A 102526-nucleotide genomic window follows, 5' to 3' on the forward strand; every position below is an offset into this window, starting at 1 on the left:
AATAACAGACATTTTGTTACAAACATCCGGTTAAAAATGCTAGCAGGGGCACCATCTCCATTTGTTTTGTTTTAAATTGCACTTTCAAAAATTCCAATAGGGGGGGGGGGGGGGGGGGAGGGGTATCCATGGGATACCATTTAAGTAAAAGTTCTAGTATATTTGTACTAAATTGGTGAATGGAGTAATGATAGGGTGAACATGTCTGTCTGGCAGGGTTCATCTTACCTTGACCTGGGTTTCATAGTGTTGTCTTTTTTTCAGATACTTTAAGCAACAGTTCCAGTATATTTTGTGTAAGGAATAAATGCAAGGGGTACATGTCTGTCTGATAGTGTTCATCTGACCTTGACACAATTTTCATACCCATTAGTGGAATTAAAAATCAACTTGTTATTGTTCTATATTGGTATCAAATGTTTTGCTTTTAGTTGATCTTGAATTTTAATTTGATGTCCAAAAAATGTGATTATTCATTCATTTTTTCCCTCTACTTTTCATCCTTTTGTCACGAAAGAACAAAAATAACAACAACAATATTTCAAATTTCATTTTATCATCATTGTTTATTGTTATTAATTCTGAATGGTAAAATGACTGACACTGGCAAGTGTGAACATACAAATATAGTTATTTCTTAAATAATCATTGTATGCATTCCAGAGTTCTTGGAAAAATGAGGGTATAAATGTTTTGAGCACCAAAATTTTCAAATGAGTGATAGCATGACTATCAAGTATATGGTCCTTTTTATAAATATACTGTTCAAAAGTATTAATTATTCGAAATACTAAGGGTTTTCTTATCCCAGTCATAGATTACCTTAGCTAGCCTGCTTTTTTGAATTTGTTAATAGACATAATAGTGAAGAAGCAAATATTTTTCAAGAAAAAAAAGATTTCAACAACTCTGTCATTCTAATTGAAATCTAATAAAATGAAATGCCTTTATTTCCTCCAGAATACAATTGTACTCTTTACATAACTGTAAATACACCCTGTAAAATAACATACCATGTAATTATCTGTATAACAGTCTTTTTCATTGGCATATCAAGGAGGAAGGGATTTAGAATGGGTTTTTTTCACATAAAATTCTACAAAAGTAGACTAGAACCTTTCTTTTTGAAACCCATCAGAATCTTCTTTTGCAAATTTTTGTAATAATTTCAAACTAACATTGCAGACAACAATCAACATCACTACCAACATACAAATTAACTTGATGCTGGACTGGAATGTGCTGTAGGTATATATATAACTATAATTGGAATTTCAATGTTTTATATAAATTTTGAATAGAACTACTTTATACATGTTTATTTTGCAATTTCTATACTTAAACTTTTTGCCTGGAGATTAAATTCTTGCTTTAATAATAAGTTGGCAATTCACATTGAAATCGTTACATTCTACAAACTATTTGCCATGGGATAAATTTTGTGAGATAAGCAAAATAAACCATTAGGCAAAAATTTCCATATTTACAGTACTGGTAGTCTAAATTTACTAAATACCCTTGTAGACATGGTTCCTACTAAGAAATGCTGATACCTTAGAATCATTCATTCATTCAACCAAAATAACAATCATTGGTAATAAAACCTTATTATACAGCTTAGGATAAACAATACATAATCATATGATCAAATAAACAATACAATACAATACACAGTATTAAATGATCAAATAAATATTATCTGACAATTCATAATTTTAATTCTACAGTCATTTAAAATGAATGAATGAATGAATGAATACTTTATTTGCAAGAAGCATATATATGCTATGGCAAACGAAAATATATACAATATATGACAAACAAAAGACAGCAGTTTATTAAAAATAAACTTAATTTTACGATATGAATGCATGAAAATATGCAGTATATGTAAAATAGACAGCAATTTCATAATAACAACAAAAACAACCATCAAAAGACCATCATACAATTTTCAACAATAAATAAACGTAAGAAAATTAGATCAATTTACACAAGAACTTTTTTTCAAATAGTGTGGTATAATTTGAATATAAAATTCCTTTCGTTCATTTTTTATCATGATATTTTACAGAAATATATATATATGCGTATATAGTCCTACTCTTAAAACTATGTGTAAGGTTTTATACAAACATGTCCGTACCATACTTTTATTTGAATAAAATACAATTAAAAACAAACAATAGTCAATGCAATCTATAAATGAGGTAAAATGTCAATGTACAATTAAACTTATTAAAAACTTTTAACAAAAACAGCAATTAAATGAAATTGAGCAAATTTTCATTGATTGGAATGAGTTGTGCTTCCAAGGTCAATGTGATATAACAAATAAAACAAATGAATTGAATTACCTCTTTATATTTCATGGTATAGTACTCAATTATCTCTCCTTGAAATTCCAGACTAGCATTATTTTGCTTTGTACTGCTGTATAATTAAATTATCTCCCCTTAGAAAAGCATAATTTTGAATGGTGTCCTAATTTAATAAGGGGCATATGAACTAACAAGATGAATTAACAAATGATCAGACAGAAGGAAAGCGTCATTCCCTTTTACTTTCCAAAAATCTAGATAATCATTATTTTTTCTCAAAAAATGTAAAGTTTAGTACATTGTCATATGAACAAGAAATCACAGTTGCTTTAGATCTTTTCTGGCAGTTTTGATTCAGGTCTGAATTTTTACCAATCACAGATAACTTCACAAAGTTCTGCCACCAATAAGTCTATCCAGAATTTACAGTTTGGCTTTACATCCAATCACAGGCTTGTTGACAAATTCCTGCCACCAATCAGGTCTTTCAAAACAGTTTGGTGTGTTAATCATTGCATTATATAAGTTTTTGTAAATCTGAAATACACAAATAAATAAATTTTTATATAACACAAAAATTAGGTATACCAATAAACATCTTATGTTCATATATCAAAAAGTTTTGTTGGGAGCCTCTTCGTATCTTTTATAACGAAACCTCTAGCTCAATACTAGTCTTAAAATTTGATTGTAAACTATCCAGTGACTGCAGCCAGAGACGTGAGTTTGCAGGACAATCATGGATGATTCTATATGATATACAGGTCACTGAATTATAAAATGCACATCATACGAATAAAGTTAAGTCATGATATATTCTGAACCCTTACTCTTAGACATTCTATAAATCTAATTCTAATGCCCTACAGATTAATCATACTGTAACAAATATAACCTACTAAAGATTTATTACTCAGTACTTTCATGAGCGATAGCATTGTCAGTTTATTTTTGAGAAATGAGTTTGAATGTCCCTTTGGTATCTTTCATCTCACATTTTTGTCCAGCCTTCGACTATAGTCGAAAAAGCGAGACTAAGCGATCCTAAATTCTGTCGTCGTCGGCGGCAGCGGTGGGGGCTTCCACAAATATTCACTCTGTAGTTAAAGTTTTCTGAACATTTATTAGACTCATTAACTATCCTAGATTTTTACTAAACTTGGAAAGAAGCTTCTTACAATCATAAGATAGTATCAAGAGGAATATTTTTATTGATTTTTTCCTCATTTTGGTTGAGCCTGTGATTTACAGCAAAAGTAGGCGAGACACTGGGTTCTGTGGAACCCTTACAAATTTTTATGTATATAAGTTCCTGTCAGTTAACATTCAATGTGCTGTCATCATGCAAAAAAAAAATGTTCCATGCAAAAATCAAAATGACCATAGACAATTGACCCCAATGATACTAACCTCTCCATCAGATTGTCCTATTGGTGAATTCAATATGAAATCTGTTGGCGCTACAGCATCAGCCAGGGACACAGCATCATCTTTCATTTCTGTACACAAACGTAAAATGGCCTCCCTGATAATCTGAGGTGGATTACTTCCAGTGATGTAACCTCCTACGGAATAAAAAATTAATGAATATACAATGGCCTCCCTAATATCTCGACATGCTAAGTTTCACATTTAATGGGGATTAACCTATTAGAGATGTTGACCTGATTCTTGAAATCATCCATTCTAATGCAACATGGTTTGTTTAAGTTATGTTTGTTTTGATTGGCAACAACATAAATTTTCATGGCATCAATTCACAACTGATGCTATGTAAAATATGCATAAGCGCAGACGTCATATGATATATTTCAAATGTATGATTTAATGTTGTTTTGTCAGTTTCATAAGAATGGAGATAACAATATTGAATTTTAAGCTCCTACAACTTAATTGGTGATTTAAAGGTCGCAAATCCCAGTTTACTGGCTGGCTCCTCTAATGGTCACCTGTAAACTTAATTAGCGACCATCAAATCACCAATTTATGCCGTTTGAGCTTAACATTTAATACAGTAATCTCCTAAATACGAAAAATTTCAAAACAGGCATTTACCTGATGTTCAGTGAGGGGGGATAGGACCTTTATCGGGACTCCGGGATCGTGTGTTTTTAAGCTCGGGATTTCGGGATTAACTTCTTTGGGATCCGAAAATTCATTTTTTCAAAATTTGGGATCGGGGATTTAACTTTATTTAAATTCGGGACCTCGGGATTTCGTGTTTTTAAGCCCGGGATTTCGGGATCAGGACCCCTCCTACCCCCCCTCTTCAGTAGTTAGGCATTTACCTGATGTTCAGTAGTTGTCGTTTGTTGGTGTGGTTCATAAGTGTTTTCATTTATATTTTTTATATAGATTAGACCATTGGTTTTCCTGATGGAATGGTTTTACACTAGTCATTTTTGGGGATCTTTATATCTTGCTGTTTGATGTGGATCCAGGCTCTGTGTTGAAGGCCATACTTTGACCTATAGTTGTTTACTTTTACAAATTGTAACTTGGATGGAGTGTTGTCTCATTGTCACTCATACCTATGTTTTTATATCTATTCATAGTACTTTTAAAAATTGACTAATTAACACTTGACATGACATGCAGAAGAGATTTATTACTGTAAATTCAGATATTAATGCGAGGGTTTTATTATTGCGAAAAATGCAACTGAGTTGTAAACTCAATAATTTAAACTCGCATTTTAAAATATTTTACATGAATTTAACAGGATTGTTTTCAAAATCATAAAAATTAAAATCGCAATTAAGTCTCAAATGACAAAATCGCAATAATAAATGCACGCAATAATTTCTGAATTTACAGTACAATCTCTTGTGCTTTAAATCACCCATGATTTTTGTTGTAAGTTGGCAGATACATTTCATTGTAAATATACCATAACCTAAAGTTGTCAGACTTAGATCCCTCAGACCTACTTAATTCAATTCATCATCCAGCAAATAAATTCAATGTTATAAAGTTGTCAGATTTATTCTAGGTCCATTAACCTATTGAATTTAACATAGCATTCTGTCAATTTATCTTTGTATAAAGTTGTTAGATGTTTTCTAGGTCCATAAGACCTTATGCATTTTTTAACATGTTTATCTTGGTATAAAGTTGTCAGACCTACTGTAAATTCAGATATTATTGCATGCATTTAGAATTGGATTTTTCAAGAATGCGATTTCATAAAAAAATCTGCATACAGGTCTATGTTTCAGTTATCAGAATGCAAGTTCTTATTATTGCACCACTCATACAGCTGCAATATTTCCATTAATAAAAACCATGCAATAATTTCTGAATTAACAGTATTAAAGGAGTATGTTTGATAAGGTCCTCAAATGGCCCCTTTTTCTAGCGGAAATTTCAAATTCGGATTCATTGACCAATATCACGATAAATTATAGCTTATACATTGACTAGATAGATAGGATATAAGCCAATCTGTTGAAAATTTTACATTTCTGTGTTTCATTATGACGTCACAAGTTGTACTCATATTGATTTTTCACGAAAAAGTCAAAGAAAATGGGTAAATTTCCAAAGATTATTTGACAGGTAACATAGAGCGCATACGTCAACAACAAAGATATTTTAAAACAATGTTTGTGAAGACATTCAACATGTCTAATTTGAATATTAAGCTTGTCGACACCTGCACTCTATGTTTCCTGGTCCTTTACTTGGTTGAAATCCAGCTGATTTTGTCAATTTTTTGGGATGTTAGAATTAAACTCTGACAAAAACAGTTCTGTTTAACTTTCTCACATTTCTTTAAGGCAACTTAAAATAATTATTGTCTTGTAACCATGAACTTTATAATTGGGGCCAAATATGGCACTTACCGAACTTACTCCTTTAACTTAGCATCGAGCAAATTAAATTCTATGTTGCTACATGTATATACCTTGGTATAAAGTTGTTAGATGTTGTTCCAGTCTCCACAAACCAAACAGAGAACATATTCTAGTTAATACAGGTCGTAGTTCTGACGGGACATCTTCTCCATTCTTCCCTTCCTGTAAAACTTTATAAAATCTCTCTAAAACGGTCATCTGAAATTTTAAAACAAATATTGAAGAAATTTGTATTTAAGAAGATGCATTCTATAGCATCAATATTACTTTGAGATGAGGAATAGCAATAAGTGTTCCTTTGCATTTGTTTTTTTAAGTGTGTGTTTTGTATAACTTAATTTCCATCAAATTTTGATCCCTTCTTAAAATAAACTGTTAGAATCAAAATATGCTTGACTCTCAACATTTGTTAATGCTGCCAACACTGGAAAATGAGTCCTACCTCAATAAAAGCATTAGCTAAGAAACTTAAAATGCATGTTATGCTTCAGCAGAATGTTTAGTATATATCTATCCATTCATCAGCTATCATCAACTCGTGTGAAACAATATAACTATAGCTGTAAGATACCTCAATAAAAGCTATGGCTAGAGTTCTGCAGTAATACACCTGGCTGTCATTCCTGGCAGAGAAGCCATCCATTCCTTTGTCCAGTTGTTGTTTAAGTCTGGCGTCACTATCTACTAACAATCTTACAACTAACCATCTGTAGGCTTCCAGTGAAACTGAAAAACACATGTTATAATTTAACACCCACATCATTACTAGTTTTTAATATGTATGCAGATAAGTATAATATAACTTGTACCTTGTTTATTCTGCTTCGAGTATGTTATTGTCTCTATCAAATTCATTCACTTTCTGTCTAGATTGATTAGTAAATTGCTATGAAATAAAGAAGATGTTGTTTGATTGCCAAACTAATGACCTGATTTAACGTGGTACCTAACACTACAGGGAGATAACTCTGTAATATCAGCTAAACGTTGTATTCACATTGTGTTGTTAAGGGAATATTAAGCTTCTCATTGATCAAAACTAGTGTTTGTCAAACTTTTTTATATTTTTGTCAAAGGGTTAAAGTAAATACTTTGTCAAAATTTTAAGAAAATTAAACGAGCCAAATTAATTTTAGTTAAAGTGTTGGGTACCTGATTTAAGGTCGAATACAATAACCAGGTTGATTGTTTAATATCCAGTAGCAAATATCATAAATGCATGTACATGTGTGTGTGTGCTACCATCAAATTTAATACAGTCCTCAACACTTTGAATGTATGTGTGTGGGTATGTTATGTGTGTAACTTTCCTGCAGGTCTAACAGCCTTCCACACTTATTGCTTTGAATGTATGTGTGTGTGTGGGTATGTGTGAGCAACTTGCCTTCATTTCTGATACAGTCATCCACACTTCTCACTTGGAATGTATGTGTGTGCATGGGTATGTGTATATAACTTGGCTTCAGGTCTAATAGCTTTTCACATTTTTCAAATGGAATATATGTGTGTGTGTGCTTTTTTCCTAATCTTCAGGTTTGATACAGTCTTATAGCTGACTATACAGTATTTTTTTTCTCGTTGTTGAAGGCAGTACCTTTGCCTATGATTCCTTAAATCCACTTCATTTGAACTTTGGTAGATAGTTGTCTCATTGGCAATCATACCACATCTTATCTTAATATTTTACACTTCTCATTTGGAATGTATGTTTGAATGTGTGTTTGTGTGTGTGTTACTAACCTTCAGGTCTAATACATTCTTCTACACTTCTGACTTGGAATTTAGTTTTCAGCAAGCTATCAAGATCATTTAAAAAGTTAATACTTCCCAATGGACTTGACACCTTTTTACCTGAAAACAAATATGTTATCTTAATGGTGGATCATTATTCAACATTATGGATAAAATCTTTTTATTGAATTTCATGTCTAAAACTAGTATTTATCAATTTATATTTGGCTTTGCAGTATTTTGAGATTTTCATCTAGTCAAATGTTAGACATATCTTTCATCTAGCTATATCTATGTTAAGACGATTTATTTCATGATTTTCTAATTCTTTTATGTATTCATCTAAGAAAAGATCCATATTTGATAAGTTTGCTATGATTCATATTTTTCATACAGTGAAACCTGGCTAAACCGAAAAACATGTATAAACCAAACATGTTATTAAGCACCGTCATATCAAATTGTATGCGTTGTGAACCTGATAAAACAGAACATCAGCCAAAAACGAGCAAAATATTAAGACCCGAAGAGGTTCGGTTTTAACAGGTTTCACTGTATTACCAAATTCCATACAAGCTATTCAGGACTTTGTTCAGTTTTATATATGTTTTTATTTTTTCCTAGAAAAAGCTATTAGATTTAATGGCAGGAATGATTTGTAAAAGGTGAATAATTATCAATATAGCAACTATTTTGGATATACTGTTTCAGAAAGCTTACTGCTTGATGCAAACAGACAAAACTTTGTAAAAGATGAAAATTTCTGATGCAATTATGCCAAATACATACAGCCCCCCTGACCATTTTTACCAGGTAAGCGAAACTTACCACTCCTGACTTGTTCCAGGTTAGCTAACAGGTAGTTACTGGTCTGTTGTAATATCACATTGTTATCACCCTCGTACGTGCAGTTAGTATCATTATCATTACGTATAGCACCAAGTCGGTTTACTGAAAAATGTAATTATTAATAATAATGAAGATATGGAGTTTAGTGAGATTAAAGAGAATCATGTTTGGTTAAGTTTTAAAGTAATTGTATTTACATTTTCTAAGGGGGGCTCCAGTCATGCTTCAGTGATTCCCCTCCCCGTGGTGGATCCGCTTATGTCCTACTGTAGCACCTGCAGGCAACTCTGTTTCAGCTGTCATTTGTGTGTCCCAATCTTCAGTTTTTTATATCATTTATTTTTTCCATATCAATATTTTTCTTTTAACAGTGGTGTTGTCTATTTTTCTTTGAATTATATTAATCACAAAAATAATTATAAAAACTATCTTACCAAAAATAATATACATTTAAAACTAACTTACAACAAAAATATGTATTGAATATAACTTTGAATATAAATATTCATTAAACTAAGAAAACATCAAAATATTCATAAAAAGTCTCTTACCATAAAACTAGTTATAAAAACTATCTTACCACAAAGACAAAACTAAGAAAACATTAAAAAAAAATTCATAAAAACTCTCTTACCATAAAAATATCCTTAAAAACTCTCTTACCATAAAACGTCATAAAAATTCTCTTACCATAAAAGTAGCCATGACCTCCACATGCCTCCCGACATTCTTGAACAGCGTCTCTGGCAATCCAACTGGCAAATGGTTTACTGGCGCAAGACAAAGCATGAATTTCCTTGCCCAACTCTGCCTGTTCTTCTGAATTGTTGCCCAACATAAGGCCTATTCTCACACCCACAAAGTCCATGAAGAAAGAGTCTGACCAATGTTCTAATACATATGTAGCCGCAAGAAATGGCAAAAGTCTCCATTGCTGAAATAATATAATACATATGTAGCTGCAAGAAATGGCAAGAGTCTCCATTGCTGAAATAATATAATACATATGTAGCCGCAAGAAATGGCAAGAGTCTCCATTGCTGAAATAATATAATACATATGTAGCCGCAAGAAATGGCAACAGTCTCCATTGCTGAAATAATATAATACATATGTAGCCACAAGAAATGGCAACAGTCTCCATTGCTGAAATAATATAATACATATGTAGCCGCAAGAAATGGCAAGAGTCTCCATTGCTGAAATAATATAATACATATGTAGCCGCAAGAAATGGCAAGAGTCTCCATTGCTGAAATAATATAACACATATGTAGCAGCAAGAAATGGCAACAGTCTCCATTGCTGAAATAATATAACACATATGTAGCTGCAAGAAATGGCAAGAGTCTCCATTGCTGAAATAATATAATACATATGTAGCCGAAAGAAATGGCAAGAGTCTCCATTGCTGAAATAATATAATACATATGTAGTCGCAAGAAATGGCAAAAGTCTCCATTGCTGAAATAATATAATACATATGTAGCCGCAAGAAATGGCAAGAGTCTCCATTGCTGAAATAATATAATACATATGTAGCTGTAAGAAATGGCAAAAGTCTCCATTGCTGAAAAAATATAATACATATGTAGCCGCAAGAAATGGCAAGAGTCTCCATTGCTGAAATAATATAATACATATGTAGTCGCAAGAAATGGCAAGAGTCTCCATTGCTGAAATAATATAATACATATGTAGCGGCAAGAAATGGCAAGAGTCTCCATTGCTGAAATAATATAATACATATGTAGCCGCAAGAAATGGCAACAGTCTCCATTGCTGAAATAATATAATACATATGTTGCCGCAAGAAATGGCAAGAGTCTCCATTGCTGAAATAATATAATACATATGTAGCCGCAAAAAATTATTCTGTTTAATAATAAACAATATAACATAGCAGGTGAAATTCTCTGTTTAAAACAGGTATGGGCTTTGCTCATTTTTGATGGCTGACCTATAGTTTTTAATTTTGGTGTCATTTAGTCTCTTGTGGAGAATTGTCTTATTGGCATCATACCGCAACTTCTTTATAAATACTATGTACTGTGGATTCATTTATATTCGTTGGATACTAATTTTTGTGGATTTGGTGGGTACAGGTGAACCACAAATTCAAATGTCCAACGAATAATGAATTTTCCTTAAGCTTGTATGTATAATTTGGCAAAACCACACAATCAAATATCCAGGAACATGCAAATTTTTCTCAATCCTCGAAAATAAGTACCCATGAAAATATATGAATCCACAATATAGTATAATTTGGGCTCTTGTTTCTAGTGCTTGTTGTTTCATAAAAATTGTTTCATAATAATGTTATTATTCAAAGTTCTGCCTTACACTGAGTAGCATACTCTGTACTAAATAACTTCCTTGCCTGTATCAATCCCCCACTTCATCAACAAAACAGTATATGGTCTTATGTGGCGAGAAATGGTCTATAATGCTTTTTATAATGCTTTATTAAAGTTGTATTTCTTGTTTTGTAGATTGGTGTATATTTGTAAAATTTAATGGATTGCTGTGATTGAGCCTGTATGTTTTAAAGGATTGCTGTGATCCAGCCAGTATGTTTTAATGGATTGCTGTGATTGAGCCTGTATGTTTTAAAGGATTGCTGTAATTGAGCCTGTATGTTTTAAAGAATTGCTGTGATCCAGCCTGAATGACTGTTTGATACATAATAAGTAACGACTGAGAATAATGTCATGTTATACATTGGTTAGTAAAAAGTATGCTACCCTCACATGGAGAGCTCATTTGACTTATGCTACCCTCACATGGAGATCTCATTTGAAGTATGCTACCATCACATGGAGAGCTCATTTGAAGTACCGTATAGCGGGTTATTTTCGCGGGGTGTAAATTTTCGCTTATTTTCGCGGATAGAACAAAATCGCCAAAATAAATTCCGCCAATTTAAAAGTGTACATGCAAAGGTAATGTTGAAAATGTTGAATCCGCCAAAATAATAACCGCCAAAAATTTTCGTATACCTTATTCAATGAAAATCGCGAAATTTTACACCCGCGAAAATAACCCGCTATACGGTATGTTAAACTCACATGGCAAGCTCAATTAAAGTATGCTACCATCACATGGAAACCTAATTTGAAGTATGCTACCCTCACATGGAGAGCTCTTTTAAAGTATGCTACCCTCACATGGAAAGCGCATTTGATGTATGCTGCGCTCACATGGAGAGCTCATTTTAAGTATGCTACCCTCACATGGAGAGCTCATTTGATTTATGCTACCCTTGTTGTAAATACATCGCGAACACAACGCAGGAACGTCACTTATTTCTTATATTTTAAGGTAAAGACTTTGTGATGTGTCACTTGTATACCTGGATTTCTATACATTGATTACACATATTAGAACATGAAATGTTTTCGTACTTAATTCATGTATTCCTGACATTTTGGTGCCGTGACCAGGATTTGAATAAGCTGAAAAATTGATTAGGAAAGTCACAAGACAATAATGGAAAATTGACGATTTTAAAAACAAAGCAGTTAGCTAGAGTAGATTTTTTCAGCAACATTCGAAAGTGTGGAACAAAATAAAAAACTTTTGGAAGATTTAAATCAACAAATTATAAGTGCAATCTAAACAGAGGATATTGAAGAAGGAATTCTTAATACAGATACTTTAGATTTAGAAATTAAACTTAAACACTTGCATATATTCATGCAGAGTTTAGACAATTAGAATAATCATTAAAATCAGCAGTCTACTTCGTCATATCAAACATTAAATTATGAAGCACCACCTTTCATTCCAACTTCATGTATTGCAAATCAGGAACAGAATTTTATCTCATCATCACTGTCAATGTTCAGCAATCAAACACACCGCCTTCCGAAATTAACTTTGCCAAATTTCAATAGAAACATTCTTGAATGGCAATCTTTCTGGGACTCCACAGTACATAAAGATCCAAGTCTACCAGACATTGAGAAATTCAATTATTTAAAATCACTACTTAAAGGTGAAGCATCGCATACTATTGATGGTTTCGCATTGACAAATGCTAATTATAAGGAGGCAGTTAACATATTAAAAGAAAGATACATACAATCAAGTAAGATTATACAAGCACACATGAAAGCATTGCTAGACAATACACCCACAATTAATGATTTAGTTAGTTTACACGTCTTTTATGACGGTTAAGAGGCGTCCTTACGCAGGTTAGAAGCGTTAGGCCAATCGCAAGACAATTACGGCACATTACTAGTCTCAATAATTGTGAGCAAGCTTCCTGGAGAAGTAAGGCAACATCTAGCACAATAACATGAATCAAGTACTTGGACTCTATCAGATATATGCAAATCTATTTATAATGAGATCAATATTATCGAAGCAGGTCAGGATTAAGGTATCCAACAAAGCCATTCAACCATGCTTACATGTAAGTTTCTTATAGAAACACATGAATCTTACGAAAAAAGAATCATATACGCTAAGAAAAGTCAATTATGTAAACAGAAACCAGCATGTTCAAACAGCGAGACCATGTATATACTGTAAAAAATCAACGCACCAGCAAACTGTACACGGAGCAAAGACGTAAAGGACAAATGAATATCATGGAAGGCAGTAATCTTTACTTTAATTGTCTCGGTACTCAACTAGTCAATGACTGTAACCCTAGACATGTATGCCGTCATTTGCAAAAGAAAACATAATATGAGCATATGCTATGAATCAATGGTTGATAACAGAAGTAATTATGTCTAAAGTGGAACTTACATGAATCTGATCAAAACACAAATCATAGCGAAAATGACTAACATGAACATGAGCATTCAAGTAAATCATCACAATCCTTAAATGTTAAGATTGTGAATGGTAAAGAGAGAAAAACAAAAGAGGACACAAAAATTCTTCAAAAATTGCATAAGGCACATTCAACCTTATTAAAAACAGCAGTTGCATCTGTTTGGTCTGATCGCATAGGTATCGACGCCAGGTGATGAAGGTGCGCAACATTAGTTCATAACAGAAGATCTTACTATGAAACTAAAACTCAAAGTCTACATCTCAGAAACTATTCAACTACCATGCTTGGGAGACACTGGCAATACTATACAACACCTAGGTAAAGGTACATTACTGGTCAAGACAGAGATGAAACAAAAAATACCAATTGATTGGCTTGTCGTACTGAAAATTGTTGTTCCTTTTAAAAATCATATCTGCAAATTAGACTTGACTGAAAACAAGTACACATTTCTATACATCCTTACCTGAAGTTGATATTCAAGGACAGGCATTTCTTCCTTGCCTGGAGGTCCAAATTGTCTTCTAGCAGCAGAGTACCGTATAGCTATAGGCATACACAGCTTCAGATTACATGTACACATCCCTGTAATACCTACTCTACCACCAGACAGAGCTCCCAGCGAAGCACCAAATCTTTTGTTTGGATCCTATAATAAATAGTAACATACAACTGTAAATTCAAAATTATTCTGAAGTTTTTACTAGTGTGTTAATATATAAATGAAGCATTATGTGGTTCAAAATTGCTGTCCGAAGTGAATTTCCTTCATAAAGTATTTGCAATCTCATTTAATTAAATTTTTCAAAATTTTGCCGGAGATCAAGGATTTTCAATAATAAATGCACACATTGGTTTTCAGAACTCACATTAATTTGGTAATTTTGTTTATACCTTGGACTTTATTTTCACTGTATCATCTTTAATTTTTTAAACAAATACCAATAATCTAAATTTAAGGTGGTACAAAACATTACAGGGAGATAACTCTGTAAAAATTAGCCGAAAGTTTTATTGTTAAAGAGGGAAATATTAAGCTTCTCAATAATCAAAATTAGTGTTTGTCACACTGCTAATGAATACCAAATAAATGTTAATGAGACAGTGACCCATAAATACAAACATCATCCCTGCATGGAAGCTTTTTCACTGTATCACAAAGTATGACCTCTGAATGAATATAAACCAAGATTCTAAACAAGTTGGGATTTATTTTAACAAAAAACACCAGAAACCAAAAAATTCTGAAATTAGACAAAACATCTCCTTCTGATGTATTCATACTTGACATCTGACCAAGAGACTATAATAAATTCAGTCCAGAAGGGAAGTAATGACTTCTAACATTATCAAATTCTTATGTATTTCTTACCTTATATGGAGTTACATAAGTCCCATTTTCTAATACATCACCTGTTCTGTTCAATAAATACTCTCTGGGAATTCGGTAATTGTTAAAATGCATAAAACTGAAAGAAAAAAATTACATTGTTAATGTAACTATTTCAAATATGTGTATTGTTAGAATAAAAGATTTTACTATAGATACAAATTAGCATTTAAATGTAAACATTATAAATGAGCTGTGTAACTATACTTCAACACTGAATTACATGTATCCTCGTCAAATGGGTTTTATTGCTTTTAAGTATGCATTGCGATGTCACAATTATTATTGAAAATGCATGCATAGTACATATTCATATCAGGTAAGAAAACACATGATTTGGCCATATATAAATAAGTTAGTTTTCTCTAAATATTTTAATACTGTAGTATTAACATGTAAATCTTACCCATTATCTAAACCATTCAGTCCTAACTTTTCACCCTGGTCCCCGACAACTACTCCTGGGTAACTACGAAGTGTTTCTGGGTCTCTGACGGGTACAACAAAGGAATGGAGGCCATGACACTTGCCGTCAGGAGTATATAACTGGGCATACGTCAAAGCATGTGTAGCATTCTTACCCAAGTTACCCGACCAAATCTTTGTTGCCTCAAAATCTGGTGTGTTTAATTTAAATTCCTGAAAATAAAAGAGCACATATATATTAATTGTGGTGTCTACTTTCATCTTGATTTATTATTAAATAAATTTATAAACTTGTGAATATACTTTTATCCCAGAAGCTACTGTATAATTTGACAACAAAAGAGAAAATGTCTGAAGTTATTACACAAAAGCAATTGTTGTATGACGTCAATAGTTCAAGTGCCTCAGAATCTTGAGTCAAGGGTTGCAAATTCTGAAAAGTGATATGGTCTGTACTATAATTATCAAGTGGGTGAAATAAAAGGAAGTCAATAGGTATAATTTGTATTGCCTGATATAAATATTTTTTCAATATATTACAAAATACAATATATCATAAATAATTAAATACACAAATGAAAATACATAAACATAGATATATAACCTAATTTTTTATAAACGTAATATCAAATTCAAAATGTAAAGAAAACACTTTGCAATAGTATAAATAAACAATTAACAACAAAGGAAAAGTTTATATCCAATAAAAAGAGCGAAATAATATAGTGAGTAAATTAAATGCAAGAGTTTATACTAATGAAAATCTAGTTTGAACCAGTGTGATTACTGAGGTGTAAAATATAAATTTCACTGTTTTGCTAATTAAATAATTTAAATCTTAAATTAAACCATTTAAGTTTCTTGAGTCAATTTCACAAAAGAACTTACGATTAAGATTGATCTGAAGTATCCTGAATTGTTCATGACTTATGATCTTGAAATCTCAGTCATAAGTTTTTTTGTGAAATCGACTCCTGGTGATTATAATGTTTAACATACTAACAAACCAATGCATGCATATAAACTTAACTTAGTGCTCTGTGTAAGCTTTTTATATATTTATTACGAAGCTGTAAAATATTCTATTTCTAGATTTTGGTGAGTGAAAACCTTGACTGTTACTTAACTTCCGGGATTTTGTGCCGAATTTAAGAAATTGTAACAATCAACACATCATCATGGAGCTAGTGAAAAATAAGCTAGATACATGTAAAAGAGTGATGGCGATTTTTTTATATATATTGTCCATACTTATAGACTGGTCTCTGGTTCAATAAAGCTTTGCTTTTGCAAGATTCTTATTTATAAAGGTTTAATTAAGACAGGTTTCACTGATGTTAATTAAGTAAACAACAGTCAAGCAATCTTATTGTTCTTTTCGAAGTTTCTTTTAGTGCATGTTTGTTTTTACCTGAGTTTTTGGATCGTAAGTAGCTGTGGTCCTCATAGCCTTTGTGTTACTTCCATGACTAAGCTCTGTCAGAGAGAAACAACCAAAATACTGAAAAACAAATCAGATATATTTTATAAATATTACTAAGCATCTGTTCTTGACAAGCATACTTACAATCATTCAAGCAGAAGTTTCCTAACAAAATTCAAAAATGGCAATATCATGAAACTGTTTTCCATAGATTACTGAAACAAACTTTTTTTTAATTGAAAGCCCTAAGAGGTTCCTATCTAAAGACCACCCATGTCTTTAAAGGACACAAAAATAGTATCTTCCTGCACATCATATATAAGAATAAAGGTCAATAAATAGGTCAAAATATCAGCAAAAGCAAAATTTCCCATTGACAATGATTGAGTACCAACTTTTCTGATGTAAAATGTTTAAAATTTATTTTGCTGTCGTATTAAAAGCAAGGATGGCGACAAATACAACAATTATAGTATATAGACTTATATTTATGGAAGTAAGTAGGACTTACCTCAAATGTTTTGAATTTCTGAGCAATATCAGCATGTCTAGCTGTCCCTGAGGCTGCAATATTTCCTCCAGTGAATTCCACATTTAACTGAAACTTAGCCATCACTGACCAGTCATACATCCCAAGGGAGTCAGTGAAAATCTTGTGTTTTAATGGGTTACTGAATATTTCATCATCATTGAGTAAGTCATATTCAAATAATCTTTTCACTCGTAAAAATGTCTTTCTTCTCTGTTCCTCTAATGACTCAGTTATCATGGATTGAGAAAATATTGGGTCTTTTTCCAAAGTAGTCCATATTTTATTCTGAAAGTAAACATCAGATTTTTAGTACCTTATATTACATGTACCAGAACCTAAAATTGTGAACCTGAAGGCTTTTGTATCAAAATTTGAATTGAAAAAGGTATATTCAATGATAACAAAAATTCTACTTTTTTCAGTCAAGTATTTTTATAAATTAATTAGTCAAAGTTTAATTAGCTATTATTGGGCAGACTTCATTGATTGTAAAAAACAACAACATTTTAGCGTTTGAATGTTCTTCGATCATGTCTTTCTATTACATGTATTATCAGGATTATCATGATTATAGTTTCAGCAAAAACACAAAATACAAATGATAAATAATGGATAAAAATTAAGGAGTCAGTGGCCATATGGACTTTGTGTGCCAACAAAAATCATTGTCAATAATTCAATAAGAGGTAAATTGACCATAAATGCCATGATAACTTTTTGGTAAATGTTATTTGGCTGAACATTTTTGTTCTTTACAGTGTTTGCAAAAAAAAAGATAAAATAATCTCTACTGGGCAAGGGCAATAACTCCTATAATATGTTAACTGAGGACTTCACACACTTTTTTGTTCTGGTAACATGCAGGGTTTCCCCTGGGTCAATTATTTTTTTCGCCACCTCTTTCGCCAAAACAATATATTTTTCGCCACTTTATTATTTTTTTCGCCAAGTAACACAAATATATATTTCTTATAAAATTTTCCTTTTTTTTCCAGCACACCCCCCCTTCCCTCACCGCCCAAATAAGAATTGTTTTTTACAACAAAATGAAGCATCTTATCAATTGGAATTGATCCCTCGTGTAAGGTGTAGTCATTGCATTGAAGAGTTACTCTCATGCCAACCTTTTGGATAGATTTCATAACGACAGTTTTCTTTTCTAGACCATCGTAAATAAGTAAAACTTTATGCTTGAAACATGTGTGTAACTGAAACGACTTTAAAGTACCCACTCAAATCAATGATCTATATGAAAGTTAAATGATAAAGTTTTAAATCAGAGACCTTTCTTGCTTTGAATATTTTTCGTCATAACAACAATTTTCTTTTCTGGACTATAATTAAAAGAAGGAGAAGAAGCGTAAAAATTTTGCTTCAAACACGTGCGTTGCAAAGTTGTTAATAAATCCCTTTTGTGACATGTGACAGAAGCCATTTAACCATAATTTCATTTTGTAATATCATACAATCAACACCTTTATTAATTAGTCATTTGATGTCGATAGCTTTGAATACAATCAGCTGATTATTGATTTTCTGTCAAAATCTTAACGAGTTCAAGGTGAATTCCGAGTCTGATCGGTAAAGTCAGAGAAACCCGTAAAAAGTAGATAAACAAGATGGCTGAAAATAAATCGTTTTATATATTTCTTTCGCCAAATTCTTTCGCCAATGACGAATTTTAATCGCCACAATTATTATTTTTTCGCAAATTGCGAAAATGGCGACCGCCAGCGGAAACCCTGAACATGTATTTATAATGTAAATTGTCTCTCTTTCTAATTTTCTATAAAAGTTTTAAAGATGATAACCAAAAAATTTGAAATTGGTTAAAAGCAGGAATACCGATATTTCAAGAACAGTAATTGAATATAAGCAAAAGATTAATATCCAATGTTACTGATATATTTCCTGGTTGAATTAGATCAGATGATAATTATTACAATTTAGTTTTGTCTAAGAGCTTACATAGTTTTTCAGATAAAAGTCATAAAATGTAATTAACCATTCATATATTAATTTGAGATGATATTTTCAAAGGCTGATTAAGTATGTGCTTGTCCTAAGTCAGGAGCCTGTAATTCAGTGGTTGTCATTTGTTTATGTGTTACATATTTGTTTTTCGTTCATTTTTTTACATAAATAAGGCCGTTAGTTTTCTCGTTAGAATTGTTTTATCGGGGCTTTTTATAGCTGACTATGCAGAATGGGCTTTGCTCATTGTTGAAGGCCGTACAGTGACCTCTAGTTGTTAATGTTTGTGTCATTTTGGTCTTTTGTGGATAGTTGTGACAACTTGTTTCATTGGCAATCATACCACATCTTCTTTTTTATAAGTCAAATAATGCATTAATGCAAACAGCTAAAAATGTGAACAAAGTTAAACAATGTGTATAAGCATATATAACACATATTTTCAGTAAATAAGAAGCTGATAAGCAATGACTGTCACAACTCATCAGAGAACAGATCTTATAAAATGCTAACATAAAGTCAGAGACCACATTTTAGGAAGATCTGATATATATATAATTTGATGCAATTCCTTAGTAAAATCTGAGCAAAATTTCATACATGGCCAATATGTTTATTTATTTGGTATTGAGTGATAGTGTAACAAAAAAATTGTTCCAGCGTGACATCTGTTCCGTCAGACCAAATTTAATTGTTTATGTGGTATTTGACCTCCTAGTTGCCTGTTGATCTGTCATGGCCTGGGTGTTCTAATCATATATATTTACTTAGCTAAGGTCATGGCACAGTTTCAAAAGAGTGTTTCTTTTGTTTCTTTATTTCTTTTAATATAATTGATCAGTCACTTTGTCCTTTTCAAATTAATATGAATGTTCATTTTCAACTATAATACTTTTTTTTCCAAATGACTTTAATAATCATTTTTTATACTTCTCTTTCCTGGTTCATCAATATAATACATAATTCTTATAATGACTTTAAACTTGCTGATGACAAGTGCTCAGTATATAAGATAACTTGTTTGACCAGTGGAACATATTTCACAGACAAGGAACTTATTTCACCAGGTGAGGAAGTTAGGAACAAATCCCACAAATCCAGAACTTATTTCAACATGTTCACCAAGTAAGGAACAAATCTCACAAACCCGGAACTTATTAGTTTAGTTTACATGATTTAAACATATTTATTTATAGTAGATTGTGAAACAAGTTTTGCAACTTATATTCATCCCTTTCCACTTTGCGGGAGTGAGTGCTGCCTTGTAGCGGCATTAGCCTGCTCTTTTTCGAAATCTACAAGGATGTCTTCAACATGCAAGAGATAATGACAGACTCATGTTAAGATCTTAACACGAGTCACCATTTATTATTTATTATCCCTCTGACGGACTATCATCATTTCCTCTAAACCATACTCGCAAATACATGTAGTGTCAAGGGAGAGCCGAAAATTATTAGTTCCACTGGACTCACAAAAGCAGCTCTCTATATGCATTCATACAGTATACATGGTACATGTGTTACTATAGCATGCTTTCATCAAGCCTGAGACCATACATATTTTGTACATAAATTTATGTCAGGAAGATTAGTATTTCCCGAGGCCATTATGTACAATGATGTATAAGAAAAGGTATCAGGTACTCAGATAGTCCAAATAATTATGACGTCTGGAAAGGCTATTTTAATTTTTTTCTGGGACGCCTTCCTACGTCGTAGGAAGGCGTCCCAGAAAAAAAATAAAATAGCCTTTCCAGACGTCATAATTATTTGGACTAGTACTCAGACAGCAAGTCCAAATAATTATGCCGTATAGAAAGGCTATATTTGATGTGACACCTTCCTTGGAGAAATGATATTTTTTTATATATAAAAGCCATACAAATTGGCATAATTATTTGGGACTAGGAAATGCCAAGCACATTAGTATCATTAGCATGATTTATTGATTAGCAATAAAAAAAATAAGTAGACCTACATCAAATAGGAATATTCACCTTAAATCTTAAAATCTCCTCTCCATCCATATAAATCTTCATATTCCTCCAGTCAAATGATGACTTTTTCCTGTAGGCATCCAATGGACCTTGTTTTGCTTGTTTGAGTATTTCTAAATCATACAGATTTTGTTCCATTGCTTCCGATTCAGTCCCTGGGACTACGACTGCAGGATCCAGGGGTAAATTTGTTTGTTGGTTCGAAGTCTGCCTCAAGGATACAGATTTCCTGCTCATATTGTACAAAATATTCTGAGAACAGCCGCAGAATATAGTCGTCGTCTTGCATAAACTGTCCAAAGTTCAGATTTGGATTGTGGTTATGAAAAATCCTGAGACATTCCGTATTGAACAACAAAAAATTTGCTAAAAGAAATATCCTAATTCTGAACTCGAAACAAAACTCTGTTAAAGAACCAATCAATCAAAACTTCGACCTGTCGTTATAAAAGTGGTAGATAATTTTTTTATTTAATTTGTATCTTCTAAATATACTACATCATTTTTTTTATATAAAATTAAACAAATTATAAAAAAAAAAAATATTTTTTAATTTCAGTTAAATCAATTTGTCAACCCTATCAATAATCAAACACCAGTTTCAAATAAACCAACAAAAAAGGTAGTACTTAGTCAATGACGATGAATGTGCATAGAAAAGCACAACAGTGGTATCTATACTACAATTGTGACGCTGAATATACAGTATGAAAACTTCAAATATTTGCCAATGGAAAATGTAAGCAACAATCAAACAATCGATCTGTTAGTTCGAACAAGGATTTGTATAGTTAGACTAACTATACAAATCCTTGGTTCAAATGCTGACATATTTTACTATTATTGAACCATTGGCGGAAATTATGTTTGTGCCAATAAAAATATTTGTTTTGTATTTGTGTTAATTGGTATAATGATATTTTAAAAGCATTGGCTGTAGTTGACACACTAGCACACTTTAGGAGTATTGGCTTCAGCTTGAAGCATTGTGGATTCAGCTTGAAGCATTTGTTTCAGCTTGAAGCATTTTGGTTTCAGCTTGAAGCATTTGTTTCAGCTTGAAGCATTGGTTTAAGCTTGAAGCATTGGTTTCAGCTTGAAGCATTAGTTTCAGCTTGAAGCATTTTGGTTTAAGCCTGAAGCATTTGTTTCAGCTTGACGCATTGGTTTAAGCTTGAAGCATTGGTTTCAGCTTGAAGCATTATTTTCAGCTTGAAGCATTTTGGTTTAAGCTTGAAGCATTTGTTTCAGCTTGAAGCATTGGTTTAAACTTGAAGCATTGGTTTCAGCTTGAAGCATTTTGGTTTAAACTTGAAGCATTTGTTTCAGCTTGACATATTGGTTTAAGCTTGAAGCATTGGTTTCAGCTTGAAGTATTTGTTTCAGCTTGAAGCATTGGTTTCAGCTTGAAGCATTGGTTTCAGCTTGAAGCATTGGTTTCAGCTTGAAGCATTAGTTTCAGCTTGAAGCATTATTTTCAGCTTGAAGCATTATGGTTTCTGCTTGAAGTATTTGTTTCAGCTTGAAGCATTGGTTTCAGCTTGAAGCATTGGTTTCTGCTTGAAGCATAGTTTCAGCTTGAAGCATTGTGGTTTCAGCTTGAAGTATTGGTTTCAGCTTGAATCATTGGTTTCAGCTTGAATCATTGTGGTTTCAGCTTGAACCATTGTGGTTTCAGCCTGAAGCATTGTGGTTTACGCTTGACGCATTTGTTTCAGCTTGAAGCATTGTGGTGTCAGCTTGAAGCATTGGTTTCAGCTTGAAGCATTGGTTTCAGCTTGAAGCATTAGTTTCAGCTTGAAGCATTGTGGTTTCAACTTGAAGCATTGGTTTCAGCTTGAAGCATTGGTTTCAGCTTGAACCATTGTGGTTTCAGCTTTTAGTATTGGTTTCAGCTTGAATCAATGGGTTACAGATTGAAGCATTTGTTTCAGCTTGAAGCATTGTGGTTTCAGCTTGAAGCATTGTGATTTAAGCTTGAAGCATTTGCATATTTTGAGAGCATAATTGCATTCAGCTTGAAGCATTTTCATATTCTAAGAGAACTGGCTATATGAATATATGAACCCTGCTTTTTGCAATCCACAAGAAGAGAAGCAGCAAATACCAGTTTTGACATGCCAGGGTTCCAACTCGAGTGAACACGCTAACACAAGCTAGACCACTGATGTTAGCATTGTCTAAAGAACATGTTTACCTTGCAATGAATTAAAATACCCAAATTATAACACATAAAAACTACCAAATGTATGTTATAAAAACACCCTGGTATTTGACCCTCAAAATGAAAAACCACAAGACTTCTGCATACAGATATGGAGCTATCCAGCTCTTGCACAGTTTGAATAATAAAGTTTTACAAAATACCTCCCCACAAAATTAGTATTCCATTGTTTTGCGGATGATACAGGCAAGCCAATGAATTGCTGGTACTGTGGAAACATTATTATTCGTGGGATACCAATTTTCGTGGGTTTCGATAGTACATGTGTGTGAACCACGAATAACAAATTTTCTATATGCTTTGTATGTAGAGATTGGCAATTCCATGAAATCAAATACTCACGAAAATGCAAGTTTTCCTCCATCCACTAAAACAGATACACACGAAAATAAACTGAATCCACAGTAGCTAGATCGTACAAAAAAAATAATGGTGCTTTGAAACACTAAAGAAATATGTCTATGCCACAACAACTTGTTACTGCAATGAAATTTAGATATAGAATAAATTTCCTACAACTGTTAAATTAGAGGGAATATTTGTTTCTAATCCTTTTTTTATGCAACCGGATGTGACGTAATATAATTCTCCTCTTAGGCAGCCAGTGCCCCCTCCCCCCCCCCCCCCCCCCCCACTTATGAAAATTTCTAGATCCGCCACTTGTATTACACCTTAAGAAAAGAAATAGATCATTTCATTTATTTTCTTTTGTTAAATCTTCTGACATCGGACTCGGACTTCTCTTGAACTGAATTTTAATGTGCGTATTGTTAGGCAGCAACCATTTGATTTTCGGGGGGGGGGGGGGGCTATGCACGTTTTTTTTTGGAAAAAAAAGTTTGTTTCCAGGTTTTGGAAAAAAATAATTTGTTTTGGACCCTGAGAAAAAAAAATTGTTTGTTTCACCCTCAGCTGCCAGTATATGTAATGCTAAAATTGAAAGAAAAAAATTGTTTTCGGTTTGCCGCTAAAAAAAATAGATTGTTCTTCGCCAAAGGCGAAAAAAAAAAGTTTGCACAGAAAAAAAACCCATAGCCCCCCCCCTCCCCAGAAAATCAAATGGTTGCTGCCTTATGCGTTTACTTTTCTACATTGGCTAGAGATATATGGGGAGGATTGAGATCTCACAAACATGTTAACCCGCCGCAATTTTGCGCCTATCCCAAGTCAGGAGCCTCTGGCCTTTGTTAGTCTTATATGAGTTTTATGATTTTAGTTTCTTGTGTATAATACGGAGTTTAGTATGACGTCCATTATCACTGTACTAGTATATATATATATTAACCCTTTCAAAAATGTGTCCAAAAAAAAATCAAAAATCTATAAACAGTTAGATTTAGCCAAGGATTTCAATAATTCAATTTTCGATGAAATCAAACAAAATTTAATTTTAGACCTCTAAGATCCTAATGTGGACCCCACCATTGGCGAATCCAGGGGTGGGGTCCGGGGGGTTGGAACCCCCTTTTTTTGGCCGATCAATGCATTTTAATGGGGACATACAGTTGGAACACCCCTTTTTTGTCCTGGGTTGGGAACCCCCATTTTTTGAATTGCTGGATCCGCCCCCTGCCCACCCTGGATCCGCCTATGTAGACTTCATATAATATTATAATTCCTATCAGTCAGACCTGTCACCAGAGACATATGTCTCTGGATATGTCTCTGGTCAGACCGAGGTCTATACGTTTATGTCCCGCACGTGGCAGGTGTGTTCGACTCCAATTCTAATTAGATTTCCAGTTTCCTTGCCAAAAAAAATATTAATCAATCATTTTTTTGTCACGAATTCATTTTCTTTTCGATAAAAAAATATTTGCATACAAATAACGTAAACGTGAAAGAGTACAAACGAACAAAGGACCCGATACCATATCTGCTTCTTTGGTTATAGCATTTTCCACAATTACCTCCCTTTGTTCGAATTTTAAACGCAATGGAGGACTCTACTGCAAACGAAAATAATAAAGAAATGCAAGATAGTGACGACGAAGAAAAGGCCGATGTAGAAATGGAATGCGAGAAAGATTCAGATTCCAATGACTCGGACAGCGAAAATGAGGAATCGGAGAGACAGGTTGCAGAACTTCAGAAACAGGTCATTTACTTTTACATGTTTTATAGCAAAAACTGAAGACTTACTCTACTGATCTTTATTAGACTTTACTATTGGTATTGATAGAGGTCCAAACTCGCACAATATACCCCCATAACTGATACATTATATCGCTACTTCGAAATCTGCGCTGGTCGAACCAAGAATCTGTGTGGTGAAACTATTGACAGCATACAACATGTAAGTCTAAATAATTATGACGTCTGGCAAGGCTATTTTTTTTTTCTGGGAGGCCTTCCTACAATGTCATAACGCTGAAGCCATTTTTTACGTCTGGAGTTTGAGAGTAAATATTTGGGGGAACTTTGACACCTAATTTTGTCAAGAAATTTTAATTGCCGGTTAGAAATTTTTACGTAGTTACAAAGTTCTACCTTTTTTGTGCTTATTGATGTAAAATATTTCCAGAAATATCCAAAAGAAAGGATAAAACATAATACGATTCCATTTGAAGTGGGGGAATTTTTATTTTGTTTGGATAAGATTTCCCAACGGCACGTGACTTCCGGTGAATATAAAATTTAAAATCCGTTAAAATTTGACAGACCTGAATTTCCGGATAATATAAAGCGAACAGCCAGACGTCATAATTATTTGGACTAACAACATGTACAACAATCACTTCTCCATTGCTCGCATCAGATATTTTGTTTTCCTGTCATTCCATCCCGAAGACAATCTGTCCCAAGTTGTTCCGTCTAAAGTTGATCCATCTGAAGTCAATCCTTCCCTAACAAAAAATATTTATATTAAGCATTGAAAATAAAGCTGTTTATGTTTATGAATTTTGTAATAAAATGAAAGGTCGAAAGTCAAAAAAACTTTCCCTTGAAGAATATTTTCATTATAAATAGAAAAGAACATTTATTTGAATATTAATTAAATTATCATAACTTCAAATAAACATGATAAAAGATCTAACTATAAAGACCTTGTCAATTAAGATTTTGATTGAAAAGACAACTTTCGAGTTCGATGCATTTCCATCAAAAACTTTGGTTTTAGTGAACATCATTCGTGTGTTTAGTGGCGTCATCAACTTCCATTCCAATGTTTAGATAGTGGTAGGAAAACTAGAAACTAGAAAGCTTAATTAATTGCTCGGATGATATGGCAAATTAAATTCTCATAATTGTCTCTCAGCACTGCTGTCATAAAGGAATTGTGAATTGGAACCCCCCCCTTTTGGGCAGAACAATGCATTTGAATGGGGACATATAGTTGGACCCCTCCCTTTGTCCTGGGTTGGGACCCCCCCCCCCCCCCCCCCCCCCTTTAAAATGGCTGGTTCCGCCCCTGCAAATCCTCAAAGTTAGTATAGATTATTCATTGGATATGCACAATGGTGTTGCAGAATAAACAGTTCCACTGTGCAATATTCCTTTTTGAAGTTATAGGCTAATATTAAAACCTTCATGGTCTACCATGTGTCAGGTGAAAAGGGTACTTATAAAGTGAGAAACGGAATCGAAACGAAACGAAACGAAATACAACGGAACGAAACGAAATATAACGAAACGAAACGAAATGAAAAAAATGAAGAAACGAAACGAAACGAAATGGAAAATGAAGAAACGAAATAAACGAAATAGGCCTATATAATATATCTTTTACATTGTTATAGGAGGTTAGGATTTTGATTTTAAAAACGTGGTGTATTTAATTGGTTTTTTTTTATTCCAAGTTCCGAGTCCAAGATAAGGGGGCTACCATTTGATTGATTTTTTTTTTGGGGGGGGGGGGGGGAGGGAGAGGGCTATGATGAAATTAAAAAAAAATCTGCAGGACAGGGATTTGAGTATAAAAAAGGCAAGACAGGATTGTTTAGTAAAAAAGAAGGCAGGATGAGCAACTGGGCAAAAAAACGGGATAAATTTATATAAAAAAGGCAGGACCAAATATAGTGAAAAATAAAAAGGTAGGACAGAGATTACAACTAAATAAAATGCAGGACAAAAAATTTCATCCTAGCCCATAAAAATCAAATGGTATCTCCCTAAGTTTGAATTGGCGAAGTTGTATTTGACAAGACATTAAAAATGTGAAATGCTAACGGCTGACGAGTAGCCATAACGAAACCCAAATTGAACTGAAAAAGAGATCTGAGGTGAACGTTCTGTGTTACTCCCTTTTTACCAAAAATGAATCTGAATGGAGATATAAATTTGGAATGTTTTTCTCCTGGGTTGGAGACCCCTTCAATCTTTTGAAAATGACTGGATCCGCTGCTGACGTCGATGAGAAAGAAAATCAACATACCTAGATGGTCAGAAAGAGTCCACCATGTTTTAAGTGATTAACAAATATCTACATCGTGTTGAAAGCTGATTATCTCAATATAGATATATTGAAACATCTTACTGACAGCTATTCGGACTTGTGTGTAGATTAAACCAATATCTTTGGTTAAGTTGCTTTCAAACTGAACCATGAAATCATTACTTTTGAGTGTAGTTACTTTTGAAAGTAGTTTAGTCCGACATATAGACAACGTTCTGTTCATCAGACTAGACTACTCTAAAGGGCGGGTGGATTCGTTTGAATTGTTTTACATTTATCATTTCGGGCCTTTTATAGCTGACTAAGCGGGATGGTCTTTGTTCATTGTTGAAGGTGTTAATAACTGTGTCATTGGGTCTCTTGTTGTCTTATTGGCAATCTCACCACATCTTTTTTGTATGTACAAAATCATTCCTTTCCCTGAAATCTAGTAGAACAATTGCTTAAAGTATCTCTGAAACAAACTCAGTGACATGACAAAAATTGGACTTTGAGCAATGAACCATGAAAATCAGGTCAAGGTCAGATGACATTTTTTAAACGGCAATTTTCATCTTATTAGCATCATATAAACCACATTATTGATAAAGTACACCCCTTATAATGAACTATAGAAATGGGGTTCAAGTCAGATGATACCTGTTATTTGAATACACCAAATATAGTGCACCTACAATGACCTAATGCTTAAAATATACCGGTAGGCGATATGGATTTGACCACGAAAAACTTAACACTGACGTGCATGCAGATTTTACAAGATACTTAATTGTGTATATTTTGTAAGCATGCACCTGTCTTGGATTATTTAGGAGCCTGTTGTTCATGTGGTTGTTGTAGTTCATATGTGTTTTCTGTTTCTCGTTTTGTATATATTGTATTGTGTCGCGGATCATACATATTCTGAATTGTTGATATTGTTTAAATCGCTTCTTTTTCATAGAGTTAATATTTTATAGCGTCTTTTTATTTTATAATGTTTAACTTCTGTACAAGGTTAGGTTGAAGGTTGGCGAGCCTGTTAAACTGTTTAAACCAGATGCATATTCAATACTACTGTCAGTAACCTGTTGTTCAGTGGTTGGTGTGGTTCATAGGTGTTTCTCGTTTTCTATATTTTGATTTACTTGTTTAAAGTTTGTATATTCAATGGCAATTATTTGGGACTTTATATGTAGCTTACTGTTTAGTGTTAGCAAAGACTCTGTGTTCAAGTCGATGCTCATTGAACTGTTAACTTAAAATGCATTGCAACTTGGATGGAGAGTTGTCTCATTGGCACTCAAACCACATCTTAATTATAGCGTTGGTTTCCTGTTTAAATAGTTTTACATTGGTCATTCGACCCTTTATATCTTGTTCGGTGATTGTTCATGAGTTCGTATTGAAAGGCCGTACTCTAACCTATAATTGCTAAGTTAAACTACACTGTGGCTTGGATAGAGTTGTCTCATTCCCACTCATACAACATTTTCTGTTTAAAATCAAAATCCTAACCTCCTGTAACAATGTAAAAGATATATTTTATATAGGCCTATTTCGTTGTATTTCGTTTCTTCATTTTCCATTTCGTTTCGTTTCTTCATTTTTTCATTTCGATTCGTATCGTTTCGTTGTATTTCGTTGCGTTTCGTTGTATTTCGTTTCGTTTCGTTATATTTCGTTTCGTTTCTTTTCGATTCCGTTTCTCACTTTATAAGTACCCAGGTGAAAAATATTATTTTATTCTTGAAATATTTATATTTTCTTAAATTTCATCCAAAACTTTTTTTACCCTGTTCCGTAATTAAATGTGTAGTCTATTTTTCAGATATCAAAGAACCCATACCTGTATGATGTTCACATAGATTTAATAAAGTTATTGAAACAACTTGGAGAGTTAGAACAGCTTAGAGATGCAAGACAACGAATGAGTGAATTATTTCCCTTGGCAGAAGGTATGTGAAGAGTTTAAGTTGTTCCTCAATGTTCAAATTTTATTGATGAAGGAAAATGATTTTCATTGAAAGATAAATACAGAGTTCTCTAAATCATTTTTTTTTGCCCTGCTGGTACTTGAAGATTATTTGATGGTCCTCACTTTTTATTTCTAAATGCAAAATACTGAAATTGTGTCTGCCCTTAGGCCTTTACAGAATTAAGGTGGTCAAACCCTTCAGACCACTCCTCTTCCAGAACTGTAAATAAAATACAGGTAAGGTTTATTTTGTTTTAAGTCATTGATAACTTATTGTGAATAACATTAATATTTTATATATATTTAAAATTAAAATTAATCAATCAAAGTGAGAGTATTTTAAATCATAATCATTGTTTAACTGTTATTCACTTAACACGGTTTGTGTGCTATATATAAAAAAGAAGATGTGGTTTGATTGCCAATATGACAACTATCCACAAAAGACCAACGTGACACAGACGTTAACAACTATAGGACATCGTATTGCCTTCAACAATGAGCAAAGCCAATACCGCATAGTCAGCTATAATAGCTATGTTGCCTTCGGCTGTTGTCTGCTCTATGGTCGGGTGGTTGTCGCTTTGACATATTCACCATTTCCTTTCTCAATTTTATTATAGGCCCTGATAAGACAATGTAAAACAATTCGAACGAGAAAACTAATGGCCTTATTTATGTAAAAAAAGTCTATTCCATTTAACAGATGAGATATAAGACCCTGTTTACACTTGTACGAAATTGAATCAATCTTAAAAAGACCAGTTCTTGTTTACATTGCACCAGCAAGACCGATCGAGATCGATCTTATTCAATCCAGTGCGTTTTACACTACAACATAATAAGAACCTGTCTGACATTATGACCATATATTTCGTAAACAAATAATCCTAAAATAAACATGTAGAAAATTAAAGGAAATCCTGCATCTCACACACACTGCAAAATGGTGTAGAAAATAGTTTGTTCATTGGGATTTCATATGGATTTATTAATTATTATTTTGATTCATACATCACAAGTCTTTACAAAAAGACATGTGTGTAGACCATTGCTAAAAAACGAATGATAGATGCTTTTGAGGATGAGGATTTGCAGCAAAGCAATAGAACTTTATATCGATTTAGGAGATAATCCCAAAACAGTGGGATCTATGTTAGCTTTTCTTATTCCAGGAATCGTTTTGAAACATGTGTTTTTGCATCTGAAAATGCGCAGATTTCTTTCCATATCTTAATATAACATTTACCTGAAAAAAGATCGAGGCAAATAAGATCGATCATTTTAAAACCACCTCTGGAGGTAGACTTTTTAAGTCTGATTGAAGATCAATCTTTCCCGTTTAATACATTAGTCCAAAGATTGATCTTAAAAGGATTGATCTCAGTAAAGATCAATCTTTTTTGCTAGTGTAAATAGGGTCTTACTCTTCATGCAAGTCATATCTAGTAAAACTTACCTATTTCAGATAATTTTTTGTGGTACTTTCTAGGTACTGGAAATTCAGAAATTACAATGTACAATTACATTGTTTTATTGTTGCGAAAAAAGATTACATGCAATAATTTAAAGATGCATTTTGAAATTTTTTATGTAAATTAAAAAGGATTTTTCTCAATATTTGAAAAATTTAATTCACATTTAAGTCGAAATACTTTCTGATTTACATTACCTATAATGTGGGTTAGTGTTATGCATTAATAAACCAATTTAGAAAATCTACACATTATACAAGTCTATGATTACAATGGCTTAAAGATGAGATTACATAAGCTATTCATGATTAAAAAGGTACATGTTATATATTGTGTCTATTTATTTCCACAGGTTTGTGGTTAGAATGGCTTAAAGATGAGATTTCATTAGCTGGTGATGATCAGAAAGAAAGGAAGAAAGTAGAAGACTTGTTTGAAAGAGCTGTCAAAGATTATTTATGTAGGTTTTTACTGTTCTTGTGCATTTTTTAAAAGAATTTTTGACATATTGCTATGGCATTGACATAATGGTAGCAACAGATAGCAAATCTGATTTGATGCACTAAATAAGTAAATATAAGGGTTGTTAGTCAAATAAAAAAAAGACTGCTGAACACATTTACATGTATATGAGAGGATAAAACCAGAGAAGTCTGTGTTGTGAACACATGTATCTATAAGGATAAAACCAGAGAAATCTGCAGAGCTTCCCTTTATGTACTTTTTTTATATATCCCTTTTTGTCATAAGACTCCTATAATTTAAAAATATTTATGCATCCAATTGTCCCAGCCTGTCAAAAGCTTTCAATATGAGTGTATCTAATGAAGGTAAATACAGAATTTTTATGCCCCACCTACGATAGTAGAGGGGCATTATGTTTTCTGGTCTGTGTGTCCGTTCGTTCGTTCGTTCGTTCGTCTGTCCAGTTTCAGGTTAAAGTTTTTGGTCGAGGTAGTTTTTGATGAAGTTGAAGTCCAATCAACCTGAAACTTAGTATATATGTTCCTTATGATATGATCTTTCTAATTTTAATGTCAAATTAGAGTTCTGACCTCAATTTCACGGTCCACTGAACATAGAAAATGATAAGTGTGAGTGGGGCATCTGTGTACTGGGGACACATTCTTGTTTAAAGTGATATTTTCATTGAAAATGACAAGATGTGTGAAATTGAAAACAAAGCTCTCGTTACATCAAAAACAGTGAACAAGTTCACCAAATTCAGTATTTTGAATGGTTGAGGTCTGAGTATGATAATCTTGCTCTAAATCTTTATGACTGCAAGGTCAGTTAAATGCCCATTTGAACCAATTAAACCCTTAATTATTATGGCATAACTTAATAATAATTCTCTTATCTAAAAAAAAAAAAAGACCAAATAAACATGATAAATGTATTAGATAACTAATGCTGATGTATGTTTTTTTATAGCTGTTAAAATATGGCTGGAGTATGTACAGTTCTCTATAGGTGGAATGGCATCACAGGATGGTGTGATCAAGATCAGGGAAGTGTTTGAAAAAGCTTTGTCATCTGCTGGTTTACATGTTGCACAGGGATCCAGTTTATGGGAGGCTTACAGAGAGTTTGAAAATGCCATCTTGATGGGCGTTATGGTATTTAAAGTTATCTCCCTTTAAAAGCATTTGTCTCAAAAACAATCTCAGTTTTTTATTGCTAGTGTAAATGCATAATAAGATTAATAAGAGGCGAAACTGATTTGTCTAAAGCATATTGTATTAAGGAAACAAATTGGTGACATGCCAGATAGTTACTTCTTTTGGAACAACGTGAATAAAATTATATCTGTCTGCTGCTGCACTTCAACAAAATTTGTCTAAATACTCAACATAGATACAAATTTCAGTCAGCCTTAGAACATAGACAGTACAAAGTCAGTTAAAATATTTAATATAAATACACTTTTAATTCAAATTTACATATAAAGGGAAAAGTAGGAAGTCTATTTTAATGAATAACATTTTTTACTTTCAGCCTGCCCCAGGACAAGTAGCTACTAAACAGCAGGAAGATGATTTTGATGTACAGCATAAAAGAATAATGGCTTTGTTTAAAAGGCAATTGTCAGTTCCATTAAATGGTATGTCTATCTATTGATGTACAACATTAAAGAAAATACATTAATGAGAAAGCTACCTAACAATTTAAGTACTGTAAATTCAGAAATTATTGCATGCATTTATTATTACGATTTTGTCATTTTAGACTTTAATGCGATTTTAATTTTTACGATGCTGAGAAAAATCTTGTTTAGTTCATACAAAATATTTCAATATGCGACTTTAAATGATTACGTTTAAAACTCTGTCGCATTTTTCGCAATAATAAAAACCTCACAATAATTTCTGAATTTACAGTATACCACAAGCTCTATCAATTTGATGAGTAAAGAAGATGCATCTATAATATAAAAGAAAATGACCAATTTCATTGAGCTACATCATCTCTGAAACCATACAAAGTCAGAAATATTTGAGATAAGACTTATAAATATAGTGTTTTGTACTTCCTAAATTTGTCTTTGAAACAATCTTTTTTTCCACAGAAAATAACCAAATTTGGAGTTTGTTATTGTTCCCTGTCTTATACGCTTTTGTGCAGGCTCAGTCAATGAACTACCTGCAAAATTGAAAAACTCTTTGTTTCAACAATTGTCCATTGTACCGCAAATTAGCAGGCATCTTTAAATTTATAATAAATGTAAGAGGGGGGATAGGAGGGGTGCTGATCCCGAAATCCCGGGCTTGAAAACATGAAATCCTGTTATCCCGGGCTTGAAATCCCGAAATCCCAGGCTTGAAAACACGAAATCCTGAGGTCCTGAAATTCAAAAAAAAATTTCCTCGATCCCGAAAAGACAAATCCCGAAATCCTGAGCTTTAAAACACCCGATTCCGGAGTCCCGATAAAGGTCCTATCCCCCCTCATGTAAGAAACATTAATGAGACAGCACCCCAACGACCACACATGACAACCAAAAGACATTGATATAACAACACACAATCTTCAACAAGACGGGTGACTTTACAATATGTCAAGATCAAAATCATCAGAGTCGGGGAGAACAAAAGTTAATATTAAAAATATAAAGACTATCAAATGACTGGTATTACTGACAAGGTTCTTGGCTAGTCACACATATAAATATGTATCTGGATTACTTCTCTTTATTTTTGAGGTCTCAATCCTACCTCTTTGATATCAGTTTGCTTGGTTTTGAAAAATTGTAAATTGACCTTGACATTCAAATTCTGACTATACTGTAGAGTGGGATGCTCATTTTCGCCGAGGACACAATTTTGCCATTTTAGGATTTTGAGGTGTAAAAACTTCAAAGGATGGCTGAAATGGAAGAAATGTACCGGTAAATTATATTTTTATAACAAATATGATAATTTTTTAAACTAAGACAAAATTGCGGCTCCTACCAAAATGACCGAAAAACGGACAACGATTTTCGGACAATTTCCTGAATAAAAAACACGATTTCAAAGAAGTATTTCTAAGTAAATATTTGACTGAATGCCCTAATTTTGAATTCTTAACAACTTTGAAATGTCTGCCATTCATCTATAATGCAATAGATTTGATAAAAATTGTTAAAAGCTGTGGTTATTTGGTTTTAAATAGATGTGTAAAAACGTCAAATATGTGTCCCCCATTGACACACATCAGGAAATTTCAAACACTCTTTAATCTAACTTTTCAGATGATTTATTTCAAACAAACCCGTTTTCAAGCTTAAGAATATTTTGCATTTGAAGTTATCTTCATATAGAAATATCAGTATACTTCAAAACATTTAGACCTGAACATAAACTGTAGAAAACAGGGAAAGATGTGGCAAAAAATTAGCACCCCACTCTATATCACAATTGTTTTTTTTAGATATGGAGGAGAGTTTTACAGAGTATAAGGAGTGGCTACAGGGTGAAATAGATAGTCAGATTAAACAACAGTTCCATAAAGCTCTAGAATACTACAAGAAAATACAACCTTATGAAAAAGATTTGGTAGGTGGCATGGTAAAACTATGAAAATAGAACCTTTTGAAAAAAGATTTGGTAGGTGGCATGGTAAAACTATGAAAATAGAACCTTTTGAAAAAAGATTTGGTAGGTGGCAAGGTAAAGCAGGATTTTTTTTTCTGTTTCTGTAGCAAAGTTCAGAAAAGAATACATTGGTGTTTATGGTTTGCCAATAAATTTTTAAATTTGCTACATGCTGCAAATTTAATCTTTTAATTTGGTTAAAATAATGAATACACATCTAAATTATATTTTGCTGTTTTGGTCTGTGAGTTATTTCATGGTTCATACCCAAAAATAAAAATGAAGTGCCATTTTTGGTTGAATTTGCATTGATTTTGATGTTTTAATCCATATAATACATACCTGTCAACCTGTGATGATGAAAATGCAGGTCATGACCTGCATTGAAGAATCAAATCTCAGGTCATAACGCGTACAAACTTTTTCGAGCTGAATATCAGTATTTATGGTACATTTTCTTACAATGTATATCAAAGATACCAAAACATCAATACATGTTCACTTGGTTCAGTCATTTTAAATCTTATTAATTTTTGTTTCATTGCACTCTTAAAGAATTTTATAAATTTGTGTAACTCAGTCTTATATCCTGTACTTTTAGTATTCATCAACCACTACCATTTATTTTTCAAATGTAATTTTAGAATGTTTAAGATAACTAGCTGTATTGCCTTTTGACATTTCATTTTTTCCTACAGATGGAATGTTTAAATTAAAAATTAGACTATGATAAAATATAGTAATACAGTAAAAGGAAGTATAAATGTAAAAAGTAATTTTCAACTTTTTTTTAAATATTGTATAAAGGTATAAAAATATTGAAAAGTTATTTTTCAATATGTATTTGAATTTTTTTTTTTTTATGATTTAATCTTTTTCACCCATAAAACGTTAATATAAGGAATAATTTTGAATGGTGACAAATAAGGGGAAGTAACTAGTTGAAATATGTTTGTTAATGTTTATAGTGCAATTTATTTACGACCTAAAGCTTAGGTAATTGGTGTTAATGAACAGTGTGTTTGACACCAAAGCTGTCAAATGAAGCCATGCACTTAATGGGTCACTTAATTTGACAGTTTACATAGCTAGATGAACTTCCTGTTCATGGAAGAATTACGAATTTGCCGGTATTTCAAAGGAATATTACTTATGAAATCAATCTCAATGCTAAGAAATACGGTGAAATCGGGTCATTTTCGGAATTCCCGGGTTATTTCAATGACCCGGCGGGTGTCCCGGGTGATCCCTCAGAATTGTGAAAATCTCGGGTCACACCCGCAGAAATCGGGTCAGTTGACAGGTATGATCATAGTATGCTATAACTCGTACCCAAAATGCATTAGAAAGGGTGAATTGTTAAATTCCTTGTGCTTTGGTTCATTCAGAATTAACAGTTATCATAACAATATTGAATATATTGGAATCATTCTAAATTGGTTCCTGGAGTGGCCATCTTTGTCCTTCTAACTAATTTATGTATCATTTGTGTTTTAGTTAACCAAAGAGGATAAGAAAGAGGTGTACACCTCCTATATAGATTATGAAGTATCACACGGTACTGCAGCCAGAGTTATATGTCTGTATGAAAGATCTGTCCAAGAAAACTGTCTAGAACCTGAGGTCTGGATTAATTATACACAGTACTTGGTGAGTATTATACTTCTTATAGACACATGATTTGTATTGTCTGGTATTGTCCAGCTGTTGCTACACATAGGGATCACTTCTATTGTCATTTGTATATATATAATTTCTTTAAATGACTTTACAGATTCCTACCAAAACTGCAGGTAATAAAGAATAATCTATTATCTGTTATTATGTTTGACTTGTCCTAATCAGAACTAAGTGTGTAATTGTTTAATTGGATGAAACATTTATTTGTGCAGTTGAATAATTTATTTGTACATTTGAATAATTTGATGACACATGTATTTTTGTATTTGAATATTATGTTGCCACATGTGTCTATGTATTTGTATCATCTGATGACACATCTATTCATGTATTTGTATCATCTGATGACACTTCTATTCATTTATTTGCATCATCTGATGACACTTCTATTCATTTATTTGCATCATCTGATGACACTTCTATTCATTTATTTGTATCATCTGATGACACATCTATTCATGTATTTGTATCATCTGATGACACTTCTATTCATTTATTTGTATCATCCGATGACACATCTATTCATTTATTTGAACAATCTGATGACACATCTATTTATGTATTTGTATCATCTGATGACACATCTATTCATGTATTTAAATAATCTGATGACACATCTATTCATGTATTAGAATAATCTGATGACACATCTATTCATATATTTGAATAATTTGATGACTTATTTTTTCATGTATTTGATCAATTTGATTACACATCTATTGATGATCATGTATTTAAATAACCTGATAGCTTATCTATTCATGTAATTGAATAATATGTTTTATGATTTAAGGACTCAAAGTTGAGGGATGAAACATTATCAATTCCTGTATTTGAAAGATCAGTGAGGAACTGTCCATGGTGTTCCCAGTTGTGGAGCGACTACTTGTTAACATTAGAAAGGGCCAAAAAATCTCATCAAACAGTAAAAGGTAATTGTCTCCACTTTTGTCACGTAGGCACATAGTAACGGTTAGTGGGTTTCCAATTACTCTGTGAGTACAACAACTGCATTAATTATTGTCAATTGTGAACAATGGCCATAAATGTAAGAAGAATTATTTCTATTTCTATTTCTGGTAATGCTAGATTTGATTTATTTTATTTTTTTAAATTTATCCAGTTGTATTTTTCCCAAAAACAAAGAAGCATCACTAAAATTTCTGAATTTACTGGTTTTTTTTCACTTAATACATAAAATCCTGAAAACCTTGAAGAGAAGGTCAGCCCTAGAACTGATAAGACTTAAACTCTGGGAAAGTTAACTAATACAGTAGTGTCATCTCTTAATGTACATTGTGGTAATATAAAGGTATAAATGATAGATAATCCAATGTCTTAAACACATTTTTTCTTTATAAAGAATGCTCTCAAATGTAACTCCCCAAAGGTATTTTGTCTAATAACATATTTAATTGGTTAGACGTTTACCTGAACCGGTGCTGGAATAATATTTAATAAAATTTTATTAGGTACAGTAGATCGAGCTTTGTCCTGTGGGTTTGCAGAAGGAGGCAGTTATTTACAGATATGGACAACCTACTGTGATAACTTAAGAAGATGGATACGGTGGGATGAAGGTAATTAAATATAGATTCCCAATTGCTCGAGACAGTTAAATTGGTGAAACCTGTTTCTCTAACGATTTTTATCCTTCAGTATTGACGATTTGTAGAAAGTTGTGTTTTATGTGACGTCATCAGGCATGGTCGCCTTTTTTCTTTTTAGCTCACCTGGCCCGAAGGGCCAAGTGAGCTTTTCCCATCACTTTGCGTCCGGCGTCCGTCGTCCGTCGTCCGTCGTCCGTCGTCGTTGTTAACTTTTACAAAAATCTTCTCCTCTGAAACTACTGGGCCAAATCAAACCAAACTTGGCCACAATCATCATTGGGGTATCTAGTTAAAAAAATGTGTGGCGTGACCCAGTCAACCAACCAAGATGGCCGCCACGGCTAAAAATAGAACATAGGGGTAAAATGCAGTTTTTGGCTTATAACTCAAAAACCAAAGCATTTAGAGCAAATCTGACATGGGGTAAATATGTTTATCAGGTCAAGATCTATCTGCCCTGAAATTTTCAGATGAATCGGTCAATCGGTTGTTGGGTTGCTGCCCCTGAATTGGTAATTTTAAGGAAATTTTGCTGTTTTTGGTTTTTATCTTGAATATTATTATAGATAGAGATAAACTGTAAACAGCAATAATGTTCAGCAAAGTAAGATCTACAAATAAGTCAACATGACCAAAATGGTCAGTTGACCCGTTTAGGAGTTATTGCCCTTTATAGTAAATTTTTAACCATTTTTCGTAAATTAAAGTAATCTTTTACAAAAATCTTCTCCTCTGAAACTACTGGGCCAAGTTAATCCAAACTTGGCCACAATCATCTTTGGGGTATCTAGTTTTAAAAATGTGTGGCATGACCTGGTCAACCAACCAAGATGGCCGCCACAGCTAAAAATAGAACATAGGGGTAAAATGCAGTTTTTGGCTTATAACTCAAAAACCAAAACCTTTTGAGGAAATTTGACACGAGATAAAAATGTTTATCAGGTCAAGATCTATCTGCCCTGAAATTTTCAGATGAATCAGTCAATTGGTTGTTGGGTTGCTGCTCCTGAATTGGTAATTTTAAGGAAATTTTGCTGTTTTTGGTTTTTATCTTGAATATTATTATAGATAGAGATAAACTGTAAACAGCAATAATGTTCAACAAAGTATTATCTACAAATAAGTCAACATGACCGAAATGGTCAGTTGACCTGTTTAGGAGTTATTGCCCTTTATAGTCAATTTTTAACCATTTTTTTGTAAATCTTAGTTATCTTTACAAAAATCTTCTCCTCTGAAACTACTGGGCCAAATTAATCCAAACTTGGCAACAATCATCTTTGGGGTATCTAGTTTAAAAAATGTGTGGCGTGACCAGGTCAACCAACCAAGATGGCCACAAAGGCTAAAAATAGAACATAGGGGTAAAATGCAGTTTTTGGCTTATAACTCAAAACCAAAGCATTTAGAGCAATCTGACTTGGGGTGAATTTGTTTATCAGATCAATATCTATCTGCCCTGTAATTGGAAGATGAATCTGACAACCTGTTGTTGGGTTGCTGCCCGTGAATCGGTAATTTTAAGGAAATTTTGCTGTTTTTGGTTATTATCTTGAATATTATTATAGATAAAGATAAACTGTAAACAGCAATAATGTTCAGCAAAGTAGGATCTATAAATAAGTTAACATGACCGAAATGGTCAATTGACCCCCTAAGGAGTTATTGTCCTTTATAGTCAATTTTTAACAATTTTCATAAAATTTGTAAATTTTTAATTAACATTTCCACTGATACTACTGGGCCAATTTCATCATAGATAGAGATAATTGTAAGCAGCAAGACTGTTTAGTAAAGTAAGATTTAAAAACACATCACCATCAACAAAACACAATTTTGTCATGAATTCATCTGCTTCCTTTGTTTAATATTCACATATACCAAGGTGAGCGACACAGGCTCTTTAGAGCCTCTAGTTTTTTGTTACAAAAGGAAATTTAAAAGAAATCATGAAAATTTAACGTCAAAATAAATTTGGACCAATCATTTGCTGAGGACAGATATAACATTAGCATGATTAGTGATTAAAAATATTTTTCTTCCACTGCTCAAGAAATGTAAAAATAGCTAAAAAATTTAGAGACTGAATAATTAGTCAATTGGCATATATTAATGAATGGTGTACGATGAAAGGGAGGTTTTATTATTTACGGGTGTTTTTCTTTTTGATGTTTGCGAAAAATCAGAAAGTCCATTCCTACCCAATATCCATTTTAATGGAATAGTCCCTGGAAGCAGAATCAAACATTTTAGTGATGTTTTGGCTCTTAGAAGTGATTCTAATTACGAAAATGAGAAAAAGTGATGAAAATGTTAAATAATATGTATAATTGTATGGATGGAATTTTTCATGAAATGGCACAATATGTACTGAAATTATTCCTGCTTTATTGTTTAACCTCTACATTTTATATAGTTATTTTAATTTTAGTGGATCTAGATGAAGATAAATACAGATATGCTTACCAAAGACAACAATAATGTAACTTTGATTTTCTGTTTACTTCATTTCAGATCATGAGGAACAATTAACCCTATTTAGAGCAAATATTGAAAAGGCAGTAGAACATTTATGTAAGTATAGGTCAGATATGATAAAGCTAGAAGTCACACAAATTTACTGTGATATGGGAAAATTGAAGAGTAATGCATTAAGTACAGCTATTTGTAAGAGCCAGGCAGGGGGTGATTCATGTATGTCTCAGAACTGCTTTATTCTTTTATATGATAGGCAAAACAAGACAACTTATAATAGCCATAAATTCCAAAGGTCAGATCTAGACGACTTTAAAAGGCCAAGAATAACATGGGTCAATGCAAGATGATACAAGAAGATGTGGTATGAGTGCCAATGAGACAAGTCACAATTTTTAAAAGTAATCTATTATAGGTCAAAGTACAGTTTTCAACACAGAGCCTTGGGTCACACCGAACACCATGCTGTTAAGGGCATACGATACAGTAGAGATCCCTCGTTGATTTTTTCTTAAAATTTTGATAGAAGGTCAATTTCAATGTGTACTTTTCAAATATGCAAAGAAAAAAGTACCTTCATGACTTACTTTTTGAGATAATTTGGTTTGAAATTTGCATATTTGGAAGAAAATCTCTGAAATTTCATAAATTATGACTTTTAAAGAAAGTAACGATACTTTTGAACGAAAAGTCATAACTTCATCGTTTTTTTTGTAAAATATTCCCTTGATCCGTGGCATCAACATGCTGAAATAAGTTTAAGGTTTTATCAAATAATCTTGTTCCGGATTTAGAGTGCTATATCCGAAATAAAGAAATTGACCATATTTTTGCGTCTTTTCGGAGGTGCAGAAAAAAATTGATCGTTGAATTTTTCCTGAAATTTTGGTGGAGTATTCTTGAAACAGTACTTGATTGATTGCAAAAGAAAGAAAATGGGGTCCATGTGCTTGTTTTTTCAATAAAAGCCATAAACCCTAATTTTTTACGACGTCTGTCAGTATGGCGCTAAATAACGTTAAATTAAGTTTTAATCGCAACCACGTCGTGTACTCATTCCCGCCGTACACGAGTTCGCTGTCAAGTATATGCAGGTGTTTTTCAAAGCGTTGTTACTTATCATAAAAAATTATAAGATGGTTAATCATAAAATTGAAAAACATTTGTGCTAAACATTTACGAAACGAACTTTGGACAGGATCCTTTTCATAATAAATAAAAACTATAAAAAAGGATTCTATATCAGATTGCTTTGTCAGATGTACGGCAAAAAAGAAAATCAGATAGAAGTATACAGGTGCATCTCCGTCCAACATAAGTTCTACATTGCTTCGTGTAATGTAAGAGGATAGACACCATTATTAACATGACAACATGTGAACCAACTATAAAGTGAGGCGATACTATAAATTGATAACAGTATTACCTTCAACAATGACAAATCCTACCGTATCGTCAACAGGACTTTAAAAGGTCCCGACGTATTTTGATTTTTTTTTTACATTCAAAAGATAATCATCTCTCAAATTTAAATTATAAGCAATACTTCTTGTTTTATAGTATAAAGAGCTGTTTTTTTCATTTGTACAATTTAACTCATGCCATTATTGCCTCAATCGACCGAAAATGAGGTTGTAATATAATTGTTCATAGGAAGTACAGCAGCCGGTATAAGAGAATAACATTGTACGATGTCTTTATCAATAGATAAGTTACATAATCTTTTTTACGGCGTATACGTATGAATATTGGCGTACTTGTTTGTCTAGAAGTAGAGCTATATTTAAAGTGTGTCTCATTGGGGTCGAAGCGTGACGCTGTATTGCCGATTTTTTGTAAAAGTGACAAGCGAAAATCAAATTATTTTGTCGTGAAAACGGGAAATGAGGTCTACTGCAGGACCAGGGAAATCACAAAAATATGAGAATTGCTTACGTACATAGTGTAAGCGGGATACGAATCTGACAAAACAATAAGAGGGATCCGGGATCGGAACCCCCAATGAAACCCCCTTGAAAACTCTTTGCTCGTCTGTCCGATCGTCTAACTATATTTTTTATGTGCCAATTTCAAGTCAAGAAATGGATGAGACACTCTCTTTATTTGTTATTTTATTTACGAATATGTGTGTTATACGAACTTGTCCTCCAATGAAGGTCTCGCACATGCAGTCGGTTTTGTTATTTCATTGATAGTCTGTTTTATTTAGCCTAACAATGACAATTCTCCGTGAAATTTGGAGGCTGTCAAATGCAAAACAAAAAAAAAAAGAAAAAAAACCCACAAACTTAATAATTTTGATTCCGATGTTTTTCAATTTAAGATATTATTATATTTCGACTTCATAATCAATAAATGAAAATAACTGTTCTCGTCATGAAAAATGATGCACAGCTGTACAACACGCCGTAGTAATGACTTATGTGCATGGATTTCAACACCAGACCCGATTCGGCCATCATATTTTGTTAATTTTTTCTCATTAATCACGGGTTCATACGTTTACTCATTTCTTTAAGTTTCATTAAAATAATGTTTGGATGTCATAAATGTGCAATTAGATATTTGCCACTGGACGTTAAGCCGCTACCTATACTCATAATTAGCTATTGCAGGTCGTTTTGTTCCAAATCGTGTTATTGGTAAAATGTTTTTCAGTATGTGACAGTTTAAGCAACAAATAGTAAGATAGACCCAATTCCTTGCATTTTTTCTTTCTCTACGCTGAGCAGATTCCGCTCGGCCGTGCTGTTTTGGCAGTTATTCAGTGCCAGACTGAAAAGCTCCACAATTCTTTTTCCGTCTTTCCATGTTATACTGTCAGTACTCTCTTCTGTGTCTATAAACATTTCTTCAATTTCGTCATGCAAAATTGTATTTGAATTGATTTATTTTTGTACATCTCAAGTATTTCCTTTAATCTAACTGCTTTTCGGCGGATTTCTCCGTCTTTTAGAAACGGCATGGCCACTTTTTTAGCAGGTACTTTTTTGAAATTCACACAATCGAAATTAATGACGTCAGTGAATATTCCGCGAAATATGACTTCTTTTAGAGCGACTTCGCGAAATATTAACGTTTTTATTAGAAACATCGCGAAATTACAACGTCCTGGTAACTAACGTCGCGAAAACAACACGAACAGTTTTGAAAACGTTATTATCTGCCCCTGCTACTGTATCGTATTCCCTTAAGGGCCCAAATGTCAAGTGTAAAACCATTCAAATCTGAAAACCAACGATCTAATTTATTTTAAAAAACTAGAAACGAGAGACAGACTATAAAAAGCATGGACACCTATTGGACAAAGCAAGATAACTCATAAATTAGGTTGTTGTCTACAAACAAGCAATATTAAGCTTTAGGTGTACAGTATAATCTGAATTATCATGAATACTTGTATGTTTTTAGATACCATACCTGATGGGGATCCCAGTGGAAGTCTGAGACAATTCTGGGCCAGTATTGAAGTCAGTAAATACACTATAACTCTTTATTTTTTTTATTTTCTTGACACAAGCTTGTTTATGTAGGTTTAGCAAAATATTTGAAAAAAATATCTTATTTAAATTCATTATTTATTTTCAAAAGGGAAATCTGTCTTAACATCAAAATGTGTCTTTTTATTTTCAGTGTAATAATTATATTCAATAAAATATTAAAAAAAAAATCTCATAAGTTCTCATGATGTCTACAGAATTTAAGTAAATCAACAAATAAAGGAAAGATATATAGTATATAAATTTATCACTGGCATACACCATGTTTTTCAGAAGAGGAAAAGTATTAGTTTTGGAAAAGGGAATTGGTATTAGCAATGAGAATTTGGAAGTCATGCAGAGCCCAAAGAGCCCAAAAGTAGTTCTGTTTGCCATATATGACAAAAAATATCAAAAGAGTTCTTTTGTATCACTTGAGAAGTGAATTTGGAAATGAACAAAACTTAATTTTATGATATATATATTGTAAACTCCTCATTTTTTGTTTTGCAATTAAAGCTACTTTGACTATTAAACTGGATATTGTCTTATTTTTTGTAGGCTAAATATTGTAAGAATGTGACCAAAGGTAGAGAATTATGGAATGAAATCATGACAGAGGGCCATGGAAATGAAGCCGCCATGTGGCTCAACTTTTATCATTTTGAGAGGTTAGTGATTGTTGTAATGTTATGGAAAGATGAATCATTGTCTATCAAAAAGCAAAAAATCATGACCTTAATGTTCTCTAGAGATTCATACCTATCATTGCTTTCTATTTTATTTTAATTATAAAGAGTTATGCAACAGGGGCAAAAGTGTTGTCTATAGAAAATATACTGTAGGTTCATTTAAAAAGTTGGAGGAAACCATATGTTCGTCCCACTTCAGGTTAAAGTTTTTGGTCAAGGTAGTTTTTGATGAAGCTGTAGTCCAATCAACTTGAAACTTAGTACACATGTTCCTTATGATATGATCTTTCTTATTTTAAACCAAATTAGACTTTTGACCCCATTTTCATGGTCCACTGAACATCACAATTAAAGTGTGAGTTTCAGGTTAAAGTTTTTAGGTCAAGGTAGTTTTTGATGAAGCTGAAGTCCAATCAACTTGAAACTTAGTACACATGTTCCTTATGATATGATCTTTCTTATTTCAAAACCAAATTAGACTTTTGACCCCAATTTCATGGTCCACTGAACATCACAATTAAAGTGTGAGTTTCAGGTTAAAGTTTTTAGGTCAAGGTAGTTTTTGATGAAGTTAAAGTCCAATCAACTTGAAACTTAATACACATGTTCCCTTTTGGTTAATCTTTTTACTTTTAAGTCCAAATTAGATTTTTTACCCAATTCCACGGTCCATTGAACATGGAAAATGATAATTGGAGTGGGGCATCCATGTACTTTGGAAACATTCTTGTTCAACTTATATTAATCCCTTTCCACTTTGCAGGTGCAAATGCTGTCTTGTAGCAGCATTAGCCTGCTCTTTTTCGAAAAATGTTGCAAAGGGCACTAAACTCTGTTTTTGTTTTGTAGGTGTTATGGTGATAATAAACATTGCAGAAAATTGTTACAAAGGGCACTTAACTCTGTATTTTTTTGTAGGTGCTATGGTGATAATAAACATTGCAGAAAATTGTTACAAAGGGCACTTCACTCTTTATTTGTTTTGTAGGTGCTATGGTGATAATAAGCATTGCAGAAAGTTGTTACAAAGGGCACTTAACTCTGTATTTGTTTTGTAGGTGCTATGGTTATAATAAACATTGCAGAAAGTTGTTACAAAGGGCACTTAACTCTGTATTTGTTTTGTAGGTGCTATGGTGATAATAAACATTGCAGAAAGTTGTTACAAAGGGCACTTAACTCTGTATCAGACTGGCCTGAGAGTATTGTGGATGCCTTTATTAATTTTGAAAGAGAGGAAGGTATGAACAAAAAATATTTTTGATAAAGATATATAAATGCAGTTAAAATTTTCCAATCATCAATACCTTTATATATTCTTCTTCAGTTAACAGCCATATATCACAACCACATATAATACTCATCATAATAATGAACAAAAACAGTAATACAGTCGATTCCACTTAATTGCATACCACTTAAAAGCATAATTCGGTTAATAGCATACTTTTCTCCTGCACAAAACCATTTCCCATTCATCTAATGTTTAATTGTACGGTTATATGCATAGCCCATAAGTGGCATTTCGGTTAATTGCATAGAAAAAAATCGCCAGCTAGATATGCTTAGTTAAAACTGACAAGATTTTTGACCGGAAACAGCAATTTGTTAAGTATATTTTTTTGAATGCATCATAATTTTTAATATTATTTCTCATTTACTTCTGTGTTATCTAAATAAAGTTTTGAAACAGTTTCTTTCGTGTTTATAGGATTATAAAAAAGGCCTCAATGTGTACACAGGTAAAGTTTCCCATATTTTATTTTAAGCCTCGAGGTCATAAATATGTCAATCAGCTGATTGTTGTAAAAACACGACCATTGTATAATCTTCTATCTCAAAAGGTGTTAATTATTGATTGGATTTCAAACATTGTTCATAAATTACATTTTGGGTGTTTTAAAACAATTTATGTTTGCTAATTATCAATCATTATCCAATGTGCAATCTCGTAATTCGGCTAGGGGTGATCTACATTTATGTTAAATATTACAGGACATTTATATATGGTTGAAGAATTTCATACATCAAATCTTTCATTTTTAATATTTTTTTAAAAGAGCGTTAACTTAAAATTATTATATTTTCTCACTTTCAACACTCATGTCCAGCAAATAACCCGTGCAGGGCCCCATTACTTGTTAATTGCTTTGCATATACGGTCATATACGAAACTAACAAGGTTAAAGTAACAGTGTTACATCACTGTGCAATCGGTAAATTCTGCATATTAAAGGCAGTTCATTACACATTTATTGTATCAAATGATTATAAACTGTGTAGCATTGTTCAACAGTTTGTTATAATCAAAGCGTAACAATATAATTTGTACATCCAGGTCATAGAAACAAATCTATTTTTAGAACAATTTTATTTTCGTATCTCAGGTAAAGGAAAAGTCGGTACATAAATAAACTAAAACTAAATGTGTTCAATATAAACTTTATTGAAAGAATAAACAATGAAATAAAATGCATGACAGTAGACAAATAACTTTTATTAGAATAAATAATCATTCAATATGTTGTAAGTGGATTATGGACGTTCATCTTTTATCAGGATTTCCTTTACTGATCTGCACTATCCATGTTATTTGACTCCATATTGGTATTTCAGATATAAGCATACTCTGCTTTATTGCATAATTTCGTCTGACAAATAGGCTATGCAAATAACCGGAATGTACTGTACCACACGACAGTGCCAAGGGCTGCATGGTTTAATAACAACCATTTAATAATAGTTATCATATACAAATTATGAATCTGCTCGAAATGTCATCATATATATGTTTCAATAAACACAATCTTTTATAAATCAATCAATCTCTAAAAGCATGATACAAAATATCAAAAATATTAATATGACCTCTCGAGTAGACCCTGTTGTGCCGAATGATTTAACCGCCAAATCACACAAAACATGTAACCATCTATGGGCAGACAATTCAGAAGAAAATTATATCATTCTAATTCATAAAATCAACCAAGTGAAATTATACGAGTTAATTTAATGTAGATTAGTTGTCCCCATCCCCTCAGACATGGTCAATTGACTTTAAAAGTTTTGCATTGTTTAATCATTATAAGTTTTGTATTTTTTATTTTAACATTTGCATATTTCTATCAAAATAACATCTAGGCAGAACATATATCTGTGTCAAAATTTTATTTCTTGAATTACAGGTGATTTGGAGCAGTATGAATCAGCTTTATCTAAATGTAATGCACAAATGGATAGAATCAAAGAAAGAAGAAAACAGGTAAGGACTTTAATTAAATAAGTAAAATCACAAAAATACTGAACTCTTGACGAAAATTCAAAAAGGAAAGTCCCTTATCAAATGGTAAAGTCAAAAGCTCAAACACATCAAACGAATGGATAACAACTGTCATATTCCTAACTTGGTACAAGCATTTTCTTATGTAGAAAATGGTAGATTAAACCTGGTTTTACAGCTAGCTAAGCTTCTCACTTGCATGAAAGTCTCAGTAATTTTAACTTTTTGATTCATAGATCAGAATTGTGATAACAGACTTTTAGTTTGATCTTAGTTCTGGTTTGCAACTTACTTTGATCTAAATTTTTGATTACTGATGATAATATTATTTCTCAGTTTTGGCATATAAAACACATCATAAATGTGTGCACATTTTGCCTTTGTATGTCCTAGTGACACTTAACCTTTCATGTGAGATCTCAGAGTTGCTCTTACTGACCCATTTGAAATCAAGACTGTCTGCATATATACCTAATAGGTAGTAAGTTATCTATATTTTGCCAAGAATTGTCATGAGATATACATGTCGGTCTGACAATCTTGAGCCAACATTAATAATACCTTGACCTATTTCAACATTTATAATATTTTGATGTATTTCAACTTTAACAATACCTTGACCTATTTTCATTGATTAGGCAGCAGAGAAAGAAGAAGGAGAGAAATCCAAATTCCAAAAAGGAGGGAAGAAACAACAGAAAACATTTGACAAAGGTCACCATACTGACAAAGGTCATCATTCTGACAAAGGTCATCATTCTGACAAAGGTCATCATTCTGACAAAGGTCATCATTCTGACAAAGGTCATCATTCTGACAAAGGTCATCATTCTGACAAAGGTCATCATTCTGACAAAGGTCATCATTCTGACAAGAAACAACAGTTTAATAAAAAAGACAAAAATACAAAATTTGATAAAAGACAAAATGAAAGTAGTGAAAAAGTGTTCTTCAAACCATATCAAAAGAAAGAGATGAAGCATGAAGATACAAGTGAAAGAATTTCATTGGATGAAGATCAAAAGGCAAGCAATGGGTTGAAAAGGAAGGTGAGAAAGTCGACGTTAATTCTATGTATAAAAATATCATATCTCATGTTTACTTTTTTTAATTCATTAAATATTTGAATTATCAGCTCAAATAGATCATGTTCACTGTAGGCTGATTTGTGAGGCCATTCGCATGAATCATGCTTAATATTTCCATAATATTTAAAATGTTTTATTTAATCTTTTTTTATGAGCAAGGCAAATTAGAATAAATAAATGATAGATTGTTACCCCTTTCATTTTGAAACATACTCAATGGAAAATGTTTTTTATGTATATAATAGAATAAACAAACAATAATGTTGGGTGGTTAATGTACTGTACACTGATGTTGGAAGTTCGAAACCCTGCACATGGTATAAAAAAGATGTGGTATGATTGCCAATGAGACAACTGTCCACAAGAGACCAAAATGACACAGACTAGTTTGTTTGACTCTAATTTAAATTGACTAGGATTGTCAGTTTTCTTTTCTAATAGTCAGGGTTCTCTCTGTGAACAGTGCTGAAAGTGACTTTAAACAAACAATCAATCAATATGAATATAATTATTTCTAACAGGCAGAAGACGATCAATCTTCAGAATCAGTATTCAAGGTACCACCTCCTCCCGGGTTCAAAGGTCAAAAGTCAGGACCACCACCAGGGTATAAAGGAAAGAAGTCTGAGCCTCCACCAGGTTTCAAAGGTCACAAGGCTGGGGTTTCGGAACCACCTCCTGAATTTAAAGGGAAAAGTTCTGAGGGTGAAGAACCACCAGCTAAAGTACAAAAAACTGGTATGAAATATTTTAGTTCCACTTTTGATGGCAATAGAAAAATTTTGTACTGATAATGTGTCAATCTATAAAAAAGTTTTTCTAAAATTTACAACTTATTTCTCTTTCTTTACAATCACTGTTTACTAGTTCTTGTTACTAGTAATTCATACAGAATAAATGGAAAAAATGAAAATTATGTTTTTAGAGTTACCAATATATAGGTCAATGCTTTGAATGCTCAAGCTAGAAATTTAGCTTTTAAATTCATTGGCAATGTTAGGACCAATCAGAAAGTCTAAACAGAGTTGTTCTATAAATGTAAAAGCAGTAGTCTATTTTTTCATATTACTGACTTTGGGTACCAGGCTCTATATTTTTTTGACAGGTAATCTACTCTGTGGAAAGACATTTTGGTACTCATGAAGGCCTGAATTTAGATGATTTGGATGATTTAGTCATGTATAGAAAGCATTAAACAGTATACTTTCCCTCAAAATTGTACAGATTAAAATCTTGAATTTACTTATTTAGTTTGCACTTTGCCTGACTGAGAACCAGTATGTCCTACCACAGAGTGGGTAACCTTTCGAGAAAAAATAGGAAAAAAATTCGGGAGTCAAAAGTCGGTTACATGAGAATTGTCTATTCTTATTTGGTGCATTGTCTTACGTGATTATTTACAGATGGAGATGACAGATTACATGAAGGTCAAGGTGACATGGGACCTGACAAGAGTTCATGTACAGCATTCGTTAGTAATCTGGCTTATGATGTAGATGAGGATCACATTAAAAACACGTTTTCACAGGTACTTTTTATCTTATTTTTTTATATTACTTGACAAAATAAATATGTAATCGATAAAAAAATAATTAAAAAATTAAATTTTGTGCCAATGAAATTCAATATTTTTATTCTATGAAGTTTTTTTAAGAAGCCTATAGATGCTTACCTCTACATTATTCAATCTTCTATTGTCTCATCTGCAATCATATAACATCTCCTTTGATGTTCCCTGTTTAATGTGTTGCGGAGGACATGGAAATACTGGTCGTCAGTCTTAACCAGTTTTGTTTGCGCTCTAATAGGTACAATTCTTGCCAGATATTTATAAAAGTTATACTGTAGGTTAATATCAGCTTTATCTCAGACAAGTTTTAAAATGGTCCATGATTGACTTTTTATACGACCGCAAATTTTGAAAAAATTTTCGTCGTATATTGCTATCACGTTGGCGTCGTCGTCGTCGTCGTCGTCCGAATACTTTTAGTTTTCGCACTCTAACTTTAGTAAAAGTGAATAGAAATCTATGAAATTTTAACACAAGGTTTATGACCATTAAAGGAAGGCTGGTATTGATTTTGGGAGTTTTGGTCCCAATATTTTAGGAATTAGGGGCCAAAAAGGGCCCAAATATGCATTTTCTTGGTTTTCGCACTATAACTTTAGTTTAAGTTAATAGAAATCTATGAAATTTTGACACAAGGTTTATGACCACAAAAGAAAGGTTGTGATTGATTTTGGGAGTTTTGGTTTCAACAGTTTAGGAATTAGGGGCCAAAAAAGGGCCCAAATAAGCATTATTCTTGGTTTTCGCACAATAACTTTAGTTAAAGTAAATAGAAATCAATGAAATAAACACAATGTTTATGACCACAAAAGAAAGGTTGGTATTGATTTTGAGAGTTTCGGTCCCAACAGTTTAGGAATTAGGGGCCAAAAAGGGACCCAAATAAGAATTTTTCTTGGTTTTCCCACCATAGCGTTAGTATAAGTGAATAGAAATCTATGAAATTTAAACACAAGGTTTATGACCATAAAAGGAAGGTTGGTATTGATTTTGGGAGTTTTGGTCCCAACAGTTAAGGAAAAAGGGGCCCAAAGGGTCCAAAATTAAACTTTGTTTGATTTCATCAAAATTGAATAATTGGGGTTCTTTAATATGCCGAATCTAACTGTGTATGTAGATTCTTAATTTTTGGTCCCGTTTTCAAATTGGTCTACATTAAGGTTCAAAGGGTCCAAAATTAAACTTAGTTTGATTTTAACAAAAATTGATACCTTGGGGTTCTTTGATATGCTGAATCTAAAAATGTACTTAGATTTTTGATTATTGGCCCAGTTTTCAAGTTGGCCCAAATCGAGGTCCAAAATTAAACATTGTTTGATTTCATCAAAAATTGAATAATTGGGGTTCTTTGATATGCCAAATCTAACTGTGTATGTAGATTCTTAATTTTTGGTCCAGTTTTAAAATTGGTCTAAATTAAAATGCAAAGGGTCCAAAATTAAACTAAGTTTGATTTTAACAAAAATCAAATTCTTAGGCCTCTTTGATATGCTGAATCTAAACATGTACTTAGATTTTTGATTATGGGCCCAGTTTTCAAGTTGGTCTAAATCAGGATCTAAAATTATTATATTAAGTATTGTGCAATAGCAAGTCTTTTCAATTGCACAGTATTGTGCAATGGCAAGAAATATCTAATTTCACAATATTGTGAAATAGCAAATTTTTTTTTAAATAAGAGTTATCTTTCTTTGTCCAGTAAAGTAAGCAAGAAATATCTGCAAGAATTTTTTTTAATTGGAGTTATTTTTCTTTGTCCAGAATCAACTTAAATCTTTGTTATATACAATATACAATGTATATTCACTTTTTACTACCAACGGATAAATTTAAATAATCTTTACCATTCAGTGATAACAAGCAGTTTTTTTACATCTTAATGTTTTATGATGTATTTAAATGAGTAGTAATTGTTGCAAACTCCATTAGAATATTTTAATTGAAATTAGTTTTGGAATAAGGGAAAGGGGGATGTGATTAAAAAATTGGGTTCAATTTTTCTCATTTGAAATTTCATAAATAAAAATAAAATTTCTTCAAACATTTTTTTGAGAGGATTAATATTCAACAGCATAGTGAATTGCTCTAAGAGAAAACAAAAATTTTAAGTTCATTTGAATACATTCATTCTGTGTCAGAAACCTATGCTGTGTCAACTATTTAATCACAATCCAAATTTAGAGCGGAATCCAGCTTGAATGTTGTGTCCATACTTGCCCCAACTGTTCAGGGTTCAACCTCTGCGGTCGTATAAAGCTACGCCCTGCGGAGCATCTGGTTGCACCATAGCGTTAGTATAAGTAAATAGAAATCTATGAAATTTAAACACAAGGTTTATGACTATAAAAGGAAGGTTGGTATTGATTTTGGGAGTTTTGGTCCCAACAGTTAAGGAAAAAGGGGCCCAAAGGGTCCAAAATTAAACTTTGTTTGATTTCATCAAAATTGAATAATTGGGGTTCTTTAATATGCCAAATCTAACTGTGTATGTAGATTCTTAATTTTTGGTCCCGTTTTCAAATTGGTCTACATTAAGGTCCAAAGGGTCCAAAATTAAACTTAGTTTGATTTTAACAAAAATTGAAACCTTGGGGTTCTTTGATATGCTGAATCTAAAAATGTGCTTAGATTTTTGATTATTGGCCCAGTTTTCAAGTTGGCCCAAATCGAGGTCCAAAATTAAACATTGTTTGATTTCATCAAAAATTGAATAATTGGGGTTCTTTGATATGCCAAATCTAACTGTGTATGTAGATTCTTAATTTTTGGTCAAGTTTTAAAATTGGTCTAAATTAAAGTGCAAAGGGTCCAAAATTAAACTAAGTTTGATTTTAACAAAAAATAAATTCTTGGGCCTCTTTGATATGCTGAATCTAAACATGTACTTAGATTTTTGGTCAAAATCAGGATCTAAAATTATTATATTAAGTATTGTGCAAAAGCAAGTCTTTTCAATTGCACAGTATTGTGCAATGGCAAGAAATATCTAATTTCACAATATTGTGAAATAGCTAATTTTTTTTTAATAAAGAGTTATCTTTCTTTGTCCAGTATATAAGCAAGAAATATCTGCAAGAATTTTTTTTAATTTGAGTTATCTTTCTTTGTCCAGAATCAACTTAAATCTTTGTTATATACAATATACAATGTATATTCACTTTTTACTACCAACTGATAAATTTAAATAATCTTTACCATTCAGTGAGGTTTTTTTTACATCTTAATATTTTATGATGTATTTAAATGAATAGTAATTGTTGCAAACTCCATTAGAATATTTTAATTGAAATTAGTTTTGGAATAAGGGAAATGGGGATGTGATTAGAAAATTGGGTTCAATTTTTCTCATTTAAAATTTCATAAATAAAAAGAAAATTTCTTCAAACATTTTTTTGAGAGGATTAATATTCAACAGCATAGTGAATTGCTCTAAGAGAAAACAAAAAAGTTCATTTGAATACATTCATTCTGTGTCAGAAACCTATGCTGTGTCAACTATTTAATCACAATCCAAATTTAGAGCGGAATCCAGCTTGAATGTTGTGTCCATACTTGCCCCAACCGTTCAGGGTTCAACCTCTGCGGTCGTATAAAGCTACGCCCTGCGGAGCATCTGGTTTTTAATAGTTATGCCCCTTGGAAATATTCAATTTATGGAAAATGGCCTTGTTAGCGCTCTCACTGGTACAATTCTTGCCAGATTTTTATGAAGCTTTTAATATAGGTTTATATCAGTAATATCTCGGACAAGTTTATGATGGTGAACAATCAACTTTTTATGTCCCACCTACTATAGTCTGTTTGTCCATTCGTCCTTCTGTCTGTCTGTTCGCCTGTCTGTCCCGCTTCAGGTTAAAGTTTTTGGTCAAGGTAGTCTTTGATGAAGTTGAAGTCCAATCAACTTGAAACTTAGTACACATGTTCCTTATGATATCATCTTTCTAATTTTAATGCCTAATTATATTTTTTATCCAATTTCATGGTCCATTGAACATGGAAAATGATAGTGTGAGTGGGGTATCCGTGTACATGGACACATTCTTGTTTTGAAAGAGTTATGCCTCTTGGAAATTTAGATAAGTGCAATGATGGGGTCATTGGAACTCTGCTCTTTTATTGATTTTATAACAGCAAAAACCAAAATAAAAAAAATAGCTTTTCTCCTGAGAATTTATATTGGATAATGTTCATACATTCAAAAATGTCTATCAATCAATCAGGGCCAAGAAGTTATAATGTCAATGGACTAATGGGACCAATTAACTGAATAGCAAGCATCATACTTGCCATCTGAAATCTACGGTGCGAAATCCGCTTTAGGCCTGATACAAACAGATGAATTTATTTTAAATACTAATGTGTGATTTAATATTTTCATTTTTTTAGTTTGGAGAAATAAAGGAAATCAGATTGATAAAGAATTTCAAAGGAAGATCGAAAGGCTACGCATACATAGAATTTCCAGACGAGGTAAGGACAGTTATTTAATCTTATATATATATATATATATTAAACAGGGCTCCTAAAAAAATCATTTAATGTCAAGAAAAATACCTTTAAAAAGATCTGATAATCTCATGGTCAGTTTTAATCTTGCTGATATTCTATGAAAAAATCAACAACAAAATTTAAACATTTAAACAAATATTTACTAATCCAAACCTAGAATGGTTTTCAGAATCAGTTAACCTTTTATAAGAAGATTTGAAAATATTTGTCTACGATTTTTGTTGTTAAAAATGATGTCAATACTGAGTAATTTTATATTTATTATAGTTGTGTGTAATAGAAGCATTGAAGTTTGACCGTACTCCATTAGATGGACGACCAGTATATGTGTCCAGGTGTGAAGACAAATCAGTCAGAAAACCACAGTTTAAAGTAAGAAATACTAGAAGTGGGCAGAAAGTCGACTGAGCATGTGCAAGCGTTTAAGACACAGTTCAACATCTGTCTCCAAATTTTGATCTTTTAAAAAAAATTGGCATTTTCTCTTGGAAAAAAAGTGTTTAAAAGACAAATTGAGAAAGTCCAAAACACTACATTTATACATCATATTACAACTTTTGCAGACTTTGTATGGTTTCAGAGGAGTTGTGATTTAATGAAATCAGTCTCTTACTTTAGTAGTATAGATACCAATAAAATAATTGTTTGGATTGTGGGGAAATCTTTCACACCTGACAAACCATATTAAAATACAATGCATATTAAAAAATGTGGACAAAAAATTACCTTTAACCAATGTCTAAAAATTAATTTGACCAAACTAAATTTTGAAATTTATTTTAATCAAAAGTTCAAAGATTTAAAATAAAGAGAACTAGATTCAGGTTTATATTGACCTTGACATAGGTATAAATGTTTCCTATTGTTGAAGATCTTTTTACCAGACATTCATCACACCTTTCGTTTTGAGCTGGAGTTTCTCGCTCAACTGACAAAATTCGTGAAATCTTGTGTTTGCCTGTCTGTTCTTGTGTGGGAGTATAGAATCTACTGCTTTTGAATATTTTCAATATTGTCAATGCAATGAGCAAGTATACAGTTCATATATTCAATTTGAAAATGTTGTTCACAAAATCTACCACTCAGCTATGATAAAGTTGGAAGGTATGCATTTATTCTTAATTGCTACTTTGTGGACCAAACCAATGTTTACTTGGGTATTGCAATGTTGGATAGACATTTTTGATTATATCCTGAATGCCTGATATTGATAAGTTATTTTACACAAAAGATGCATGGTTCTTTTTTGTTTACAGTTTGCTACAGAATTAGAAAAGAACAAACTATTTATAAAAGGCCTACCATTTACCTGCACAAAGGAAGCCCTGTCTAATATATTCTCACAGGTAAGTTATTTACCTGTACAAATTAGGCCATGTGATATATAAAGGAGGGCTTTAGCTGGCCCCTAAATAAAAATGTGTACTAGTTCAGTGAAAATGGACATCATACTTAACTCCAAAACATATATATGGACTCAAATTTTAAACATACAAGACTAACAAAGGCCTGAGGCTCCAGACTTGGACAGGTGCAATAATATGGCAGTTAAACATGTGTTATTGAGATATCAAACCTCCCCCTATACCTCTAGTCAATGTAGAATAAACAAACACACAGTATAACTCAGATTAAATGAAATCAGAGTCAGATGTCAGAATTCAGAATAGGTAACAAAAGAAACTAAGCAAAAATTAACAAAGGACTACTATCAGTTACTGACATGCAAGCTCAAGACCCCACTGATTGAAAGACTATGTCTTTGTCATAAGAAAATCAAGTACAATCCCTCCCGTTTCGGGGTTTAGAATCATATCATCATCATAAAATATATAAAATATATGAGAAGATTTAGGGGTTTAGAATCAGACCATCATAAAATATATAAAATATATGAGAAGAACATAACCCTTATCATGCGAACAACTGGTTTAAGAATAATAATGTGGAAGAGTGGTTTGTTTGATTTTGATTTTATTTATTTATTTTTCAGCATGGCAAGTTAAAGGACGTCAGATTAGTAACATACAGAAGTGGGGCTCCAAAAGGGTTAGCTTATGTAGAATATGAGAATGAGGTTTGTATATAGAACTTACTATTTTGGTTAATTCATGGTTGAATGTAAGGAAAGTATGCACATTAAAAAAACTGGCAAAAAGGCTAATTATTAACTCACTTAATTTATTTTCCACATAATTGGAATCTATTTGTGATTATTTCCCTCATAAATACATTCTTCCTAATAATAGAACTCACATTTTTGTCTATTCTTGAAAAATCACATAAATAAATGCACACAATAATTTCTAAATTAACTACTCTTTCTGTATTTGCACAGAATGAAGCCACACAAGCTGTGATGAAAACTGATGGCCTAGCGATCGGGGAACACACAATATCTGTGGCTATAAGCTGCCCACCAGATAGGAGACCACAAAAGGATCAGTTTGTACCAAGTCTAGGAAGTGGCAAGAAAGAAACTGAAGTGTAAGTCACCAAAACCTTTTTGTCATATGTATAATTTTATTATAACAGCACTCTAAATTTGACTGTGTATATTGCAATACATGTAGCTTTGTCCATCAGTCCATCCAGGAAATATTTTCGCTACCAATTTTCCCAGAAACTACTTATTTAAATTAACTTAAAATTTGGTCAAAAGCTCAATTGTGAAGCCCTGTAGGGTTTTTCAAAAGTTTTTAATCGTCAGCATTGATATATTGTTCTAAGTTGATGTTTCATACTTACAGGTATTGCTTTTGTACAGCATTTATTATTTTTGTTTGCAGCCATTATTATTTCTCTCTTTTATATTTTTCAGAAGAGGAAAAGCTAGAACACAGGTGTCATTGTTACCAAGGGCACTAAAGACAGGAGGAGCAGCTTCATCCAATGAAAAACCTTCATCCAAATCATCATCAGCAACAGCCAATGAAAAGCCAGGATCTAAAGAACAATCTGGCAAATCAAATGATGACTTTAGAAAAATGTTATTGGGGAATAAATAAATTTTAGTGGAAAAAAAATATTAAAAAAAATAATAAAAAATATTGAGTTGTATTCCTTATGTGATTTTATCCAATATTTTGTGAGGAAAAAAAAAATAGTTGTTAAGGCCACACCAATTTAATTTCTTGTTCTACGGATTTTTGGAATCCAAAAATTGGGGCGAGCGAGCGATTTGAAAATTTTAATAAAAAAATATTTAATTTGCAAACTTTTGAGGCGAAGCTTAAAAAGTAAAGGCGAGTGATTATAATTTTTTTTTGTAAACATAAAATAGTAGGTTTTGACTATATTAAAACTTGATTTATCACTTGTACCTTGACATTTCTTTAATTTATGAAGTATTTTATCCCTGTTCAACAAGAAATAATTGAATAATTAAATCTGGTATGTGTGACTGACAATGAGACAATTCTCCATCCAAGTAATAATCAGGTTCAGAACAACCCCTTTAATGTTATGAATATCTCTTTTATGGGGGGTCAATATAAGCAGACACATATATTACATATTGTATATATAAATATGTCTCTGATATAAGTTATAATATATATTTTTTGTAAAAACACTTTATATAAAGTACAAAAGGGCTTATATTTTCCCAAAGAACTATAATATTTGGTAATAAATGGTCAAATCATGTCCAAGAATTTTGAAATATTCCTGGACTGTAACCATGTTAACACATTTACTTTAACAAAATAAGTGGACAAATGGTGGACCCATCCCTCTTTTAGAAAAGTTGTTTAAAATATAATGTATTTCTCCTCTTTTTGAGTAAAAAATTCTAAGTTGCCAAAGGTTTTGTATAGTAGCACTATACAAATCCTAAGTATTTTTATTTTCTTTTCTACAACAGTAAACATGGTAAAATGACCCCTTCAAGGCCCTTGTCTGAGGGAGGATTGGTCCCTAGTGGTCCCAACCTGATAATAACAAACATAGGTCAAAGTACGGCCTTTTACACAGAGTTTTGATCAAGACCAACCAGCAAGCTATAAGGGACCACAACTTAGTATTGTACGCTATTCGTACAGGAAAACCAACGATCGTATATTTCAAAACGGGAAAATACCAATGAACCACATCAACAAACAATAACTGCTGAACGACAGGTCCCTGAATCAACCAGGACATGTGCACAAACCTGCAGCGGGTATGACCGTCACCATACATTATAATTGCGATTGAAGGCAAATCCTTCAGAAGTTCTTTGTACTTTATTTTAAAAACGAACATTTTTTTATAGGGAATATAAGTTAGGGGGAAAGAAACCAAGGTTTTGTTCTGTACTAATATTTCCGCGGTTATATATTTATATCGGAGCACTCCCGCTTGGAATAAATTGGTTTCATGCTGAAACAAATATTCTCGCAGATATTTACAGTGTTGTGGGGTGCTGATAGGTTTAAAATCGTTATATAAAAGCTAGACTGTGATTTTAAAAACAAATGTTGATATCTTTTTATAATATTTACAAAAAAAATGATGCGGGAAATGAACCTGATTTCATTTCTGGATGCGGGAAGCGGGAATATAATAAAAATAAAAAAATTCTGTTTTGAAAAAATAGGTGCGGGCGGGTCCGTCGAACAAGTAATCAAATTGGTGTGGCCTAAAGACACTTTTCCCTTGTGAAGTCTTTTGTCTATTTTTTTTGCATTTGATTTTTGGAAATTCAGCTAGAAGGTGGTAAATTTATAACTGAAGTACAGATACAGGTTTGACATTACTTCTGAGTCTGTTAGGACATTTGAACATGACTCCCAATCATCTATTCTTGATAAACTCTTGTATCTGTTTGACAGATTTAAAAAAAGTTGATAAAACACCGAATCAAACTCCAGAAAATGTTTCAGCACCACCTGAAGTACCTCCAATAATACAATAGACAAGTACAAATAGATATAAGAAGATTTGGTATGACTGCTAATGAGACAACTCTCCATCTAAGTCACAATTTGTAAAAGTAAACCATTATAGGTCAAAGAACGGTCTTCAACACATAGCCAAACTAGCAAAGACTCACATCGAACAGCAAGAACATCAAGTTCCTGACAAATGCAGCGGGTTTTAATGTTTGAATAGGTACCAACCTTCACCTTTACCTGAAACAATAGTGTAACATCACAACATAGAAAGACGCACTATGAAATATCAATTGAAATGGCTTAACTCAATCAAAACACATATTAACAAAAGTGAACATGAATGAACGAATAAACTTGATTCTGACACAATCTAAATATAAAATCAATAAAAAAAAGGGGGAAATAAATAGACGAACAGTAGTGTACTGCTGTAAAATATTAAAAAATTAAATAAAAGAAATATGTACACTAAAACCAGGGGCAAATCCAGCCATTTTCAAAAGTGGGGGTTCCCAAACCACAATAAATGGGTTCCATCTATATTACCCCATTCAAATGCATTGATCTTCCAAAAAATTGGACCCTGTAACCGCTACCCCTCAGCCCCTTGGTTCAGCCACTGAAGGCACAACAGGTAGAGCTAAAATAAATGGATAAAGGTGAAAAGGAGCTGTAACACTCACTGATGAGGATATTTAATTAAAATTTAAAACTGGGAATCAGGGCTTGTGCAATCTTACAACTCTTTTGCACACTCTCTGGTTTTAGTCTACCCCGCATAAAGCTTGACAAAGGGATAGTGATCCTGTTGCAGGGGTGTCAGCTACCTGTTCAATATTTCAGAAGATAGAAGTCCTGGATCTTTCATACTTTGTATATAGCTGCCTTATGTTAATAAGTTTCCGTCTGTCATATGTCCATTGTCCTTGACCTCATTTTCGTGGTTCAGTGACTACTTAAAAAAAGTTAAGATTATAAGTTTCCTTAATTTCCCTCTTATTATGAGTAATAGGATAACTATATTTGGTATGTGCCTACCTTGCAAGGTCCTCTTGCCCATCAGACAGTTTTCACTTGACCTCAACAACATTTCATGGGTCAGTGAGCATTATTAAGATTTCGTGGTCAAGTCCATCCATATCTCAGATACTATAAGTAATAGGTCCACTATATTTGGTGCTTGGAATGATTTTAATGTGAACATGTCCAACTGGTAGGTGTCATCTGACCTTGACCTCATTTTCATGCTTGAGTGGTTATAGTTAAGTTTTTGAGTTTTGGTCTGTTTTTAAAGTGTCAAAATTGATTCCTATGATTAGTCAAATGATCTGTATACATTTTGGTGAAAATAAGATTAAAACTTTTAAGTTATGGGACTTTGTAACTAAAATGGAAGGGGATCACATGTTGTGCTGTATCTCAAAAACGATTTATAATTATTGGTTAAAACTTTACACGCTTCTTCGTTATATCAATCTTAAGATATGTATACTTTTTGGTGATGATTCAAAATTTTATTTAAAGTTATTGAGTTTTTTGTAAAAGAAAAAAACAGGAGGGGGTTTTCACATGTTGTGCCTTGTCACAAACATTATTTATGATCATTGCTTAAAACTTTACACACTTCTTATTCATATTAATTTAAAGATCTGTATACTTTTTATGATTCAAATTTTAATTTAGAGTTTTTTTGTAAAAAAAAAGGGACGGGGGTTTTCACATGTTGTGCCGTATCGCAGAAGCTATTTATGATCATTGCATACAACTTCAAACACTTGTTAGTTATATTACCGTTATCTGAAGATTGGCATACTTTTTCGTGATGATTCTTTATTATATTTGTGAGTTATTGTATTTTAATTGATGTGCAATAGGTCAACTATATGTAAAGCATAGTTGGTGTATAGAAGGATTGTAGGGTGTACATCTATTTACAGTTTGTTTGGTCTGACCTTGACCTCGTTTTCTTGGATCATATTAAATTGATGTATTTGTTGCAGTCAAACATTATATTCAAGATTCAAAATAATATTAATGGTTAGTTAAAACAAGACATTTCAGTGTGAACATTCTTGTTTTTACAATATATTTTGCCGGGCCTACGTGCCGTAATTGAACATTATCATAAAAAAAGTCAGATGTACTTGCACATGAATGAGAGAATCACCAAACAAGGACAGGAACCAATCTAAAGAACACAAAAAAAATCCCTGGGCCGATGCAAAAATGGCACACCCCTACAAAAAAAATATCGAAGTTAACCCCCCCCCCCCATCCGGTGGTTGACAACGACGACGACAATGATGACGATGATGGCGACTATGTGGGGTTCAAGGTGCCAGTTTTTAGTGTTTTGTAATTTATATATTGTTGTCTCATCGTTTTCTTTTCTTTTTTTGGCCATTCCATTGTCAGAATATTTTCGACTTATGAGTTTGAATGTCCATTCGATATCATTAGTCTCTCATCTACAGGGGTTCAGCAAAATTCTCATAGAAGTCTTTTATTCGTGATAGAATGATGTACCAATTTGATTAATTTGAGGAACGAAATCATTGACCTAATAATTCGCCGGTTGTACATATAAAACGTATTTACAGTTACCATCTTTTTGTTTTTTGACCGTTATAAAAGTTATAGCAAGCTCCCTTGGGTTGTTTTCCACATAATATAAATAAAAATCAGGATTATCTTAAGCAAATATATCACCAAGATAACCCAAAATAGACTGTGATCCATAACAATGCAGGAACTAGTCTGCTATAAAAGGGGCGCAATTGTTGCCCATAAGAATGCATAAAACCTGTCAATGAACTTAACTGCCAAAACGTTCATAGATATTGTTAAGGTGAAAACTGACAGCAACGAATCATTTGAAAAAAAAAAGAAAAAAAAGAACTATCACAAACTGTACAATCTATTTATTTCAGAAGTTAAGGTTGACAATAGACAATATCTGAAAGTGTTCCAATAGGATTTGGTTCATGAATATTTGTCCAAATTTAATTATAAATATTTTTATGTAGATTTATCTAAAACACTTTATAAAATATAAGTACTAACACCATAGCATACAAGTTGAAAACAAGACTTCCAGCTCTATTTCCTGCAAAGAAAAATGTATTTGTGATAAACTCAAAGTGATAAATCTTAATACATCCGACATGTTATTTAAATGATATGTGGTGGCTTGTTGAATGACAACTGGTATTACTAAAAGGCGGTAGAAGATCATCATGATTAAACAAATGTGTTCGTATGAAAAAAATCTGATCCTTTAATGTTTCCTATAGAAATAAATTATAAACTGATAATTCAATACAATAGCACAATAGAGACTGAACGTATAATATATATTGGGTATTGACCTGATAGTATCAGTATTGCATGATATCATACAATGCAAGAAAAGTTGGATTACTTTTCTCAATCTGATTGTAAGTTTTGGAATTACATGAATACTCGTGTAAATGGTAGAAAAATCAAAGGTTTCGCCGATAACTCGCAAGAGGAAAAGAAAACAATAATTCTTTAACATATCGTTTAACTCTAGTGAATAGTTGTCTTTGGCAATTATTCCACATCATTAAACAAACTAATGCATGAAAAATTTTACACACTGATCATTGGTAGCCAGTAATATAAAAGATAGTAAAGGTTTGGTATACATACCGCTTCCACATTTATTATCAGAGAGGGCCAGTTTGCCAGGAGCAATTGTTTGTCTTACGATAGTAGGGTCTGTCATGTTGCAGTCAGTGACAACTTTGTTCAAACAATCCAGCAAGGTTTTCGCTGCACTGTGCTTCAAATAAAATCGTGTAATCAAAGTAAAAACACAAAAATACTGAAGTCCAAGGAAAGTCCAAAATCAAAAGTCCAAACACATCAAACGAATGGATATCAACTGTCATATTCCTGACTTGGTAAGGCATTTTTCTCATTTGTATGACAGTCGCATGAAATTCCATGACATTGTCAACGATGCGTGAACAAAACAAACATACTCATGAAGAAAAAATGTCAAAATAGGGGTACAACAGGCAACATTGTGTTATCATCTTAATCGCTAAGTCCATTCACTACATGTATTATCAATATGCACGAATATACTTTGTTTTATGAGTATTCTTGATATAGCATTGAGGTTTTTGTCGAGCCTTCGACATCTGTCACAGAAAGCTTGACATAGTGATAGTGGTCTGACAGGGACGATGTCAGCTAACTTCTTTAAAACTTTATATTTTACATTTCAACGTAATCTTAGCCAGCGCCTATTTCATTAGAGTGAAAGAGGAATACATCTGTTATCACTTTTTTTTTCATTTGGCTTCGGATTTTATGAGAAAAAAATATTTGGGTGTATGTTTTGTCGGATAACATATTTGATCATATAGTAATATATTCCTAAATCTATTTGGTTGGATGCATGTTAAATAGAGGAATGCACTTCTTAGCGTATTCAAAGCAATACTAAGTAATGATGCATAAAAAGGGCCATCAAATTGTTTCACTGCATTGTTAAATAAGTTAAACACAAATAAATTAAACAAAAAACAAAAAAAAATAGTACATAAAAATAGTCTGACCTGCATATTTTTTTCTTATCTTTTTTTGCAATTCCTTCCGAGTCGTCGTAACTCCTTTGGCATGAGTTTTCTTCTGGTGAAGCACAATCCTGGGGGCCAACTCCTAAATTAAGGAATTATTAGTACATGTTTAGATTTTTTTGTTAAGTATAAACGAGTTTAAGGTCCCAATTGTAACGCAAGTATATTTATGTCTGTTAAATGACCAATGAAAGGTGTTCTGTTAGAAAACATCTTCATTTAGGGCAATAAACGAAGAGAAACAATCATCCAACTAATCAATAGGTCATAGTTCTTAGTACTTTGGACTAGCTTTCAGTAACTACGAGTACTCTAGTGAATAGTTGTGTTTGCAATCATACTACATCTCCTTGACATAATATTGTATAAAATCGATTACTGTAAACCAACTTATTTCCGCGGATACTCTATTACGCGATTTACTCTTTCTAGTCCCTTTCGCGGCTATTTAATTTCGCGAATTCTAATCTATTTGATGTAGTGTTATATGGGTAGATCCAAGGTACATATTAGCGACGATTTATATTCGTGTTATTTTTCTACTCGCGAAAGTGGCGAAAATAAATCGCTCGCGAAAATAAATCGGTTTACAGTATAGACTGATCATTGGGTACCAGGCATATAAAGATAATTAAGGTTTGGTATACATACCGCTTCCACATTTATTATCAGAAAGTGCCTGTTTGCCAGGAGCAATTGTTTGGCTTACGACAGAAGGGTCAGTCATGTTGCAGTCAGTAACAACTTGTTTCAAACAACCAAGAAAGGAATTCGCTGCACTTAAAATAAAATCATGTAATCAAAAGTCCATTCACTACATGTATTATCAATATACACTTATATACTTTATTTTTAAGTATTCTGGATATAGCATTGAGGTTTTTGTCGAGCCTTCGACTTTTGTCGCAGAAAGCTCGACATAGTAATAGTGATCTGAAGGGGACGGTATCAGCTAACTTCTTTAAAGCTTTTTATTTAAGAAAGCGGAATACCTTGGTGCTTCATACTTTGTGTATAGATGCCATGTGTTATGAAGTTTTTGTCTGTCATATGTTCATTGACCTTGACCTCCTTTTCATGGTGCAGTTACTACTTGAAAGTTTATTTGTAATGTTAATTGCTTTGTATTGAGTAATAAGGTAACGGCCACTTTATTTAGTATGTGCGTACCTTGCAAAGCCCTCATATCAGTCAGACATTTTTCATTTGACCTCGACCTTATTTCAGGGATCATTGCTCAGTATCAAGTATTTTGTGTTTTGATCTGTTTCTTTATAATTCGATAAGCAATTCGTCACCATATGTAATACATATATTGATTCTAAGGTGTTCTATCTGACATGGTTAATCTGATCTTGGCCTCATTTCATGGGTCATTGGTTAATGTTTTGTTTTCTTGGTTAAGTCTGTTTTTTAGGGACTATAAGCAATAGGTCACTATATTTGGTGTACTGCATGCTTGTAAGGTATACATGTATTTATCATTTGGTTTGTCTGACCTTGACCTCATTTTCTTGGATCATGTTGAGTTTATGTGATATTTGAAGGAAAGCCTTATATTTAGGATAATCAACATACAATCAATGGTTAGTTAAAAAGGCGAAATATTTGGACTATTGTTATTATTTCCCATTAATTTTCTTTTACCAATAAGTCACTGGCTACGATTACGATAAAATGTAACAATAATAAAAAAAAAAGTTAATGTTACATTGTACACTATTTACCGGAATAGGAGGTTGTATTAGGAAATAAGCTCATCATAGATACCAGGACTAAATTTGTATATACTGTAGACGCGCGTTTCGTCTACAAAAACTCATCAGTGACGGTCGAATCCAAAGTAGTTAAAAAGGACACATTAATTACGAAAGTCACAATAATATTTGTGTCTCAGGTCATCTTTTTTAAATTTTGTTTTCTATTGTAGCTTCTGCATATCCAGCATGTACTTTTGAGTCTAACACATGTTTGATGAAACCACCCTAAACGAGTGATGCAGCAATGTGCAGTTCTGTTTTTTATTTTCGTTTGGTCTCGTGTGGATAGTTGCCTCATTTGCAAGCATACCGTACATAGACAAAGGAAGATGTGCTATGAATGCCAATGAGACAACTCTCCATCTAAATAAGAATTTAAAAAAGTAAACCATATATCTTCTTATTTTGATAAGCAGTTCCACTCTGCACTATATCTTTTTGAAGATATAGCAACTTTCAATGTGTGCCATGTTACTGGCGAAAAATATTTTTTTCATCCTAAAAATGTTTATACTTTCGTCAAAAATATTTGTTAAAAGCATAAGAGTCTGTATTTTTATACTATTTCATCTCTCTTACCATTGGAATCATTTATACAGTAATTCGCAGTATCTTAGTTCATTGCTGTCAAATTTTGCTATTTTATTATTGCGAAATTTAAAGCGTTTGTATTTACTATATAAAATTTGACTTTCAAATTTTTCACCCAAATCAAATCTGGAAATAATATACAATACAATACAATGCAATATTTTTATTTTCTAAATTAAAGGGCCCATAATGAGTATAACATTAATTACAACATGACATACACATTACAGAGTAATTAAGAAACATAAAATGATAATTCAAATGGATGAGGAAAGGATCAGTGGCCAAGGGGAGATAATTTTGATACCTATTAGATTATTTAAGTTAAAGAATTTTCTGATTTTCTAAGTTGCAGGCCTTTATCGAGGTTTCCACATAAAATAGATAAAAATCTGCTATCTTTTTTTATCATGATCAATGAAAAAAGATCTTTTCTGTTTAATTATCTAAACTAGGGTATTGTTTTATATAATCAGTCATATCTCTTCTGAGGTCATTGTAAAGATATGTAAAGAATATATATATATTATCGAAGAAGTTTAAATAAATCTAACGTAACAATAACGCAACATAACCGTGACACAAACCTTACCCAACAAGTCATCAAGCAATTATATATAGTGTCCAACAATATTTTGTTTTATTGATACATTTTTGATCACTTAATTCAACGTCATCTTAGCGAGCGCCTATTTCATTTGAGTGAAAGTGGAATACATCTATAATCACTTTATTTTCATTTTTTAGCTTGCTAAGCATCGGAATATATCTAATAAAAAATATTTGGGAGCATCATATCGACAATGTTGTTTCTTTGGCACATTCCCATTTCCATTCTCAATTTTATATCTGAATACGTATATCATTATATATTAAGATATTCCTAAATCTATTTAGTAGAATGCGATATGGAGGAATGCATTTATCGGCGTAAGGCAATACTTAATAATAATGCATAAAAATGGCCACGAAATTGTTTCAAAGCAATATAAATAGTTATCAAAGGTACCAGGATTATAAAATAAAATAAACACAAATGAATTAAAAAAAAAATAGTAAATAAAACCAGTCTGACCTGCATATTATCTTCTTGTCTCCTTCTGCTATTCCTACTGCACCGTCGTAACTCATTTGGCATCCAATTGTTTCTGTAGAAGCACAATTCTGGGCGTCAGCTCCTAAATAAGGAATTTTAAGTTCATGTATATGTTTTTATTTTAAGGAATTAATGATCCCTTAATGTTGACGCAATATATTCATGTCTGTTAAACTTATTTAGGAAGATAAATATGAAGAGAAAAAATCATCCAACCTAAAACTTATACATAGGTCATAGTTCTTTGAACTTTGAACAAGCTGTTAGTAACTTCGAGTACACTCAGATATCTACATAATGTCTTTTTGTTGCTTTTATGTACAAGTACCCGGGCACGTTCATTATGTGTTTTGTAAGATGTATTTCTATTTGTATCCATCTGATGAGTAAATCCTTTTCTAACTGATTTTTATAGTTCGTTCTTATGTTGTACTGCTATACCACTGTCCCAGGTAAGGGGAGAATTGAGATCCTGCTAACATGTTCAACTCCGCCACATTCTGTATTTATGTGTCTGTCTCATATGAGGAGCCTGTGAATTCAGTGGTAGTCGTTTGTTATGTTTCGTTCATTCTTTCGTTCATAAACTGAGCCGTTAATTTTCTCGTCTGAACTGTTTTACATTTGTCATTGCGGGGCGTGTTATAGCTGAATATGTGGTGTGGGCTTTGCTCATTGTTGTTGAAAGTCATACGATGCTCTTTTGTTAATTTCCGTGTCATTGTGAAAGGTTGGCAATCACATCACATCTTTTTTATATAATGGTGTAATTTGATTACTTAAAAGGCGCATACAAATGCAGCGGGTTTTAAAATTTTGAACGATTGCCAACCCTTCACCCGAATATGAGAAGTAATGTAATTTCAACATAAAAGAAACAATATAAAATATCAATTGAATGTGGGTTTGCTTTTATATAGACTAAACCGTTTGTTCTTCCGTTTGAATTGTTCTACACTATAGTCATTTTTTTGGCCCTTTAAAATTTGCTGTTCGGTGTGAGCCAAAGCTCCGTGTTGAATACCGTACTTTGACCTGTAATGGTTTATCTTTTACAATTGTGACTTGGATGGAGAAATGTCTCATTGGCATACATACCACATTTCCTTATATATCTACTTAACTCGATCAAAAAAACATTGAAACAAAAACAAGTGAACATACACTGAACGAACAAGTTTGATTTATGACACAAGTAAACATTTACAAAGTTAATGATTTTTTTGTTCAAAGAACAAGTACAAGTGAAAAGTAATCGTCATACTAAATACTTATCAAAGGCGGTACATATAAATAATAGTGAGACGAGATCTAACACAAAACAAGGAAACCTTGTGTCAACAGGTCACCCTAACACGAAAGTACGATTTGAGAATACTCGCAATTACAAAAGAACTAGTTAGAAGAAGCCAAAATTTTACAATTCACTTTAAAAAATAATACGCATCAGAGACTTAAATCAATTAAAACATATCCGATGGATTTAGTATTTTGGTGGACAGTCAACGAAAACATGACTAGTGTACTGACTTCAAATAAGATCATATCCTACCTTGCATGACTATACTAATAGATACAAAACAGGCAATCAAAGTTACGACAGACAGGCGCACCATTTTTATGTTTTCCTTCTATAAAATGAAAAGCACATTTACAAATAGTACAGTATAAATTAATTCAAGATTAAAATTATAATGATAATTAATTGAAAAAAAACATCAAATAATGTAGTAATTTCAATAAAATTGATAAAAACAACAATGGCATTATTATAGTTTACATACAAAAGGAAACCAATTCAAATTTCTTTGAAAGAAATAAACCAGAACCAGATGTATTGAGAAGTTAAACATAATAACTGTTACAAGTGTTAATTGGTTCTTGTTTTAATATCATTATTTTCAAAATAGTCATCCTATTCGAAAATAGAAGATTACTACATGTTTTCAAATTTATTCTATTCAAAAGAAAACTAGTCTTGATTAATCTCATCATATAAAATACACGTATAAATGAAAATATAAAAAAATGATTGACACCTATAGATAGGCTCATTTAGTTTCCAGTATGTATCGTAAAAAGAATTACCTGTTCCAGACGAAGAAGCTGATATTCTGATGATGATGTCGGTAACACTAAAATTTCGAGGAAGTTTCAATCTTTCGTATTTCCTTAATTATGTATGTGTTTAGTTCGTTATTAAGAAGTAACCTTTGTACAAATAAGCATTCATAACATGCTTATTGATAAATATTGATAACAGGGGTCGTTTCGTGGTCTTTTTTGTTTTATCGTTAATCATGTTAATATCTTGTTGACTTTATCATTATCAAACATTTATAAATGTGTACCAATATGACGTGCATTGTTATCAAACATAATACTAATATGATGTGCTTCGTTAGCTAAAACAACACTGTATTAGTTTACATGAATTCTCGATTCGATACATATGGACTTAATGCAGGCTCAGAGATGTATATAAATAATGACTGTTACACTATACCTCCAAAGTATATGCAATTTATGAGAAGTTACAAACACCATCACGACACATCATTGCATAACTCAGAGGCGATCATTTGGAAGGTTCACAAACCAGCCAGTAGAGGTGCATAACTAGTACCCATTGGAATACCGACTGTCTGTTAAAACAACAATCCTTCAAACGTGACAACTTTATAGTCGATTGAAACGTCCAGCATTTTGAAATATCATTCTGTTAGAATCAGTATATTGTTCTTCACAAAATACGAACTAAGAACCCAAAAACAAAAAAATTATATCTACGATGCCCAATTTTATAGAAAGTTCTGTTTAATGAGACGGTGAAGTCAATCTTACAATTGAGTATGGGGAATAGAAATGTGAAGCGTAGAAAAATCAAAAGTTTTAATGTGGCTGCAAAATTGCAGCGATTATGATCTAAAATTGAGCAGTATATCGTTAGAATTTTTATAAAGATAGCAAAGGTTCTGGTATGCATACCGCTTCCACAGTTAGTATCAAAAAGGGCCTGTTTGCCAGGAGCAAGTGTTTTGGCTTATAACAGAAGGGTCAGCCAAGTTGCAGTCAGTGACAACTTTATTCAAACAATCCAGAAAGGTTTTCGCTGCATTGTGTTTCTAATAAAACCATGTTATAAAAAACTCAATCACTACATGTATTATCAATATACACTTATTTTCATTGGTAGCTTGTTTAAAATCGGAATATAAATAAACAAAAATATTAGGTTGCATGCTATATCGGAATACATATATGATCATAAATTAAGATATTCCTAAATGTATTTGGTTGGATGCTATATGGAGGGATGCGTTTATTGGCGTTATGTAATACTTAATAAGGATGCATAAGAAGGGCAATCAAATTGTTTCTTAGCAATATAAAATACTTTAAACAGAAATGAATTTATCAAAAAGCAAAAAGCAAAAAATATTAAATAAAAAAGTGTGACCTGCATATTATCTTCTTGTCTCCTTCTGCAATTCCTACCGCGTCATCGTAACTCATTTGGAAATTCATTACTTCTGGAGATGCACAACTATCCTGAGCGTCATAAGAATAAGAAATCATTAGTACATGTTTAGGTTTTTATGTTAAGTATAAAGTAAGAAACACTAGAAGTGGGCGTAAGAAGACTGAGCATGTGAATACGTTTAAGACACGGTTCAACATCAGTCTCCGAATTAAAATCTTTTCTCAAAAATTGGCATTTGATGTAGAAAAAAAGATTTTTCAAAGACAAATTTGAAAGAACAAAACACCACATTCATACATCATATCACAAATATTTCCGACTTTAATTGGTTTCAGATGAGTTTCGGCTCAATGAAATAGATCTCTTCTTTTGTAGTATAGATACCAAAAGAATAATTGTTTGTATTGTAGGAAAATCTTTCACAGCTGACATACCATATTAAAATACATTCCATACAACAAAGGGACATAATCATTACATGACCCACAACCAATGTCTAAAAAAAATCTTTACCAACCTGTATTTCAAAATTAATTTAAATCAAAATAAAGAGACCTTGATTCAGGTTTATATGTATATTCAAATGTATATTTGTTATTAACTTTTATTGCTGTGTTGTCAACAATAAGTAAACAGGTCATGTTTTTAACTTTAAATTTTGTTTGCGCAAGTTTCCCACTTGAGCTATGACAGCTGAGAGGGGATCTTCATCTTTGATGGTTTCAGAGGTTGGCAGGTTTGCATTTATTTTTAATGGCTATTTTGTGGACTCAATTGCAACTAATGTGTACTTGAGTGTTGCAATGTTAGATAGACATCCTGAATTATACCTCACATCTTTGTTTATGTCCCATATTATGCCCCACCTACGATAGTAGAGGGGCATTATGGTTTCTGGTCTGTGCGTTCGTTCGTTCATTCGTTCATCTGTCCGTCTGTCCCGCTTCAGGTTAAAGTTTTTGTTCAAGGTAGTTGTTGGTTAAGCTAAATTCCAATCAACATGACTATTAGTACACATGTTCCTTATGATATGATCTTTCTAATTTCAAAGCCAAATTAGACTTTTGACCCAATTTCACCGTCCATTGAACATGGAAAATGATAGTGCAAGTGAGGCATCCATGTACTTTGGACACATTGATATAATGTTATTTATATAAAGGATACATTTTTCTTTTTTGTTTACAGTTTGCTACAGATTTGGAAAAGAAAAAAGCTATTTATAAAAGGTCTACCATATACCTGTACAAAGGATGTCCTGTCTAATATTTTCTCACAGGTAAGTAATTTACCTGTACAAAGGAAGCCCTGTCCAATATATTCTCACAGGTAAGTAATTAACCTGTACAAAGGAAGCTCTGTCTAATATGTTCTCCGAGGTAAGTTATTTACCTGTACAAAGTAAGCCCTTTCCAATATATTTTCACAGGTAATTAATTTACCTGTACAAAAGAAGCCATGTCTTATATGTTCTCCGAGGTAAATTATTTACCTGTACAAAGGAAGCCCTATCTAATATATTCTCACAGGTAAGTAATTTACCCGTACAAAGGAAGCCCTGTATAATATATTCTCACATGTTAGTTATTTGCCTGTACAAAAATGCCATGACTTATACATTCTCACAGGTAAGTGTTTTAACTTATATAAAGGAAGCCATTTACTTGCGTATAGGATGCCCCATCTATTTTACTTTATTAGATTAGTTAAGGGTCTGCGTTTACCATAACAAAGAGGCCATGTCTTATATATTCACTCATGTAAAAAGAAGATTTGTCTATTGATTTTTCTACACAAGAAAGAGCAAATGTAATTCCACTTTTTTTTTATTGGTTCTAACAAAATTGAACATTTTTATCATTGTTTCATATACAAAAAACTGCATTTATACTTCATATCACAAATACTTCCGACTTTGTATGGTTTCAGAAGTACCGACTCAATGAAATCGGTCTCCTCCTTTAGTAGTATAGATGTTAATTAACCACAGTTCAAATACTGTCAAAGTGTTGTTGATTATTTTGATTTTATTTATTTGTCTTTCAGCATGGAAAGTTAAAGAATATTACATTGATAACGTAGAGAAGTGGGGCTCCACAAGGGTTAGCTTATCTAGAATATGAGAATGAGGTTTCTATGTAGAGTAAAGTGCATCAACCTTTTTGAAAATTCATGGTTTAATGTAAAGAAGGAATTGCACGATACAAAATCTTGCAAGTAGGCTTTTAATGAACTCAATTTCACTCAAACTAACATTCTCATTAGTAATGCACTTTTCCAGAAGAATCGTTGGTATACTGGTCTGTCTGTCCCATGATGTTTCAATCAAAATTATATTAGGAATAACAATCCTGAAATTTGGTAACAAGCTTACTTTGATCATGATTTACATTGTTAAGGGTTTCCTCATCAACTTCAGGTTTAACTTATGCTAATTGCAATGTAAGTTTTCATGACCTTTAGCAAAAGCTATACTCCAAAAGTAAACTATAAAAGGTACTGAAAAACAAAATGTAAAACAAATAAAAAAAAGGTTTTGATTTCCTTTGGATTTTAACATGATGTGTTTGAATTTATTATTATTTAGGAATGGTGGATTCATTTATTTTCGTGGATACCAATTTTCGTGGATATGCGATTTCTGCCAAATTCTGGAAACAACTTTTAGAAATTTTTATTCCTTGAACATTTAAATCAGTGGTTCACCTGTACCCATGAAACCCACGAAAATTGGTATCTAACGAATAATAATAAATCCACACTGACTGAAATAGCTAGCTTTTATTTCTTTGTTCAGAATGAAGCCACACCAGCTGAGAATGACAACTGATCGCTACCATTTAATTTATGGATTGTTGTTTAAATGATGCTAGTTTTCAATAAAGAAATATTTGGGGTAGCTTATCACTACCATTTGAAGTTGTAAATTTTTCAACCTTTTTTGCCAGCTTAGTTACAAAGTTTCAGGCATTGTTATGTTGTGGTATAAATTGATATTTGAAATGCTTTGCAACTTTTGTACAGCATTCAGTTCAATATAAAGATGTAAATAATAAAAAAAAAAAAATGAATTGTATTCCTGTTGTGATTTTATCCAATATTTTGTGAAAAAAACCAATAGTTGTTAAAGACAACTTTGCCCTGGTGAAGTCTTTTGTCTACTAGTATTTTTTTATTTGATTATTGGAAATTCAGCTAGAAGGTGGTAAATTTATAACTGAAGTACAGATACAGGTTTGACATTACTTCTGAGCCTTTTAGGACAGTAACAAACACACATTAGAACATGAATCCCAATCATCTATTCTTGATAAACTCTTGTATATGTTTTACAGATTTCAATGAAGTTAATAAATCGCCACATCAAACTCCTGAAAATGTGTGTGGATCACCTCAAGTACCTCCTATAATACAATAGCCTAGTACAAATATATGTTAGAAGATTTTGTATGAGTGCCAATGAGACAACTCTCCATCTAAGTAACAATTTGTAAAAGTAAACCATTATAGTTCAAAGAACGGTCTTCAACATGGAGCCATGGCTCACATCGAACAGCAAGAACATCAGTTTCAGCGGGTTTAAATAGGTACCAACCTTCACCCTAACCTGAGATAATAGTGTAACATCACAACATAGAAAGACACACTATGAAATATAATTGAAATGGCTAAACTCAACAGGAACACCTATTAACACAAGTGAACATGCTCTGAATGAATGAACTTGATCTATGACACAATATAAATACAAAATCTATAATAAAAAAGGGGGGAAATAAATAAAGACAACAGTAGTATACTGCTGTGAAATATTAAATAATTTCAGGAAATCAACCATAAATACATATCTAAATAAAACAAATATGTACACCAAAACCAGCAATTTTTCAAAAGTGGGGGGTCCTAACCCACAATAAAGGGGTTTCATCTATATTACCACCTTCAAATGCATTGATTTAAAAAAAAATCAGGGGTTCCAACCCTGTAACTGTTACCCCTCAGCCCCTTGGTTCTGTCACTGAAGTCGTAGGTAGAGCTTAAACAAATGGATCAAAGTAAAAAGGAGCTTTAACACTCACTGATGAGGATATTTAATTAAAAATTAAAATTAAGTGGGAATCAGGGCTTGTGCAAACCTACAACTCTTTTGCACACTCTGGTTTGTTTCTAGCCTACAACTTCTGTCGCATTAAGGTCGACATAGGGATAGTGGTCCTGTGGCAGCGGAGTCGGCTAACCTGTTTAGTATTTCAGAAGGTAGAAGTCCTGGATCCTTTATAGTTTGTATATGTTAATAAGTTTCCATATGTCGTATGTCCATTGTCCTTGACCTCATTTTTGTGGGTCAGAGACTACCTAAAAAAAGTTGAGATTATAAGTTTCCTAAATTTCTTTCTTATTATGAGTAATAGGATAACTATGTTTGGTAGGTGCCTACCTTGCAAGGTCCTCTTGTACATCAAACAGTTTTCACTTGCCCTCAATCTCATTTCATGGGTCAGTGAGCAATGTTAAGTTTTCGTGGTTAAGTCTATGTATCTCAGATATTATACGAAATATATCTACTATATTTGGTGTATGAAATGATTGTAAGGTGTACATGTCCAACTGGTAGGTGTCATCTGACCTTGACCTCATGTTTATGCTTGAGAGGTTATAGTTACGTTTTTGAGTTTTTGTCTGTTTTTAAATCGTCAAAATTGTTTCCTATGATGTTCAAACGATCTGTATACTTTTTGATGAAAATAAGATTACAACTTTTTGAGTTATGGGACTTTGTAACTAAAATGGGGTAATAAAAAAAGGGGGGGAGGGTTACATGTCGCGCACAATCTCGGAAACTGTTTTTGGTTATTGCATAAAAATTCACACACTTGTTAGTTATATTAACCTGAAAAACTGTATACTTTTAAGTGATAATTCAAAATTTTATTTCAGAGTTATTTTTTTGTTGTAAAAAAAATTAGGGGGGGTCACATGTCGTGCTGTATCACAAAAACGATTTATGATGATAGCTTACAATTTTACAGACTTTTTATTCATATCTGTATAATTTTTGGTGACGATTGAAATTTTATTTTAGAGTTATTAATTTTTTTGTAAAAAAATGGGGGGGGGGGGGGGGAGTTTTCACATGTCGTGCCGTATCTCAGAAGCTATTTATGATTATTGTATAAAACTTCACACACTTGTTAGTTATATAAATCTGAAGATCTGTATATTTTTTCGTGATGATTCTTTATTTTATATGTGAGTTATTGAATTTTTTATTGAGCCTTTTTGCAAAAAAACATATAAAACGTGTTGTGAGCAATTTATATTATGTCTCTTATACTATAAACTTCCTATTAAGCGGGAATTAGGAATGAGTTCGGATTTTTCATTATTGCTAAAAACTTTACACACTTCTTAGTTATATTTATCTCAAGATCTGTATACATTTTGGGGAGGATTAAAAATTTCATTTTTGAGTTATTGAGTATTTTGTAAAAAAAAAAGGGGGAGGGGGTTTTACATGTCATGCCGTATCTCAAAAACGAATTATGACTATTACTTAAAATTTTACACTCTTCTTTATTATATTAATTTAAAGATCGGTATACTTTTTGATGATGACTTAAAATTGTTTTCTGAGTTATTGATTATTTTGTAAAAAAGGGGAGATGTTTTTTACATGTCGCGCCGTATCCATGGTATCGCAAAAACAGTTTATGATTATTGCTTAAAATTTTTACACTTCTTTGTTATATTAATCTATAAAGATCTGTATACTTTTTGGTTTTGATTCAATGTATTATTTAAGTGATATTTAGTTTTTTGTAAAAAAAATAAAAGAAGAAAAGGGGGGGTATTCACATGTCCCGCGGTATCTCAAAAACAACATATGGCTATTGTTTAAAACTTTCTCCAACTATTAATGATTATTGCATAAAACTTTCACAAAAGACGGCGGGCTTTTCATGCGCTCATGGAGCAGCTGTTTGTTGTATTGTGTTCTGTCTTTCTAATACTATAAGCGATTGGTGAACTATATTGGGTATATGGAATCTGTATATATCTGTCTGGAAATTGTCATCTGACCATGACCTATTTTTTATGGTTCATTAATAAACGTTAATCTTTCCTGATATAGTTTGTTTCTTTGATGTGCAATAGGTCGACTATATCTAAAGCATATTTGGTGTATGGAAGCTTTGTAGGGTGGACACCTATTTACAGTTTGGTTCATCTTACCTTGACCTCATTTTCTTGGATCATGTTAAGTTGATGTAATTGTTGCAGTCAAGTTTTATATTTAAGATTCAGCATAATATTAATGGTTAGTAAAAGCAAGACATTTCAGAGTGAGCAATATATTTTGCCCTACCTGGTGTAACTGAATATTATCAGATGGCATGGAGGGATGTTTAACTATGTAAAGACTCAAAAAGTCAGCTGTACTTGCACATGAATGCGAGAATCACCAAAACAAGGACAGGAACCAATCTAAAGAACACAAAAAAAACCGCTGGGCAAAGGCAACTGGTCAATCAAAATGTGCTGATGTTGACGACGACTATGGCAACATTTGAAACCGGATTTCAGTTCAGTGGTATAAGAAACCTTTCTAAAGTTACCCGTTTATAAATTTTTAATTTACAAAGAAACTAAGGTTTTAACTCCTTCAGACAAAATCAGAGAAATATTTTTTTTTCATGATAGAATTTAGTACCAATTTGATTAATTTGAAAAAACGAAATCATTGACCTAATAATTCGCCGATTGTACATAAAAAGGTATTTACAGAGACGTGAATAGCCGAACACGTTCTGAAATATATGCACTGTAAGAAAGGAATATCACCGACCATAAAAGAGAACGAAAAAATCCTCTTCTAATGTGAAGCTAAAAAATCCAAATATAGAAAAGGACAAGTAATGCTGATCGTAATAAACTTTATAGCAATATCCCTTGGGTTAATTTCCACATTTCCATGTACATAAAAAAAAATCGGGATTATCTAAAGCAAACATATCATCAAGGTGACGCAAAATAGACTGTGATCCATAACAATGCAGGAACAATTCTACTATAAAAGGGGCGCAATTGTTGCCCATAAGAATGCATTTAAACATGTTAATATTATAAACTGATTACTTCTGAAACGTGCATAGATATTTTCAAGGAGAAAATTGACAGCAACGAATCATTAAAAAAAAAAGAAAACTATCAAAAACTGTACCATCTATTTATTTCATTTGTTAATGTTGACAATAAACAATATCTGCAAGTGTTCAAAATATATAGGATTATGTACCTAAATTTGAATTTTAATTCATCAATATTTTTACATGTAGATTTGTTGATACAAATAAATTGAAGTGTTTCACTCTAAAACAGCTTATAAAATAGAAGTCCTGAAACCATTGCAAACAAGTTAAAAACAAGATTTCCGGCACCATTTCCTGCAAAGAAAAATATTTTCGCTATAAACTCAACGTGATAAATCTTAAAACATCCGACAAGTTATTCGAAATGGTATTTCATGGCTTGTTGAATGACAACTAGTAAAAAAGTGGAAGAAGATGCTTTAAAAAAGTGTTAAAATGAAACATATTCTATCCTTTAATGTTTTGCATCATGATCCTGGGAACAGTATGTCTAACAATATGTAGGTTCTTGCTTGATATAAGAAATAAATTATAAAAAGAGGGACGAAAGATACCAAAGGGACAGTCCAACTGATAAATCGAAAATAAACTGACAACGCCTATACCTGATATTCAAAATCCAAATTCATTATATAGCACTTGATACTGGAAGTATGATATCGGGTATTGACAGTGAAAGAAAATTGCGCTGCGCACGTGGTACCAAGACGGTGGTTGTAGTGTTGCGTGGTATTATGTTAAGTTGGATCACTTTTCTCAATATGATTTAAAGTTTTTGAATAATATCGACCCTTGTGTAAATGGTAGATAAATCAAAGATAATTTGATTTGATTTGATTTTTGGTGTTTTAGCGCCACTTTTAAGCACCACATTAAGGCTATTTCAGGGTTTATATTGGTGGAGGAAGCCGGAGTGCTCGTAGAAAACCACCGACCTTCGATAGGAAAACTGACAATCCTAGTCAATTAAGATTGGTGACGAGTGCACCTGCACGAGCGGAGTTCGAAATCACAACCTCAGTGTTGACTTGCTAGCGATAACAGTAGTAACTACTTAGACCACTCGGCCACCGAAGCCCCTTGATAATTTGCAAGATGGAAAAAATCAATCTTTTGCATATCGTTTTGACTAAAGTGAATAGTTGTCCTTGACAATCATACCACATCTCCTTAAACATAATATTGTATAAAATCGATTACTGCACACCAACTTATTTTGGCCATATGGCAGATACTTTATTACGCGATTTACCCTTTCTAGTCCATTTTGCGGCTATTTAATTTCGCTATTTTCTAATTTACTTGATATATTATCGGGTTGTTGTCTCTATTTCGATTTTCAATTTAATATCACATGGAAAGATCCAAATTGTACATATTAGCGACGATTTATATTCGCGTTATTTTTCTACTAGCGAAAATACTAAAGTAAGTCGGGTTACAGTATAGAGTGTTCATTGAGTACCAGTGATATAAAGTTTCATAAGGTTTAGCATACATACCACTTGCACATTTATTATCAGAAAGTGCCTGTTTGCCTGGTGCAATTGTTTTGCTTACAGCAGAAGGGTTCAATTTGCAGTCAGTAACAACTTGGTTCAAACAATCCAGAAAGGTTTTTGCTGCACTGTGCTTCAAATAAAATCATATTATAAAAAACCCAATCACTACATGTATCATCAATATACACTTATTTTGATAGCTAGCTTAACATAAGAATATATCTAAAAAATAATATCTGCATGCTATATCGGAATACATATATGATCATATATTAAGATATTCCTAAATCTATTTGGTTGGATGCTTTATAGAGCAATGACTTTATTAGTGGCGCCAGGCAACACTTAATAAGGATACATAAAAAGGGCCAGCAAATTATTTCATAGCATATCAAAATCAGTTAAACATAAATGAATTAAACAAAAAACAAGAAATATTTCATAAAAACTAGTCTGACCTGCATATTATCTTCTTGTCTCCTTCTGCTATTCCTACTGCACCGTCGTAACTCATTTGGCATGCCATTGTTTCTGTATCAGCACAATGCTTATCATCCTGGGCGTGAACTCCTAAATTAAGGAATTATTAGTTATTTTTTAGGTTTTTATGATGAGTATAAACGAGTTGACGCAATATATTCATGTCTGTTAAATGACCAATGAGAGGTAAGACAACACCTCCATTAAATTTTTTAGGAAAACAAACGAATAGGAACAATCATCCAACGTAAAATTAATCAATCGGACATAGTTCTTAGTACTTTGAACTAGCCTGTCACTAACTTCGAGTTCTTGATCAGATCTGTACTTAGTGTCTTTTCGTTATTGTGGTATACAAGTACCCGGTCACGCCCATTCTGTGTTTTGTTATATGAATTTCTATTTGTATTCATCTGATGAGATAAGCTTTTTTCAAAAGATGTGTATTGTTCGTTCGTATGTTGTTGTACTGTTACACCACTGTTTCCAGCAGGTTAGGGGGGGGGGGTCCTGCTGACATGTTTAACCCCGTTACATTCTGTTTCTATGTTCCTATCCCAAGGTAGGAGCCAGTAATTCAATGATTGTCTGTTGTGTCACATACATATATTTGTTTTTCGTTTATTCCATCGTTCATAAACTAGGCCGTTAATTTTCTCGTATGAACTGTTTTTCATTAATCATTTCGGGGTCTTTTATATCTGACTATGCGGTATAGGCTTTGTCTTTTGTTGAAGGTCGTACGGTGACCTATACAATGCTATATAGTTGTTAATTTCTGTGTCATTGTGAATAGTTGTCTCATTGGCAATTACATCGCATCTTTTTTATATAATGATATAAATTGATTACTTAAAATGCTCATAATTTTATAATTTTTATTGCATGTTCTTAGAAGAATGGGGAAATTATCGAAAATAAGTATTTATTTTCTTGCATTTTCTTTCAATTTCAATTTTCAATCGCAGACCTGATTTGTGATCATTTTATTTTTAACTAAGAACAATATGTGTGTTGCTAACCGTTTTTAAGCAGCTTCAATTAAGTCCCCCTGTTACTTGATCCGGCATTCAGCTTTATTCAACAAAGTTGTTTTGAAGATGTAACCCCAGAAAGTTCTCCCAACAATAGATTCGTTCACAGCTACAGACTCCTGCTTAGTACAGGTGCATACAAATGCAGCAGGTTTTAAAGTGTTAACGGTTGCCAACCTTCACCCTAACATGAGAAATAGTGTAACACTACACTATAAAAATACATTACTCGATCAAAAGACAAAAAAGTAAACATACACTATACGAACTATGACGTAAGTATAAACATTCACAAAATCAAAGTTTTTGTTGTTCAGAGAACGAGTAGATGTGAAAATGTATCGTCATACTAAATACTTATAAAAGTTTTTTTTTTTTTTTATAAGAATAAATTTGTTTAAACCAATGCTTATACAAAAAGAAATGAAGGATTAGGGGGTCAACTGTAAGATATAAGCAAATATAATAACAATTTGAAAACATGGGTTATTATAGATGTTCGACTTAGAGAAGACAAAATATTAAAGTTTAGAATTAAAACAATTCTTTCCGAGCTGCTACCGAAAGAAATAAAAAAAAAACCAACATAAATGTGGTTTCTTGTAATCTTGATATATGATTTGGTTTCAACGTTGTTTTTTATTATTTTAAAACGTATAAATTGCTCCTGTGCTCTGGAAAGGTAATCAGCTTCTGCGCCTATATTGATGTTTTTTCGTGCTCTGGTAAACAACCGGTGATAAGTCACAGTGGCGGATCCAGAACTTTTTGTAAGTGGGGAAATAGGGGGGGGGGCCTCCAGTCACGCTATATATAAGTCAACCAAATTTTTCCGAAGAAAGGGGGACCCAGGGCCCAAGCCCCCCTTCCTGGATCCGCCTATGAATCATAATTAGTGATTTAAAACGAATGGATTTGCAATAAAGTGAGGATGGAAAAAATAAGGAAAATAGGGCAAAGAAAAATATTTTCCTACCTTGCATGACGATACTTATAGATGCAAAACAGGCAATCAAAGTAACGGCAGACAGACGGTTCATCTTTATGTTTTCCTTCTATAAAATGAAAAGTACATTTATAAATCAATTCAATATTAAAATAATAATAATAGAAAAACAAAATAATAATCGGGGGATTCACTGTGGCTTTCCAGATATAAGAAACTGTTATATATTTGTTTTTCGTTCATTTTTTTACATAAATAAGGCCGTACGGTGACCTATAGTTGTTAATGTTTGTGTCATTTTGGTCTTTTGTGGGTAGTTGTCTCATTGCCAATCATACCACATCTTCTTTTTTATATCGTATATTATAATTTTCAATTCTTATTTAACAAGACAAGACAAGACAAGACAATATTTTATTTGAGTCTCACCTCTTCTAAAACATTTACATAATATTACAATTTAAATATTACAATATAAAACAAGAGCCACTCTAAAAAGAGTTATGAGAGACTACAAAAAAAGGTATATACATTTACATATATATATAACAAGTCAAAAAGGGTACAACATCACCATAAAATAACTATAAAATATACAAATATTAGATATTTCGGATAACAGATATCCTTCTTCAATAATAGCACGATGTCAAATGAATCATGTCAATTCAAATTGAGACTCTATCAAAATCTTGATTTATACAATTTAAGCGAACGCTGGAACAATTTTAAAATTTCCAAACACACCGCAAAGACTACAGAAATATGCCAAAAATAAAAATAGTTATTTACGATGTGAAATGGCACAACTTTAGATTTCCAAAGGATGTGACAGTTGAGATGTAATAACTGCATTGAGGGCAGTCCTCAAACAAAAAAATCAAAATAATCAAAAATGTCCTTACCGATCCAGGATGGTATAAATTAGACAACGGTATGGCAATTACAACGGAAACTACATATTAAAGCCTTCCAAACGAATAGCAGTCTAATAGTGATTGAAAAAAAAGTTTTGTATATTGAGCTTAAATAATTGAACGTGGCAACGTACTTATACATCATCCCGAATCAATGAAAACCTGTAATTTAAACGGTAATTTTAAAAATAATTTCGAACTGTAAAGCCAGTACTAAATCCGGCGTTGTTTAAAACAGGTGGTCACAGGAAAATGAGGGACTCGTTCTATGTTTTTTCATTTATGCCCTCTGGGGAGACTGTCCGTAACTTTCTTATCCAAAATCTTTCCCGAGCGACTCTGTCGACCTTCGACCAACACTCGTTGTGGTCTATGATCGTGATGGTAAGGTTTTTGAGATCAGCTTGTGTGTGTCCAGGTGATCTCAAATGACGACTTACGGGTAGGTCGGGCTTGCAAGTGTAGTCACTGTGATGACCATTCATGCGTTTGTTAAATGGCTGCTCTGTCTCGCCAACATACTGCATGCCACATCGACACTGAAGGAGGTATACAACATTCTGGGTTTTGCAAGTTACATTGCAATATATAGTGTACACAGACCCAGTCGAGTGGCAAGTGAATGTTTGAGTATTCAGTATTTGTTGGCAAGTCAGGCAACGTCTGTTACCACATGACTTGCACCATCCTGCAGTTGAACAGCTTTTATTTGAGGAAACGTCAGCTCTAACAAATAAGTCTTTCAGACTTGCTGGTCTCCGAAAAGCTAAGACAGGAGGATTGGGAAAGATCTTGGATAATTTAGGGTGTTTGGCAATAGTTTGCCAATTGGCACGGATCAAACGTGAAAGGTTATTAAAGGCTGGATTGTATGTAAGAACAAACGGGACTATTTTGCTGCGCCTCTTCCGTTTGTACTGTAAGAGGTCATTGCGGCAGTTATTGTTAGCGCGCGCAAACCCCTTATCTATGTCCAATTTCTTATAACCTCGTTTTGTCAAAAATCCGCGAAGTTCCTGTAACCGTTTCGTGACAGCCTCCTCAGAGGAGCAAATCCGCTTGACTCGGAGAGCTTGACTGTACGGGATACTTTTTGTACAGTGTTTTGGGTGACAGCTTTGGGGAGAAAGGTATTGATGTTTATCTGTGGGTTTACAGTAGAGGTCTGTTGATATGACACCGTCCTTTATAGATGTGGTTGTGTCTAAGAAAGATATCTTAGAGTCGGAAATTTCATACGTAAATTTAATTGAATGGTGGGCGTTGTTTGCATGTCTGATGAAATCATCCAGTTTTTGTTGAGATTCAATCCATTTCATGTCAACATCATCAATGAAACGGAACCAAGACAAAGGTTTGGATAAAGATGTTGCAATAATTTGTTTTTCTAATTTGCCCATGAAAATATTGGCGTAAGACGGTGCCATTTTCGTCCCCATCGCTGTCCCGTTAATTTGAAGGTAATGCTCACCATTAAAGGTGAAATTGTTGCATTTCAGGACCAGAGTAAGCAGCTGGACTAAACATTCAGTAGGTGGTTCTAAAATGTTGCGCGAGTCCCATATTTCCCTACAAGATTGTATGCCGTCATCATGAGGTATGTTGGTATACAATGAGGTGACATCTAAAGTGACAAGGAGGGTTTCCGGAGGAAGAGGGTTCATGGATTCCATTTTACGAAGATAGTCTGTAGTGTCTTGAATGTGGGAAGGAAGATTTTCTACATGAGATCTTAAATGAAAATCGACGAATTCCGAGATTTTCTCAGTCGGATGGCCGTTTGCGGATACAATGGGTCTACCAGGGTTGTTAACCTTGTGTATTTTGGGAAGAAGATACAATCGACCAGGCTTGGCATTCTCTGGCTTTAAATAACCAATTGTATCCTCATCTATGTGACCGTCATTGTACATGGTTTGTAACGCAGTGATAATTTTGGAGCTAAACTCGGAAGTAGGGTCATAGTCTAGCTTCTTATAAAATCTCTCATCAGAGAGCTGACGCACTGCTTCCGCGATGTAGTTAGCTTTGTCCATTATCACAACGGCACTGCCCTTGTCTGCTGGTTTTATCACAATATCATCTCGGTTTCTCAGCGATTGTATGGCTTTTTTTCTCGTCAGGAGAGGTGTTGTAAAATGACGAGTACTTGTTGCTAGCTAGATGAACAACATCCGATTTGATTTTGTCGATAACATCTTCCAGTGTAGCAGATTTACTAGGTTTTGGAATCCATGAACTCTTCTTTTTAAAATGCGGAATTATGATTTCTTCCTCCGAGTCATAATTCCGCATTTTAAAAAGAAGAGTTCTTTCATTTCATCAGACATGCAAACAACGCCCACCATTCAATTAAATTTACGTATGAAATTTCCGACTCTAAGATATCTTTCTTAGACACAACCACATCTATAAAGGACGGTGTCATATCAACAGACCTCTACTGTAAACCCACAGATAAACATCAATACCTTTCTCCCCAAAGCTGTCACCCAAAACACTGTACAAAAAGTATCCCGTACAGTCAAGCTCTCCGAGTCAAGCGGATTTGCTCCTCTGAGGAGGCTGTCACGAAACGGTTACAGGAACTTCGCGGATTTTTGACAAAACGAGGTTATAAGAAATTGGACATAGATAAGGGGTTTGCGCGCGCTAACAATAACTGCCGCAATGACCTCTTACAGTACAAACGGAAGAGGCGCAGCAAAATAGTCCCGTTTGTTCTTACATACAATCCAGCCTTTAATAACCTTTCACGTTTGATCCGTGCCAATTGGCAAACTATTGCCAAACACCCTAAATTATCCAAGATCTTTCCCAATCCTCCTGTCTTAGCTTTTCGGAGACCAGCAAGTCTGAAAGACTTATTTGTTAGAGCTGACGTTTCCTCAAATAAAAGCTGTTCAACTGCAGGATGGTGCAAGTCATGTGGTAACAGACGTTGCCTGACTTGCCAACAAATACTGAATACTCAAACATTCACTTGCCACTCGACTGGGTCTGTGTACACTATATATTGCAATGTAACTTGCAAAACCCAGAATGTTGTATACCTCCTTCAGTGTCGATGTGGCATGCAGTATGTTGGCGAGACAGAGCAGCCATTTAACAAACGCATGAATGGTCATCACAGTGACTACACTTGCAAGCCCGACCTACCCGTAAGTCGTCATTTGAGATCACCTGGACACACACAAGCTGATCTCAAAAACCTTACCATCACGATCATAGACCACAACGAGTGTTGGTCGAAGGTCGACAGAGTCGCTCGGGAAAGATTTTGGATAAGAAAGTTACGGACAGTCTCCCCAGAGGGCATAAATGAAAAAACATAGAACGAGTCCCTCATTTTCCTGTGACCACCTGTTTTAAACAACGCCGGATTTAGTACTGGCTTTACAGTTCGAAATTATTTTTAAAATTACCGTTTAAATTACAGGTTTTCATTGATTCGGGATGATGTATAAGTACGTTGCCACGTTCAATTATTTAAGCTCAATATACAAAACTTTTTTTTCAATCACTATTAGACTGCTATTCGTTTGGAAGGCTTTAATATGTAGTTTCCGTTGTAATTGCCCTACCGTTGTCTAATTTATACCATCCTGGATCGGTAAGGACATTTTTGATTATTTTGATTTTTTTGTTTGAGGACTGCCCTCAATGCAGTTATTACATCTCAACTGTCACATCCTTTGGAAATCTAAAGTTGTGCCATTTCACATCGTAAATAACTATTTTTATTTTTGGCATATTTCTGTAGTCTTTGCGGTGTGTTTGGAAATTTTAAAATTGTTCCAGCGTTCGCTTAAATTGTATAAATCAAGATTTTGATAGAGTCTCAATTTGAATTGACATGATTCATTTGACATCGTGCTATTATTGAAGAAGGATATCTGTTATCCGAAATATCTAATATTTGTATATTTTATAGTTATTTTATGGTGATGTTGTACCCTTTTTGACTTGTTATATATTATATTTTGTAGTGTACAGAATCATATTACATGATCCATCGCCCTGTAAGATTGATCGTTGACTATTTATTCAGTCATTTAATACATTTACATATATATATTTACATACATAAAACATGAAACATAAAACAAATTAAAAGTATACAAATGTTAAGAATAACATAAAACAGTTTAAAAGTAAACAAACTTTAAGAATATAATAAACATTTTCTTTTCAGTAAAATATCATAGCAGATTTTGGCAGTGTAAAAATAAACATTTTCATCACTAAATAAAAATACAAATTTATCATCATCTGACATACTATTAAAATCATGACAAAAAGAATTAGCATGACTAAACAACACAGCACGAAAATCTACATATAGTGGACATTTCAAAATTACATGTTTCTCATCTTCTATGGTTTCATTACAACTAAAACATATTCGTTCATTAATAGGTAAGTTCTGATACCGGCCCGTTTCAATTTTTAGGGGCGCAACACCACAACGAAATTTTGCAAAAGCACTTCTTTATTTCCCTGCAATAGTTTTACAAATGTAATGTTCTGCCTTAAATTCTGTTTTAAATAATTTATAAGTACGAAGTTTGGCATATTCATTCGAAACCAACTTATTATGCCATTCAGTTTTATATAAATCAATAGCTAAGCATTCTATATCCTTAATTACATTTTTAGTTAACAATATATCACAGTTACAATATGGTTCAAGATTATACTCTTTAAACTTTGTCATCACTCTGAAGCACCAGTTTTTAATTGGCTTATTTCCATACTTATATGACCACATAAATATTCTTTTGTTCAATCTATCATTGTCCATTTTACAAAATCTGGACCATGATCTAAAAACAGCTGTCCATTGCTTTACATTGCATGGAATCCAGCCCATATCACCATACAGAGATACTAATATCATTAACATGTTTATTCTGTGGTTTGCCCGTTACTCAGAGGTCAGCTCGATCGCAAAAATGTGATCAACTATTTTTTCATAATTATAGTCCATGTAGCTGAGAAATATGTGAATGTTTCGAAAATCAGGTAACACAAAAAAGAGTTTCAACATCTTAATCGACATCGACATAAAAAAAAAATTGGTATTGACCAAATCTCCCTGTTTCTAAAATAAATCTTTGTACAACTTTAAAAATATTTTCATTTTCCTCATCAATGGTAAGTTCACTACCTGATAATAATGTTTGTATATTATACATTGGTAGTGTAGAAATGGTTTGTATCCTGATGAGTCTATAGATAATTATGACATTTTAGCAACTAGAGTTTGCTGCTCTCAACTAAGACTTTCTTAGTATCTCGATTTACATAATTTTTAAGTGTAAATTTTGAATGATTTTATCTAACATCTTGTGGAAACCTGTTCCATTCACGAATAATAGATGGTAGGAAAGAATTTTGATAAAAGGTAGTTCTACAGTTCATATTTTGAACATTAAATGCACTTCTAGTATTATAGTTATAGACCTGATATAGTTGTTGAGGTACGAGACTACAAAGATAATTAGGAGCTTGATCATGAAACATTTCATGAAATTTGATAATTTTATGTCTGGATCTTCTTTCACTCAGATATACCCAACCAGTATCATTATAAAAATTAGATTTAGAGCAAAGCTTAGTGGCACCTGTGACTATACGAGCCGCTTCTATTTGAATGCTCGCTAGTTTGTCCTTTAAAAAAATTGGTATGTTATCCCACACAGTATCCGCATATTCGAGAATATAGATATAGGAAGATGTGGTGTGAGTGCCAATGAGACAACTCTCCATCCAAACAACAATTCAAAAATTAAACCATTATAGGTTAAAGTACGGCCTTCAACACGGAGCCTTGGCTCACACCGAACAACAAGCTATAAAGGGCCCCAAAATAACTAGTGTAAAACCATTCAAACGGGAAAACCAACGGTCTAATCTATATAAACAAAACGAGAAACGAGAAACACGTTTATATTACATAAACAAACGACAACTACTGTACATCAGATTCCTGACTTAGGACAGGTGCAAACATTTGCAGCGGGATTAAACGTTTTAATGGGCCCAAACCTTCTCCCTTTTTCTGAAACAATATGCCTGTTGAAGCTGAAATATATAACTTGTAGATTATTACGCGATAGCTTAAATTTTTTTTTGTAAAATGATTAATCGGACTAGACTTCGTGAACTTTGCCATTTCCCGTGCATTTACAATTCTTTACTTATTAAGATATTTTTCGCTGGTATTTACTGATTGTCAAAGTCATGTGATTTGCTATGGTGGAGTTGACCAGTGCGTTAAAAAAAAGCAAATCATTAATTTTGAAATTAAAATTACAGTAACACATTGCTTAGGCTTATAGGATGTCACGACAATCATGAAACCTTCAAAGCGACACAGGATTGAGCAAGCAGATATTGACTTCTATTTCCCTATTCACCAAACAGAAAGTAATAGTAAATACTCTAGACTTTTACACTCTCATGGAAAAAAAAGTTCCACAATATTTACCTACGAAAACATTTTTAAATAATGCTATACAGAGGTCTTTAACGTCCTTCTATGACATCTCTCTGTCTTCTCTCGTATAAATAACTTTTAAAACATTTCCCCCTCTTAATCCATATTTTTCTAGTTTATGAAGGAGGCCTTCATTCCAGACCCGGTCAAAAGCTTTATTGATATCACAAAATACAACTCTTATTTCCTTTCTAAAATCAAGGGCTTTAGCAATATCGTTTGTAATATGAATAAGTTGATTAACAGTACTATCTCCTGTCCAGGCATAAAACCTGATTACAAGTTTGTAATTATTCCATAACAAGAAATAAAATTATTGATTTGATTTGATTTGATTTTGCATTAACAAAAAAAAATCATTATTGATAAAAAACAAAACAAAAAAAAACCCATTTATCTTCCAGTATATTGTAATTATAATTACCTGTTGTAGAGGAAGAAGTTTTAAAAATATAATACGGTTTATCGCTTTTATAAGATAAACCAATTTAATTAAAGAGAAATGATTATTGCCTCATTCGGATCCGGTTCTTGTTTCCCACCAATCAACGTCACATGACTCGTCAGCATTACATTGCACCAGCCAATCTTGTAGATATGTAAAAGTTTCAAAAAATGCAATCGTAAAAAATCTTTGACATCCGCATATCATGTTCTAATATTTTGAAATGAAACTATCGTAGAGACCAGACAATTCTCCAAGAAGGATTTTCATTTGCAAGGGTCAGCAAACGACGATATTGAAAGGTAAACCGAACTTTCACCACACATCCGATGCCACCAACCGAGCCATCAACACGAGGAACACATCCAGCTTCTTTCGACATGTTAATGTTTGTGAGATTATTAGAACATTTTAATAATGTATCTTCGCCATAAAAGTTATACAATGCTCGAATGACAGGGACAGCTTCCAATTTGTCAGTGGCTCATTGACCGGTGATCAATTTAATGGCAGAACAAAATCTTCACACCAGGAGCCCCCGTTTAGAATATCACACAGCACAAGATGCACTTGTAAGGTAAACACGATTTAAAAGAAGGAAAACCACTGATCCAAAGAATTCACTACCTGCATGTTCCAGCGGTTTGCAGATTTCGTCAAGCTTTAACCTCGGTATGTTGAATTTATATATAAAAAAAAAAAAAAAAAAAAAAAGTTGATGTTTTGTGGTGTATAATTATTCTAAATTAATTGATATTTATCTCATTAGGAATGAGATAATCTGATGGTGATAAGATAAGATTACAGAAAGAATTATTTATTATTATAATTTGATGTCATATATTTAATTCGTGGCCTTTTTTACATGTCTGCTTTAATGTACATAAATTATATAACCATGCCGTCGTTTTGAAGACGCACCTAGCGCTATTACACAAAAGATACACACACGAGGGCAATAAGTGCAAATTCCTCATCTTTATTTACTTTATAGATTCTACCACTATTATACACAATTTTACACTATGTGTTAGATGGCTAAGCTGACGTGTAATAGATGAAATACACTATTTGAGAGTTAGAAGACAAATTTTGTGGCGGATGACGCGATAGCTTTAGATTAAATCCATCAGAGTCGATGGCTTAGATTAAAATATTTACAAGTGGAAATCCTTTGAACATGTACAGTCTTAAATATTTCCTAAACTGTTTGATACACTTAAATCGGCATTACTATATAAAAAAAAAAAAATGTACATACATTATGCCTACTGTTTTCTCGTTTGACTTGTTTAACATTCTTTCTTTTTGGTTTTTATTACTCTTTAATGCAGTATCATGGGCTCTGCTCATTGTTGAATGCAGGACAATGACTTCGTTTAATGCAGTATGGACACTGCTCATTGTTGTAGGCAGAAAAGTGACTTAATGTTATTAATGCGACTTGGGCTCTGCTCATTGTTGACGGCAGTACACTGACTTATTGATATTAATGCAGTATGGGCCCTGTTCATAAATGAAGGCAGAAAAGTGACTAATTATAGTTAATGTGGCATGGGCTCTGCTCAAAAATGAAGGCAGAAAAGTGACTACTAATAATTATAGTTAATGTGGCATGGGCTCTGCTCAGTGTTGAAGGCAGTAAAATGACTTTTTGTTATTATTTTATTTGCCGTTTGTTCTACTGTGAAGAGTTGTCTAATTGAATCATACCACTTCTATTTACACGAGTGAGCTTGTTATGTATATATTTATACTTTTCAATTTGCGTTATTTTCTGGTTAGCTTGCTTGTTTTAATTTTTGCATGTTTGCCTAGCTATTTTCCTTATGCATGTGTTCCTGTTCTAAATATGCTTATATTAAATTTGATATATGATTTTGATTTGAAATATCACGTCAGTTGAACTTGTGAGAGATTTGCAGAGCTCATGTTTACGTTGTTGAATCCTACATACCAAGCCCGACCCTAAATTTTCTGACTTGCGTAAATATAATTCATATAGTGATACAAGCAAATATAGTTATACAAGCAATAGTCTGTACAGGTTTCAAATAGCTTACTTATGCTCATGGACAGGACAATTAGTTTACCAACAAGTCAACTTAGAGCAAATAAGAGAATTATGTGCACTATTCACACAATTATCAAATTACTTTATAACTCACGAAGCAGTAGACAGAGCATGGTACACAACATCCTCTATACTTTGAAGTGCGATAATGTTATTGTATATATACCACATGATACATGTACATGTATTGTTTAGATTATTTTTGATTGTCTTATCTAACTCAGATATGTGAACATTGATGTTTTAATACGTTTGTATTTTACTATCATATTTATTTTACATGTCGGCACGAACTATGGGCTTCCCCACATCTATTTTTAGAAACAAAACAAATATGCGGTATATAAGTTACTGTTAAGGACTTTTACAAACGAACACGCATATTATCCAGATGGGAAACTCGATGAAGTTTTAAATTTATTTCAAATACTCTTGATCTATTTCCTTCTATCAAAAGGAACAGTTAGCATTCTTATCTAGAAGCTGATGGACACAATCTTTTTAATTCTAGTCGGAATAAATCAACTATCCATTACTTAAAGTAATACCATGGAATTTTACTTTAACACCTCGTTCTTTTAGGTCACAAAAAATATTCGACGCAAAACTATTCAAGATAGAACTTTCCGAAAACATGTATTCGAATTTTTAAGTACTACTAGGAATGCATGGAGTAGCCAATTTAGTATAGGAAACGCCTAGTTCTTTTAGGTCACAAAATATATTCGACGTAAAACTATTCAAGTTTGAACTTTCCAAAAAAGCGGCACATACTGCTTAGTTGTATCCGAATTTTAATTACTACTAGGAATGCATGTGATTGCCAATTTAGTCATGTTAGTACAGGATATGTGGTACTTTCTATGTATTGATTGATATGAATTTTTTTTTTTTGTGTACGTTCTACTCCCTTGGTTTCTAAAATATTGGTCACGTTACTTGTTTAAATTAATATATAAATTAGTCTATACAAATGTACACGACTTTGAAGGAGTGCCTAGGATATAGCACTTATTATATATACAGGTAATGTATTTTCGTAAACTTTGTAGAGGACAATAAAATTGAAAATGGAAAACTAAATTATTAGTGCATATTACAGATTAACAAAGCAATTGAGTAGATTCATGGCATACCACCATCTTGCATTGTACTTTTGCAGTGACCAATCAGTCTAGTTATTACCCAAATCTCCGAATGTGTACACACTAACACAGATGTTCAGTTTTATTGATTATACTGTTTATTTTTATGAAGAAACTTCCTGATTTATCGCATTATATCTCTTAGAAATATTTTACAAGTTCCAAACATATATGTGCTTTAGAATACATTTTGTTCAACTAAGCCGGTTAAGGCGAGATAACTCTTTTAGTAAACCCATTTGTTATTCATGATCGGTTTATCAGTGGATGTATTACTGATAAAATAATGCGTTTTATGATGATAAATATATATATATATATATAACATGGATAATACAACGAAAGAAGTGATATCTTCAAAAACAGCACCTTTATAACAAAGCTATTACAAAAGGAAAAATCTGATTGTCTAAGATTCAAACATATAAACAAAGAATAATGCCTTCTTAGCTAGTTCACCTAAATGGACCTTTAGGTTGTAGGAAAATGGGGGGGGGGGGGGGGGGATTCTTGTGAGTGTGTATAGACACACTCAAGTGGCAAGATTAAGGGGTTATGATCGTTTCCCGTAATTGTACGTCGGATCATATTAGGTTTTTACTTTCCTGCGGTACCGCATGAAGTTCTGTTGAGACCATCTCATGTCTACCCTGAGTGGCCGGTTCTGAATTGGTACCAGTTCGAGCTTGACTGTTAATGATACATAGTATGGCCTATGTATTCAGTGTTTTATAATATAAAAAATGTTAATCTTTACTCCCCTGAAACCAGGGGGTGATGCGAATAAGACCCGACGTATTTGGGGATCATAACCCTCGTTCTCTTTAGAATTTAACCTGGAGGAACTTGAGCATCCATTGCTACCAATGGTGCACAGATTTGTCAGTTAAAACTAGCATGTCGGCATTCTGTAATCATGTCAGACCTCGTCATTCTAAGTGAACTGTGGCCGTTATTTCCACAACAGTTATTTGTTTGTTATGTTTTTGCCTAAAAATGGATTCTGTGATTAATACGGTTTATCGCTTTTATAAGATAAACCAATTTAATTAAAGAGAAATGATTATTGCCTCATTCGGATCCGGTTCTTGTTTCCCACCAATCAACGTCACATGACTCGTCAGCATTACATTGCACTAGCCAATCTTGTAGATATGTAAAAGTTTCAAAAACCCACCCACCTCCCCTTGCAATCTGCCATCTTATAACAATTCTTGTGTCTGCTGCTGTTTTATTTATCTTTTCAGAATGACCAGAACATGCCGGATCCATAACTTTTTGGACAAAAAAGAGGAGACAATCAAGCCGATGGATTTGCTAGCCGAATCATACGCTCGAGAACTATAATTATTATGTCAATGCTAATTTTCATGAATGGCTACCACCTTTATCTAAACATTTAGACACATTCAGTGCGAAAATGGAATTACCAATACCTGGTATTAGTTCTTCGCCTAGATGCATTTAACTTTTGACTTTATTTGGATAAAAATCATGCAGCATTTATTTTAATTACTCGATTCTATTTGTTCATTGTTTTGTAATAAAATCATTCGTCACAGTCAAAAAGGATGTCGGGATCTGGCAAGATTAAGGGGTTATGATCGTTTCCCGTAATTGTACGTCGGATCATATTAGGTTTTTACTTTCCTGCGGTACCGCAGGAAGTTCTGTTGAGACCATCTCATGTCTACCCTGAGTGGCCGGTTCTGAATTGGTACCAGTTCGAGCTTGACTGTTAATGATACATAGTATGGCCTATGTATTCAGTGTTTTATAATATAAAAAATGTTAATCTTTACTCCCCTGAAACCAGGGGGTGATGCGAATAAGACCCGACGTATTTGGGGATCATAACCCTCGTTCTCTTTAGAATTTAACCTGGAGGAACTTGAGCATCCATTGCTACCAATGGTGCACAGATTTGTCAGTTAAAACTAGCATGTCGGCATTCTGTAATCATGTCAGACCTCGTCATTCTAAGTGAACTGTGGCAGTTATTTCCACAACAGTTATTTGTTTGTTATGTTTTTGCCTAAAAATGGATTCTGTGATTAATGCTGATGATAATGTCGCTAACACTAAAATTTGAGGAAGTTTCAATCTTTCATATTTCCTTATTTATGTATAATATGTATATTTATCAAGTAACCTTTGTACAAATAAGCCTTCCGAATATTCGTATTGATAAATATGGATGATAGGGGTCATTTCGTGGTCTTTTTTTTATCTTTAAAATATTGTTGACTTGATCATTATCAAACATTTATAAATGTGTACTAATAAATGTGCATCGTTATCAAACATTATAGTATGATGTACTTCGTTCTCTTTGTATCGGTTTACATGAATTCTTGATTTGATACATGTGTACTTAGCGCAGACTCAGAGATGTGCATAAATAATGACTGTTACAATATACATCCAAAGTCAAACCCATAAGTATATGTAATTTATGAGAAGTTTCAAACGTCATCACGACACATCATTGCAAAACTCAGTGGCGAACATTTGGAAGGTTCACAAACCAGCCAGTAGGGTGCACAATTAGTACCCATTGGAATACCGACGGTCTGTTAAAACACCAATCCTTCAAACTTGACAACGTTATTGTCGATAAAAGTCCAGCATTTTGAAAATATCCTTCTGTTAGAATCAGTATTGTTCTTCAAAAAGTAAGAACTATCATAACCATAACCCATTTTTGTCGAGCCTTCGACTTTAGTCGAAAAAGCGAGACTAAGCGATCCTACTTTCCGTCGGCGTCGGCGTCGTCGTCGGCGGCGTCCACAAATATTCACTCTGTGGTTAAAGTTTTTGAAAATTTAATAACTTTCTTAAACTAAACTGGATTTCTACCAAACTTGGACAGAAGCTTGTTTATGATCATAAGATAGTATCCAGAAGTAGATTTTGTAAAATTAAAATTCCATTTTTTCCGTATTTTACTTATAAATGGACTTAGTTTTTTTCTGCGGGGTGACATTACATTCACTCTGTGGTTAAAGTTTTTAGAATTTTTATAACTTTCTTAAACTATCCTTGGTTTGTACCAAACTTTGACAAAAGCTTGTTTATGATCATAAGATAGTATCCAGAAGTAAATTTTATAAAAATAAAATTCCATTTTTTCTATATTTTACTTATAAATAGACTTAGTTTTTCTGCTGGGAAACATTACATTCACCCTGTGGTTAAAGTTTTTTAAAATTTTAATAACTTTCCTAAACTATCCTGGGTTTAAACCAAACTTGGGCAGAGGCTTGTTTATGATCATAAGATAGTATCCAGAAGTCGGTTTTGAAAAAATAAAAATTGTTTTTCTGCGGGGAAACATTACATTCACTCTGTGGTTAAAGTTTTTAAAATTTTAATAACTTTCTTTTACTTTCCTGGGTTTGTACCAAACTTGGACAGAAGCTCATTTATGATCATAAGATAGTTTCCAGAAGTAAATTTTGTAAAAAGATAACTCCATTATATCTGTATTTTACTTTTAAATGGACTTAGATTTTCTTCCAGTTAACATTACATACAGTCTGCAGTTAAAGTTTTCAAAACATTTATTAGATTCAATAACTATCCTAGATTTTTACCAAACTTGGACAGAAGCTTCTTACAATCAAAAGATAGTATCAAGAGGAATATTTTTATTGATTTTTTTCCTCATTTTTGTTGAGCCTGCAATTCACAGCAATAGAAGGCGAGACACTGGGTTCCGCGGAACCCTTACAAATTTTTATAGAAAAGGCTCTGTTTAATGAGATGGTGAAGTCGATCTTACAATTGAATATGGGGAATAGATGTGGGAAGCGTAGAAAAATCAAAAGTTTTAATGTTGCTGCAAAATTGCAGAGATTATGATCTAAAATTTAGAAGTATATCTTTAGAATTTTTAAGAATCCAAATCTGATTGACGACACTGGTGGAAAATATATCATCACAATATTGTTAAAGGCTATATATTGCACTGTAGGACAAAATCGGTGAATTGTTGACTATCTAAAAGACTAAAGACAGCGAAAAGTTTTAAAAAGGACCCGACATGCAAAAACTATACCTTATCAAACGAGCCGGAAAACCAACAGCCGATTTATAAAAAAAAAGACAGTCAACAAAAATTAGATATGATAGCAAGCAACAAACCACAACAAATTCATAGAAGGATGCAGGCTCAAAAATATCTCTAGGTGCTGAACCCTTCCTTAACCTTGCACAGTTGATAAAGTGCATTTTACTTGCACTTTTCTCTATCGTTGCTGCCAGTCCGATTTGCTTTTGGTCCGAATCTTTTGCTTATTGTTCATTACCTTTTTGTCCAATTTCCTTTTTGTTTTAAAGTTTTTCTTTTTGCTTAATTGTTTTAAGCTACTGCATTTACAGCACCTCATAAGGAACATTCATGTCTTGTTTGGTTCATTTCATTTGGTTCTTAAAAAGAAGTATGTGAAAAGTAAAATCACAAAAATACTGAACTCAGAGGAAAATCAATTTGGAAAGTCCATAATCACATGGCAAAATCAAAAAACAAAACGCATCAAAAACGAATGGACAAGAACTGTCATATTCCTGACTTGGTACAGGCATTTTCAAATGTAGAAAATGGTGGATTAAACCTGGTTCTATAGCGCTAACCCTCTCACTTTAATAACAGTCTCATCAAATTCCGTTACATTTACATGATGCGTTAAATAAACAGTCACAATCAATAAAATAGTCAAAATATGGGAACATCAGTCATCATCGTATAACAATTTAACAGGACACAACAACATCTACTATCTACGAACACATGGATTGATTTGAGTGTCTGACGTCAGAAAAATTATATACGTCACATAAATTTGTCGTTCAATGTGCATACAATAGTTATCAAAAGTACCTGGATTATAAACAATTTTAAATTTTACATAGGCAATGAGCGCAGACAGGGTTAAAAAATCAAATGTATGTAAGAATAAATTACAGAAATCAAACTAGTCCAAAAGTTATACATAGAATTTATGAGAATCCAAATTTTAAAAGGAACAATTTAACAGGACACAAAAACCTATCCACGAACACATGGATCTACTTGAGTGTCCGACGTCAGAAAAATTATATACGTCACATACATTTGTCGTTCAATGTGCATACAAACAATTTTAAAATTTACATAGGCAATGTACGCATACAGGGTTAAAAAATCAAAAGTATGTAAGAATAAATTACAGAAATAGACCGAGATTCAAACTAGTCCAAAAATTATACATAGAATATATGAGAATCCAAAACTTTTTAAAGGGAACAATTTAACAGGACACAATAACATCTACTGTCTAAGAACACATGGATTGATTTGAGTGTCTGACGTTAGAAAAATTATATACGTCACATAAATTTGTTGTTCAATGTGCATACAAACAATTTTAAAATGTTTTCATAGGCAATGTACGCATACAGAGTTAAAAAATCAAAAGTATGTAAGAATAAATTACAGAAATAGACCGAGATTCAAACTAGTTCAAAAGTTATACATAGAATTTATGAGAATCCAAAAATTGTCAATTCCACTACGCCATTGATTGATTTTGACGTTTGTGGTTCAACGTATACAAGTAATTCATAATAGAAATATATCATAATGACATATTATAGACAAATATCATACTGACGGGATCTTTTAAAGTATAGAGTCACGTTATAAGCACAAAAGAAATACAAAGAGTCACATATACAAAACAAATCACCAAAAAATGAAAGCCAATACAAACACATTGACGAGATGTATAAGTACCGAGCCACGTCAAACGGATATCACATAAAACCATTCAACAGTAAAAGTAATCTTAATAATAGAACAAAAACAAATAAAAGAACAATAAAACATGTTGTTAAGATGATACACAACATCAGTACGCAGAATCTATACATCAAGACCATCGTGTATTATTTGAGAAGTTGATACGGAATATTTATCAACAAGGTCTTGGTACCTTCCGATGAACTTTTTTAGAAAAAGGACGAGACGTTCTTTGACATACCCCTGGTTCATCAACTTTCTACTCAGACACTGATGACGTTTTACAAAGTCTGAGTAGGAGCTGCAAGCTCTTGAATATCGAATAAGTTGGGAAATATATATCCCATATGCAGGTGAAGTTGGTATATTGCTACTAAGGTGGGGGAAATTTATAATTTCGAAATTAAAATCGTCTCGTTTGTCATAGATTCTGGTACTGAGATGACTGTGTAAGTCAAATTCGAGATATAAGTCTAAAAATGAGGCGGAGGAAGCCGTGTCTGTTGTTTCTTTAATCTCGAGTTCTGGGGGATATATTAATGGAACCCAATCAGAAAAGTTCGGATTGTTTAAGGAAAGAACATCATCAATATATCTGAAAGTGAAATTAAATAATCTGGCTTCTTTGATCCTCTTGTTTTTGACAAGTGTCTGGAGGAACTCCGATTCATATGAAAATAAGAAGAGGTCGGCAAGAAGAGGCGCACAGTTTGTTCCCATAGGAATGCCGACAACTTGTTGGAAAAGTCTACCTCCAAACTCAACAAATATGTTGTCGATAAGAAACTCCAGCATACTGACTACTTGTTCTTCTGTGTAGCATGATTTACCTTTTTGTTTGTCACTATTAACGATTCACTTGGATCATTTGTTAAACTTAGTCCCCCGCTGGCAGCCACCTTGGATGATTGATAGGCTACAAAGTAACAACACTTGGTCAGCACCTCGTTGGGAACATGTTTGCCATGTTTGGTTTCTTCTATTCAGTGGTTCTCAAAAAGAAGAAACCTGTATAAATTGTCCTTAGGGTCAAATGTTTATCCAAGTCCCTCACTGACGACCATCTTGGATGGTGGATCGGATTCAAAAGAAAAACGCCTATTTTAGAGGCGGTGTGAATCAGATGTGTATAATAAAAAATTCCAAGGATGTTTTAGAGTACATACAATCTAATATATAGGAAGATATGGTATGAGTGTCAATGAGACAACTCTCCATCCAAGTAACTTCAGTTTATAAAAGTAAACCATTATAGGTCAAGGTACAGCCTTTAACAAGGAGCCTTGGCTCACACAGAAAGTCAAGCTATAAAGGTCCCAACATGACTAGTTTAAAACCAGGGGCGGATCCAGCCATTTTAAAAAGAGGGGGGGTCCACTATGCTCCCATTCAAATGCATTGAACGAGAAACGCTTATAAACCACATAAACAAACGACAACCACTGAACATCAGATTCCTGATTAAGGACAGGTGCACACATTTGCAGCGGGATATAAGACTCTTTAATCCTGCAATACAATTAAAACATTTTACTTTTCTGCAATTTAAACAAGTATTCCCCATTCCAAACTAAAAGACAAATTGAAAGAGTTGGTCTCGCTTTTTTTTCTTTCCTAAAACGAATGGTCAAGGTAGATACAAATATCTTGTCTTAGGGAGGGATAAATACTACATCGTAAAGAATCACTCTGATTCAAACAAAAAATTCTCTGAAACTGACATTATCAATATGCTTGATTTCTTGATTGGCAACATTTTTGCTTAGTTTGGAGGACGTGTTTTTTAACAGACTGTCAGCATTCCAATGGAAACCAATTGTACCCTCTTCTTGCCGACTTCAAAATTTGGTGATTATGTTGAACACATCAATCCTATCGAACTAAGAGACGAAGAATACAACAGATACAGCGAAATTGGCTCCATAGCTTGACTTATAACTAGAAATTGACAATGAGGGTAGGTTGAAAACAAAACTTTATGAGCGGCAAAAGATGATTTCAGCTTCCCAATTGTGAACTTTCCATTTCTATGTAGCAACATTCCAGCAGCGTCTGCATATGAGTATATATCTCCAAATTGATACGATATTCCTGGGCTTGTATGTTCTATCATAATTTTCTTGATAGAGGGTTGCTGCTTACATGGAAGCTATTACGCCATCGTGACTTGATAGACCGTTATTGAATAATAGTTTCACAGATGATATTGGATATGTTCCTTATGTCCTAATTACAATCTCCTTTCTTTTTCACAAATATGACCTATCGAATTCTACTATTTACCAAGTGTGTAATAACAGGAGCAACATGATGGGTGTCACA

General features: G+C 32.9%; 4 protein-coding genes across 10 annotated transcripts; 1 reads left to right on the forward strand and 3 right to left on the reverse strand.

Moving 5' to 3' along the window:
* Nucleotides 1-1978: 1978 nt before the first annotated feature.
* LOC134681125 (peroxisomal acyl-coenzyme A oxidase 3-like) lies at nucleotides 1979-21648 on the reverse strand. Its single transcript, XM_063540564.1, has 13 exons — nucleotides 21298-21648; nucleotides 17304-17609; nucleotides 16781-16870; nucleotides 15350-15582; nucleotides 14926-15022; nucleotides 14020-14202; nucleotides 9449-9692; nucleotides 8738-8860; nucleotides 7919-8029; nucleotides 6750-6904; nucleotides 6229-6376; nucleotides 3732-3886; nucleotides 1979-2858 (listed from the first exon to the last, which is right to left on the reverse strand). The coding sequence occupies exons 1-13, from the start codon at nucleotides 21532-21534 to the stop codon at nucleotides 2745-2747; spliced, it is 2196 nt and encodes a 731-aa protein (XP_063396634.1). The 5' UTR covers nucleotides 21535-21648; the 3' UTR covers nucleotides 1979-2744.
* A 3762-nt stretch (nucleotides 21649-25410) lies between these two features.
* Nucleotides 25411-58868, forward strand: LOC134681126 (squamous cell carcinoma antigen recognized by T-cells 3-like). Of its 5 annotated transcripts, none has more exons than XM_063540566.1 (24): nucleotides 25411-25619; nucleotides 29728-29854; nucleotides 31702-31809; nucleotides 32784-32968; nucleotides 33348-33453; nucleotides 35262-35386; nucleotides 36923-37075; nucleotides 37899-38037; nucleotides 38578-38685; nucleotides 41230-41289; nucleotides 44602-44660; nucleotides 45231-45340; nucleotides 46490-46602; nucleotides 48547-48623; nucleotides 49280-49373; nucleotides 49464-49690; nucleotides 50251-50467; nucleotides 51133-51257; nucleotides 55686-55769; nucleotides 56076-56180; nucleotides 57065-57154; nucleotides 57802-57885; nucleotides 58147-58295; nucleotides 58630-58868. In XM_063540566.1, the coding sequence occupies exons 1-24, from the start codon at nucleotides 25458-25460 to the stop codon at nucleotides 58814-58816; spliced, it is 2994 nt and encodes a 997-aa protein (XP_063396636.1). In that variant the 5' UTR covers nucleotides 25411-25457; the 3' UTR covers nucleotides 58817-58868. The 5 variants fall into 5 exon arrangements, with proteins under 5 accessions (XP_063396636.1, XP_063396638.1, XP_063396637.1 ...); XM_063540568.1 differs by having other exon boundaries at nucleotides 49464-49666; XM_063540567.1 differs by having other exon boundaries at nucleotides 49482-49690.
* A 4760-nt stretch (nucleotides 58869-63628) lies between these two features.
* Nucleotides 63629-83444, reverse strand: LOC134681127 (uncharacterized). 3 transcript variants are annotated; one of them, XM_063540571.1, is made up of 7 exons: nucleotides 70831-70987; nucleotides 70295-70373; nucleotides 68722-68824; nucleotides 65947-66074; nucleotides 65275-65377; nucleotides 64358-64485; nucleotides 63629-63791 (listed from the first exon to the last, which is right to left on the reverse strand). In XM_063540571.1, the coding sequence occupies exons 2-7, from the start codon at nucleotides 70356-70358 to the stop codon at nucleotides 63718-63720; spliced, it is 600 nt and encodes a 199-aa protein (XP_063396641.1). In that variant the 5' UTR covers nucleotides 70359-70373; nucleotides 70831-70987; the 3' UTR covers nucleotides 63629-63717. The 3 variants fall into 3 exon arrangements, with proteins under 3 accessions (XP_063396641.1, XP_063396642.1, XP_063396643.1); XM_063540572.1 differs by lacking the exons at nucleotides 70295-70373; nucleotides 70831-70987 and adding an exon at nucleotides 83370-83444; XM_063540573.1 differs by lacking the exon at nucleotides 70295-70373.
* Nucleotides 83436-86292, reverse strand: LOC134727749 (uncharacterized). The gene is made up of 2 exons (XM_063592136.1): nucleotides 85217-86292; nucleotides 83436-83448 (listed from the first exon to the last, which is right to left on the reverse strand). The coding sequence occupies exons 1-2, from the start codon at nucleotides 86290-86292 to the stop codon at nucleotides 83436-83438; spliced, it is 1089 nt and encodes a 362-aa protein (XP_063448206.1).
* Nucleotides 86293-102526: the final 16234 nt, after the last annotated feature.

The sequence above is a fragment of the Mytilus trossulus genome, chromosome 8, assembly GCF_036588685.1.
Source record: "Mytilus trossulus isolate FHL-02 chromosome 8, PNRI_Mtr1.1.1.hap1, whole genome shotgun sequence".
In the NCBI taxonomy this organism is placed as follows: domain Eukaryota; kingdom Metazoa; phylum Mollusca; class Bivalvia; order Mytilida; family Mytilidae; genus Mytilus; species Mytilus trossulus.

Coding starts and splice junctions, on each gene's coding strand:
- LOC134681125 (XM_063540564.1), bottom strand. CDS start 21,534: ATGAGCAGGAAATCTGTATCCTTGAGGCAGACTTCGAACCAACAAACA. Junction 16,871..17,303: donor AGAAATTCAAAACATTTGAG/GTAAGTCCTACT, acceptor TTTGTTTTTCAG/TATTTTGGTTGTTTCTCTCT. Junction 2,859..3,731: donor TAGGACAATCTGATGGAGAG/GTTAGTATCATT, acceptor TGTGTATTTCAG/ATTTACAAAAACTTATATAA.
- LOC134681126 (XM_063540566.1), top strand. CDS start 25,458: ATGGAGGACTCTACTGCAAACGAAAATAATAAAGAAATGCAAGATAGT. Junction 46,603..48,546: donor TAATTTTGAAAGAGAGGAAG/GTATGAACAAAA, acceptor CTTGAATTACAG/GTGATTTGGAGCAGTATGAA. Junction 57,155..57,801: donor TGTCTAATATATTCTCACAG/GTAAGTTATTTA, acceptor TTTATTTTTCAG/CATGGCAAGTTAAAGGACGT.
- LOC134681127 (XM_063540572.1), bottom strand. CDS start 83,433: ATGAACCGTCTGTCTGCCGTTACTTTGATTGCCTGTTTTGCATCTATA. Junction 68,825..83,369: donor TATAAGTATCGTCATGCAAG/GTAGGAAAATAT, acceptor TTCCTTATTTAG/GAGCTGACGCCCAGAATTGT. Junction 63,792..64,357: donor TGATAATAAATGTGGAAGCG/GTATGTATACCA, acceptor TTTTCTTTGCAG/GAAATAGAGCTGGAAGTCTT.
- LOC134727749 (XM_063592136.1), bottom strand. CDS start 86,292: ATGGACAAAGCTAACTACATCGCGGAAGCAGTGCGTCAGCTCTCTGAT.